This window comes from Leopardus geoffroyi, chromosome E1 (genome assembly GCF_018350155.1).
Source record: "Leopardus geoffroyi isolate Oge1 chromosome E1, O.geoffroyi_Oge1_pat1.0, whole genome shotgun sequence".
NCBI classification, from domain to species: Eukaryota; Metazoa; Chordata; class Mammalia; order Carnivora; family Felidae; genus Leopardus; species Leopardus geoffroyi.
This window is the reverse complement of record NC_059330.1, coordinates 7,251,336-7,395,514: the sequence shown is the minus strand read 5'-3', so window position 1 is coordinate 7,395,514 and position 144,179 is coordinate 7,251,336. Positions and strand designations below refer to the sequence as shown.

The 144,179-nt window shown below is 45.4% G+C and overlaps 1 protein-coding gene and 3 long non-coding RNA genes across 4 annotated transcripts; 1 reads left to right on the top strand and 3 right to left on the bottom strand.

Moving 5' to 3' along the window:
- Positions 1–24,538: 24,538 nt before the first annotated feature.
- LOC123603038 lies at positions 24,539–30,235 on the bottom strand. Its single transcript, XR_006714696.1, has 2 exons — positions 29,942–30,235; positions 24,539–25,781 (listed from the first exon to the last, which is right to left on the bottom strand). It is a non-coding gene; the product is annotated as an uncharacterized LOC123603038 (long non-coding RNA).
- A 1,772-nt stretch (positions 30,236–32,007) lies between these two features.
- Positions 32,008–134,461, top strand: HS3ST3A1 (heparan sulfate-glucosamine 3-sulfotransferase 3A1). Its single transcript, XM_045487421.1, has 2 exons — positions 32,008–32,608; positions 131,643–134,461. The coding sequence occupies exons 1-2, from the start codon at positions 32,010–32,012 to the stop codon at positions 132,262–132,264; spliced, it is 1,221 nt and encodes a 406-aa protein (XP_045343377.1). The 5' UTR covers positions 32,008–32,009; the 3' UTR covers positions 132,265–134,461.
- On the bottom strand, positions 50,204–70,905 carry LOC123603037. The gene is made up of 4 exons (XR_006714695.1): positions 70,895–70,905; positions 60,654–60,663; positions 58,664–58,668; positions 50,204–50,662 (listed from the first exon to the last, which is right to left on the bottom strand). It is a non-coding gene; the product is annotated as an uncharacterized LOC123603037 (long non-coding RNA).
- Positions 112,962–127,974, bottom strand: LOC123603036. The gene is made up of 3 exons (XR_006714694.1): positions 127,811–127,974; positions 114,944–114,948; positions 112,962–112,979 (listed from the first exon to the last, which is right to left on the bottom strand). It is a non-coding gene; the product is annotated as an uncharacterized LOC123603036 (long non-coding RNA).
- Positions 134,462–144,179: the final 9,718 nt, after the last annotated feature.

Sequence of the window (144,179 nt, the reverse complement as noted above, 5' to 3'; positions counted from 1 at the left end):
TGAGCCCTAAATACCTTCAGGGGGATTTAAGAGGACGTTGGCATAACCTTCACTCTAAAGAAGCCCGTGGCTCCGTGAATGTCACACTCAGCCTCTATTTGAATCAGGATTTAGCTTTGACCTTTACCACCGATTTCCCGGAGGGATTGAGAAGACTCTTCAAGGGGGGCTGTGTCATAGTGCCATCTCAACCTCACTTGTCCCCCCTTCCTCCTCTCTGCGCAGTAAGCTTCGCCGAGAAGACGGTCCACCTTGGGTAAAAGAACTCCAACCAAAGTTAAGATCTCACTCTTGGGGCGCCTGGGTGGCGCAGTCGGTTGAGCGTCCGACTTCAGCCAGGTCACGATCTCGCGGTCCGGGAGTTCGAGCCCCGCGTCAGGCTCTGGGCTGATGGCTCAGAGCCTGGAGCCTGTTTCCGATTCTGTGTCTCCCTCTTTCTCTGCCCCTCCCCCGTTCATGCTCTGTCTCTCTCTGTCCCAAAAATAAATAAACGTTGAAAAAAAAAAAAAAATTAAAAAAAAAAAAAAAAAAAAAGATCTCACTCTTTCACCACAGTGTAAAACAATACACATGCCTTTACAGCCCTTTATTTGGAAGGTTCTGAAATTTCACGATTATTAGAAAACAAACAAATATAGGTTTCTTTTAAGAGAAAACAAAAGTGACCTAATGGTTTTACATGCACTCTCGCCCTGGAGGGGGAAACACATTGTTGGAGAGTTTTTCCTTTTTTTGAGCTCATTCCAGGGATTCAAGGAACGAGGCTGGATTTTGCGGCCGTATTTCATGAAGTGTCATTCTTCCTCTGCCAGAGCAAACTAATGGATGGCTGGGAGCAAAGATACAATTTGGAGGCAATTAATTCTGCTTCAAGTCCCAATCCACCCAACGCTAAATAGCACTTGAATCCTGATTCAAGATTTAGAGCCCAGCAGCCTGTGGAAGTCAGCCGGGGCTGAGCAGCTTCCTGGCTCCCTTCTGCAAGGGGCCAGCCCTTTGTTTCACTTCCTCTTGGCCCTGTGCTTGAGGGCAATTAGATCAGTGATGGGACTGGTCCTTGTTCAGTTTGCTGGGGCCTCAGGCTGCTTTCTGCCCTGATTTACGGCATGAGGGGGAGCCCCGGGTAAGCTGGTACTTGCTACTTTGCCCGATGCATCCCGGCCACAGCAGGACCCGTGCTGCCACCTGCTTGCGACGCTGTGACAAAAAAAACAAAAACAAAAACAAAAACACCCGAGGTGGGAGCCTGGTGTTGTCTCCCTCAGTGATGCTGCCTGATCTGCTCGGCATGGAAAACGGAATAAGTGAGCCAGAGATGCTTCGTGCAAATCTGGAATCGTCCTCACCGGGAGGCATGGCCAGCGGCTGTTCCACAGATCGGCTGCCCGGCTTGCAAAAACCTCACTTTCCGTTTATGATTTATAAACACAGGGGGAAGTGGCTGTTAAGCAAATACTGCTAAGAGATCAGCCCTTAAGCCCACCCTCTCCTTTTTTCTTCTATCAGGAGAAAAGCGGCTGCAGGTGGCCCTCTGGGAGCAGCAGAGTTTGCTGACAAGAAAGCAACCCCGGGTCAACGGACCTCACTTTCCATCAGCACCTTCTAAAACACTTGGCTCAGCAAACCTCTGCTGGTTCTGCCTTCCTGGTCTCACGTCAGGCTTGGCCATTTCCTAGCCGCCCAGGGCCACTGAGTCAGCATCTCGCTGCCTCCGGGTTCTTATTCTCACGCTTGGGAGGCTGTGAGCATTTTGATGAAAAGGCTTTAAGTTTATTTACTTATTTGAGAGAGAGAGAGAGAGGCAGAGAATCCCATGCAGGCTCCATGCTGTCAGCACAGAACCTGATGCGGGGCTCGAACTCACGAGCCATGAGATCATGGCCTGAGCCAAACTCAAGAGTCAGATGCTTAACCAACCGAGCCGCCCAGCCTCTCCTTGATGGAAACGATTAAACGGGACCTGGTGCCTCGTAAACCCTCAGTAAATGTTAATTATCATTACCGTTGTGGTGTTTCAACTCCCAACACAGCTAGTGAGCCAAACGAGAAGCGGGGAATCGAGCAAATACAGGGGGCACAGCCCTGCCTTGGGGCGTAAATCCAGACATGCTTGCTTTCCAGCCTCCCACCGAGATCAGCGTGAGCTGGGCCGTCTTCACCTTGCAGGGTTGATGGCCGACTCTAGTGCTGGACTTGGTACCTAGGCTTACCTGTATTAACTCTTCCCAGATGCCACACATCTCTGGGTGGCTTGCAACTACGTGTGTCATTATCTCCATTTCACTAATGAGTCAACTAAGACTGAGTAACTTCCCCTGTGCCCATGGCCAAGGGCCAGGATTCCAAGGCTGATAGACTGGTCCCCAGTGCCTGCTCTTGACTACATCTGTAGCCACGTCTCAGAACTGTATGGCCCCGGGACCAGAGATGGTCTGATTTGACCTTCTGGAGCTCCCAGCACCCAACTCCCTCATTTTGCAAAGGAGGTAAGTGAAGGCGGAGTGGAGATCCTCAGATAAGGCAGTGCAATAGGGCAGCCTGGACTCAGAGAGATTGCGAGTCCCAGGCTGCGTCACTAAGCAGCTCATGTGGCCTTTCGAGGTCGCATCTTGGCATGATCCCACACCCTGGTGTCCAACCATGTGCCTGCTTCACAAGGCTGTGGGCGGGACCGCCTGGGATGACAGGCGTGGGAGCGATGAGCACCCTCTGAATGGCGCGGTGGGATGGCTGTTGGGGGCCGACCCAGTGGCTGCCTCCAGCTCCAGGATTCGTCCCACTGCCGCCTGAAGAACCTCAGAAGCACAGAAACAAAAATGAAGCCAGAGCCATCCTACACGGCTCCCAAAAATTCCGAGCCATGGGTCGCGGGAAGAGAAGCACCACCAGTAGGAAGAACCCTCTCCTTCGGGAAGAGAGCCCAGTCCTAAGTCCAAGTCCTGCCCCCTCGCCTGTCGTGGGGGCGATTGGCAGTCAGAGAAGTCAGTGAAGTTCTGGGTATTCACTGACCTGCCTTTCCCAGATCCAGGGCTCAGGCTAAATTGGTCCTCTTAATTACCAGATGTCCATTCTCTAAAAGCTCAGTCCATCTCAGAGTTCATTGCCAGATGCCTTGCTGGAGATACACAGACACGCAAAGGGAATTTAGAGAGAAATGGGGAAGCTGGCAGGCCTAGGATGATCACTCATGGCGGAGGGTGGGGAAGTTCAAGCCCAGGGATGGGGGAATTCAGAGAACGGTGTGGTTAACACGGTTAGGGGAAGGGGGACTGACCTCCATGGGATCTCATGTACTTCTGAAACCATTCTCAAAGGGATAAATACGGTCCAATTAATTTCACAGATGGAGCTTAAACGATTAAAGTCATATACCCAAAAGGGTCAGGGCTAGAAATGGAACCTGAGTTTCTATTGAAGCGAAAATCCAAAACCGTTGCTACTCTTTTCACATTGCTGCTGAACATTTATAAAGCACCAACTTGTACCAGGTACTCTGTGATGCATGTTGCACACATTACCTTATTTACTCCTCAGTCTTTCTGCAATAAATGTTATTAGTCCCGATTTCTTGTGAAAGGGGGCTTCTTCAGTAGATTACCCAAGATCATGCAGTAAGTAAAAGGGCAAGACTTGAACCTGACTTTGTGTAGCTCTAAACCTAGGCTCCTTTCATTGAACCCTGATTTTTCCCTTCTGTTCCTATAATTTTTTAACAGAACATTTCCAAATCTGATCAGGAATTTCCTGATGCATTGCTATCTATGCAAATTAGCACGTTCCTCATAGTCCTTACCAGACTTTTCCTCCTTGGGGACCAAATACTCCCTCTCTCACCCTGTACAGATGCCTAATCCCATCGCTTCCTGGGATGGAAGACTTCTAGGTCAAGTAGCTCAGCAATGGCGATGCTGTGACCTTTGCATGCCTTTCCCATAAGCACCCCCTCCAGCCCCAAGTGAGACTAACCTCCCCTCCACCTGTGTCCTACATCCCATTAACTAACAGATCCCTGACTTTCCAAGGCAACTCATCACTTCCCACATCCTATCTCAGATTCAGGAACTCCCCTGAACTTTATCTCTGTCTCCCATCTCTCCTTTGACCTTGAGATCCATATATATAACTTCCTACTAGAGCAGCACAGGAGATAAATCTGGACCAAAAAAAAAGTACAGAGCCCTAGCTGAAACATGGAGAATGTTAGTGGAGACGGAAAGACTTAACTGGTCTAGCGATTTTCCGCTGAGGTTAGAGAAAGGTGACAAAAGATTGTGCCTTCTCCTCCTGTGTCTGCGAAGAAGCTTCTGAGCTTTTTCTCTAAAGGCAGACAACATTTATTTGTCAAAGGAGACGTTTTTCATACAAAATCCATGGGATTTTCCATCCTGGAAAAACGCCATGATCCCGGATCTCGGGTGGCTGGCCACCTTCTCTTGCTGAGATGAGAATAAACAAGGATCTGGTTGTAAGATGAATGTAAAACCCAAAAGACATTTGCCTCCATTTCCTTTTCTTTGGACTAAGGAGAACACCAGAATGCCTTGGAAGGTGTTTTAAAGGCGCAGATGACTGAGCCCACGCCACAGCTCTGATTCAGGAGGTCAGGGTAGCCAGTTGTCATACGATGCTGATGCTGCTGGTCTGGGCATCATCCTCTGAGAACGGCCGCTCTCCGGTTTACAGAACTTCCCTGCAGAAAAATACAGGATTCCTCCAACTGTGATTACACCGGAACCATCTTGCCACTAAGCCTGACCTTGTACATGCCCACTGAGCCATTTTATTCTTGCTAAAGTCTTTATTGTTCAGAGACAGAGAGCGAGAGGTAGACCAGCAACATGGCCACCATTGATTAATGAGTCCCCTGCCGCCCTTGTGGGAGACTCCGGCATGCAGCTTTTGCCCTCAGAGCCCTGCATTTTGGGAGGGGGGGGAAGGGAGGAGGAAGAAATAAGAGGTCTCTTTAGAAAGGCTTGAGGGTGAAGGCTGGAGGGGCTGGGCAAGGCTACAGCTCACTGGAGAAATACCAACCTGACCCTCTCCAAACCCGAGACAAAACCTTTTCTTGAGTGATTAGCCCCAGAGAAAGGTGATTTGTTAAAGCCCTGGGTTCACTGCTTTTGTGTCCTGGGCCTAGGACATCTGGCAGGAGCCAGAGAGCTCTCTGATACCGGGCTTGAGCCCCATTCTCATCCACTGGACTGTGCATCATTGAAACACTGGCTACTCATTCTCATGGTAATCCGTGAACTCGGAGAGCAGATGTGAAACATTTCGTTCTGTTCCTGCTCACTTGTAAAGAACTAATGCCACTTTTTTTAAAGGGAAGGGCCGAATTGGGCTGGGAGAGGGGTGAAGGTGAAAGGGGAGAAAGAAAGGAGGGGAATGGGGTGAATTCCAGAAGGACAGAAAAGTTTTCTTTAATGACGTTCTCTCCTGGGGGGGTGGGCAGCCTCTGCAGTTTACATGAACCTGGGGGCCAGATCAATATCAGACAGGAAGTGCAAATTCCTACTAAAATAGTAGGTACCTCCAACTTGCAAAGCGGACAACGTTTACGGCGTACAAAGGCAGAAAGATCTCGAAGATTCTCCCCAGTGAGCCCTGCCCAAAAGCTTTATCTTCTGGGGGCATGGAGACTTCGTTGCAGTCCCCAAAGATTTGCTTGACAAATTATTGGCACCCTTCAATTATTTTATATTCAGAGTGCCATCGGAGGACGGAGGTACGTTTAAAGTGGAAGCTGGTAGTTGTTCCAAGGAATATATCGATACTTCGATGCGTATTTCCTTTCCTCTACTGATGGAAAAAAATAGATATAGATTTAGAGAGAGAGGCACAGATAAATAACTTCTTAAGCTGTCGGGCATTTAATACCGTTATTCCTGTGCGCTTTGTTTGACCAGAGTGCCTGTATTATTGATTAAATTGTAAATCTGTTAATGACAACATTGATTCAGTGGAATATCTAGATTTGTTTCCTACACTGTCATCAGAAAAATTCTCAGGGAGAAAGACTTATGATACATTTGCTGGTGGCAGACTGTCCCTCCCGCCCAGGATTTGTGGCCTGTTTAATGCATGCCACAGACACAGGTTGACATCTGCAGAACATGCCAACTCGGAATTGTTTACAGCGCTCACCCCAATGTCCTCTGTGCACCACTGGCCTGCATTACTCACTGGAACAGATCCGCTGTGTCAGTACCCCGTTGCATGCTAAGTGGCCGGACCTCCTTCCACCCTGGCACCCTGGCACCTTTCTAGAAGTCCCTTAAATCAGGTGGTCCAAACATGCCCTGGGGATAAAAGGAACCTGGAGTGCTTGTTAAAGACCCTCCTGGGTCCTCTGATAGAGGTTATGGCTCCGTAGATGTGGGCGAGCTGGGGTTCTACTGGCTCACCAGTGTCCCAGGGGAGTCTGGTCAACAGAAGATTCTGTGGCCTACTGCCCACACTCTTGTACTGCATTTGTGAAAGCCTCTGGCACAAGCAGGGGTCTAACATACAACCCAGGTTGCCTACTTCTCTTATGAAGTCTTTGCAGCGCAGATGCTCTGGGGGATCGCCTTTGACCTTGGATACCATGGGACGCCTCCGTTGACTGTAGGGCTGTGGCCTGAAATTCTTGGCTACTTGTCTCCACGTTGAAGAGGAGAGACACAGGGACATTTGGTGATTACGTCTGGTCTCGGAATCTGAAGATTTGCTTTTGTTTGCTTTGCTTCGTTCAGCTCATGAAAGGCCTCAGGTGTTTTAAGTTGATTCTGTTCTGGTTGTGTCTGTTCTAGAGAAGACCTCAAGAATGCTAAAGGTTTATGTAATAAATCCTGAAATTGTTTTTTTCTCCATGTCTATCGTCTTCTTTCTCATATTTTATTTTTTATTTTTATTTTTTTATTTTCATTTTTGAAAATTTATTGTCAGGTTAGCTAACACACAGCGGATACAGTGTGGTCTTGGTTTGGGGGGCAGATTCCCGTGATTCATCACTTACATACGACACCCAGTGCTCATCCCAACAAGTGCCCTCCCTCCTCCATGCCCATCACCCAATTCCCACCTCCCCACTCCCCCATCAACCCTCGGTTTGTTTTCCACCTTCAAGAGTCTCTTATAGTTTTCTCCCTCTCTGTTTGTAACTATCTTTCCCATGGTCCTGTTCAGTTTCCCAAGTTCCACATATGGGTGAAAACGTATGATATCTGTCTTTCTCTGACTGACTTATTTTGCTTAGCATAATACCCTCCAGTTCCATCCACGTCGTTGCGAATGGCAGGGTTTCATTCTTTCTCATTGCCAAGTAGTATTCCATTGTAGATATAAACCACATCTTCTTTATCCATTCATCAGTTGATGGACATTTGGGCTGTTTCCATGATTTGGCTATTTTTGAAAGCGCCGCTATAAACATTGGGGTGCCATGGGGTACACAGCACTCCTGTGTCCTTTGGATAAATTCCTAGTAGCCTTATTGCTGGGTCGTAGGGTAGTTCTATTTTCCAGAGAGGCTGTGCCAGTTTGCATTCTTACCTTCTTTCTCATTTTTTAAATTACCTTTTTTTTTTTTTCTTCTTGCCACCCTGGCCTAGCTTCTTTTTTTTTTTAAGTTAATTTTTTATTTTGAGAGAGAGAGCATGAGCAGGGAAGAGGCAGAGAGAGGGAGAGAGATAATCCAAGGCAGGCTCTGGACTGTCAGCGCTGAACCCGATGTGGGGCTCGAACTCACGAACCGTAAGATCATGACCTGAGTAGAAATCAGGAGTCAGATGCTTAACTGACTGAGCCACCCAGGCACCCCACGAAATAGCTTCTTTACTCTCAATTTTGTAATTCAATCTTCTTGAGAGTAAATTTTGTTTTTAAGGCTTCTAATGAATTTTAGACATTTTTTTTTTTTTAAATCACATCTGGGAAGAAATCTCCCTAGGAGAGCAACTTGGGATCCTGGTGAAAGGGCTGTTTTTAGTTTCACCACCTGGAGAGACCCTGAAAAGGGAGCAATTGGATCACAATATGACGCTGACATTGGAGTCACCACCTCATGACTGCTCTGTCCCCAATTGGGCCTATGCATCCCTCCCCATTGTCCATATCTGTAAACTAGACACACACACACACACACACACCCCTTCCAAACCTCCAAAATCTAGCCCTACCTCTGGAACAGGTGCACGTTACTTCTCAGAGGGCTGTTGGGCTCATCCAAATGAGAGGATGTAATCAGGCACCTGTTTGGGGGAACCCCAAGCATCCATACATCGATAAGGAGGCTCCCTCTCCATCCTGAATTCAAAGAAGATCTCAGAAAAGGGTGTCCACAGGGGCATCTGGGTGACTTAGTCGGTTAAGCATCCCACTCTCGGTCCAACTCTCAGGTCATGATCTCACGATTTGTGGGATCGAGCCCCATGTCAGGCTCCATGCTGACAACATGGAGCCTGCTTGGGATTCTCTCTCTCCCTTTCTCTCTGCCCCTCCCCTGCTTTCTCTCTCTCTCTCTCTCTGTCTCAAAATAAATAAATAAATAAGTAAATACTTAAAAAAAAAAAAAAAAGGTGTCCACAAACTTTACCCATTGATATACTCAACTCAGCCAAGATACCCTGAGCCACACCCATTAAAAAAGTTGTCATTTCTTCCTGGACCCTATTTGTCAATGATCTCTACCCATATTTATTCCTACCTGGAGGCCATTACTTATGTCATTTCCCTTGCTTGGAAGGCCTCTCTTTTTCTTTCCACCTATCCAAACCCCAAGCATTAAAAAAAATCTATTCAGCCTTCTGCTTCTTCCAACCATCAGAAAGTTCCTTCTTCTCTGAATTCCTAATCCTGCATTATTTTTATCACATAGCCTTCACTTAATTATAAGTCCTTTGTATCGTACAATGTCAGTTCCAGTATACGTTTTCATTAGATTCACGAACACTGAAAATTCCATTTTGACACCTCGTTGTCCAAATTCTATTTCTTCAATGGGCATGTATTTTCTTCCTTTAGTTGTTCTGTATTTTTTTCAGCAACCTCTACCCCCAGCACGGGGCTCGAACTCACAACACCTAGAGCAAGAGTCGCACGCTTGACCAACTGACCCAGCCAGGCACCCTCTTCCTTTCATGGTAAACGAGCTTTTCAAGTGGCTGTCTTCGGTCCCCAACTACATTGCAAATTAGTACATCAGGCAGCGAAACTTACCAAACACCCGCCATGTACTTGCAGTTAGCAAGACAGATTCATTTTCACTGCCATGGAGCTCACAGTCTTCCAGTTTTCTCCAACGAAAAACCATTATTTCCTCCAAGGGACTTGCATGCTTTAAAGCCTTTCATTCCTGTTGCTAAGATAGCTTTGAAACAAGATATAAAACACACATGCCGTAAGTTGGGCTACCAGGCTTTGCCATTGCTGTGTCTAAAGAGTGAAGTGCGGTGAGATGATGGTAATTACAAGATGTAGCATTTATCGAGCACTTTCTATGAGTCAGGTGCTTTATGAAGCTCTTTACAGGTATGAGCTCATTTACTGCTCACAATGACGCACTCAGCTCTTAACACACGGACACATCAAGAGTTCTCGTTCTTTCCTTGCCTCTAGACAGATATTTTAGAACCTCAGAGCTTTGATAGGGTTCCCCAATAAAACGGTTTGATTATTTTCCTCATTATAAGAATGTGCTCTCACTCGTCTTTTAGGGGTTCAGGGCATTGATTTAAAAGAAATATCTTTTGGGCGCCTGAATTGTGAAGCATCTGCCTTCCACTCCAGTCATGAACTCACGGCTCATGAGTTCGAGTCCCACATTGGGTGAGCCCCACTTCTCTCCCTCTGCCTCTCTCTCTTTCTCTCTCTCTGCCCCTTCCTCACTGGTGCCCAATAAATAAATAAATACTTTTCCCCTCCAAGGAAATATCGAAAATGTCATCTCAAAGAACAAAAAGGTGTCTACGTTCCAAAACTACTTCGGGGGGAAAGAAAGTAAAGAGATTTTCCAGTTTGGCTGTATTGTAATTTCTCCCATTTTTTCCCTTCCTCGTTTAGAAGAGGGGCATACACAAGTCAGTGTAGGGTCAATGGCAGGAAGGAGAAAAAAGAGGAAAGAAGGGGTGAAGAGCTCAGTGAGTTGCATTCCTTCCAACGTGAATGGTTACTTCCACTTTGCAGGCGTGTAGAGGGCAGTGCAATGTCATGCAGTGTTTAGGGGCAACGACCCCAGAGCCAGACCGTGGGGTTCAAATCCTGACCACTTCCACATCACTTAATCACCTCAAATACCTTGGTTATCCCATCTCAACACGGGACGATCATTATTTCATCAAATACTTCAGTTATCCCATCTCAACACAGGAACGATCATTATATCATCAAATACCTCAGTTATCCCACCTCAACATGGGAACGATCATTATTTCACAGCGTTGTTAATGAAGATCAAAATAGTTGCTATGTGTGAAGACTCTCGAACAGCCCTATAGAAATGTTAGTTGCTCTTTCCTATAATCCCTCAGTTTCTCATCTGTAAAATGGGGATGTTGGATTCAATCTGATAGCTCCAAGTTCATTTCTACCATGGGCATATGATGAGAAATTCACCTGTACACAAGTTCCAAGGAATAACAAAAAAAAATGTTTGTGTATTCATTTTGGGAGAAAGAGAAGACTGGGGGGAGAGGGGAAGGAAGAGAGGGAGAGGGAGAGTCCCAAGCGGGCTCCAAGCTGTCAGCCTAGAGCTTGATGCAGGGCTTGATCTCATGAACCATGAGACCATGACCTGAGTGAAAATCGAGAGTCGGAAGCTTAACCAACAGAGCCACCCAGATGCTCCTGTCCCAAGCACTTTTAAAAAATGATAACTTTACTGAATTAAGAGTGTCTACAGTTGGTGATTGAGTATTAGATACGGCTCAACCATGATTCAAGTGCGCAGGAAGCTATACTTTGTACCTATTTTCCTTCTGTTGGCAATCCTTCACTGTGTCAGTTTGGTGATGTAAATTGAATGGAGTTCTACTTCAGCAGCTTACAATTGTTTGAGGAATGACATTGCACTTCAGATATAACTACTACTTGATCCAAGTACGCGAGACGTACACCTGGCAAGGCTAGTTATGCAGCAGGAGCCGTGGGCTGGTGGCATTTGCTACCCTGTGAAGTCGCGTGCAGTAGCCAAACAGATAAAGGCCATTTGCTAACAAGACTTCTGGGGCACACCTTTGGCCCTCAGACCACTGCAAGTGCAGTAGAGGGGAAAGAGAACAGGCAGAAAGATCTGGAATGCATTCCAACCTACCTCGGTTCCACTTTCTGAACCTGGTCTAGCGTTTCTAAGATCCTGTAGGAGGGCTGTAAGGTTGAGCGTTGCTACAGGTAGAGAATCTCACATACAACTAATACCCACTGCATGTTCAGTAAGGTAGTACCAGTATGTGTTACAGTTAAGTGTAATTTTGAATAGATATTAACAACAACACAAGGCAGTAATCTCGTAGCCTTGAGGTTGAGAGTTCTACAACCTGAGGTATGTATCCAGATCCGCCATTTTCTAGGTCGGTGACTTTGGACAGGTTATGCTAGATAGCTAACCCTCGGTATTCTCATCTGAAAACTGGGTGTGATACCCGGAGGGGTGATGGTGACACAAAGTAGGAAATAATTTACGCAACCTGGTTGGCTGAATGTGTGACGTAATAAATGCTCAGTAGAAGGAGATGGCCTTTCTTGATTCTTCTTCCATTGACCTTTCCCCTCCAACCTCTGCAAATCACACATCTATATTATTTGCATTCATAGCCCTCATTCAGTGTTGGAACTTACTGATTTCTTGTCTTTGTTTCTATCTTTCTTCATACCGCCTCTTGGGTGAGGGTCAGAATTGCCCTCCTTATTCAATACTACTCTACCTTTGGGACCACACACATGGAAGGCACATGATAAATGTTCGCTAAATCAACAAAATAAAAACAAATCATAATAATAGCAACTGTTGTTGTTGATATGGAGACACAGGACTAAAGGACTCCCTCAGATTTTCATATATTTTAGATGTTTTTTTGTATTAAAAGAATTTTTTGACATTTCCACAAGGCTTATCATCCCGAGTATCTCACACTCTAGCACAATGCTGACATGCCCTTTTGGCTAAAACTCAACAATTCATAACGTATGCATTCTTCTGGAAGTGGGACTTTTTAACACAAAATGTGTCTTAAACATCTGTTCTTATCCTCTGTACTTTAATAAGAATGATCTGTTTTTAATAACTGAGTGTTGATGACAAAGGGATTCGTGTAGAGGGACTTAATCATGGTCATAGGTAGATTTTGGATCAAACAGAAAGACGTAGCTTTGCTTCAAGAGATTATTGGATCAATTGTTATCCATACCAAGAAATTTAAGTGGAACTCTTCCTTAAAAGTCTCCTGCCTTCTGACTTCAGCAGACTCACTACAAGGCAGAGGACCATAAGTAGAAGAAAATGTACAAAGAAATGGAAGACATTTCAGTTTTAAATTTATTCCCTGGGGGAGAAAATACTATTTGGCATCGGATAGTGTCAATTCAGTGACAGTTTGTTTCATTGACCCTTTTTTTGGTCTTATTATGCCCCAAATTTCTATAATCTCATATTAAGTTTGATTAACAGCCCAATTTGAACTGGTTTACCCAATTGATCCTCCTTTTATTTTCTTTTCTTTTTCTTTTTTTTTTTTTTGTTCAACGTTTATTTATTTTTGGGACAGAGAGAGACAGAGCATGAACGGGGGAGGGGCAGAGAGAGAGGGAGACACAGAATCGGAAACAGGCTCCAGGCTCTGAGCCATCAGCCCAGAGCCCGACGCGGGGCTCGAACTCACGGACAGCGAGATCGTGACCTGGCTGAAGTCGGACGCTTAACCGACTGCGCCACCCAGGCGCCCCCCTCCTTTTATTTTCTAAATGTTTTAAAGTTTATTTATTTACTTTTAGAGAGAGAGAGTGCAATGGAGGGGTAGAGAGAGAGAGAGAGAGATTCCCAAGCATGCTCCGCACTGTAGCTCAGAGCCTGATGTGAGGCTTGAATTCACAAACCATGAGATCATGACCTGAGATGAAATCAAGACTCAGCTGCTTAACTGACTGAGCCACCCAGCTCCGCCCGCCCCCCACCCCAATGATCCTTCTTAAAACAAGTTCTTCCTCCACATTATCATTTTCCTCCAACCCTACTGGCTGTTTCTTCTCGCATTTCTTTTCTGACCACCTCCCCCCTTTCTCCAGTCTTTATTGGGACGCACTATATGGAACGTCTAACGTCTCAGAGCTTGGGTTTCTTCATTTTTTAATTTATGTTCTTCCCTTGGGCCATGATTGAACATACTTCCGTGGTTTTAAGTACATTCAACGAGCTGGTGGCTTCCATATTTATATGTTTGGTTCCAACTTCTCCATTGAGCTCCAGATTTGTATCTGTTTGACATCTCCATGTGGATGTCCAATGAGCATCTCAAACTTCGCGAGACCAAAACTCTACTCTTGATTCCTGCTTCTAAGCCATTATCTAATCTGTGTTTCCCCATTTATGTAAGTGTAATAATCATTCTCTGAGTTGCTTGGGCCAAAGACCTAGAAGCCAGTCTTGATTCTTCTCTTTCCCTTATGCTCCACATCTAATCCATCAGCGGATCCCATTGACTCTGCCTCTAAAGTGCATTTCAATATCTTATTAGTACCTTCACCAGTAACACCCAACTCCATTCTCAGAAGATGATTTCTGTGCTGGAAAACTGTGATTGTCTCCTCTTTGGTATTCTTGTGCTTTCTCTTGTCCCCTTAGACCTTGCTCACCATGCATCACTAGAGTAATCTTTTAGATATGAAAACAGTACTGTATTACTTTTACTGAAACTCCCTCAATGGTTTTCCTACCGCAACTAGGATGACCTCCATACTCTTTTTCCCTGTCTTAAGAGACGCTAAACGATCTAACCCATACCTCTTCGATGTCGTAAGTGTTCAATGAATAAGTGGTTAGATAAATAAATAAATGAACAAATAAAGGCAACAGAATTTATGGTTCTAAGTGTGGGCTCTGGTATTAGATTACCTGTGGTCATATTTCAGATCCACCAACCAATAGTTATGGGATCTGTCAGATTTAACTCTCTAAGGACTGTTTTGATTTTAAGAGATAGAAAATGACCTCGGGGCACCTGGGTGGTTCAGTTGGCTAAGTGTCCGACTCTTGATTTCAGCTCAGGTCACGATCTCACGGTTCGTGAGTTTGAGCCCCGGGCTGGGCTCTGTGCTGGCAGTGTGGAGCCCACTCGGGATTATCTGTCTCCCTCTCCCTCTGCCTCTGCCTCTCCCTCTCCCACTCTCAAAAACAAATAAACATTAAAAAAAAAAGACAAAGAAAATCACCTCACCTAGCTGAAATCCAAAAAGAGAATGTATCGGCTTATTAAATCAGGAAATTCCAGGAGTTCTTTTGGCTTCAGGTATATTTGGCTATAGGTGCTCAGACTCTATCACTAAGAATTTGCCTCTTATTCTCCGTAAACCACCACAGGCACCTCGTGATTGTGTTCAAACTGAGGCAAACTCTATCCACAATAGGGCAAAGATATCTCTGTTTTCATTTCGTTATGTAGCTGAAGATCCCACAGGAAAGAACATTTATTATTTTCTGAGTGTTTTAGCAAAAGTCCCAAGAAAAGCTCTAATTGGGTCTGGGTCATTTGCTTAGTCCTCAATCAATGACTCTGGCCACGGAATGACTCATACCAGCTCATGTGCCCGCCCCCCCCCCCTCAAAGTCAGGGTGCACCCATGCTTCCTAAACCACATGGGCTAAGGATAAGGGAGTACCATTTCCCCAGAGACACGTTTTGGGTCCTTCCCACCTAAAACAAAGCAAGAGTTCCTACCACATATGTGACACATGGTAGGACTGAGGTAAGACACCTAACACAATGCCCAGCATGTAGCCAGGAACCCATCAGATGCAAATAGCACACAGAAATGCTTTGGGATGTGGGCCAAGATCTACTGAGATAAGAAGTCATAACCCCCAAAACTTGTACCACTGAGCAAGAAGGAAGGCAAATGAATAAAATACGGTCGTTGCCTGCTCAGGATTCTAGAACGCCACGAAAAACACGCATCTGAGGAAAGAAGAAAGGAGATAATAAAGTTAGGAGCAAAAATCAATGAATCAGGTATGTGTAGCACAAGGGCCTTACATAAGAATTAGAATTATAAAGAGATGTCCTGTTTTTAAAAAATATCTTTGATGGGGCGCCTGGGTGGCGCAATCGGTTAAGCGTCCGACTTCAGCCAGGTCACGATCTCGCGGTCCGCGGTCCGGGAGTTCGAGCCCCGCGTCAGGCTCTGGGCTGATGGCTCGGAGCCTGGAGCCTGTTTCCGATTCTGTGTCTCCCTCTCTCTCTGCCCCTCCCCCGTTCATGCTCTGTCTCTCTCTGTCCCAAAAATAAAATAAACGTTGAAAAAAAAATTAAAAAAAAAATATCTTTGAATACATACACAATCTGAATGACTTGACAAACAGACTCGCTTTTAGCATGCTTATCATGTTTATTGCACAAATAGTATACAAATGAAGCATGAATAGATGATCACAAAAAGCAATTAAAGATAGCAAGAAAAAGAATGCCTCTTTTTCACATTTCTTTGCTTGCGTTGTTTTTAAAAATAACCACTCAAGACTTGGGGATTCATTCTTTCCCCCCCATTGGTGCCTTTACATATGTATGTATTTGTGCCTTCTGTGTTATATGGAAAAATCCACATGTGAGTTAATATTATCCATACTGCTCCGAAACGTACTTTTTCGCTTAAGCAAATGAGTTGATGATAAATCTGGTGTTGACATATGGGTCTATCTCATCCAATTTTACAGCCTCAGAGTGCCCCTCAGGAAGGCTTGCCTTTTAAATTACTTAACCACTTCTCTGTTGATGGACATTTAGGATGTTAACAATTTTGTTATTACAAACAACATGGAAACTGAGCATCTCTGTGTATGCAGCTTTGGATACAAGTGCAAGTATTTATTTAGCATAAATTCCTGGAAGGATTTATCATCTCTATTTTGATAGATGGTGGCAACTTGCCTTCATAAAAGTCAACACCAATAAACTTTCCGTATAGCTGTTTTAGATTTTCTCTGTTCTGCTCATCTCGACAACATTTTCTATCACCGATGTTTTTACTCTGCTAATTGGATGAGGCCACCCCGTAATTCATTCCATGCATTTCCTCATTGATCAGAAGAGTCAAAAAGATAAATCTGCCCCCACAGTTTTATTCCCTCCTGATTTGGGAATATTAGTAAAAGTTCTCAGGATTATGTCCGTTCACTAGAACGGTCTCTGGGGGTTGAAAGGCAGCTATAGGGCAGAATCAAGCCTTATCCCCCTGCCCTGTTCTGATTGAATCAGGATTCCTCTTTCTTTCTTTTTTTAAAATTTAATTGATGAATTTTGAAATGCGGAAGAGGTATGTTGTTTCTTCATTTTTACTCATCTCTTTAGGTATTGGGAAAGAGACTTTCTGTGAAGACGTTTCCATTTTAAGGCAGAAATTGAGTTGCTTTTTTTCTATGAATGCAATATTCTCTTGATCCTTACCGGTAATCTTCATTTTGTTTTTCGAAAAGGGTTTTTGGAGTTGTCTCCTGTGTTAACCATTTTTCCTCCAATATTGTTTCTTCTTTTCTTTAAGTTTATTTATTTCTTTTGAGAGAGAGAGAGCGCGCGCGTGTGCGAGCGAGCAGGAGTGGGGGAGGAGCAGAGAGAGAGGGAGAGAGAGAATCCCAAGCAGGCTCTACACCGTCAGCACAAAACCCAGCGCGGGGCTCACAAAGACCAAACCGTAAGATCCTGAACTGAGCAGAAATCAAGAGTGGGACGCTTAACTGACTGAGCCACCCAGGCGCCCCTGTTTCTCCTTTGAGTGCAACTAGGTATCGATCTGTCTTGATGGTTCAAATCAGGTTAAACCAAATGTCATTACTGATACTTGCTGTGGTGTAACCTACAAAAAGGGCAGTTTCGTATCTGGCAAAGCTTTAAGAATCTCTTGTTTTTCCACCTCCGCTCTTCTCTGTAGTGTGGCCACTGATGGGGGGTTAGGAACTGTTGCCAGGTGAGGTGGGCTGACCCCTTTGTGAACCGGAGCCTCTGAGGGTTTCCCACTGCTGGGCCACACAGCAAGTGGCTGTGGGTGGAAGGGGAGGAGGGAGAGGGTTGAGCGTCATTTCCCATTTCATCATCCTGAGGAGTTGCCCTTCGCTTTTTGAGCCCACGTGTCGACCGTGACATTGGGACCACATGGGACCACTCTCATCTCTGAATCAGTGTCTCCTACAGTATTTTGAACAGCACTCGGCTCCATATAACTAATCTGTTTTTCTATTCTGCTTGCCGGCATTCTGCAACATTTCTGGTTTCCTTGTTACATTATTTTCCACCGCCCCCCCCCCCCCACGCTTAAGGTAATTGATTCACTTTGAGTGGGTGAAAACAGAGATGGGTGTCCTCTTTGCCATCTGGACCTCATTTCTTGTGAATGACTTTAAGGAATCATTACTGATTCCAAAAAAGGCTAGAAGTTCTTAATATAACAACAGCGAAAAAATTTTTCATTGTCTCTGTTAGGGCCCCAGATCTGAATTGCTGTATGGATAATTTTGATATTACCCTCAAGAAATAGTTAACCCATCGGTTATGTTTACTCTTGGAGAGCCCTCAAAAGTACAGACAGTTTTCATGTCATTTTAGAAAGCCAGCTTAATCATACTAAAACACCTGACAAAAATTGAACACAGCAAAAGGTGGCCTTTTAAATGACTGTAGATGTAAGCAAATAAAACCTTAGCAGAAAACATACAATAACAAAATAACATAATAACAATACCACATTACCAAAGAAGTGAATGTGAGTGCATTAAAGTGCGTTAACGTGATTACCATAAAATAATGCATAAAGCATTAAAGTGATGCACTGTAAAATGTTACTAGATCACACAAAAAAAAAACAAATAAACAAAACAAACCCCCCAAACCTCAAGTATCTAAGCATCTGTAAAAGGTCCTACACAAAATCCAAACCACTTAGGGGTGCCTGGGTGGCTCAGTCAGTTAAGGGTTCATGATCTCACAGTTTGTGAGTTTGAGCCCCACATCGGGCTCTCTGCTGTCAGCCTTCTGTCCCCCTCTCTCTCAGCCCCTCCCCTGCTTGTGCACATGCCCTCTCCCTCTCTCTCTCCCTGTCAAAAACAAACATTAAAAAAATTTAAAAAAAATTTTTATCAACGAGAAATTAGGTAATTGTCTACTGGAACATTAAAAGTAATAGGCGTGGCCAATAAAGGTGCCAGTTCCTAAAAATATATGGAAAAGCTCATAGCCTGCTTAGATTCAGGGGGAAAAATCATGAAGATATCAAGGGGGAAAGATTCATTCACAGAGCAATCATTTATCTAAATGGTTTAGGAACAACCACAGCAAAAAAAAAAAAAAAAAAAAAAAAAAAGCAGGCATTGTACGAAGGCAATGAAAAATTTTCCCACATCATACAATATAATAAGGCATTCCATGTTCTTTGAAGGGGTGATAATGTATTATATTATAAATATGTGAATTCCCTCCCCCGCAACAATCCATAAGAGTAATGAAAGTCCAATAAAAATGTAAACAGTATGTTTTGAGGGTGACTGACCTAATAGGCCTAAAATCTGGGGGAGAATAACCATGTGAGAATAACCAAGACGTTTTGAAATGATAGCATTTGGAGTCTTTGAGTGAAAGCATGTAATAAATACTATGATGACAACGTGAGGTTCTGATGACAATGACAGATCGATGGACCAAAATAAGACGTCCCAAGAGAGATTCAAGTATGTATCAATTTAAATACAAGATAAATGTGTGGATTCACATCAGCGAGAAAAGAATAGGTATTAAGAAAACTAGTTCATCATTTGGAAAGAAAAAAAGTTAGATGGTTCCTTCATTACAAACAGAGAAATTGATCAGGTAAGAAGCTCACTGGGAGGATCTATTTCTTGGTCACTCTCCCTAGTCGTACTCTTGCTCCCTGTTTATAAACGAGAACAAAGAGACCTAATCATATCCAAGCAAAGAAGGGGCTGTTCTTAAACTCACTAGATAACCATGTTGAAAAACATTATTTTGTCCTGTGTAATGGGTCGTGAAAAGTCACATTCGTACGTAGCGATGTGAGTTATTCTAAGTCCTTTACAAGACTGCACCTGTGTCAGAGGTCAAGCTGTAAAAAGCATAGAGGTGACCTTGGGCGTCCAGTGTTTCGTTAGTAAAAATAAGCAGTTTCTTTGCAGCCTCAGCTAATATTATTTCAACAGTTAAAGGGCAGAATGCTAAAGAGAAGAGACGATCAGATGGATAAAATGGTCCTCTACCCGCAGAGAAGTGACATTTGCAAAATTGGTCTGTTTCTCTCTCTCTCTCTCTCTCTCTCTTCCTCTACTGCCTCTTTCTTTCTCCTTCTCTCTCTTTTTCTCTATCTCTCCCCTTTCTTTCCTGGAAAGCCTGCAAGAATTATGGAGGCGATGGGGGATGTAAGAGAATCAACTTCCGGTCTTTTCCAGGAAATGAGAATGATGAGAAGGAGCAGAAGCTTCCGGAGCAGAAATCTCCTGGGAGTTCTACCACCTGAGGACATTTCTGGGACACCTACAGGTATGAACAAGATACAGCAATGTGCTTCTGAGCTGCACAACTCAGGGCCTCAACTTCTCCATCTGTCAAATAGGGGTAATAAAACCTACTCTCAGGGGTCCACGTGAGGATCGAGTGAAAGCCTGGTTGAAACGCACTTAACGCTGGGTGGGAGCTCATCAGTGTTAGCTGTTATTATTAAACTAACCGCATTGACACATTTGTTGTGCTTTGAATTGTGTCCTCCCAAAAGGTGTATGTTCGATTCCTCGTCCTTAATACCTGTGAACGCGATCTCGTTTAAAAATACGGTCTTCACGGCTGCAATTTACATTTACGTTAAAACGAAGTCATGCTGGATTAAGGTGGGCCCCCAGACTGATCACTGGCCTCCTGATAAGAAGAAACAGAGACGGACACACTGAGGGGAGATGACCTTGGGATATGATAGAGACAGAAACTGGAGCTAAGCATCTATGCGCCAAGAAACTCCAAGAATTAGTGCCACCACCGGAAGCCGGAAAGGGGCAAGGAAGGATCCTTCCCTAGGGCTGACGGAGGGAGTATGGCTCTGCAGACACCTTGTTTCAGACTTTCAGTCTCCAGAACTACGAGAAAGTAATTTTCTGTTGTCTAAAACCACTCCGTTGGTGGTAAATCGTTATGGCGGCCTTGGAAAAATAATACAGCGCAGACTAATGAATCTTGCACTTTTGGGTGCTTAATGATATGACTGAAAAAACTATATTATTACGCAGAACATAATAGGCGGAACTAAAAAGAAAAATAAAAACCATCTACAGAAAGATGTGCTATCCATGGGTGTTTGAAGGCACGCCTTCTAGGTTCTCATGAGAAAACCAAGCATAAGCGTCTATGCCTACGTCAGTGAGTGCCACAGACACAAAAATGTCTGGCTGCGAAATCGGGTGGGCAAAAAAGAACTCTCTTGCTTGCGCCTTTGAAAACTGAACTGCGTTTCCATTCAAATGCCCATCTTCCTAAGTGGTAGAGATGTGATCTCAGAACATTCTGGGTCATCTCAGGGGCAACTCCCTGATCCTCTCCCCCCTGTACCCTTATTTAATCCCTCTGCTCCCACCCAATATCTCCCGGCTGGTCTTAGAGAGTGCCAAGACATCACAGGGAATCTGGGCTTTGGCCATTGTTACCCAGCCACAGGGCAAATGATGAGCTGCCCTTTTGCCCTACCCATCTTCCGTCACTAGTCCATGCCTGTCACAGTTGTGTGTGTGTGTTTGTTTTTAAATTTATTTATTTATTTTTGAGAGAGACAGAGACAGCGTGAGCAGGGGAGGGACAGAGAGAGAATCCCAAGCGGGCTCTGAGCCATCAGCACAGAGCCCGATGTGGGGCTCGAACTCACAAAACCGTGAGATCATGACCTGAGCTGAGATCAAGAGTCAGTCACTTATGGCCACCTGGGAGGCTCCATCACTTAAGCGTGGACTTCAGCTCAGGTCATGATCTCACGGTTCATGAGGTTGAGCCCCACGTCGGGCTCTGCGCTGACAGCTCGGAGCCTGGGGCCTGCTTCAGAATCTGTGTCTCCCTCTCTCTCTCTGCCCCTCCCCCACTCATGCTCTGTATCTCTCTATCTCTCAAGAACAAATAAACATTAAAAAAAAAATTAAAACCAAAAGAAGAGTCAGATTCTGAACCCACTGAGCCACCCAGGCGCCCCTGTTTTTCTTTTTTTTTAAGCAGTTGTGTTTTATGCCTTGTTCCAGATTGCCAGGCTTCTCTGGATGTCACTCCCTTATCTAGCCTCTGCTCCCTCTCCGTTATTTTCAGACCCTTCTCCATGCCCCCAGAGCTTTGAGGGGCCCCTAAAGAGGTGTTGTGGGTCCTTTGTGCTAAGGAGCACCACAGCCCTTCTTTTCTGCTCTCGGAGACTTGCCCCTTCCCTGAACCCTCCTTGAGGACTGAGGTACAAGCCTCCTTTGCTCTGAGATTCCCTCAGGTTTAGTCTACATCTCTCCTCCAGCTCCTGACGAACATATGCCTTGGAGTAGAAGTGACAGGACATTGGTTTCTGCTCAAAAAGCATCAGCATATCACTCTTTCCCTGTCCCTCTGATTTATCCCCCTCTCTTACAACACAAAGAAAAAAAATTTAATCTCTCATAGAGGTGGGGACCCAAGGAAACTCACCCAGAGTCCCCTTATGTTTCAGATTTATTATTTATATCCTACATCCTTTAAAGTTCACTTAAAAGGTTAACATAATTGTTATCTACTATGAAAAGTGTAGGATATATTTAAAATAAAAGAAAGTACCTAAATTACATTAAAACAAACAAACAAACAAACAAACTTGTGGACTGTCTTCTATGTTCAGAAAAGAAGCAGAACAGGGGCGCCTGGGTGGCTCAGTCGGTTGAGCGTCCGACTTTAGCTCAGGTCATGATCTCACGGCTCTTGAGTTCGAGCCCCGCGTCAGGCTCTGTGCTGACAGCTCAGAGCCTGGAGCCTGCTTCTGCGTCTCCCTTTCTCTCTGCCTCTCCCCCACTCAACACTCTGTCTCTCTCTCTCTCTCTCAAAAATAAATAAACATTAAAAAAAAATTAAAAAAAAAAGCAGAACATGACCCTCGATGAATCGACTTTTATCTCTCCTTTACTTATCTAAACAGGACCCGTTTCTCAACGAACAGTTGTTTCTTTTGATGCTCTTTTATTATCATTATTATTGTACCCAAGAGATTTTGAAAGCCTGGATGGTTAGTCTCCTGAAAAAAAAAAAAAAAGGTCTCCACACTTTTGCATGCTAATTCAGCTTTTGATAGGGTGTCTTTCAAAACCTGCACCCCTTCCTTTCATATGTGAAATAATTGACCCAGACCAGAGGCAGGAAGCATGAGGAAATCTTTATGCAATTATCAATCTTTCCAATGATTTTTGGCCAAATCAATAATTCATGAAAATTGCCATTTGTCAAGTCCTTAGTTAAAACCCTATCCCTTGGGGGCGGTGGGCCTCTGGGGAAATAACAGAACAAAGAAAACCCCAGATACTTGGTGACTTGTCCTCCACCTGGTCTCAAAGTAAACCAAGCCCTTGCTGTATGCAGCTGAGGCCCCGGGACGTTCACAAAACACGTGTCCTCTGGGGTTCCTGACAATAACAAGTCCTGTACAGTTTAGGATTATGTTTCTTGACCCGTGTTCCTCAGAGGAACTAGCTAGGGCACGGGTAAAGAGAGCCCGTGGTCCAAAAGGCTTGCAAACATCGGATTGAGCAAATTTCCTTTCTGTCTTCTTTACTGAAAAGTCGTCTCAGAGACTAGACTATGCTACTATTGAACAGGAATGCTCGAGACTTCTTACTATTGCCTTGCCCTAATTTTTATTTGTTTCCCAACCTGGAACAACCACCCCTCGCTCATCCCCAACTGCAAAAAATCGTACTCCTTCTTCAACAAGGTCTTTCTAAATTCCACTTACTTCGGAAATTCCTGGTCACCTCTCCATTGGATCTGAATTCTCAGTAACTCACAGCTCGATAATAATAAATTGTTCGCCATCAAGTCACTTGCGATCGAGGAAGCAATTTTTACCCTGGCGTGAGATTAGCGAGAACCATAGAGGATTTGGATAAAGGTCAGCAGAGTCCTTGCGGCCTCGTTGCAAGCCTGCCTCCATGTCTGGGGGGAACTGACTCGACACCAAGATGGTACCTTCAGTTCTGAATGGCACTTGACCCTCCTTCCACGTGGAGTGGGTCCCGACTTCTGCTATTCCTTCCTCTGTTGTATCGACTCTATTGAGTTCCTTGCTCTGGGAGATATCTTAGATTTTCTCTTCCTGTTTGTACCCTCTACCGACATTGCAGTTTGGGATTCTATGATTCTATGGCTGGCATCTAACTATAGCTTCTTTGCCAGGTTATCGGCTGCAAGCTTTTCTCACTTGTCCCGAATTCGGTTCTCAGCGTCTTCTTCTAAAATGCTACCTTTATTATGCCTGGGGCTGAGGACCAGAAATTGGGCATTTGCGTTTGAGGTCTGAAGATCCTGGACCTCCTTGTTGCCTCTTTGTTTTTGTCTGTGTGGATTTATAAATAAGTCCAAGTCTGTGGGACCAGGTAGGTCCATACCCCAAGCAAGGATGTACCAACCTTCTGTTCTCTTCATGTTGTTGTGATTGAAGGAAGTTCTGAGAGGCAAAAGGTTTCCATTCATGAATGATAAAGCTTTTACAAACTGTATGGGAATGTCGCACAGGTAGAATTCAAAGCAACAGGTATATCTGTTGTGTAAGAGTCATTAGTTGGATTTCAAGGGCTAACATTCTTATATAATGGTAAAAAAAAAATTAGCAATGTGTTAAACCTCTCATCAGGTAAATACAATTTATTTTATGTTTAAAAATTTTTTTAATGTTTATTTTTGAAAGAGAGAGGGAGAGAGAGAGAGCATAAGCAGGGGAGGGCCAGGGAGAGAGGGAGACACAGAATCTGAAACAGGCTCCAGGCTCTATCAGCACAGAGCCCGACACGGGGCTCAAACCCACGAACTGTGAATCATGACCTGAGCCGAAGTCAGACGCTTAACTGATGAACCACCCAGGTGCCTCAATACAGAGATAACTTAAAATGTCAAAATGAGGGGCACCCCAGTGGCTCAGTCGGTTAAGCATCTGACTCTCGGTTTTGGCTCAGGTCATGATCTCACGGTTTCGTGAGTTCGAGTCCTGCACTGGGCTCTGTGCTGGCATCATGGAGCCTGCTTGGGATTCTCTCTCTCCCTCTTTCTCTGCTCCCACCCCGCTCACACCATCTCCGTCTCTCTCAAAATAAATAAATAGACCTTAAAAATAAAATGTTGGAATTAGTTTACTGTGTTTGGGCTACACTTTCTGGAGTCAGGCTAGGTAGGTGGTGAGCGGTTCAGGCCTGGCTGGTGGATGTGGGCAAAAGGGCAGGTACGATCAGTCAGGTGCATGGGGTAACACCTGGTCGGTCTCAATGGTGAGCACGCCCCGTATAGGCTGGGGTCATTAATAACATCACTGGCGGGACGGTCTGGTCGGCTGGCAAGAGAGTCTGTGTGGTGGAATACGAAACCAGATCTGATGACACAGAGACAGGCATGCTTTCCTAAAATCTCAAAGAACGCTGGAAAGAGCAGATTTTACTCCGCGGTGGAGATGAATCAGGGTCTCAGAGCAAGTTTCCTGGAATCGCTCTCTCTCCCTGGCTCACCTTCGTATTCCTGTGTTGACTTCAACCTCAGGCATGTTCCCCCTCAGTGAGGAAATGTAACGGCCTGGAAACCTAGGGCAAGGGCACGGATCGTCCAGCAGTCACCCCGCCCGGCAAAGCCCTGTTGTTGAAGGATTCTGCATCTGGCTTATTTCCCCGAAGTCTGGAAAAGCAGATGCTACAGACTGGCAGATAGATTACTCTGACATCGAAAGCCAATGGTGAGTTTAGCTGTACTGAGATTTCACGGCATGAGCGTAAGAAGGAGTTTTTGCCTAGAGGAAGCCTTGGGAGCTGTTTTTAGAAAAAAGGGCAGACAGACATTATAGACATCCATTGCAACAGCCACCCATCTCTGGTCTGAATTGTCAACACTTGGGGCAGAAAGCACCTCTTCCCAGGACCCCACACAGGTCATAAGCAAACTTCATCCTGGAGGCGTTCGGCGCCCGTATAAGTGCCGTTGACAATGATCAAGGTGATCCCCAAAACACTGTACTGCCATCGGGCAGGAAGCTGTCACAAGGAATTGTACCCCTGCAGTGATTACCATGTGGACGTGTCTCCTGGCATTCTTGAAGGAAGGGACAGCCTGTACGTCGAAAGTCTGGCCCACGGTAGATATTCCTTTGGTCCTGGCCTCCCACCTTCTGACGAACAAGGGCTTTTTCGAGGCTGTTTCTGACCGAAGTTGATCTTTTTGGGTCTTCAGGAAAATTCCTAGATGCAAAATGTCTGATGCAGGTCTTGAGAGGGAGACAGCTGATGAAAACAGAAGCGTTAGGTGAGAACATGAAGAAAAAAAAGGAGAATGGCATCTTATCTGGTAACTTCGTTCTCAGGAATAGTGAGTCCCCTAAAGACAAGACAGGGGTATGTGGTTAAATAGAGACTAAAGCAATACAGGAGCCTAAGGCAAGTTCTGAGGCTACTAAAATCACACTCCGGCTTCTAGGAAACTTCCTGAAGTTCATCGATTAGGGCGCCTGGGTGGCTCAGTCGGTTAAGCGGTTCAGTGTCTGACTTCGGCTCAGGTCACCATCTCACAGTTTGTGAGTTCGAGCCCCGCGCCGGGCTCTGTGCTGACAGCTTGGAGCCTGGAGCCTGCTTCCGGTTCTGTGTTCTGTGTCTCCCTCTCTTTCTCTGCCCCTCCCCTTCTCATGCTGTCTCTCAAAAAAGAAATCAACATTAAAAATAAGTTAGTTGATTAAGAGAAATACTTTCTTGGGGGCTAAAACAAGTATAAATAAAGATTTGGTCACAGTTACGTATTCAACATTTATTGGCTGCCCGTTGTGACCGCCACACTGGGAATTTCCCCTGTGATCCAACCTATCAGGCCCCTGCCCCCATTCAATTCCTCAGGACCCATTTCAAAATCCACCCTCCCCTAATTTCTAGCTGGTTATTTATTGCCACAATGGCTCTGTGCTAACAGGAATCGGTCACTGAGCTGGAATCCCGCCCTCTAGTCTCGACGCTGCTGAGGAATCCTTCTCTTGGAGAAATCTTCCTTAAAAAGCCAAGCATTTGCCTGTGGATCTCCGCAGATGTCCTATAAAAGTACAAACTCTTAAGAAAAATCACACGACGCCCTCGGGATCTGGCTCCTGGCTTTCATCTCTGTCGTCATTTCTTGTGTTCCTTCTAGCTCCCCTCCAGTGACTTCCCCAGGCCAAGCCCATGCTTCATTCAGGCTGAAACACGAGCAGTTTACAACACACAGTGCCCTCTCTTGACTCGGCCTTTTTGTGAGGTGCTCTCTGACGGGAATGCCCAGGTCCATTCTTCCCTGGGTCCCTTAGCTCGTCAACACGTCTTTACTGGACATCTCCTTGCGCCAAGTGATATGCTAGATGTCCACGGGCACTACTGAGCGATGGCCTTGGGCTCTTTGGAGTGCTTCTAGTCTAAGGGGGGGGGGGTGCATAGCGTACGCTCATACCTTTAATGTTACAAACCCTCATAGAGTCTGTAAGGAAGATAGCTGGGGACTCCAGAGAATCTGTGCCAGGAGACTTGATCAAAATAGGGGTGGGGGAGGGACACAGAAGGCATCCTTAAGATGTGTTCCAGCTGAGGGGCGCCTGGGTGGCGCAGTCGGTTAAGCGTCCGACTTCAGCCAGGTCACGATCTCGCGGTCTGTGAGTTCGAGCCCCGCGTCAGGCTCTGGGCTGATGGCTCAGAGCCTGGAGCCTGTTTCCGATTCTGTGTCTCCCTCTCTCTCTGCCCCTCCCCCGTTCATGCTCTGTCTCTCTCTGTCCCAAAAATAAATAAACGCTGAAAAAAAAAAAAAAAAACTTTAAAAAAAAAAAGATGTGTTCCAGCTGATAGCTGAAGGGTGAAGGGGATGCATATTATAGGTAGAGACACCGGGGATGCTGAGACAGGAAGGGGAACGCATAGCCAAGAACTGAAAATGAATCTGGTGAACGTGCAGCAAAATATCTGCTACTTCAGTAGAACACAATGCAAATTTGCATGCTAAAGAGTGTGTGCGTGTCTCGTCTCATTAAGATTATAAGCTCCTAAGGCTCATGTTTCCCCATTTGCAGGACAGACTCTGCTCTGCCAGATCCATTTTACCCCCTGTTCCAGCCCCAGGAGGAGGTGACTTTCATCTGTTGTATCAATGGGCTCCTGAACTCTCTGGCTTCCATGTTGGTGTGGCCAGTGGGGTTGGAAAGACCTGGAAGGAGGGCCGGGAGTGTAGGACGGACGGTAAAGGAATGGGGCAATGGAGCGCTATATGCATGTTTTCTGGGGTAAGGGAGGTAACACAGGTCCAGTGAAGCATGCAGGTTCTTCGAGCAGGACCATTTGTGGGTTCGTACACATCAATTGGGCTCATTATTACAGATGTCCAAAGGATGCTCTCTGTATTCTCCACACTGCTAGAAAGTCTTAGTATTTTTAAAGAATTATCTAGCTCTATCATCTGTCTGTCATCTATATCTACCTACCATCTATCTATTACCTATATATATCTATATCTTTATCTATCATCTATCTCATCTATCTTTTTATCTATCTGTCTCATATATACCTACGTCCACCTGTCTATATGTATTTATGTATACTTATGTATATAACATTATATATAACTTATATATACTTATGTATATATATAGCACATATATATACAAGTTATATATATGTTATATATATATATATATACTATGATTAGTATATATAAGCATATAGAACTATAAGCTATATATATACTACTATAAGTAGTATATATATACTATAAGTTATATATATATACTACTTATATATATAACTTACATATACTTATGTATATAACATTATACAGAAATATATATAAATAATGTATAATATATATCAATAACTGGCCAATATATTCATCATGGTCATTTCTGGGCCAAAAAAATTTGAAATTTTGGGTATGATTTTTTTCTTTATGCTTTATTGTGTTTTGCATTTTTTAAAGTTTCTTTTTATGTACTTTGAGAGAGAGAGGGAGAGAGCACATGCGGGGGAGGGGCAGAGAGAGAGGGAGAGAGAGAGAGAATCCCAAGTAGGCCCCGCGCTGTCAGCACAGAGTCCCATGCCGGGCTCAAACTCATGAACTATGAGATCATGAGCCGAAATCAAGAATCGGACGCTTAACTGACTGGGCCACCCAGGCGCCCCTGGGTGCTGCATTTTTAAAAATAGCTTAAATGATTGCTTTTGGGGCAGGTAGGAGAAAGTCATTCTTAAAGGGATTCCTCACCCTAAAATGTAAATCCACTGTGGGTGCCACATGAAAGAAGGTAAGCAAGTGCCTGTACAGCAGAGTGAACGGGTTTTTGAGATCCAGGGCTGGGAAAGGTCTGAGGATAAGACACCAGACGAGGACGCCAGAGGAGGAGTGAGTGCTCACTAAGGAAAATGAAAGAAGCTGGAAGTCGCCAAACATCAACCTCATCTATGTCACTCCCCCTCTCCCACCAGTAGGAGACCAGATTCTATGACAGCAGACCCTTTTCCTGGCACAACCTGATCATTTTCAAGGAGTGGCTATGTGCTCTGCCATGGAAGGACAGGGGAAAGGGAGAAATAAGAAGAAATTGCAACTAAGTCTGTTGTACTTGTTTTCAGGGCCATTTTTTCTCTCTCAGAGTCCCGATAACGATTAGCTGCAATTGCTTTCCATTCTAACAAATGCATCTGAGTGGATCAAAGAAAAAGCATTTTCTAAGGAGTTGTGGAGTGGGACTCTCACACATGTTATCCAGAAACTTTAATCAGGTTTCTGCATGTTTTTTTCCTGATGAGACAAAATGCCACAGTCTTCCCTCCTGCTGTTTTGTCAAAGATCTTTCTTTCCCGGACTGTTTCCCTGAGCTATTCATTGCCTTAGGTGGTCTGGGTCCCAGCAATGAAGCTTGCTTCCTCTGTGAAGGGTTTCCTCCAAAGGACTTTTTCCCTCTAGATTTTTAAATTTCTAATGTACAGAGCCGCCCTAGGTATTGTGAATGATCCTGAAACTATGTCTCCTAAGTAGGGGAGGTCTTCAATATCCACATAAAGAAAATACCTGTGTTTGAAATGTTAAAGCAGAAATGCACGACATTGTAACCTGTTGGAGCCAGAAGGGAATTTGGAGACCATCATTTCCCCAAGGAGGAAACCAAGGCCTGTTTGTCAGCATTTGTGAGACAGCATATGCTTCCAGACTAACTTTAAAATGGTGTTTGATTTTTTTAAATCTCCCCCCCCCCCCCTGCAAATCGGACTGAAACGTCTAGAGAAAATGTTCAAAATATATTACAGCTCAAAACAGTATTAAAACTGAACTGGTTTGTCGATATCCAATTTTAGGACACAACGAGACCTCAGACCTTGGTGTTCATCCTTGTAAAAGTTCATTGCTTTAAGGCATCAGAAGCTAATAAGCTCTTGGCTCGTTTGTAGAATAGGTTGGGATTGGTACTTCTCAACACAAAAACGTGTCTAGCAAGCCACAAGTACCCCCCAAGCTCCACCCAAGCATAGAGTTAGAATCACCAGCTCTTCTTTGGAAGGTCGAGGCGGTCTTCGCTGACTTGCACTTCCAGGGTCAAATAGAGCACGCAGCGCAGGAAGGCAGGCAAGAGGAAGGCTGGAAAGTCCCAGCAGTGGGCAGCAGAATTCCCTGGAAGGCACAGGACGCCGAGCCTGCTGCGGGGCCAGGTTAGCGGGCCCAGAGAGCTGCCTCTGTAATTTACACGGGCTGGTGCCCAGCTGCCAGGCTACCGCCCACACTGCCGGGAGTCCCGCTGAGACCAGGAAGCTAGGAAATCAGCAACAAATCAGAATGGAATAAAAAAAAAAACCCTACCTCATGCAGGTTCCACGGGCCACCTCCCTCCATTACACAGCAAGGTGATTTGTATCCCTTCCTGACCTACTCTCAGCGGAACGCGCGAAGAGGATATAGGGTCAGGGGAGGCAAGAGAAAGAGGAAACCGCTGTTTATGGAAGGCAATTGAACTCCTTTACCGAGACGCGTGCGCACACGCGCGCGCGCGCGCACACACACACACACACACACAGACACACACGCAGCAATACAAACAACATAAAAAAAAATTCCTTCGTCAAAAGCTGGGCATATGGATTTGGAATTGGAGCTGATTTTTTTTTTTTTTTTTTTTTTTTTTTTTTATAAACCTCTTCATTTCTCTCCTTGATTCTACTGGCTCATTTCCCAAGAGGTGGTTCCTTTTTCGGTCCTGGGGAACTCTCGATCATCCTAGACGAACACAAGCCAAAACAACCAAAAGCAAAGACGAAATACCGCGCTCGGGAGAAAAGGCTTCGCTCGCCCTTTGGCCAGCAGCGGACCAACTCCGTAGGTGCAAGTCAAGTAGGAGCTGCTGGGAGGAATTCGGGTCGCCCGAGACAAACGGGGGCGTGGCGAGCAGCGCGGTACGAGCAACTGAAGCCAACAAAACTTCCAGAGGGCCGGGGAGGTGGCAGGGGGCGGGGCGGGGTAGGGGAGAATGTAGGGACACAGGCGGGAGCGGGGACTCGGAGGAGGTCAGTGCTGCGATGGGCTGAGCCGAGTCTGAGAGGTGGCTCGCCGGGTGGAAGTCAGGCCCCCGGGGATCCGGCCGGTCCTAGCTGTCAGTCAGACTCCCCCGGAGCCCCCAGCTCGCCGGAAAGGGGGCGAGGCTGCGGCGGTGCGGGGAGGGGAGGGAGGGCGGAGTGGGGAAGGGGCGTCGCCCCGATCGCCCCCGCCCTCTCCGATGTCATTGGGCCGACGCTGCGGGGTCCGCGCCACCTTTTCTCCATCCCACCCGGTCCGCCCGGCTGCGCTCGTCAGGCGGCTGGTGCGGCCCGGGACGTTGACGTCACCGCCAAGTTTGCTGCCCTCCGCGCCCCACGTGTGGCGGCGGCGGCGACCGCCCGGAGGCGGCGGGGGAGCGTCTGCGAGCGCTGTGGCCGCGGCCGCTGACAGGTCCTGCGCCGCCGGGCTCCGGCACGCCGCACCCAGGTGGGGACCGAGTGCAGTTTGGAGCAGCCGGGAGCGCACAGAAAGGGGCGCACGGCTTGGCGCGGGCCTCGGGCTCCCGCTCGGGCAGCTGGACTCGGCGGGACCTCGCAGCGGGGCGCTGAGGGCGCGCCCCGGCGGCCACGGTCACGAAGGAAGAGGCACTGTCGCACGCTGTCGTCTGCAGCGCACGGAGCTCCGCGGCTCCGGGGCCTGGAGTCTCTTCCCCGCGACCGAGCGAGGGATGCGCGATCGCTGAGCAGGGATCCAGGCCGGGAGGCCGCTCGGGGCCGGGGCTGAGACGCGCGCCTTCGCCGCCGCCAGGACTCCCCATTCCGGTCACTGTCGCAGAGCGCGTCCCCAAGACTCGGGGGAGTCTGAGACGATGGTTTCTTAAGCACCGCACCACGTCCCCCTCCCGCCCCCTCGACCGGAGGCAGGGATCCCGCGCCGGGCGCCCGCGGCTACGTCTCCGCGGGGCAGCGCGCACGGCCGCAGGGACGCACGGGCGATGCGGGCCCCCCCGCACGAGGTCGCGGCCCCCGGCGGAGTCCCGGCCTAGCATGGCCCGCGCGCGGCCCGACGTCGCCTCCGGCTAGGATGGCCCCTCCGGGCCCGGCCGGCGCCCACCCCACCCCGGCCGAGCCGCTGTCCCGCAGCATCTTCCGGAAGTTCTTGCTGATGCTCTGCTCCCTGCTCACGTCCCTTTACGTCTTCTACTGTCTGGCCGAGCGCTGCCAGACCCTGGCGGGCCCCGTGGTGCGGCCGTCGGGCGGCGGCGAGGAGGCGGGGGCCCCGGGGCGCGGCGCCCTGGCCGCAGGCCCGAGGGAGCTGGCGGTGTGGCCCGCGGCGGCGCAGAGGAAGCGGCTCCTGCAGCGGCAGCAGCGGCGGAGGCGCCGGCCGCCCGCGCCACGCGACGACGGCGAGGAGGCGGCCTGGGAAGAGGAGCCCCCCGGCCTGGCCGGAGGTCCCGGCGGCTCCGGGGCCGGGAGCAGCGCGGCCGAGGCCCCGCCGGGGACCCTGGCCCTGCTGCTGGACGAGGGCAGCAAGCAGCTGCCGCAGGCCATCATCATCGGCGTGAAGAAGGGCGGCACGCGGGCGCTGCTCGAGTTCCTGCGCGTGCACCCCGACGTGCGCGCTGTGGGCGCCGAGCCCCACTTCTTCGACCGCAGCTACGACAAGGGCCTCGCCTGGTACCGGTGAGCTGGCTCTGGGTGCCGCCGGGGTGGGGGGTGGGGGGCAGCCGGGGCTTCTGGTGGGCGAGGTGGGGGGGGGAAACCCCCCTACTCACCTCCCTCCCCATTTTCTGCAGAAGGCAGAGGGTCATCAGTAATTCTTGGGTTCGGGGGTCTCGTTCCCCACCGTGCCTTCTGTTTGCAGGGAGGTAGGTGTTGAGGGGGGCGGTGGGAGGGACATTTTGGCCTTGATGACTTTTTCTTTAGTTTTTGGGATTTCCTTTCCTTCAAACAGCCAATCTTCCTCCTCTTTTTCTTCTGCTCTGCGAAAGTATCCCTGTTGTGGGCTAAAGGCGGGGGGGGGGGTACTTAAGTTAGAAACCTGTTCGTCAATTATTAGGCAACGTCGGTTACTCCATGCCTTTCCCAAGAAAGCCTGTTTTTATTTCTTCTCTATCTGCCGAACAAACCCCCGTGGCTCACGCTTGGTCTTTGCCATCAGGCATTCATTTCCCTTGACCCTTTGCCAGATCACTGTCCTAGGTGGTAAGTAATCTGGAGACTTAGTAAAAGTGTCAAGAACCAGAGGCTAAGGCAGTCGGGAAATCTATGTCTATGTCCGGGCAGGCAGCGTGCTTTAAGGAAAGGCTTCCTGGATAATAACTTTTGTTTGGAGTGAGGAATGAGTTTTGGAAAGTGTTTTCTATATTTAAAGGGGAAAAAAAGTACCTTGTGTCTTGGGCCTGGCTGAAACTTTTCTAAAGATCTTCAAGCACTTCTCTTTACAAATGAGATAGACAATTTTTTTTTTTTTAAGAAGAAGAAAGACGGGTGGGGGGGTGGGGGGGTGGGAATGACACTGGTCACATTGTGAACAACTCTCCTAATAAAGTTTAGGAAACAGGTCTGATTCAGATCTTAATCTTAAATTTGCCAGTCTTCTCAAATTTAGACCACCTTTAATAAAGGAATCAGCCAAACTCCAGTAAATCCAAGTGTCACCTGGATTTTGTTTGCCATAAAATATTGGCGTGTTCTTTTTTCTCGGAGAACAAGGAAAGATCGTGTGGCCAGAATTTTCATTTTTTAAAGTGTAATCTATTTCATTAAGTATGCATTCTTTTTGTTATTTTAACTGAAACATTACAAAAGTTATGACACAATTCAGATCTATTTCAAAAGTCCACTAAGTAAATAATTCATCTCCAAAACAAAAATGAACATGATCTGACAAGTTTATTTACTTGAGGGGTCATGCATACCCCTCGGATTGATTTCGGGAGCCGAATTTACAGTAATCCAACTCATGAGAAAACATTTGGTCTTAAAAGTCAAGTTCAAACATTAAACACTTTTAAAACAGTAACTTTCCATTTGTTGGAAAGAAAAACAAACAACTTTCCCTTAATATAGAATATATATCATTTAAAATCATCAGCCACTTAAAAAATCCCCTTGTGTTTCTGACATTTATGTTGTATCCTCTGGGAAGTTCTTATAAAAATGACCTGTTGAATCTGGAAACAACAGGTCCTTCTTTTTAGCACAAAGACTTCTCTGTTTTTTCCATCAAGGACACAAGAAAGAAGTGATTAAAGACCCCTAAAACTCTTATCTGTAGCAGTTTGCATTGAATCGGGCCTTGCACGGTGCTGTAAGTGAACACATTTCAAGCCAACTTCGCGGAACGCCTAAGACAACTTTTGACTCTGAGGTGCCATTAAATATGGTGAAATATGTACTCCTAAAAACCCTTTATTTTCGTATTGCTGTGTAGCCTTTGTTTCCACAAAGTAGGATGGTTTCTTCTTCCAGAAGGGAGTCCTTGAGGGCACAGTGTCTCTACAGACCTGGATCTTACTTTACGTGAATCTTTCTAAGCTCACGTAAGAGAAGGAAGGTTTCAAGGTAACTAGAAACACAAGTATTAACAAAAGAAAGAGCCGTAAGCTTTTAGGTCACTCTCTCTTTTGGAAACTAGATGCACGCTGTAAAGTAAATCTCTCCTTGGATTGTTTATTTCAGCAGAAGAGTGCTGTAAAGCAATTTACGGTGGTTACAAAAATACAGGAGACTTCATGGTTTGGTGAATTTAATTTTCTAAGTGTTGGAGTAATGTCTTTGTTTTACCATTCGCAATGGTGTTTTATTGGATGCATAAATTTAAGTTTAACTCAATTACGTATAAAAATCTTATTAAAAAAAAAAAAACTCTCCACCTATGGAGCCAACATCGTGCGATTACTTAATGCAATTTTGCCACAGTTCTCTTTGATCTTGTCTCTGAACTTGCGAGTCTGATGTTCATGAGAAAGATTGAAGACAAATATATGTGTGTATATATATATATATATATATATATATAAATCTCTTACGCAGAATGCTACTTACCTATATTAAGTGCATGTTACAGCTTTGTGTTTAGCCCATATTTACAGTTAGGGATTCGGTGAGACCTTCCGGAGTCAGCCCCAAATTTGTAATATGGGATTTCTATCACATACTTCTGTCTCCCCCCACCTCCCCACCTCACTTCCTCCCCACACATGAACAGAAGGAAAACTCCAGTGTTTGCGCCGTGAAGTGAATTATGGAAAAAAAAAAAAAAAACCCTGTCAGATATTTTTTAGATGCTCGTTGACATGGGACAATCTTGTAAACCCAGCTTTGTTTTTTTTGCCTGGTGAAATCGCTCAGTAGGCCATAATAGTTCGTTGTGGCAGCGCCCCCTACCGTCGTGACAGAAGGAGAAGTATGTTCCTGTTAGGAAGTTGGAAAAAAACACCATGGGCAATGAGTTTGAGAATTAAAACCACCCCAGCCAGGATATCTCGGTAAATTTCTCTCACTGAGAGAAAACATAAAGTACTTTGTAAATTGCATCCCGAGAATAGTATAATCTGTTTCTTCGTGGGAACAGATTTGTAGTGATGGCAAGAAAATGAAATTTTACTGCAAATCTCTAAAAAAATGGCTTCAGTGGAGTGTTCTGGGGATGAAACTCCACCCTGATGGGGTTTAAAACAACATTCCGCATTACTTAATTTAGCAGACATGATATCAGGACAACAAATGTCTGTGGCTTACGTGTCATGGGAAAGCAATCCTTTGCAACGAACAGTCTGCGTTTCCATTATAGGGGTGGTGGGTTCGTAAATGAAAGTAGGGAACTGTTTTATTAGCTTTAAAACTTTGGGAGTTTAAGAGCAGGTGAGCTTGGAATGGAATAAAGAGGCCCCTCTCTCTCCCTGTGTGTTTCTGTACCAACAAGATGCGGTTTGTGTGTGTGTGTGTGTGTGTATGTGTATATAAGATAAGAGATATGTATCTATAAAGTATTTAAAGGATGTAGTGTTTAAAGGACTGCGAACGTACATATACGTAACACTTCAGTTTCTGTTTGGACGTACCTAATCTCTTATAGCATATTTCTTTCCTACGCTGTGATGTGTTTTTTTAGTAATACTGGATAATTTGAGTGGAGAAGAATATCACTAAAATATTGTACTCTTACAGGATCCAGGATGATCAAAGATCACTCAGCTTGTAGTTTAGTAGAAATGAGTTCTTCCCCCCTCCCGTCCCCCACTCCCCACCACAGCTTCGTCAAAATTTCAAGTGTTCTGGCCTCTAATGATCAGTGCCTTGTTTTTCAACTCCCCTGAAGAGGCAGACAGAACAGAGGAACTTTCGGTTCCTATCAGGGGAAACCGGCATTTCTCAGCAGCTGGGAGCAGCTGCAGAGTACCTCCCTGTGCCATTTTCCCCCCTCCCGAGCCACACGCCCCTTCTGCATGAAGGGGTGGAAATGAAATTCGAGCCAAGGGAGCTGCGAAGTCTGTGGCCACCCATGCAAGGTCATGTGGACTGAAGTCCAGAGAGGCTCTTCTGTCCTTAGATCGGAGTGAAGAACGCTGAGAAGGGGTGTGGGGTAGGAGGAAAGCGGGAAGACGTTGCTTTGGACCGCGAGCTGAGGGTGCACGTGTACAGGGGGGAGGATGTAATTTCTCTGGCGCATATAGTTCCTGGGGGCTGAGAAGCCACAGTGTTGTCATTTTGTTAGCTGAATGTCTGTACTTTGGGCTTAGCATCCCAGTAGACTGCCCCAGCAGTACCAGTCAGACAGCCTAGTTCGTGTGTGTGTGTGTGTGTGTGTCCACGCGTACGTGCAAAAGCAGACACCTAGTAGGTAGGGAAGGTGATGAAATTGGTAACAGACAAGTTATTAATTGGGGGAGGAGCTTCTGGACAAGATCAGACAGCCAGCATATGGAACAGCCTCTTGATGATTGAGTCCAGGCATGAAAAACAACAGCAACAAAAAACACTTAGGTGGTGTAGCCCAGAACTGGAATACTTTGCGGGCGCGAATACTCGTTTAGAACAATGAGATTTATCACGTACGGATGCGTTTTGTGGATACCTTCGATGTGGGATGCATAACTCCTCTTGGGTTGAAAACTCCTCCTTGATATGATCTGCTCTCCACTTAAAAAGAAAGCCCTGGGGCCAAAATATTTGTCTCTTCTACGTAAGTCTGTTGATCGGCCCAGGAAGGAATAGATGCCAGGTCTGTATTTTGGAGGGGTCATGAGAATAAAACAATAAGCCTGTGCAATTAACGACATCAGGGGCGACCTTCCACAGACCAGATGCTCACATTTTGAGGAGGCTGTCACAGAGTTGCTACAATATTAACAACGAAGGGCCTCACATCTCTAAGGGATGCATTCCAACAACTGTGAATCGCAGTTACCATTGGTCAGATTGCCGGCCCCGTTGGGAACTTCACACACGTAACGCTTTCCCTTGGGGGAGGGGACATCCTCTTCCACCCAGGTAATGGTAACTTGGCTGATAGAGAGCGTCCTCTCTTGGTACGTTTCCCGGTGATGTCTGCCTCCACGCTTTTGGAAAATTGGTTTCTGCCGAGGGGATGAGTTAACAGTGGTGAAAACGAGGTTTATCATTAAATCTGTGCCTTTAATATGTAATGGGAGTCATATTGTAACTACGGGCAATGTAGAAGGCACATCTTAAAATGTTTGATAGCCCATTCGCTAACTGGACACAGTTGAACCCTCTCTGGGGGGTGGGGGATAGTGATACAGTTGGTAGATAAACTGATGTGAAACCAGAGCTTAGAAATTGGGTAAGCGTTGCGTTCAGTGCCGTCTGAAACCTCTTCCCGGTTGCTCGCCTCTGCTCCTGCGGTCGTGAGTACCGTGGCCGTGACCGTTAACACGCGCCCCGTGATCACTTGAGGACCGTATTCCAGAAGTTCAGATTTGACCTGTTTCAGAACCCATCAGATGACCGTGCGTGTCAGAAAAGAGGAAGCGTTCATTACGAGTGAAATTTAGTGCTTGCCGTTAGGCACGGGACCCTCTTGCACAGCCGAAAAAGAAAATCAGTGGAGAGCAGCCCACGTTGAAGGTGACATCTGGTGCCACCTAGTGGGAGGGAGAGTCTGCAAGGGACCCAAGCCGCTGAACTTGGGGAGAAAAACCTCCCTTACCAGAGAGTAAAGTGCAGTCTTAATTAGGGAAAGGGGGGCGGGTCGCCTTTAGGTAGCATCTTACAGCAAGGATGGTCTGTTGGGCGTGGCTGAACAGTGTTTTTTTGCCTGTCTGCCTGAGCTCGCTCCTTTCAGGCAGGGGGTTGATCCTTTGGAGAGAAATCAAAGAGACTTGCCTTCACAATAAACCTGAGAAACAAGATATAAGTGATTAGGAGATTTATATTGGAAACATGCATGAGTGAAACGGGATGCCTGGTGCCCCAGATTAGTTTGGTTAGTGTGTTTTTCCCCCCCTCCCTTTCTGTAAGCCAGCTTCAAATGAAAATACTTCCAGATGATTTTAGTTCTACAGTAGTGATGCAGGCGTATTCCTTCCCCCGAGCCGTCCAGGAACAGGCACCGCACAGAAGCCTGTTTCACCCCGATTCCACAGACACACCGTGAAGATCCTGCCCATGAGGACAGTTGCACGGGAAGATGCTTTCAGGGTCCCAATGGGAGAGCCCTTCCTGTGACTGCAGCCCAGTGCCTGGGGAGGATGGACGCGGGGGGAGAGGGGTGGCGGTCAGGTGAAAGTAAGGCAGGGGGGAGGGGAAAAATAGGAACATTAGAGCGGAGAGGTCGGCAGACCCCAAGTGTAGCCAGGCGATAATGTTAACACTGCCTTGTATCACGTGGAGATCACACACCCCCTGGTATGTGGCAGCAAGGAGGGCACCTCACCTGCGGGGGTATTCTTCCCCCAAATCCCTAGTCCCAGTCTAATGAGAAAACATTGGACCAACCCAAATGGCAGGGTAGCTACAAAGTAAACCCCTGACCACTGGTATTTTTTTTTAATTTTTTTTTTAACGTTTATTTATTATTGAGAGACAGAGAGAGACAGACCGTGGGCAGAGGAGGGGCAGAGAGAGAGGGAGACACAGAATCCGAAGCAGGCTCCAGGCTCTGAGCTGTCAGCACAGAACCCGACCTGGGACTCGAACTCGTGAACCGCAAGATCATGACCTGAGCCGCGAAGTTGGACACTTAAGTGACTGAGCCACCCAGGTGCCCCAAAGGTATTCTTTTTAAAAATTTTTTTTTTCAAGTTTATTTATTTTGGGGACAGAGAGAGACAGAGCATGAACGGGGGAGGGGCAGAGAGAGAGGGAGACACAGAATCAGAAACAGGCTCCAGGCTCTGAGCCATCAGCCCAGAGCCTGACGCGGGGCTCGAACTCCCGGACCGCGGACCGCGAGATCGTGACCTGGCTGAAGTCGGACGCTTAACTGACTGCGCCACCCAGGCGCCCCCCAAAGGTATTCTTAAAAAAATAATCAAGATCATGGGGTGCCTGGAAGGCTCAGGCAGTTAAGCATCATGACTCTCGATTTCGGCTCAGGTCACGATCTCACGGCTTGTGGGTTCGAGCCCCGTGTCGGGCTCTGTGCTGACCGTGCGGAGCCCGCTTGTGATTCTCTCCCTCTCCTTCTCTCTGCCCCTGCCCTGCTCATGCTCTCTCTCTCTCTTTCTCAAAACGAATAAAGTCACGATGGTGAAAACCAAAGACCGGTAAACTGTCACAGATCAGAGACTAATCACCAGTGAGTAAAAACAGTGCGGGACCTGATTAGATCCTGTTGGAGGAAGGACGTTGGTGGAAAAGCTGGTGAGATGGGTATTGTGCGTGTTTAGGTTTCGTTCATGGAATTAGACGAAGATTAATTTCTAGTTTTGATCACCGTCGTAGAGTCATGTAAGATGATCACCTTGGGATCTGGGTGGAGGGGTATCTGAGGTTTTGCGGTGCTATTATTTGGGAGCAGTTTTAACATCCCAAATTACTCTAAAACCAAAGGATGCCCGACAGCATCCAGGGATAAAGGCTTCTACTCCTTCGCACGCCAGCTCCCTTTTGTGCCTTCCTCCTTCTTTCCTTCCGAAGGCCCCCGGCACAGCCCTGCCAGCTTCTCCCCTGCACTGCCAGCACCTGTTGCTTCCAGACATGCTGATCTTTCTCTCGGCTTATTCCGTAGTAAAATTGGCTCACGGCTCCCCTCCTACTCTCTTGTCCCTGAAACAGACACAGAGACAGTTTTGTTTTTCTTTCTCTCTCTCTCTCTCTCTCTTTCTCTAATGGCTGGCACATGTAAAGTGAAGAAGGCGTGAAAAGTCACCCACCCTGACCGGATCCTCGTGCTGGAGAGCAGAAACTTTGATGTAAAGGACAAGGTTTTTGAGAACACAACTGAAGGAGGGGTCAGAGGAAAATCAGTCTGGGGCATCTGGGTTTCTTTTTTTTTTTTTTTTTTTTTTGCTACAATGTAGGAGGAGCGGTTGTGGGGGGTTAGAAAGCTGGTTATGGGGTGGACCCATGGCACTGTGGCTCGTGGCTCGAGGTGACAGCACAGCCCCCGTTTTCTTGACCAGCTTCCCTATTCTATCTGCTTGCTTGACTTGGTGCTTTCCGCCTTTGATTTAGACACTGGCTTTGGTGAGTGGCTTATGAGACCAGCCACTGGGAGCAAAACAGACGTGGAATGACCACAGAGTTCACGGACGAGGAAGGATCGGAGAAAATCCAACTTCTAGAGTGCTGGAGAACCCGGACCAGGGTGTCCTGGGTGGTTCTTCCCGCCGGGGCTGCTGAGCCCGGTGCCACTGTCCGTTTGGACTCCCATGTCCAGCCCAGGTGACAGGCTGGCATCTTCCGCTTCTGTTTTTAAACACACAGTTGTGCGTCTGAGATTCTGGTTTGACACAGTAATGAAAATCTCCTTCGAAACGTTTCCTTTGATATTTTTAACGACTGTAAAAATAGTTTTATCCACGTTACGTTTTGACTTAAGCAAAACAAAACAGCCTCGACTGCATCGCGAGAACTTAGTGTTTCCTTTTAATCATTCCTCACTTATCTTTGTCGGATCAGTTTTATGAGCCTGTTTTGTGCAAAGGACAGGCTACTCATGCTGATGTAGGTAAAATAATTTTTTGTGGTTTAATTCCTTACTTGTTTGGCTTTTTTCCATCTCAGTTGCATATGCTTTTCTTTATGCATCTTGAACCTTAAAAAAAATTTTTTTTAACGTGTATTCATTTTTTTTGAGAGACAGAGACAGAGTGTGAGTTGGGGAGGGGCAGAGAGAGAGAGAGACAGAGGCAGAGACAGAATCTGAAGCAGGCTCCAGGCTCTAAGCTGTCAGCACAGAGCCTGACGAGGGGCTCAAACTCACAAACTGAGAGATCATGACCTGAGCCGAAGTCGGCTGCTTAACCAACTGAGCCACCCAGGTGCCCCATCTTGAACCTTTTTTTAAATTTTTTAAATAGCAAAATATTTCAACCCTGATGAAATATATCATTTTAGTCTCTCTGTCATTTATTTCTGCTCTGATCTTTGTTACTCTCTTTCTTCTACTAACTTTGGGCTTAGGTGGGTTTTTTCTAGTTCCTTGAGATGTCAAGTTAGGTTGCTTATTTGAGAGCTTTCTTTTTTTTCCAGGGTAGTTAGGCGTTTGTGGCTATAAACGTCCCTCTTAAATCTGTTTCAGGAGCACGTTGTTCAGTCTCCACATATTTGTGAGGTTACCAGTTTGCCTCTTGTTATTACCTGCTGGTTTCATGTGATTTGGTCGGGAAAGATACTTGATAGGGTTTCAGTCTTCCTAAATTTGTTGATACTTGTTCTGTGGAGCGGCAGGTGATCTGTCCTGGAGAATGTTCTACGTGTCCTAGAGATGAAATGTGTGTTTCTGGTGCTGTTGGGTAGAATGGTCTGCGTGTATCTGTGAGGTCCATCTGGTCTAAAGTGTCACTCAAGTCAGTGTTTGTTCCCTCTGTGATTTTCTGTCTGGATGATCTATTGCTAAAAAAAATTTTCAAATATTTATTCACTTTTTGAGAGACAGCGTGAGAGGGGGGTAGGACAGAGAGAGAGAGGGAGACACAGAATCGGAAGCAGGCTCCAGGCTCCGAGCTCTCAGCACAGAACCCGATGGGGGCTCCAACTCACGAGCCTCAAGATCATGACCTGAGCCGAGGTCGGACGCTTAACCGACTGAGCCACCGGAACTCCCCATGGATGATCTATCATTTTAGACGAAAGGTAACCATAGCCACTTGGGGTGCGGCTTCACCCTGTTGCTGAATGGTCTGCTGTGTGTAGTCTGAATATTTTATTAATGCGGTGACTAATATTGGGGAGATCATGTCACCATTTGCTTTTTAGAGATCAGGAAACAGAGACCCAGAAAGGTGAAGTAACTTGCCCAAGGTCTTTTAGCCAAGTGAATGGTAGACCAGTGCTGGATCCGGGTCTGTCTACCTCCCGCGTGTCACTGCTTTGCCACTGGGGTAATCTGTCATGTTCTCAGGATTGCTCTGTGTGGTTCCTGCCCAGACAGCAAGCCATCAGTGGCTCACAGCTTGTGGGTCAAGGCTGCTCCAAACTGGGCAGTGTAGGGGCACCTGGGTGGCTCGGGTGGGGAAGGGTCCGACTCGATTTCAGCTCAGGTCATGATCTCAGGGTTCATGAGTTTGAGCCCTGCATCGGGCTCTGTGCTGACAGTGCAGAGTCTGCTTGGGATTCTCTCTCTCCCTCTCTCTCTCTCTCTCTGCCCCTACCTTTCTCTCTCTCTCTTTCAAAAAAAAAAAAAAAAAAAAAAAAAAGACTGGGCAATGTATCAGCATAGTTGAAAAAGTAAAATTTTAAGGGTAATTATATATCCTCGTGAGCGTTAGCCTGTATGGAATAACTTAAAACCACTTGTGTTTTTTCTCGGCTTCTCTTTCTCCCTCTCTCTTTTTAAAAAGTAATTTGATCACAGAATTCATCTTATTGAGCATATATGAAGCCCTGGGGGCGCCGGGGTGTTTCATTTGGTTAAGCGTCCAACTCTTGATTTTGGCTCAGGTCACCATCTCCCGGTTCACGAGTTCCAGCCCCGTGTTGGGTTCTGCGTTGACAGCTCAGAGCCTGGCACCTGCTTTGGATTCTGTGTCTCCTCTCTGTCTCTCTCTCAAAAATAAACGTTAAAACAAAACAAAACGAAAAACATCCTGGGCCATTCAGTGGATTTTTCTCCCCATCCTCTAAAAACGACCAGTATCCGTGAAAACAACTCTTAACTATTACGTGGCCCCAAAGAGCCAGTTTCCTCCTACCCTGCCGTGTGGGAAAGCCAAAATACTGTCGGAAACACAGTCAGAAGGCTTCTCCCTGCTCCTAGAAATTGGGGCCAGCCGAGCTGGTGGCTGTGCCCAGTTGCTGGCGTTACCAAGCGGTGCCTGCTCTGTTTCCCTGCAGGCACCCCCCTCCCCCGGACGTGGCTGTGTCACTGCCGAAGCCCAGCTCTCTCCCTCTTCTGTGCGTGCCTCTTTTGATTGACATTCCTTTTTTAATTCTTTGAGGTATGCTAGTCCTCCCAGTCAGGGCACAGCCCAGTTGTTACCCCACAGCACTGCCCTGTCTGTCTTCGTTATCGTTGTTCTCAATAACCGTCATCTAATTGCTTTCCTGGCAGCTGGTTGTTATCAGTCCCCAAGCCCTTTGCTGTAGTGGTCAGGTCATTCATTGCTGCGTAAGACATGGTTGCTGATTCACATTTCCATTGGTTCGAGCCAGATAGGATCATAAACTCTGAAGGATGCTGGCGTTCGATGGTATCCGAGAGATTAAGATGGTCTTTGGTTTATGGAGAAAGCAAGGTGCCTCGCTCAAGGTTCAGCTAAATAGGAGCCCAGGGGTTCTAATTCCCAGGGTAGAATTCTGCAGAATAAAATTACAGACTCCAAATGATAAAAATTCCACTTGGGAAGTTTTGCAACAATGACAGAAAATATTAAAAATATTCCAGAGAATGGAACAAGTCACAGATTTTTTTTTTTTTTTCCTCCTCCCAGAATGGGTGAATTAAAGCATCGAATTCACCTGAGTCAGCGGTCAGGACATCTTTAAATGTCTGCTTTTCATTTCAGATGTCTTCCCCCATATTTTGATGCATATAGATTAGGGGACCCAGCTAGCACGACTGGCCTGTGGGTTCTCGTCAGTAACTTGTGTTTTATGGATGTTGCCTGCTTGTAGAAGATTAGTGGGGGAAATCCAAGTACAGACAGGTAAAAGTTTGCTTTCTTTCTTTTCTTTTTTCTCTTCTCTTCTCTTCTCTTCTCTTCTCTTCTCTTCTCTAGTTTGCTTTTTCTCTCCTGAGTGCTCAGAGTAGGAAGTAATCAATCAGATTATGGGAATAAAATTCCTTTTCCCTGTTTCAGCGTTTTTACTTGGAGTAGATCTCTCCTTTCAATAAGAAATAACAAAAGGATCAAGCTGGGTAGAAGGACAGAGTCAAAAACGGTGTGTTTGGTGCTGTCATAAATCTTTATAGATTCTCACGAAGTTCAGGGGTTTATAAAGAGAGAACTGGATTAAGCAGTTAACTAAAGTGACGTCCTTGGAGCTAAACATTGGGCTTCCTCACCTTTCCAGACCGAGGCCACGTTTGCTGTATTGATGGGTTTGGAAAGCTCTGGCTGTAGGATGATGCTGCAGAGATGAAGTTACTTGGTTTCCCCAGCAAAGCTTTTCAGTAAACAAAATCTGGCGTCTGTTTTTTTGATTTTTTTTTTTTTTAATTTCCTGGCGGACGCTAATTATTCCTGTAGTTTCTTTCATCAAATGCTGTGGTTGCTTTTTTTTTTTTTTAAAGAAATAAAAGCTACTTGTTTTTCTTTCTAATGAGCTCTCACTCTTTCTTCTTAGTGTGGGAGGATTTGGGATTACAAAAGTATCTGTTAAAAAAGCCCTACCCCCAACCCAGCGGGTCTACTAGAATGCCCTGGGAAGGTTTAATGATGGAAACAAAACAAATTGGATCTGTTTTATATTTATCTTGGGGGGGAAGTCATGGGGAGCTAATGCCTGTGATGGGGTGGTGGAAATTCTTGGGATTTTCAGGTGCATTTGCCCTGTGGCAAAGGGTGGTGAGTTGCGTTGAACTAAGCATTGAAGAAATTACTTCTCAGCTCTAGCTCATTGTTATTACCAAGTAAGAAAGTAGACTCATTATGGCCATGCCCTTGGATGTTTCAAAAGAATCTTGGACTCTTGATTAAAAAAAAAAAAATACTGGGAAATAATTTAATCGTAATGAAAAACCCGAAGCAATGCTAAAAACAAAATTCTGCGTGGGTGAAGCATCTCAGTCTCATCTGAAGGTGAAACGTAGCCTCTGGTCTGTGGTGAAGGCCAGAGTATTTGTTAACAGTGGCCCCCGATGTAAAAAAAAAATTGAAAAATTCTGACGAGTGTGAACTGAAGTCCTGTTTGAAAAGTCCAAAAAGAATGTGTTTTCGGGGTTCCTCGAGAAACTAAATGGGAGTGTTCCAGGCTGCAGATTTATCATCTCTGTGTTTTTCAACCTTGTATCTCCAGGGCCGGAAGCTCTCCTTCTGCCTAAGACATTCTTTATTAGTTTATTTTATTTTATTTTTTAATTTTTTTTATTTTAATGTTTATTTATTTTTGACAGAGAGAGAGAGAGAGAGACGGAGCATGAGCGGGGGAGGGGCAGAGAGAGAGGGAGGCACAGAATCTGAAACAGGCTCCAGGCTCTGCGCTGTCAGCACAGAGCCCGACGTGGGGCTCGAACTCACAGACCAAGAGATCATGACCTGAGCTGAAGTCGGATGCTCAACTGACTGAGCCACCCAGGCGCCCCTCTTTATTGGTGTAAAGAAAAACTGACCCTTAGGCCAGAGGTCAGCCTCCCCCCCCCCCGCCCCGAAAAGGCCAGGTAGTAAATATTTTAGGCTTTCTGGGCTCTCAGGTCTCAACTATTCAGTGCTGCTTCTGTAACAGAAAAGCAGCTTTAGCCAATATGTAAATGAATGGGCAGGGCCGTGTGCCAATAAAACTTTATTTAGCAAAATAGGCTTTTGGCTCCCTGGCTATGGATTGAAGACTTCTAGGGGAAGCTGAGGGCTTCAAACATGCCGATTTCCCTTTCTTTACTTACCTTGCTCTCAGGTGAGTACCCCCACCCAACATTCATTGCAGGCGTCTTGAACACATGATGCAGAAGTAACCTTGCACTTGAGATACGACTCAGATAGAGGACCTCCTTGTGGTTGTGCAACAGCAGAATAGTTTACCCCAGAACAGCATGGCAGCGACCTGTGGGAACTTTTTGAAATCTGCGGATTTGTTCGGGATGGTGGCATTTCATGTCAAGGGGATTATATGCTCAACTACACGCATTCTATTTTGGAAGAGATACCCTATGAAAACAAATCAAAGCAGCCTTTGGGCACCTTAATAATCCATTTTGAGGTTTCCTTGACTTTGTACTTGAGTGCGTGACTGGTTTATAGATTTTCCCTTGCACCTCCATTTTCTCTTTTGTGCTATGCCCGGGCATTCTATGAAGCATTTGAAAGGAGTCACGGGGGACACAAGGAGGTCATACTTATCCCCTGATGGATCACCATTATGAGGAACAATCCCACTATGTGGTTTAATTCAACGTTGTCTTTGTAGAAGGGGGGTGAGACATCATGTTGGGAAGCAAGCAGGGGGAAAGAGTTTTGAGGGTTAGTAAGTGGCATGTTTGAGGGGTTTTCTTCTAGATCAGCACTGTCCAATAGAAATATAATGGAAACCACATATGTCATTTTAAATTTCCTAGTGGCCACCTTATAAAAAGTAAGACCGAAGGGGTGAAATTAATTCCAATAACTATTTAGATTGAAAGGCGGTACGTCTGAAATACAGTGATTTCAACAGATAATCAAAAACACATTCTCGAGGAGACATTTTGCATTTTGCATGCAGCATCTTCCAAATCTACACGTTTTATGCTTGCAGTGCATCTCCATTCTAACCACATGTCATACAGTTTGAATGGCCCCGTGAGGCCAGTGGCCACCATATTGGACGGCATAGCTCTGGAAGCCGGGCCCGGGTGGGGGGAGAGGGCAGTGAAGGCTTTCAGCAGAGGACTGATCCTACAGACCGCCTTTGGTTCTGCTGTGGACATCTAATCCCAGGTGGCATAAGAGGACTAGAACAGGTGGACCGAGCTGCGTGGCTGTCTCAGAGTCTAGAAGATGGATGAAGGAGGCTTGAACTGGAGCACAGCAGTGGGCGTGGGTAAGTGGGAGAAAGATTTGCTAGAAGTTTTGGTAGTAGGGATTACAAAACTTCCCGTGGAATTCTAGGCATGAGGGAGGCAGGAGAAATTGGAGAATCTTTGAAGATTGCTAGCTCAGGTTTATTTATGAATAACTGTGACTGTGGTAGGGAGCACGGAAACAACAGGTACCATCGAGAACAAACAACTTAGACGTGTCTTAGGCGTGAAATGGAAAGGGCTTTTGGGGTAAGCTGGAGCTCGTGAGTGAGGTCAGGCTTGGGAGCACGTAAGGCATGATTGTTGAGATTTTGCCAGCTGTCACAAAGCTGAGACGTGACAGTGTAGCAGACGCAAGGAAGGGGGGAGAAGAGAGCGGGACCAGGAAAACATGTTTATATTTTTGCCCCAAAGGAATATAGTTTCTGTAGTTTATGTCATGCATGTAGAAGCGTTTAGAGGGAACAGGACTCATGTTTATAATTTATTTTGGAACACAGTAAAAAAGAGAGGATGAATTGGATGGAGGGATGGATAGGTAATGTGGTAATACAAATATAGATTCTTAAAAAAAATTTTTTTTTTAATCTTTATTTACTTTTGAGAGAGAGAGAGAGAGAGAGAGAGAGAGACAGAGCACAATCGGAGGAGGGGCAGAGAGAGAGGGAGACACCGAATCCAAAGAAGGCTCCAGGCTCTGAGCTGTCAGCACAGAGCCCCATGTAGGTAGAGCTTGAACTCGTGAACCGATTGTGACCTGAGTGGAAGTCAGACACTTAACCAACTGAACCATCCAGGCGGCCCTAGATTCTTTTTTTAATTTAAATTCAATTTAGTTAACATACAGTGCAGTATTGGTTTCAGGAGTAGAATTTGGTGATTCATCATTTACAAGTAACACCCAAAGCTCATCCCAGCAGGTGTCCTCCTTAACGCCCATCACCCATTTAGCCCATCCCTCCCCCCAATGCCCCGCCAGTACGCCTCAGTCTGTTCTCCATACTTAAGAGTCTCTTACGACTTTTTTTTTTTTAATTTTTTTTTTTAACGCTTATTTATTTTTGGGACAGAGAGAGACAGAGCATGAACGGGGGAGGGGCAGAGAGAGAGGGAGACACAGAATCGGAAGCAGGCTCCAGGCTCCGAGCCATCAGCCCAGAGCCCGACGCGGGGCTCGAACTCACGGACCGCGAGATCGTGACCTGGCTGAAGTCGGACGCTTAACCGACTGCGCCACCCAGGCGCCCCTGATGGAGATTTTTTTGTTGTTGTTGTTGTTGTTTTTAATCAGAGGGCTTTAGCTAGGACTTTTTTTTTTTTTTTTTTTACCGGATGCTTAAGGCTTTCAGCATTAATTACCGAACACAAGTAGTGTCTGCTATGCCTGTTTTCTTGAAAACTTTAGCCAGTTTTCAAGGCAACGCTGCAGCAGCCTATCCTAAATTCCCCTGCAAATGTGCAAAGGAAAATTAACTTGCCTTAAGAGTGTTTATCTTTTGGGGCACCTGGGGGGGGGGGGCTCAGTCGGTTGAGCATCCAACTTCGCCTCGGGTCATGGATCTCTCGCGGTGCATGAGTTCAAGCCCCCCATTGGGCTCGCTGCTGTCAGCTCAGAGCCCATCAGAGCTTACTTCGGATCCTCTGCCTCTCTCTCTCTCTCTCTCTGCCCCTCCCTGGTTGCACTCTCTCGATAATAAATAAATCTTAAAAAAAGAAGAGCATTTATCTTTTGAACACTCGCTTGGAAGTTCCATGAGAGAAGGCAGAAATTTAACTGCATTGTGTTTTCTTCTTCTATCATCAGCACTGGAATTTTTTTTCTTAAGTTTCAACCATAAAATATTCTTTCATCAGTGACCTCTCATTTCTTCACTATGAACACCAAGGATCAGACATTCCTTATTCTGCTACTGATCCTTTCCTCTCTCCCTAGAGGGGAGAGGGTACAGAGCCCAGAGGAGAAAACAATGAAAAGAGCTAGGGGGCTCGAGTCGAAACAAAGACCTGCATGAAATCTTTACACATCGAATATCCTGATAGAGATAAAGCCAGCTACCATATGTGGCCTCTGTGTGTATGTGACAGAACATGACCGCGTTTCTTTGGATGTCCAGACACCCTGCATAATGACAGCAGAGGAGAACGTAGAGAGCCAGAAGGGAAAATGAAAGAAAAAGCAGCAGTGGACAGATGCTTCGGAGGGCCACCGGCCGCCGGGCGAAGGGACCGCCACCAAGGGGAGCGGGATGTGAAAGCAGACACAGGCCTTGTGCATGGCCAACCTTGGCATTTCCAGCAGAAGCCTCTGGAGACGCTTTGGCGTCCTGAAGTTCTCAGCCGCAGAAATGTCGTTCCTGCCCCTCTGTGTCTGTGTCCCCGATCACACGCTTTTTCCCTGCAGCCGTGGGTTTCCAGTAAATTTCCCGAGACCCTCAAGGTACTGCCTTTTCAGTTTCCACCATAATTTTTTCCCCTGGCTCTTTTTTGAAAAGAAACATGTCCCCCTGTTTCTGGATGCCGAATGGCTGTGCTGTCTTTCGTAGGAATTTAAATCATCCGCTTCTACAAAAATTAGCAAATGGCAGCATCTCACGAACTGTGCGATCTCTTTACACGTTATCAGAGCGCGTGCCCGGGGTCACTCTACATGGAGATGCTAGCTTAAAAAAGTAAGGCGTTCAGAAACATGGCTGGTATCTCAGATACTGTTTCTGATAATAGATGATTGATTTCTCAGGGGGAGGAAGCATGAAAATTGTTAATCAAATGATATATTGTGGGAGCAGTGCTCTGTAAGCGTAAAAGATGATTGTTAGAAAATGCTTAGAAATCCATGGGACGTTGAAGCTTCCGCGTGTAACCCCTTGATTGGGTAGCAAACTACCTCAAATGGGTAAATTATAGTTTGGCTCTGTTTTCACAAGCATGTTTCACCTGTGAAACGCCCAGAGTCTAAGAGACCCCCAAAAACGAACCACCAGAGTCCAGAGTCAAAGCTAAGCAGCAAGGGTCATTTATTGCAGGTTCGAACCTGGACCTCTGTGCCCCCGTTGCCGGTGACGCCAAGAGGCCCTGAGAGAGGTTTTTACACCCCTTTTATAGACAGGTACAAACAAGTCATGGGGAAATCAGGAATTTTCCACAGTTACAGAGCTGCGATTGGTTGGTGTTTAAAGTTGGACACTTAACAGTATTCGATTGGTTCCTGCCTTTAGGTCAGACCACAACCGGGGGTACGGGTATCACAATGATTGATCAGGAGTACGCGGATGTGCCAAGTAACAATGGTTGATCAAGAATATACGGATGTGCCAGGCAATAATGATTGATCCGGAATACATGGGCACGCCAAGCAATTGTACAGAAGCGGAACAAGCTGGTTAAGCTTGGTTAGGTTTCAGTTTCCCGTAACTTAAGCTTTTAAGTTTCAATTTTCTCAGGCCTCTCACCTGCATGTATTAAGAAAATCAAATAGGAAGGCCTGGCTGGCTCAGTCGGTTAAGCATCTGACTTTTGAGTTCGGCTCCAGGTCCCGATCTCACAGTTTGTGGGTTCGAGCCCCGCATCCGGCTCTGCTCTGGCAGCACAGAGCCTGCTTGGGATTCTTTCACTCCCTCTGCCTCTCTCTCTCTGCCCCTCCCCTGCTCAAGCTCTTTCTCTCTCTCTCAAAATGAATAAACATTAAAAAATTAAAAAAAATCAAATAAGTAATAGTTCATTTAGACAACTCTATTAGTATATTGGCTTGAACATGTGAATTATGTATACCCGTTATCATAATATGCCGGCATCATTTGAAAGGTTTGGGTGAAATCCTTGCCCTTCAAAACAGGAAGTTCTTAAAAATTGGAAAGTAATCAGATGTGTAAGCAATTTCAGTATATTGATCTGGACATCTGACTTCTATATGCTTATCAGAATTTTGTAGAATATGTCAGCTTAGTGGTGAAGGCTTGGGCAACATCATTTTCCTTGAAAACAGAAAGTTCTTTTTCTTCCTCCCCAAGGCCTCTAAAAATCTGAACTATTGAACTCAGATCTGAGTAATGATGTACTATACTTTGCCAAATGAGTCGCTTCCCCTTTTATAACATCCATCAGAAAAAAAGGAAGTGTCCAGTCAGACAAACTGTTTCCCAGGAAAGGCCTTTTTGTGTATTTGCTGAAGTCAAGGTAATTTTAAAATCAGAGGAAAACTTGATATTGTTCTCCGGTGACATTCAGGAAGTGGAAAGGATTGAGTCTGTGGATTCTGTTCTATCGGCACAGAGATGGTAAGACAGCAGTCGAAGGAAAGAAGTGTCTTCCATAATCAGAAGAAAGTAATTTGGACTATTTCACGGCATATGTTCATATAAAAATGACAGAGATAAGACGTGTTTCACATGCTTGCGGTTGTTTAAGATGCTGCCCCAACAAAACACAAAATGTATTCTAAATGTTATTTTGGGGGCTTTTTTTTTGTTTGCAAAATGTGAAATATTTGGGCTCAGAATGGCGTGATTGGATTTACTGTTATTATATTCAGTTCCTGTTTGGAATTTATGGAGCCTGTACTAAATCTCAGCCCTTTGGGACATGAACTCTTTTACTCTTCATCCAAAAATAAATACCTTGTTACATTAAGAGAAAAACAGCACCCTCTCATAAAATCTCATCATTAGCATTGGGAATGACCTCCGGGTCATCTAGTCCCAATTCTTATCTGATAGACGGAAGTTTCTCAAAACAGCTTCATAGCTATTCTAATCATCAAGTAGTGCTTTTGAGAGATGTCTCCAAAACACTAATCTAACACAACTTCTTTGCAGAGCGAACCAGTAAGTCATCTGTTGCTTCTTTTGCCTACTGGGTGCCAGGCAGACTCACATCTATTTATTCTTCGTTCATGGGACTCGGTGTTCTGAGACCCTGCGGAGTGTGTAGACGAATGTATTACAAATATTTCATTAGCTCCTATTAAAGCTTATTTACTTGTTAGAAAGAGAATACAGTCAGTTCTGCGGTCAGGCTTGTTTTGAAAGCACGAATGTGTCCCAACGGAATCAATGCATTAAGACACGGGTCAGTTAAGCATCTGACCATTTACAAAACAGGGGCACCTGGATGGCTTAGTAAACTAAGCGTCACTTCCCTGGGTGGCTCAGTCTGTAAAGCGTCCTACTTTAGCTCAGGTCACAATCTCACGGGTTCGTGAGCGGAGCCCCACATCGGGCTCTCTGCCGTCAGCATGGAGCCTGCTTCAGGTCCTCTGTCCCCCTGTCCCTCTGCCCTTCCCGTGCTTGCGCGCGCTCTCTCTCTCAAAAATAAACATTAAAAAAACAAAAACAAAAACAAAAACAAAAACCAACCACTGTGGAGTTGAGAAGCCCAGGATCTAGTCCTGGCTTTGACATTGATGAGTGAACTTAAACTTGACTTCCTTGTGGCCGAATTCCTTCTTCTGCAGAATTACATCAAATGAAGGGATTTCTGTTCCCTTGGCCTAAAACTGTGCTGTTCCGCATGTATCCTGTACTGTGCTGTATGAATATAGGCTGAGGAAAGCTTCTGGGCTTTTCTATCATGACCAATATTCTCAAGGTCCCATTCTTCCTTTCTTTTAGGAGGGGGCAGTGGGCTTTGTTCCCTAAAGGCTCTTCAGGGTGAAAGGCTGGGGGGAAGACAGGCTTCCCTATGGAAGCAGCTGGGAAGCAAGCCCATGGACCCATGTTGGAGACAGAGCCCGCAGTAGCTCAGAGGACCGCGTCTAATCCAGACTAGGCAGGATCAGGATGAACATCCCTCAACTCCACTAAATGACAGCATGCTGGGTAGGCCATCCTACCAAACCCCCATGCCTGTTCTTGCAGGAATGGAATTTGGGAGGAGTGACACTCATCAGCTTAATGGCAAAGAAAAGAAGTAGAGTAGTTGCTTGTTCTCAGAATAACTAACCGATGGTGACCACGTCCCTTGATCTCATAGGCTGCAGAGGTCTTCATTAAAATGGGTGCTGTGCGCTCTTAATGGTTTTTGGACGCCCCCAACACTACTCCGGTGGTTTTGAAGACCAGGCCACAGATTCTTTGATGGTCCTTCCCTCAAGAGGTGGAGCTTAATCCTGCTCCTTTGAGTGTGGGCTGAGCCCAGTGACTGGCTTATGACAACAAATTCAGTATGGCCGAAGCGATAGAATGCTGTTTCTCAGGGTTCATTTATTAAGAGATTGTGCTTTCCAGGTTGGGTGTGCCCTTTTTCTGGGATTACTTGACATGAGGAAGTCAGCTGCCACGTTTGGTAGAGAGGCCCGTACGGTGAGGAACCGAAGCCTCCTGCCACAGCCACATTAGTGGCTTGAAAGTGGGTCCTTCACCATGGTCAAGCCTCCATGTGACTGCAGCCCCTGCTGACAACTCGACTGCAATCTTAAGAGATAACCCTGAGCCTGACAAGCTGTCTTGGACCTGTGAGAGGTAATCAATGTCTGCTGTTTTCAGTCACTAAGTTCTAGAGTTACCTGCTCCATGGCCGTTCCTAACACAACGTAGCACCATTTGTGAAGCTCTTCCTTCCCAAATCTAAGTAGGCGTTAGGATTTCCTAGAGACAGCCATGAAAGCACAGATTCTTTTGATGAAAGACGTTGAAGAAGACACAAATAAGTGGGAAGACGGTCTATGTTCATGGATCAGAAGAACTGATATCGTTAAAATGTCTCTATTACCCCAAGCAATCTACAGATTCAGTCCAACTCCTATCAGATATCAATGGCAATTTCCACAGAAATAGAAGAAAGTTCTAAAATGTGTACATAACCATAAAAGGCCCTGTACTGTGGAAGCAATGTTGAGAAAGAAAAACAAAGCTGGAGGCATCATGCTGTTGGACTTCAAATGATATTACAAAGCTATAGGAATCAAAACAGTATGGTACTGGCATAAAAACAGACACCTCGCTCAATGGCAGCATAGAGAGCCCCGAAATAAACCCATGCATAGATGGTCAACTAATTTATGACAGAGGAGCCAAGAAATCACAGTGTCCTCAATAAATGGTGATGGGAAAACTGGACCTCTCTCTTCTGCATTATACTAAAAGTAACTCACGATGGATTAAAGGCTCGAACGTAAGACCTGAAATCCTAAAATGCCTAGAAGAAGACATAGGCAGCAGGCTCCTTGACATCAGTCTTAGAGATAATTTTGACAACCAAAAGCAAAGGCAATAAAACAAAAATAAATAATTGGGACTACGCCAAACTAAAAAGCTTTTGCACAGCCGAGGAAACCATCAACAAAATGAACAGACCCACTGAATAAGGGAAGATATTTGGAAATCCTATGTGTGAGAAGTGGCTAGTATCCAAGATACATAAAGATCTCATAACAGCTCAGTAGCAAGAAAAACACACAATTTGATTAAAAAATGGGCAGGGGATCTGAATAAACATTCTTTGTCAAGAAGACCTATAGACGGCCATCAGGTATGTGGAAAATTGCCCAACATCACTCGTTGTCAGGGAAGTTATAAACTGAAACCACAATGAGCTGTCACCCCACACCTGTTAGAATGGCTGTTGTCAAAAACACAAGACATAACAAGTGTTGGTGAGGATGTGGAAAAAAGAGAACCCTTGTACATGGTTGGTAAGAATGTAATTTTGTGCAACCACCCTGGGAAACCATATGGAGGCTCTTTAAAGAGTTAAAGATAGAACCACCCTTATAATCCAGAGATCCCGCTTCTGGATATTTATCCAAAGAAAACAGAAACACCAATTTCAAGAGCTATATGTATCAGCCATTAAAAAAAAAAAAAGTGGCATCTCTTCATTTGTAACGAACTATAGAAATGATCCCTGAAAGTATAGTCTTGACATCTCGTCATTTGTGACAACATCATGGATCTTGAGAGCAGAATGCTGAGTTGATGGAAGTCAGAAAACGATAAATACCGTATGGTCTCACCTCTGTGTAGAATCTACAAATAGAAAAAGAATCAAGATGATAAGATACAGAGAGCAGACTGGTGGTGGCCAGAGGGCGGGGGTGGGCAGAATGGGTGAAGTTACAAACCTTAATTTATAGTAAGTCAGTCATGAGAATGTAGTATATACAGGGGGGGAAGGGCTGAAAGAGAGGGAGAGAGAGAGCATCTCAAGCAGGCTCTGCACTGTCAGCACAGAACACGATGTCAGGCTTGAACTCACACGCTGTGAGATCATGACCTGAGCCAAAACCAAGAGTCGGACGGTCAACCGGGTGAGCTACCCAGGCGCCCCAGCTAAGAAAGAGAGTAAATCTTAACAGTTCTCATCGAGAGATAATTCTGTAACTCTGCGCGATGAAGGACGTTAACTAGATTTACAGCGGTGATCATTTTGCCGTACGTACAAATATCGAATCATCATGGAGTACAGCGGAAGCTAAGACAATGTTGTATGTCAAATATGTCTCAATAACCACAACCTCCCCCCCCCGCCCCCACCCCAACACACACATACGGACTCCTGGCCTCAGCTCCTGAGAATCTGATTGAGGAGGCTTAGTGTGGGGCCTCAGACTTTGCATTTCTAACAAGTTCTTGTTTAAACGATGGTCAGGGACCGTCTGTTAAGCGCAAAGGCCTTTATCTCCTTCCTGGAAAACATTGCTGTGATCATCTCATTCACAGCAGAGCAGAGCTTCTCCATGGCACTGTCCTGGGGAATTTTTCCAGCCTTCCTAATCTACCTGAGGCTTGCTATTTGGCATTGAAGCTGTGAATGAAGGTTAATACTTATAGTGAAGCCTTCTGCGGCTTCTAAATCTGCTGGTGTGTTGGTAGCCATTCCAATAATGCGTCAACCTTCCCACTCACTCTTTACCAGTACAGTTTCTCTCTTATCTTGGCAAACCCTTTGCCAACCCTTGGCATGGTCTTGCGCTGTCTGGGAATCGCTTAGACAAATGCAAAAGAACTAAAATCTCGGAACACCCATAGAATAAGCTGTAAGCTACAACGGAAGGGAGTTGAAGGGTAAGAATGGTTTTCCTACTTTTTGTTCTCCCAACACGAGTCACCTAATTAGGGGAGAGAGGGAGAGAGAGTGAGAGCGAGAGCGAGTGCAAGAACTCCCCGATTGGAGCTAGGAATCCACTGGATCCAGACTCCTTTGTGCGCCTCTGTGGTTCCGTCTTTATCTAAGCGATGCAGTTCTGTTTACATTGTCTTATGAATTTGGCAGAGGGTGAAATCAGGATGAAGGCTGGGAATTGCATTCCTTTCTGACCTCAAGCCTCATTACCCGACTTTTTTGGTACTTTCTACCCCTTCGTGCAGGAGTTTGCAGTTTGGTGGAGAAGTCGGGAAAGAATCGCGGTAGAGGGTGGGAGGCACAATGCCCCGTGAGGGGGAACAGGTGGCAAATATCAGAGAATTTCGAGCTAAGAGAGAAGGAGAGATCTTTGTGTGGTGGGGCATTGGAGTAAAGCCTCCTGGATCATTAAAAATGGGTAGGGGGCACCTGGGTGGCTCAGTCGGTTGAGCATCTGACTTTGGCTCAGGTCACGATCTCACGGTTCATGAGTTCAAGCCCTGCGTCAGGCTGTCTCATGTCAGGTGAGAATCCAAATCTCCCTCCATCTCTGCCCCTCCCCCACTCATGCTCTTTCTCCCGCAAAAATAAATAAACTTTAACAAACGGATAGAAATTAGATACACAAGGTAACATCGGGGAAAATCCCAGGTAGGGGCAATGGCAAAGTGGGAAGGGGGATTATACTTGGGGGCTGTCGTAGTGGGGAAGCAAGAGAATTCATTTAACTGGGCGCGATATTTTGGCGACAAAGGGGATTATGAGACAAGATGAGACAGAAAAGTTAGAACCTCGTGGTGGGCGATCTTGAAAGTCCCTTGAAAAGTTTGGAAATTTTTTCCCACGGAAGTAGGGAAAGTTTCAGAGCAGGGTGATGACGGGTGCCCTTCAGTGTTTTCGGAAGACTGTTACGGCACTGAAGATAGATTGAATTAACTGAGGGGGTGCTGGGTGTGGGCTGGAGCATAGTGGGGGGTGAGAACTCCCACCAGGCCACCATTTCTGTCATTTGAGCGAGAGGCGGTGAAGAGACAGTCTCCTATCAGGAAGACACCTGCAGGGGCCGAATCATCACCTATGTCGATGTCTGATTGGTTTGGGAGAGTAACAAGGAATTAAAAGTGACCCTTGTTGGGGCTCCTGGGTGGCGTGGTCCGTTAAGCATCCGACTCTTGATCTCAGCTCAGGGCCTGATCTCCCAGTTCGTGGGTTCAAGCCTACATCGGGCTCCACGCTGATGGCGCAGAACCTGCTTGGGATTCTGTCTCTCCCTCTCTCTGCCCCTTCCCCGCTTGGGTTTTGTCTCTTAAAATAAGTAAATAAACTTAAAGTGAGCGTTCTTAGGTGTTCATCATGATTGTATGGCAACAGGGGAAGGTAAGCGAGCATGGGTTAAAGGTTGTGGTTCTGGATTCTCAGAGAGGTCAGGAGGTGAGTTCCAGGCGGAACCGTCATCAGCCGGAGGAGTGACACTGCAAGGCCGACTTGGAGTGATGTTTTGGAGCACATCACAGGGGACAAACCAGGGATGGATTGCACTTACAAGAGATGGGTAGCAGGAGGCCTTGGAAGAAGCCTTCGTCGGGGCCATTGGGCCACAGAAGGGTATTTGAAATGCGTCCAAGAGGGGTCAGATGAAATGAAGGGTCACTGCCATGCCGCGGAGGCCAGGACGGTGTTCATCTTCTGTGCAGACAGGCAGGAGGCTTGGAGAACCCAGAACGGTGAGAATCGAGTAGGTTCGGCGGTTAGGAGGTCAGGGTGAGCAATCTGATGGGCATTCGATATCTTGACCGAAATCCAGATGTAAGCAGGAAAACGCCAATGGAATGGGTTGTTCTGCTTCTCCAGGATCTCCTGAACTCCAGGCCCACACGTAAAAATCACTTCCTGCCCACTGGGATTGAGCTATTAAATAAGCATGATCATAGGGTTGGAAAACGGGTCATCACTTTCCTGCAATTCAATACATAACCTTTTAACTTACTTTTTTCGTGTCTCCTGTATCCTTAATACAGGATGGTTAGTTCCTTGAGTGTGTGTTTTGCTGAATTTTTAAAAAAAAAAAATTCCTGTGGTTTCTGGCCCAGTGCCCCACACCTGGTAGAAACTCAGACACTTAGCTCTTGAATTCCCCATCTCCTTGTTCTTGCAAAATAAGAGAGTGGGTCTGAATGCCAGGCAGGTGGAATGACCTTAGCAGATGAGTGTCACCTCAATCGCCTCTGGGCAGCCCAGACGTTCCCCTCTAGGGAGCCCAGCCTTTACGAACAGAAGTTCAAGAACAACCACTTTAGCTGTGCGCCCGATGTCAACCACGGAATCAAATCAAATCACTCCCGTCCCCTTGGCTAGCTCGTAGGTTGCGCTCAGCATCCCAGCGTCTTTAAAACATCCACTTAAAGTTTCTAAACGTAGTGTTCTAGTCCCTCCCGATTAAGGTCCCACAAGAAGGAAGTCCAACTGTTCATCCCCTTGGAAGGAAAGTATACAGCAATGCTGCATGTTCTAGATCACAGAAGATTTGTCTTATGCTCCTGAACTTGCCGTGTGACGGCTTGATTTGGGACAAGTCGGTTCCCCTTTTTAGGACTCACTTTTGTCCTCCCCAAAATGGGTTCGGCTCAATGCTTTTTGATCATGTTTGGTCATCTCTAGAGAAGTGTTCCCAAGCAATTCGTGGAGGTAAGAAGGACACGGTGAGGGGGCGAGGTGAACAAAGACGAGGAGACGTGGAAAAAAAGTCTAACCAGCAGCATTTTGTTACTTAGGAAAGCATTTTCTGGGGAGACGGTTTCCCTTTAGTTTTCTTCTTTAAAATAGCATTTTCTTACAAAGAAAAATTCGATATGTAGCAAAGCGGAAAGAATTGTACAGGGCATGTGCATCCACTCACCGCCTACGTTCTACTTAACATTTGCACTTGTGTTGTCGCATACCTTTCCATCTCTTTATCCTCTGTCCAGTGTGAATTCTCTTCCATTTTCATAGCCCTCAGGGCATGAGGAATCTTCTGAGGCACCACAGGGCCATGGGAAGGGTAGGAAAAGTTGCCAGTTAACCTCTGAGACAAATTGGAGTTGGCCAATTGGTCACCAGCGCCATCTTGGATGTCCTGTGCGGGAGATCGTCGTCCTTCAGTCTACAGAGGCCAGCATTTACTAAAGTAATGTGTCAACTGTATAACATAAAACACGAACATAAGGACACGGAGGCCTTTTTTTATGAAACACGAGATTTGTGGTTTTAAATGACTGAAGTTCATCAAAGCAGCCTTGCTATCACACAGAGTATGGGCGGGGGCAGGGGTGGGGGGGGGAGAGGGATTTTTTTCTTCTCACAACTGTCCAGCTCACAAGAAAACTGGCTTAATTGCCTCTTGGTAGGCACATGCTGATTAGACTCGTCATCGGCACTTCTCAAGTCACCACCTGTCCTCCTCTCTCCCTGTAGTTCTGGCAGTGGCTCACCATTCACCACCCAGGAGTTTGTGTGGGCTGAAGTAGCAAATGTGAGCTCCCTGGGTCGGCAGTCAGCAAAGAAAAGCTTGAATAACCACAGACGCCTCCTGTCTCTCTGATACTGAGCAACGGACTGTCAGATGCCTGGATCTCAGTTTCCTTGTCTGTAAAATATGGCCAGGAATTTTTACCTTGCTCTAGTTTGAGGGTTGTTGTGATTGAAGAGAGAGAGAATGAGAGAAAGGGAAAGGAAGGAAGGAAGGAAAGAAAGGAAGGAAGGAAGGAAAAAGGAAGAAAGAAAGGGAAAAAGAAAGGAGAAGAGATAGAAAGGGAGGAAGGAAGAAAAGGAGGGAGAAGGGAAGGAAGAAAGGAAGAGGAACTTTAGGAACCTAAAACTCCTATAAATACATGAAAAATTTCAACTATTGAAATAAAAATCATAAGGCAAAAAAAATGACTAGAAGGAAAGATATTAAGAGGCTAGCATGCTAGAATTATCGATGAGGGATTATTTCCTCTTCTTATTTCCAGAGTTATTTATCAGGTGATACTATCTTTATTATTTTTTTTTTTTTAAATGCAGGGGCACCTGGGTGGCTCGGTCCGTTGAGTGTCCAACTTTGGCTCAGGTCATGATCTCTCAGTTTGTGAGTTCGAGCCCCACGTCGGGCTCTGTGCTGATAGCTCAGAGCCTGGAGCCTGCTTTGGATTCTGTGTCTGCCTCTCTCTCTGCCCCTCCCTGCTCATGCTGTGTCTTTCTCTGTCTCAGAAATAAAGAAAACATTTAAAAAAAATGCATTAGGACTAAGCATCTTTTCTTACCATTTGGGGACAAAAGGCAAAACATGATCTCTGTAGTAGATAGCTGAAGAAGAAAATGACCAGTCATTTGGGAGAGAAATTGAAATATTATAGAGGTGACCTTTCTTTGCCTAATACGAACACTGACTCCTGATTTATGCTTTCCACATCCTAAGAACATTCCTTTACTTGCACCCCTGCAAAGGGGAGAGGCCTGGGATCTCTCAAATGTGTTGAGAATATTTGAAAGTCAAAACTTCTAGCAGATTTTACCACTTTTCAGCTAGAAGACGACTTTGTGAGGTGGGGTTAGCTGTTGGTTAACCTGCTAACTGCTGTCTGTGCTACTTTCCAAGCTGGATTAGTGGTGACTCCCAGAATAGAATTTCCAGTCTACCCATCTAGGACACAGTTTATGTGAGCAGGAAGGTGGGAGGAGTGTGGAACGGCTACAGATCCATTTGAGATTTGTAGAGCACAGAATGTGAACCCCAGGAAGGTCACAGGGGAGGCATCATTGAGATTCTTCGGGTGTGCGATTCAGAAGTTCCCATTTTTACCCTTTTCCCCCTGCTCTCGTTTCCAAGGGATTGAATTTACATCAGAATTTGACTTCCAGTCTGGTCTCCCGCACTAAAGTTTTCAGAAGCCGATAGTTGTGAAAAATGAGAGCCTTAAAAATCGTTAATGGTTACATAGAGAGGTAGAGATTGCAGGAGCTGGCAAGGCACAGCTTGGGAACGTGAGCAGTGAATCATCTGATTCATTCTGGTATCATCTCGGGGCATCGGGCTTTGTGCCCCCGACGGCATTCTATAGCGGTCTCCACCAGAGGGCTTGTGTTGTCGCGGACGTCTGCTGTGTGGGGGCCCTGCATGTAGGTGCTGGGTGCTCGTTAGCCTCTCAGCTCCTGAGATGCTGTACAAATATAACCTCGTTATTAAAGCCTTTCATTATCTCAGAAACACTTCCAGCGAGGAGATGGATGGAGCTGGGGAAAGATGAGATCTCCTTCCTGCCTCCCTCCAACGATGAACAATAAACACATAGGAATGTTGCATAAAAATCTAACCACCACCACAGTAAAAAACAAGTACACCCAGTCAAAGTTTAAAGAAAGGAAATCCTGCCAGAACAGTAAGGAGAGCCCGAGGCCGCAGGAACCCACAGAGGCGAAGCGGGAAAAAGGACCCGCAGGTGGAAAGGCTGGGGTTCTGGGATTTGGCCTGGGTTTGCTGGGAGATCCAGATTTTGCCCCCGACATAAAACCAAAATGCTTTGACAAACTCCGTGCTCTTTGACCTCATGGCTCGCCTCCCAGCTCAGAACAAAAAGTGCTGAGGAAGCTTTCCCTCTCTCTAGGATTTTGGACACAAGAAGAAATTTGCCCCCAGGGAATTCAAACCACGGCTATAGGAGTTGTATGTTTGCATGTGGTCTGAATTTATATTTCCTGTGAAGTGTGAGAAGTCCAAGCTGAGAAATGAACATAAGAACCTGCCTTGAACACCCCGTATCTTTGGCAGAAGAAAACCTGAAACTACCCTGGGTGATTTTCTTTGTTGTTGTTGTTCTTCTTCTTTTTTTAATGTTTATTTATTTATTTTGAAAGAGAGAGAGAGCGGGGGAGGGGCAGAGAGAAAGGGAGAGAGAGAATCCCAAGCAGTTTCTGGGGCTGTCAGCACAGAGCTCGATGTGGGACTCAGAGCCACGAACCATGAGGTCACGACCGGAGCCGAAATCAAGAGGTGTATGCTCAACCGAGTCACCCGGGTGCCCCTGGGTGAATTTCGTAACTTGGTTCCCTTGCTTTTCACCACTTCCCCAGAATGAACAACCACGACTGAGGACAAGTGCACCATTACCAATCTCAGTTACTTCAGGACAGACATCAACCACGAGGGAGGGGCTATTGGCCTTGTAAACCTCAAGAGAGACTTCATATAATACATCCCAAAGATACAGAAATGCTTATCTCAAATGAGTAAAGAAGTCAAATGAAATATAAAATCCAGGACGAAGACTCATGACCGCACAAAGATTTGAAAAAGAACCAGAGAGAATGTGAAATAAAAAGTTGACTTGAGATTAGCAACTCTGTGGATGAGATAACCCTCGGAGTGAAACAGGAAAACGCAGTCGTAAATAAAGGATCACCCTGATAAGTTTTCCAAACAGCAGAGCAAGAGAGCTGAAAAATAGGAATAACTAAAAGATTTGATAAAATTATCGAAGAGGTAATGAGATAGGAACTGAGATCAGGCAGTTTAGAGGCACAGAGAATAGACCACGTAGGTCTAAGATCTGTTTAGTAAGACTTCCCTAGGACAGAGCAGGGAGAATGTGGACAGTGAACTAACTACACACAGGCTTTGAATGAAACCACTACTCGATGACGTACTTTAGCAAGAAAGACTGACCCCATGAAGAAAGCGTGGTGTAATTAAAGCAGTGTTGAGGCAAGAAATTGTTAAACTAGGAGGTCTAAATGAGCAATGAATATAAAATTAACAGAAGGAATAAAGAAGTGAAGTGGGGCGGGGAAGAGGGGACAATGTCAAGGCATTTTAAAGTCTTTGTGTGGATGGCAAGAAGGATAGCGACATTAACTTTCGATGTTCTTAAGTCCTTTGTCATGCACAACATTTCAACTCAGCCGCTAAAAGAATAAAATGCAAGCTGGAGAGACTATAGAACAAAATACAAATAGATTTGTTCGATCCAATAGAAGTTGAGGAAGGAGCAAAGAAACAGACCTAGCAGGCGGAAAGCACCCAATAAGGTGGTAGAAAACAAGTTCAGATGTGTAACTTATCAAAATAAACGTAAATGGATTAAACTCAAATATGGAAAGATTCTTGGATTGAGTAATTTCCTCAGAAAAATAAATCTCTGTCAAAAAGCACCTGGGTCTTTAGAGAAGATCCTTACGCCCTGCAAACTTCCTCAATGCATTCCACTTCTGGTGTTTTCTACAGCAAGGGATAAAAATACATGTTGCAGTGCACGGGCGAATAAAATCAGCGTATAGAAAAAAAAAAAAAAAAAACCAAAAACACATGAACACATGTCCTGAGGTGTTGTTGATGGAAGAACTGACTGCTTTTCTTGGATTAACATTAAAAACTTTCTAAAACCAATTCTAAACTCTTAAACTTCCTACAGAGCAGTGGTAAGGCAGCTTTTCGGTCAGTGGGACGGGTCCAAATGTTTCTTTGTGTAAAAGAAGATTGGACCATTCATTCGACAATAATTAATTAAGAAAAACCATAACCCTGGCCCCAGTGCTAACAGTTGCAATTTCGTGATTTTTACGTTGCCCTCCAACAGTTCATGAAAAAGCATTTAAAAAGTTCAGAAACGTAGACTCAGGAAAGGAAGGAGTGCCAGCCATGTTCTCTAGGGAGAAATGTCCACCGCCAGAAGGGGGGAGAACAACAGCCTTCAGTTCAGCATCATGGACATATGTCTTGAGGGAAGGACATTTCCTCATGTTCTGCTAGGCTAAAAACCCTCTGGACTCCATCCACTTACTGATTCCTTAGAGGCAGAGAGTGTCAGAGCTGGAAGGAACCTTCTGAATTTCCAACCCGTCAAGCCACTATCAAGGTGAAGAAAACTTTACACCTCCACCCCCCCCCCCCAGCCCCCGCATGGGATCAGGGGAATGGCTGGACATCTGATACTTTCATAGTTTGCCCAAATTCCTATTACAAAATGAGGTACAAGGGGCTCCTGGGTGGCTCAGTCGGTTAAGCGTCTGACTTTAGCTCAGATCATGATCTCACAGTTCGCGGGTTCGAGCCCCACGTTGGGCTCGGTGCTGACAGCTCAGAGCCTGGACCCTGCTTCGGATTCTGTGTCTCCCTCTCTCTCTGCCCCTCCCTGGCTCACACTGTTGTCTCTCTCTCTGTCTGTCTCAACAATAAAGAAACATTTAAAAATAAATGACGTATGAAAATCCTACTCGGGTTTCGCTGGCTCCAGCCGACGCCAGGTCCTGTAACGAGGCTTAATGATTTAGTGAATCATGACATTGGTCTAACCAACACACAGATCCTGCAGTTTACTGAAACAGCAGAGAACTCGCTGCCCTTTTCTGTGGCAGGCGCTGCCCTTGTCACCCCCCCTGCTCAAAACACCCCTCGTAGTTTAATTTTACTCCCTTTTGGTACCACGGCCCCCCATGAAATGATGACCAATGATTCTGACCTGCCCCGGGATTCTGGTGGCATGTTGGAGAGGTTCCTAACTGACTTTCTTCCTTTCCCGATGGGATCCATCCCTGGAGGAAGTAGGGTCTGGAAGGTTGAGGAAATCGGTTCTCTTCCTCCCACCTTGCATCTGGAGCGCGCTCAGACCAGGTAACTATTTCCCACTTCTGAGCGCACCCCCGATCACTGGGATCTTGCTTAGGGCCCCTTTACCTCTGACGCCGACCCCTTTTCTCCAACAAAATGAGCCCACAGCAGCTGGCTGACTTAGCTTTTCAGGCTCTGTATCTGCGCCTGATACACAGTCTCCTTGCAGGCACCCGAAGTGAGACAAAAATCATCTTTTTATGAACTCAAATACTGTCCTGTCATAGTAAATATAAGATGGTTTACGGTCGCGGGGCACATCGATTGGCTTCATAAACCCTGACTCCGGGAGCTCAGCTGGGTGCCTTGATATTTGACTCTTTGGATGCAGTTTGGCCCAGTGGAAATGTTTGCCAGCCGTTTCCATCAATGTAGAAAAACAGGACTTACAGCCCATAAATTCTCTTGCCTGGCTGGGGGTGGGTGGGGGGGAGGGTTGGGGGAAGGGCCTGAAGACAGAGGATGTTAAAAGACTGCCATCAGGATAATGTTTCTTCGGTTTTTGAATCTGTCTTTCACGCTGGACATTTTTATAGGGCCATTCAATCCCAGGATGTAAGGGAGATCAGAGGGGGCGGGAGGGGGCCGCAATGTCAGGAATCGGATAGGGTTACCGGCCCGGCCCGCTGTTTGTCCGTGTGTGCCCCGGCTGCCTCCCTGGTGACAGGATGTGAGGTGTCCACAGAAGGGTCTGGGTGTCCCCACGTCTTGTGGAGTTGGCTGTCTCAGACTCCTCTCCTGGCCTGTCGCGGGAGCCCAGGAAACTCCTGGCACATCGCAGGGCTCGCCTTCCCTGGAGCCGGAGCCCAGGTTCTAGAGAAGACAGTGTGGCAGTTGTGATGGGCAGAAGGGAAAGAAGGGACAGAGTCGCACTGCCCTGTGTTCTCATTTTTCGGTATTTTAGCACCAACGCCCGGCTTTGCTTGAGGATTGAACTGTCCTTAAGGGACATTTCGGTGCCTACAGATTTCTCCTGTCGCTGAGCATCCTGGCCCAGTGACCACCCTTCACGGCCAAGGACTTAGCTGAGAAAGCCCCGCACGGACCAGCACACCTCGTCCTCCCTTTGCTTTTGGTTCCTCCCGTCCCCACCCCGGCGATGCGGGACCTTCCCACTGGCAGAATGCACAGCTCTTTTTTGGTGGGACCCAAAGACCTGCCATGTCCACCCTGCTAGAGAATTCCCCGGTGTCTCCGGCCTGGTGGGAGGTCTGCGGTCAGTGCGTTTAGGAACAGTTCTGGCCCGGCAGCATCTCGGGGTGAATGCTTGCGAGGAGATCAGCAGTAGGGGAGAGAAAAATGCAGAGTAGCATGATGTGCTGAGACCAGAGACGGTTGGAGGCGGACAGAAATGAACAGCTGCAGCCAGTGCCTGGGCTTCTGTTCCTTCAGGACATTGGGTCCCCGAGCTGGCTGCTTCTCCGAATCCCCTGGGGAGCTTGTAAATACTGATGCCTTGGCTTTCTCCCCGGGACTCCTGTTTAATTGGCCCAGGGTAGTCTCCCAGGCATCTATGTGTCCTTTCAAAGGTCCTGGGTTTTTTTTTTTTTTTCTTTTTTTAAATTTTTTAATGTTTATTTATTTTTGAGAGAGAGACAGAGCGTGAGCAGGGAGGGGCAGAGCGAGAGGGAGACACAGAATCCGAAGCAGGTTCTATGCTCTGAGTGGTCAAGACAGACCCCGACCCAGGGCCCGAACCCACAAACCGTGAGATCATGACCTGAACCGACATCGGACGCCTAACTGACGGAGCCCCCCAGGCGCCCCTCGAGATGGTTCTAAAGGGCATGATGGATGGGCACCTCTGTGTAGACGGGTTATGAACAGAAATATGGGACATGGAAGCAGTTTGCGCCTGGCCTGGGGTGACACTCTCGCACCCCCCATCCCCAAAGGCTGTGCGTTTTAGGGTTTTGGGCTTTGCTGGACAAGACTGCTGGAATTTTAAGTCTGAATTTTACTGATGTTTCCTCAGCCAGTAAACTTGAGGCGTGCCTCTTTAATTTCTCAAACGTTGGTGTCTTTGTCTTTATTTTATTTTATTTTATTATTATTTTTTTTTCAACGTTTATTTATTTTTGGGACAGAGAGAGACAGAGCATGAACGGGGGAGGGGCAGAGAGAGAGGGAGACACAGAATCGGAAACAGGCTCCAGGCTCTGAGCCATCAGCCCAGAGCCCGACGCGGGGCTCGAACTCACGGACCGCGAGATCGTGACCTGGCTGAAGTCGGACGCTTAACCGACTGCGCCACCCAGGCGCCCCGGTGTCTTTGTCTTTAAAAAAAAAAAAAAAAATTTTTTAAAGTTTCCAAAGTACCAAGTATTGTAGTTCAACGTGAAGTTCTTCCCCGGGACTTGTACTGCAGGTGTATTTTGAGCAAAATAGAATTCGAGCATTTAATTACTTAGAGATATTCATCTATGGTATTGAGTTATGGAGCTGTCTCGTTTTGTCCTGAAAGAGGTCAGCTCACTAGCGTGGGCAGAAGACCCGGGGTATCCAGACTAACGAAAACCCTATATTCTAAACCAAACATCCAGACACGTGTTATGACGAAAAAGCAGAAGTCTCTCCGGGTTAAATATGCAGAGTGTGATCATGGTTTGGTTACCTAGGAGAATGTTTTCGTTTTGTTTTTTTTTTTTTTAAGTTTATTTTTGAAAGCGAGAGAGGGAGACAGAGAATCCCAAGCTGTGTTGACAGCGCAGAGCCCGACACGGGGCTCGAACTCACAAACTGGGAGATCACGACTCCGCTGACTGAGCCACTTAGGCGCCCCAGAGAATGTTTTTGTTCTTAAGAGGTGTCCTCAGAAGTCTTTAGGGGGGAGATGTCACCAGGCCTCCGACCATCTCTGCTACGCCTCCGCGAAAAGAACAGATACATTCCCACGCACGCCGAGGCCAGTGTGGCAGAACCAAAAAAAAAAAAAATCAACAACAGTTGGTGATTCTGGGCGAGGAGTATTACAGACACTCGCCCTGACGACTCTCCTACAACTTTGAAAGTTTTCAAAATGAAAATTTGGGGTCGATTAAAAAAGTTGGCATTCCAGTTCTAAAGCGACTCTTTGAAAAATGAAGAGTGCTGATTGCACAGGCCCAGCAAAAATCTGTCCCGTCGATCAATCAGTATCTTGTCATATTGTTCAGGAGTCTCCTCTGTTGCTTTAAGGATAGTACATTCCTACGTTCCCGGCCCAGAATTCGAGGAAGACCGTGCTAGCCGCTGTCAGCTCTTCACTGAGGCTGTCTGTTCATGGTTGGCTAATTTCTGTGATTCTATAAGAGGAAGAATGCTGGAAAGATGATAAATTACTTAAACCTATATATATATACATACACATATACATAATATATATAATACATATATTATGTGTGTGTATATATTGTGTGTATATATGTATGCGTATACACACACGTATATATGTGTATATATATATATACACATATACATATATATATACATATATATGTATATATACACATATACATATATATATACATATATATGTGTATATATATATATATATATATATATATATATATATACACACAGCCTGGGGGGTGCTTTTTTAGGTTTGCATCAAGGTACTATAGGGGTGACAGGTTTTAACTCTTTATTTTTTAATTCTTAAAAAGTTTTTAAACTTTTTATTCATTTTTGAGAGGCAGAGAGAGAGACAGAGTGCAAGCAGGGGTGGGACGGAGAGAGGAGACACAGAATCCGAAGCAGGCTCTAGGCTCTGAGCTGTCAGCACAGAGCCCGACGCGGGGCTCGAACCCACAAACCGTGAGATCGTGACCTGAGCTGAGGTCAAATGCTTAACCGACTGAGCCACCCAGGAGACCCTAGAGGTTTTAACTCGTAACCATTCCTTAGGGCATCTTCCCTTTAACTCTTCCTTTTCCGCTTCAGTAATTTATTCATTTTTGCTTGGTCAGTTTTGCCTTGAGTTTTGCTTTTATTTTTTTTTTTAAATTTTTTTTTTCCAACGTTTATTTATTTTTGGGACAGAGAGAGACAGAGCATGAACGGGGGAGGGGCAGAGAGAGAGGGAGACACAGAATCGGAAACAGGCTCCAGGCTCCGAGCCATCAGCCCAGAGCCCGACGCGGGGCTCGAACTCACGGACCGCGAGATCGTGACCTGGCTGAAGTCGGACGCTTAACCGACTGCGCCACCCAGGCGCCCCGAGTTTTGCTTTTAAAAGCCGTTTGGTGCCACTTTGTTTTAATATATCTTTTCAGAGAAATGTATTCGTGCATTTTTTTAATTTTTTTTTTTTTAACGTTTATTTATTTTTGAGACAGAGAGAGACAGAGCATGAACGGGGGAGGGGCAGAGAGAGAGGGAGACACAGAATCGGAAGCAGGCTCCAGGCTCTGAGCCATCAGCCCAGAGCCCGACGCGGGGCTGGAACTCACGGACCGAGAGATTGTGACCTGAGCCGAAGTCGGACGCTTAACCGACTGAGCCACCCAGGCGCCCCGCATTTTTTTAAAAATACATCTGCCAGTCTGATAGGATTACCTCACTTTCTTTCACTGATGTCACTGTAAGTGGTGCATTTGACCGAGCGATCATCATTTTCTTATATGGACTATGATTTTTGCTAACTCTGTAAACATAATCTGAATGGTATTCATTTTTCTTATCTGCTAATTATATTTAATATTTTTTAAAATGGAAAATGCATTTCTTTTATCATCAGAGCACAGAGAGAAAGTATCTATTTACTCTCCCTCTATAAAATGAACTAATATTCCTGGGGCGCCTGGGTGGCTCAGTCAGTTGAGCGTCCGACTTCGGCTCAGGTCACGATCTCACGGTCCGTGAGTTCGAGCCCCGAGTCAGGCTCTGTGCTGACCGCTCAGAGCCTGGAGCCTGTTTCAGATTCTGTGTCTCCCTCTCTCTCTCTGACCCTCCCCCATTCATGCTCTGTCTCTCTCTGTCTCAAAAATAAATAAACGTTAAAAAAAATTAAAAAAATAAAATAAAATGAACTAATATTCCTGCTTTTACCTCTTAGCACATTTTTTTCTACCTGGTCCCATTTCTTTTGTTGTGGTGATAATAATATCCATAACTAATACTAATTGAGAGTTCGTATTTCCGGACTGTGGGATAAGAGATTTGTAGTCTTTGTTTTACAGATCTGTTATAATTACCCTATGAGGTGGCATTATTCACCTTTACAGAAAGGGATAAAGAGGCATTGCAACTTCTTCCAGTCACACAGCCATTAAGGGCTCGAGTCAGGCTGTGAACCCGGTTCCGTATTATTCCTGAGCTCAAATCTTTAACTGTATTATACCACCTGGCATTTTATTATTACTTTTCAATGTCGTTGCCATTTTTTCAAGAGCTGTTCCTGACACTGGCATTCTGTATAAACATTTTTATGACAATGATATGGACTTTTGGGTTTCGCTTGTTTGATAAGCCTTTTATTCTCTGCTCTCTCCGTTATGCCGTTATTTAAAAAGACACATGTATTTCTTCAAGCATACACACGATACAGATAATCTTTTGGGTATTAGACTTGATGCTTTGCTTCAGACTTAGCTGGAGATGGGCAGAGATATTTTTAAGAGACATAAACTTTGTAGTTAAATGTAGGCCTCTTGTACCTTCTCCCCTCCCTCCTTTCTTGAGGAAACCACACTCCTCAATCTGGTTTTGAGTCCTTTGCTTGCATATTTTGATATTGTTATTACTTACGTATACTGTAAAAGCTGTTTTTTTTTATTTTAAAATTCGTATCACATATTTGGCATTTCGATTTTGGTTAAAGGGCTGATTTCTGTCTTCGTTGTAGTGCTAGTTTTAAGTAATATTTTCAGCATTTCGCTATGAATCTTTGCACCTCGATTTTGTTCCTGTTTCTTTATTTTTGAGAGAGAAAGAAAGTCCAGGTGGGGGAGGGGCAGAGAGAGAGGAGAGAGTGAGAATCCCCAGGGGGCTCGGAGCTAGCAGCCCGATGCGGGGCTCAAACTCACAAACTGTGAGATCATGGCCTGAGCTGAAGTCGGACGCTTAACTGACTGAGCCACCCAGACGCCTCTGAACATCAATTTTTAAAAAAGTCTTCTCATAGTGAAGTCTTGGTGGAGTATAGCTTTCCTGAGTCACAGATCCTTCCTCCAGAAATTCTTCCTGATCGGAGGCCCCGGTCTCCCGGCACTTTAATGTTGGGACACCGGTGCCTTGGACAACTTCTTTGTGTCTTGCTGTCTGGTAACTTACGGGATTCTGTCTTTGTTCTTAAAATTCAAAACATTTGCCGGGCCACATCCCACGATGGTCCCATTTCGGTAAGTTTGCCTCGTCAGTGGTAAATCCCTTCTGCCTGCAGATTCCAGATTATGAGAGATTTTTCTGGAACGTCGAGTCACCTGCATCCTTAGACTCTGTTCCCTTAGCTCTAATCTCTGTTCTCCTCCCTTCCTGTTCTGGTCTCCTGATGGCGTTTCTGAGCAGCCCAAAAGGACTTCAAGTTTGGCCTCCAATGGTTAACTTGTCAGCTCGTTTGGTTTCTTTTACTGATGTCTTTGACCTATCTGCTTTTCATTTCTGTCTCTCTATCCAGCAACTCCTTCTTTTTTCTTAAAAAAAAAAAAAAGAGTTTATTCTTTTATTTTGAGAGAGGGAGAGAGAGCACGAGTGGGAGAGGGGCAGAGAGAGGGAGACACAGAATCCGAAGGAGGCTCCAAGCTCTGAGCTGTCAGCACGGATCCCGACGCGGGGCTCGAACTCACGAACCTTGAGATCATGACCTGAGCTGAAGTCAGATATTCAACCCCCTCCAGCACCTCCTTCTTAGCCTGTTTTTAGTCTTCATGCTTCATGCCTGCTCTATTTTTAGAGTCCTTATTTCACTTTTGTGAGCATATGGGGTTTAATTCAGGTTTTGTTGTTCTGTGCTTTTTTTTTTTTTTTCTTCTCCAAAACATACCTTTGTTGTCTCTTTCTATTTAGGGCTCTGTTCCTTTCCTTTAATTCTGTGGCTTCCCTTTCTAGAACTGATGTCGGTTGTTATCTGTTGACTCATACTTGAATGCTCAAGGTTTTATTCAGCCCTTTAATTTGCTCAAAAGGACAGGGTGGGCGAGTCACCTCCGATAAACAGGATGTCCAGTTAATGAAACACATTCTGATGAAGTGCTTCGGCAGCAGCCGGGAGGGAAAAGAGGCCACAGGGCAGAGCACCCACCAAGAGAGCCTTTCTGGGCTGCCCCTCGGACCCCTGTTCACTCTTGCGGATCTGCTGGACAAGATGGCTTCCTTCTCCATGGGCGTCCCTTGCGAGTCTGTGCATTTTGTCCGATTCGCTGGGCTGAGCCCTGTCTTCGGGTAGATGATGTGACTGTGTCTGATACTCCTGTGTGGCTGCCTTTTCTTCCAGGGAGAATTTCTGCTGCCCTGAGGATTTTCTGCGGGGTGCAAGCACCAATGAGTTTCTGAGTGGTTCTTTGTGGATCCTAGGACTTCTCCCTGCTCTCTGACCCCTCCCCAAATCGAGGGGGATTCCAGATGTTTCCAGATGTTCTTCTAGGATATTCCCTGCTTACCGCTTGTCACAGCACACTGCTGTTTTAGGAAGGATACCGGGTACCATAGCCCTGTGACCATCCCTTGGCTTGATTCCGTCTGTGTCCCCTCTGCAGAAGGACCTGGGCACTGAACGTGACTTTCAGTGCTGGAGGGAGGTTTCCCACACTTTGATCTTCCTTTGGTCGTTTTGCCTAAAATGGATGAAGGGTGTGAGAAGGAGGGGTGGTAACGAAGCCAGAGGTATCTTTGACCTTCGTGATTTGTTCCTGTCATTTATACTTCAGACAAAAACCTCTCCAGGGATGCCTGGGCATTCATCTCTGGGTTCAAGGTCTTCTGCCGTAATATAATACAGTCATATACACATTTCACTCTTCACGCATCTGGAACGAACTTCTGTGTGTGGCCAGAGGTACAGATGGAACTTTATTTCTTATTTCAAATAGTTACGTGATCGTCCCACCTTTACTTTGTGTGTGTGTGTGGGGGGGGGGGGGTCGGGGGGGGTGGTTCATGTCTTGTTTGGGTGTTAGGTCTTCTTTTTTTAAAGTTTATTTATTGATTTTGAGAGAGACAGAGACAGTGTGAGTCGGGGAGGGGCAGAGACAGAGGGAGAGAGAATCCCAAGCAGGCTCTGAACCACCAGTACAGAGCCCTATGCGGGGCTCGAACCCACGAACCATGAAATCATGGAGTGTCAGCCCCTTCCCAACCTTCTAGGTCATGAGCTCCCAGCTGACTGTCAGTTTGAATCCCCTGCTCTGTTTCACTTATGTTCTTTCTCTGCCACCAAGTTGAAATCTATCTAAGGGATTTGGGTTTAGTATGACACCTTTTTTTTTTTAATGTTTAATTTATTTTTGAGAGAGAGAGAGAGAGAGAGACAGTGCAAGCAGGGGAGGGGCAGAGAGGGAGGGAGACACAGAATCCGAAGCAGGTTCCAGGCTCTGAGTCATCAGCACAGAGCCTAATGCGGGACTCGAACCCACGGACCGTGAGAATCACGTCCTGAGCCGAAGTCGGACGCTTCACCGATTAAACAAGGGTAGGGCTGGTGATGCTTTTCCATCCGCTCCTTCTCATTCCCACACTGCAAGTAGCCCGTGGTCGGGTTTAGAAGGACAAGGATCAGGGGAAGGGGAGTGGCCGGACGGTGAGCTTCAGGCAGACAGAGGGCTCCGCAGAGAGGCATGATGGTTCAGGCTGTACTCGGGGAGCCCTAGGTGTTCCAGATCAGCAGAAACGTGGGTCTCAAGCTGGGGAGGGGTGCGCGATCACGCCAGAGAGGCAGGCGGTCTGGGGCTCTACTGGAGGACAACTGTGAATTCCAGACTGAAAGGTTCCATCACGATTTGCTAAGCAGCCAGGTGCCACTGAATGGCTTCAAGTGACACCATCCTTGTGGGACTTAGGGAGGACAAAGTTGACAGCACCCGGATGTAGGATGGAACAGAAAGGGGGCCGTGTGTCTGCAGGGAGATAACTTAGGAAGATATTGCCATCGTTGCGTTTCGAGATTATAAGGCAGTAAGGAAGTTGGATGGATGGCCAGGGAGGTGGGATCTGTTTTAATCTCAGGGGTGGCACTTTTATCCCACGCTGGCAGGCTTGGAAAATCTGGATGTGCTTCTCCTCTTCTCGCTTGGAAAACGCAACTCTGGCTTCTCTTGCAAAGGAAGGCTGAACGTGCTTCTAGCTAGGTTGGCCTCATAGGTCTGGGACTTGACAGTTCCTAAGCCACCAGCACTTAGCAAGGAGTGCGGGTCAAGGCTAAGAGCAGGTGTCCAATCAGGGACCGAATCGCGGTGACATCAGCACCACACAGGACCTCGTGCTGTGCACTAGGGGGTCCGGGAGCGGTGATGTCTGGGACAACTTTGTGGATTTGCCATTTCCCTTGGTAAGTACTTGGATTTCCCACTTTTGTTTTTAATAAGCTGGATACATTATACAGTGCTCATTTGCTACTAAAATTGCAACCAGTAGAGTAGCGACCCGGCAATTTACAATTTACTCTTTTGAGCGTTGTGGATTTCTCTGCTACTCGTCTGCCTTCGGCGGAAGGTTCTGAGCTCCCCAAACGGCTGGCTGGACAGTGCTGAGCCCCGTCCTGCCTGGAGCACAGGCTGGCCACTCAGCAGAAGCGCTCGGAAACCAGGCGAAACAAAGCAAAGCAAACTAACAACCCGCCCCCCCCCCCAAATAAACCTACAGTCAAATGGATATGATGTCTTGTTTACGAGGCAGGAAATCCCCAACTCTGGTTAATTCTCCAAGGGTGTGGTTTTTCCTTTTGAACCCTGATGTTTTCTCACAGTGCCCAGGGCCCATCCTTGGGGGTGATCATGTCAATGGCCTCATTCCTGTATCTTGCTGTCTACTTTTCCTTGAGATTCTTGCCTAGACTTTGCAAAGGAAACTAATCAGATTGTCCGTTGCTCTAAAGTACCTATCCGTAGGGGCGCCTAGGCGGTCAGTCAGTTGAGTGTCTGACTCTTGGTTTCGGCTCAAGTCATGATCTTGTGGCTCAGGTCATGGGATTGAGCTCTGCGTCGGACTTTGCAATGGCAGCTTGGAGCCTGCTTGGGATTCTCTCCCTCTCTCTCTCTCTCTCTGGCCCTCCCTGCTCTCTTTCTCTCTCTCTCTCAAAATAAATATATAAAAACACTTGAAAAATCAAGTATCTATCTGTAAAGGGCATCAGCATCAGAGAAAGAAAATTCCCTCTGGATATCATTTTAAGGGAAGTTTGATAAAGATGTGGGTAGGTAGGCTATGAGCCTACGAACAGTTTTCAAAGAAAGTACTTGAAAGAAGAAGGGTAGAAAGGGATCAAGAGCTTATTTTATTTTATTTTATTTTATTTTATTTTTGAGGAATCCATCCTATTTCATATGTTTAGAACTCTAGGAGGACTGAGAATGGAGTAATTTAACTGGCCAAGGCACCTCAGAAGAAAAGTCTTTATTTTTCTTTTAAGTTTATTTATTTATTTGGAGAGAGACCGAGAGCAAGTTGGGGAGGGGCAGAGAGAGGGAAGACAGAGGATCTGAAGCAGGCTCTGTGCTGACAGCCGAGAGCCTGATGTGGGACTCGAACTCCCCAACTGGGAGATCATGACCTGAGCCAAAGTCGGATGCTCAACCGACTGAGCCACCCAGGCGCCCCAGAAGAAACGTCTTTAAGGCAGAGATTGCTTTGAATTGGAGCTTGATCTTGATTGGTGAGGCATCCTCATCTCAGAGATTTTTAGGGAGATGTGAACTACTGCTTAGAATTGTGGCCCACGGTGGGGGAGGTGGTTCACAAAGTAGTCTGATCCGGACAGGACCCTGCACCAAGCACAGTAGACCGGTTATCAGTTGCGTCCACTTAGAGAGCACGGTATCGTTCTCACAGGGGGGTTCTTTACTGGTGCTGGTGTAAAGCCGCCGGCACGGTGATGGCTTCTGGCAGCTTCCGCGTTAGCAGGTGCAGCGGCGGAGAACTGCGCCTTCCCGCAAGCAGGGGCTCTGCACGCACCGGGTCTGCGCAGGGGCTCTCCTCGGCCATCCTGGCTGCACCTGTTGTAGGTGGGGAGCAGCGTGTGTCCTGTCCTGGGACTCGAAGGGCCCCCTCCTCACTCTCCTGTCCCACCTGTACTCTCCCTACCAGCAAGAAGCCGGAGGAATGGGCCCCCGCTGTATGACTCCGCGTTAAAAACAGTCTAACCGCTCCTTAACAGGGCCCTGGATTTGGTATGTGCCTTTGGGCCTCTAGAAAAGTCTAGGCTTATTCTGTAGACTCTGCCCCATGGGAATGTAAAACAACAACAACAACAACAAAAACACGAATTTAAGTTAAACGTGATCACGGAAGGGGCAGGAACCCTTAGACCCTGGGAACCGGAAGTCCAAATGACGCTGAAAGGCCACTTTCTGGGCCAGTCGATTGCAGTTCTCCTCCCTGCTCAAGGGGAAGGATTATGTGTGAGTCAGGAACCACCACGGAGAGAAGTAGTTGACTGGGTTTACTCAAGGTTCAAAAGATTTGCTTGCTGTGGAAAAGGTAAGCCGTGGGAAGCCCTTCACCCCCCTCTGCTGTTGGAATAACCTCAAGTACAATGACTGGTGACGAGGCTGGATGAGGAAAAGTTTTCTCTGTACCTTTCTTAGTCTTCAAAAGTCGCCCAGACCCGCCTCGAATGTTCCTAGCCGATGCGCCACTGAAAAATCAACGAAGGTAGATTTTAACACTCTCCCTCGAGCCCCTCGGCAGGGAGACGTAGTTCTGGAGAAAAATACATTTCGGTACAGATGGGAACTTCTTCCATATTTACGAACAGAGGTGACAGGGCTGAAGCCAGACACCCAAGAGAAGGCAGAAGGAGCCCCCTCCCGCAGGGCACGCACAGATCCACGTTTGACGTTGCCCTTGAGAACGCTTTCTTGGGGAAGCTATATTGATCAGTGCTGCAGTCGTTACTTCGCCCTGTCATACCTGGCACTTAGGTTATAAGCACTGTGGTCAGCCGAGGGAAAATTAAAGTGTTCGAGAAGCAAATACAGCAATTGCCAGTCAGACAGCCATAAACTCAGGTCTAAATCAAATCAGTAAGTGCCCATCAATTGAGATCTTTGTGCTTGGGGATTAGAAGGAGGAGGCAGACAGGATTCTTGACTTTTCACAAAGCATGTCGCTGCGTTGGACAGAGTAGACTCAGACCCGGAACGTTCAGTAGTAATTCTTGGGTTACATAAGGTACGGAAGGAAGCCATAAAAGAGAACAAGGAAATGACACAAGACAAGTAGATCGTTATGATGAAGTCTCGTGGAGGAGACGTTTGGACCTTCACCGAGGGGGGTTTGGTCGGATGAAGACGGTAAAGAAAAAAGAGCTAAGGAATGGAAGCTGTTCAAGTACCACATAAAGATGGAAGAAAATGCAATTTATTCCAAAGAATGTTTTAGAAAATTCCTTTTTTCTCCCCCCAGAGAATGAGAGATCTATTTAAACAGGAAGAACGGGTTGGAGCCTGAGAGGGAAGGACTCTGGCTCAGTAGTCTAGCGTTATCTGGTGCCCTTAGAACAGGACAGTTTAACCTGCTGCTGTGTGTCCGGTCGAAACTTCTGTCAGTTTGGGAAACATGGCGACTGGAGCAAATAAATGGCGATCCTGTCTTTCTTTAAAATGTTGATAGTTTGTGCATGGTGGATATTTTTAGCACCGGTTTTGATTTTTTTTTTTTTCTTAAATATTGCATTAGGGGGCACCTGGCTGGCTCAGTTGCTGGAGTAGGGTTGTGAATTCAAGCCCCACATTGGGTGTGAAGTCCCTCTGTCTCCCTCCCTCTCTCTCTTTCTCTCTCTCTCTCTTCCCCTTCCCTGCTCACACACTCTCTCTGTCTCTCTCAAAAATAAACATTAAAACAATTTTTAAATGTAGTGTACCTGGTAGGTTACTAATAAATAGGTTCAAGTATCAAATAAACTTCTAAATATTTCTGTTGTACCCTTTAGCAGATTCATAATGCATGATAACATTTTAAAGCTCTGACAGTAAATGAAACAAGCTTGTTTTCACTTAACCTTATGTTCCCCAAATATATAGGACTGTGGACATTCTCATAGAATGTCTGTCAATATCCTGTGGGCATTTTGGGAAATGGTGTGTCTAGAGGAAAGGAAAGTTTTCAGATAATCAATAGGAAATGAATAAAAGGTCCTCCGAGAATCATTAACCATTAACAGCCCAGTTATATTTATTGGCAAGAATTTATGTTCAAGCATGTGGCTGGTTCGGTCGGTAGAGCGTCTTGATTCTTGATCCTGAGGTCACGGGTTTGAGCCCCACATTGGATGGAGGTTACGTAAAAAAATAAAAATAAAATCTTTTTTTTTTAAAGGATTTGTTGGGACTTACAGTAGGCAGATTTTGTGACTTCTTGCAGTAAGTTTCCTAGAGGCTAGAATGGAAAAAGACCTGGCAAGAGAGTTCCAGCTGTGAGAACTGTAAATAGTGAAGTCTTTGTGCTGGTTGAGGGGATTTGTGTATGGTAGTGTTGATGAGTCCAACTACAGGGCCCCAACAGGGTGAGGAACGGTGCAGTTGGTTCATGGGGGAGGGATCAGTGTCAGGTCAGTTTCCCTGAGGTCAGGGGATTGTTGAGTGGTGGTGAGCAAACAGAATACAGCAAGAGAAAATATCCCCATAAGAGGCATCTGAGAGCTCAGAGACTGATTGGTGCTGTACCATTAACTAAGCTTGTGCCTTTGTTGATGGGTGGCAGGTGTGGAATGGAGGCTATCAGCGAAGTCTTAGAAGATGGTAGAACCAAGGTCAAGGTGATGGATGGTTCCATTAACCTGAATACTATCTAGGATGTTAAGAAACATGGTGGTTATAGGCTACGGATGGAAAATAGGCATCCCGCTCAAGTTCATACGTGATGATATTTGGAGGTGGGGCCTTTGGAACGTGGTTAGGTTTAGACGAGGCCATGATGGGCGAACACCCAGGTTGGCATTAGTGTCCTTATGAGAAGAGGAAGACAGAACCCTCTCTCCCTGTGCCACGTGAGGACCCGGTAAGAAGGTGGATATCTGCAAATCAGGAAGAAGAGCTCTCACTCAGCACGAGGCCTGCCAGCGCCTTGATTTTGGACCTTCCAGCCTCCAGCACTGTGAGAAATAAAAGTCTGTTGCCTAGGCCACCTAGTCTGTAGACTTCTGTTAACAGCAGCCCGACGCTGGATGATACATAAAAGCAGTACAGCTGCGAAGTCAGTTAAAGACCGTGGAAATGACTATCGGAAAGCATCAGAGTATGAACATGAGACGTGGACTTGTTAGTGTAATTAAATAACGGGGACTTGAAAAGGCACGACATATAGTGTTAGATGCTGAGGGGAGAAATGGAGATTTTTCATGGTACATGTGTTTTCATCCATTTAACATCTATTTACTGAACATCTACCGGATGGCACGGTGCTGTGAAAGGTTGGTCTCGTAGAGAATCGGTGTAAAAGGATTGGTAGAAGTTAAGTAGAGGAATACATATGCATAATCCCACCCTCAGGCGGCCTCCGAAATGGCAAGGGATTGGAGTTAAGGATTCATCTGATACTTTCTGAGTTACTGTGTTAGGTGCCCTGGGTGACGCAGACACGAGGAGGACAGCGTATCCCTTCCGTGGAAGAGAGGACTTCTCCATGATCTCGCGGGAGATGCAGTTCCGCCTCAGATCCGGGATCAACCGTATTCCGTGTCCCAAGCCCACTTGGGTCATTTCAGAGATCACAGGACTACCTCCTCCAGGGCCAGTGGACTGTTCTGGAAACTATAAAACCTCCTCCCCGCAGAGAGATGCTTAGCTCCCAAGCATAGATAGGGAGAAGGGAGAAAAGGTTTCTCAGATGGTGAAGGCAAACCAATGGAAGAGAAAATTCGAGACGTGAAAGCTCCGCCATGAGGACAAGCAGAGCCTAGGACGAGTTATTCGGGGTGGCGCTCTCTGTGGAGCGCGCGGAGCAATCGATGTCTCCATTCGTTGTGCACGGTCCCCTCGCACGCTGCTTTCGTTATTTGAACACTATCTGCTGTCATTAAGATATCAACGCTATTTAGGTGTATCTGCATTGGCAGTTTCATTACCTTCTGGGTAAGGCTCGGTATTTATTCATGGGGATCTTGGGGAATTGTCAGGCACCAGCCCGGAGATAAAGGCGAGGCGCCTGAAGAATGCTAATCCTCTTCAGCTCGCCACTTGACAAACCCACACGCCACTTATTACCCAACTGATCGTTTCGATCATGAACAACACATGCATCAGCCTCCTTCGCCCGAGAGTGCCGCACGCATCCGTCTTCCCGTAAGCAGTCCTGTGACAAGGGTGCCGAGAATTGATGTTCCGGGGGCATCGCCCAGTGTGGGTCAGCCGTGGGATGCGGCAGGCCGGCCACCCCGTCAGCGTCACCGTGTCATTAATCAGATGGGGACAATAACCCACGGAGTGGGCACCACGTTCGTAAACAATAGCCAATCAGGGTGCCTTTGTGTTGCCCTGGGCAGCGGCTGCCTGGCTGTTTTGGAGGAGGCCGCTCTCCAGATCCCCGTGGAAAACGTGACTCTGCTCATCCCATCGCTGCCCGTTGGTAATAATTAACTCTTCTTCCAAGGAGCGGGGGCCCGGGGAGAGGATCCAGGGCTGTGGAGGGTGCCATCTGCCCCTCACGGGTCACCTGGGTCAGAGCCTCCCAGCATCACTTCACAGCAGCACGAGCCAAACAGAGCAAATAAAGAGGAGGGGGCCGGGCCAGACATTGCAAAGGATGAGCGGGAGCAGGGGGACACAGAAGTGCTCCCAGGCAGAGAGCCACTGCCCTGGAAGGGAGAGGCAGGACAGACGGCCTTGCCCACGATTGAGAGGTTGTCCTAGTCTGGTTCTAGACCCTTCTGATGAAGGATGGGTGGTTTCTGCATCCACAGCTGGTTTGGGGTGATCTCTCACCCATTTTGGGGAAGAACCCCCCGTCCGATTTCACCGAGGCTTTTTGTTGTTCTTCTGAAGGACCAACGATTTTCAGAGTTTGGCTTTTAAGGAGTCTCGGCGATTACCTTTTTCTTTATTTCTTCATTTTGGATAATTTTTTTAAAGTTTTAGTTTTATTTTGAGAGGGAGGGAGAGAGAGAGAGCGAGAGCAGGGGAGGGGCAGAGAGAGGGGAGAGACAGAAGACCCACGTGGGGCTCAGACGCATGAACTGTGAGATCATGGCCTGAGCCAAAATCAAGAGTCGGACACGTAACTGACAGCCACTGGGGGCCCCGCAATCCTCTTTTTAATAATTGAGCCAAAATCTTTTTTTAAGTTTGTTTATTTATTTTTTTGAGAGAGAACGAGCTGAGGAGGGGCAGAGAGAGAGGAGGGGTCACAGGATCCAAAGCAGGCTCTGTGCTGACCGCAGAGAACCTGACTCGGGGCTTGAACTCACGAACCATGAGATCATGACCTGAGCTGAAGTCAGATGCTTAATTGACTGAGCCACCCAGGTGCCCTGAGCCAAAAATCTTTATCTTTGCCATTTCCCACCTATTCTAGATTTCCTCCTAGGTACACGTGGAAAAAATCTGATTCTGGTAGCCCGCCAGAGGTTTAAAGACAGACAGAGGAGTCTAGAATCTTCTTTCCTTCAGGCTAATTTCAGGTATGGAGGTATGTGGTGGTGTCTCTGTCTTCTACGGCTGCCATAACAAAGTACCAGAGACTGGGTGACTTAAACCACAGAGATTTGTTGTCTCACAGTCTGGAGGCTAGAAGTCCAAGGTCAAGATGTTAGCCGGGCTGGTTTCTCCTGACGCCTCTCTCCTTGCCTTCTTGTGTCCTCACATGGCCTTGCCTTTGTGCACATGCGCCCTGGTGTCTCTCTCTCTTCTTTTTTTTTTTAATATATATATTTTTAATGTTTATTTATTTTTGAGAGACAGAGAAAGAGTGTGAGCAGGGGAGTGGCAGAGAGAGACCCAGACACAAAATCCGAAGCAGGCCCCAGGCTCTGAGCCGTCCGCACAGAGCCCTACGTGGGGCTTGAACCCACAAACCATGAGATCATGAACGGAGCCAAGGTTGGACGCTTAACCGACTGAGCCACCGAGGCGCCCCTCTCTCTCTCTTCTTATTAGAAGAGTCTCTAAGTCTTATTAGACAAAAGCTCACCCCTAGGACCTCACTTAGCTGTAAACACGTCCTTAAAGGCCCTACCTCTGAATATAGTCGCGTTGGGGGTTGAGGGTTCAACACATGAATTTGGGGGGGGGGGTCATGACTCAGTCCATAAAGGTACAGTTAAGTCAAGGCATCTGTTTCTTCAGCCTGTGTTGTCACCTGTACAGGAAACGGAAAGGCAGCACCATTCACAGGTGGAGAAGGCCCCGAGGTGCATCTCTGTTATTTGAGTAGATTTGAGTGGCCTTCAGGGGCCGTGCCCACTGTGTGCATTCTGTGTCAGTAGCCAACAGATGTCTATCTGGCCATGGCACTCAAAAACTCAAGCTGGATCAGCATTGAGGATGATCAAACCCATCGCAAGGTCACACCCAAGGCAAGGGGTACGATTCCATGAAGGAGAGAGAGCTCTCCAGGAACCCGAGTCTCTCAGAGCAGCACAGGATGTAAAATCAGAAGGCTCCCCCCACCCCTCTCAAATCTCAAAGACACTGGACTCAGATCTTGTTTTCTTACAGTCTGTTTTTGGGAAGGTGGTGAGGGTAATTACAGAAACTGACCCTTCCATTCCCAACGTGTATCCCAAGAGTGAGTGAGACAGTGATGAATTACCCGCGATGAGGTTAGAATAATTTAATAAGAAAAAAGGTGGAAATGGGGCCTTTAATTCCTAACCTTTTGAGCTGTGGCTAAAATCCATTAATAGAACATGGATTAGGAAGCCCGAAGTCAGATTACTCAGCATCACCGACCAGTGAATCACTCTGGCACTGGGGTCAAAATTAACATCCGAAAATTCTTTAAAACTTTAGGGCTGAGATTTCTTTTTTTCCTGGCTTGACTTCTTCTGTAGTCTTTTTAGCCAGGGAGATAGAAATGTTTGGCATCCATTCAAAGCTCATTCAAACCACAGGGTAGAACTATAAAGGTGGCCTTTGGGATATGTAGGGTCAGTCTGAATAGTTTCTATCATAGTTTTCAGGAAAAAAAAAATTCTTTTACAACATCAGTAGGGAGAATTCTATCACAGTATATAAGTAGACTTAGCAGGATTTACAAATCCACATGTGTTCCCTTAAGCAGTAGTTTTCAGATATTTGATGACCTTGGAAGTCTTGGTTCAAATGAAATTTTACACTGAAGTGAAATGAAACATAATTGATAGATACAAGGAAAGTGGATTTGTTTAGATCGGGATATGGGGTCTCAGAGACCCCAGTGTTCCTGTGTCACCCTTTTGGGTAACCCTTAAATGCCAGATCTTCGAAGACGATAGATTGAATACTTGTTCTCTTAGAGATTATTACTCAACAGTGAATGTCTCCCAGTGAACCACAGAACATGTGTGAACGACAGTCGATCATTAAATAGTAAGTCACACCTCTCCTTAAGTTTTGCAAAAATATTTTGAAAGCGATGCGGTCTTCCAACATAAACGCAGAAACGAAAGGAGGTGAATTTTCCTCACAGCGGGAACATTTAAAACTCGGACTGTTTAAAACAAACTGCTCAAAAAAAGGGGGGGGGGTTTGAACATGGAGGAGACCTTATATATTGACATCAAATGAGATCATTACATAAAACTATGTTTTGTAACATCTAGAACGTTTTGCAAGAGCAAGTGTTGATAGTGATGTTTCCCTCCTTTCCTGTAACTGGAACTTTAATATTCCTTTGATGTTTAGCCCCTGACCCCCTTAAATGGAGCTCAGAAAAGGGGAAAATATCTTGCCCAGGGTCAAGCAGCTAGTCAGTGACACAGGGGACGCTAGAACATAGATTGTTGCTTGAGGACGTTTTGATCAAGTCACAAAAGCCTACTGGTCAGAGGCCAGTCAGAAAGGACAATACTTTCTCTCATATAAAAAGTGTGTTTCATCTCTACCTGAGATGAATCCCAAGGAACTGTTTGTTGTTGGTACACAAAAGACAAGGCCATCAGACTGGACCTGTAAGTCTGAAGCCTGTTCATGGAGGGCATGGAAGCTGACTGACCTAAGCCCAAACTGGGGAGCACAGGGGCACCCTCCTTCTCTTTATAGCTCTTCAGTGATACATGTTGGAAAATGTAGAGTGGACTTGCATCTTATGTGGTTGCTGGTGAGTTTCTAAAATCAGTATAAAAGGCAAAGATCCTACAAAATCAAAATGATCTCTGAGAATCCTTTGGACTCACTTTTTAAAAACATTTTATTCATCGTCGGGAGACAGAAAGAGACCGAGAGTGAGCGGGGTGGGGGCAGAGAGAGAGAGAGGGAGACACAGAATCCGAAGCAGGCTCTAGGCTCTGAGCTGTCAGCACAGAGCCTGACGCGGGGCTCGGACTTAGGAACTGAGAGATCGTGACCTGAGCTGAAGTCGGACACCTAACCGACTGAGCCACCCAGGCATCACCCCACCCTTTTTAAACGTCCTTTCGACTCTTAGGAGCTCGAAGACCTATCATCTGTTATTTGTGTCTCTGAAAATTTGGCTGAGATGTTCCTTTTCCTGTGATGTTGGAAGCCAGGGTCTCTTTTGGATGGAACAAGGTAGCATAAATATGTTATGCGTTTTGTTCTCTGTGACCTTGATTGGTTGAGTATGTGGATGGGTTTGCACATGATCTGATTCCACCATACAGATGTCCTACTTTAGCCACAGGTTGACTCATGGTGATGGAACTACCTTGTGACTTAAATAAATTTGAAACTAGGACATACTAACAAATACAAGGAGAAGAGTGTTCTTGGGTGGTGTTTCTAACCTGTGGAGTGAAATTATGGAGAATCACCATGACCCCACCCCCACCCCCAAACCTCGCCGTTAGTACCCTCCTGTGAAGTAGGGTCTGGATTTAGAAGAACACTGACAGTAGTTGTGGGATTACTCCAACAATGGCAATCCACATTTGGGCATTCCACGTCTCCCATCAAGAGGTAGAATCCGGTTATTTCCTCCCCCTTGGATCTGGGTTGGTCTGTGACTTGCAGAGGCTGGTAGAATGAGGCAGAAGCAATGCTGTGTCAGTTCTAGGCTTAGCCATGTGGAGGCATGGCGGCTTCTGTTGAGCCTTGGAGCGCTGAGCCACCATCTCCAGAGGCCGGCCACCCCACTGGGGAGAGAGGTCAGCCAGCCCCCAGGTCTTTTGGCCTCCCAGCTGAGCACCTAGATACATGAGGGTAGCCATCTTGGTCATTCTGGCCCCCGCTGAGCTCCGGGATGAGCGAAGGTGAATGGGTACGACTGACATCATACGGAACAGAAGAACCACTTAGTCGAGCCCTTCCTAAAATACGGAAGCATGAACACGTGAATGCTTTGTATAGTTTTAAGCATTACGTTTTGAGCATGTTGCAAAGCAGCAGTAGGTGATCGAGACAGTTGGCCAGGAGATTTCTAATGGGTTTTTGTTTCGTAGCCGCTTCGCTGCTCTCTCTCTTTCTTCCAAATAGACTCTTCTTCCAATTCCTGTTGCAAAGGGACCCGGTGACAGGTGGCACACAGTTACTTTCTAAAGGATTCAAATCCTCAGGGAGAAGGAGTCAGCGATAAGGATCCGAAATGGGAAAACTAGACACTTGCAGGGTAAGGAAGGGTAAATGAATTTCTAGGAAAACAAAGGGCCACCATGAAAACGTCAAGAAACAACCTCAGCGGCTTGCAGGATGGTAAATCCAGCTCTCCTGGGTGACTCAGTGGGCCTTCTGAATGGCTGGGAGTAAGTCCATCATAGAGCCATTTCAGTCAACTAGAAAAGAAGTTTTTCCGGGGCGGGGGGGGAAAGGTGGAAACACCATCTGTAAACACAAAAGGATGATTTTCGCAGGCAGTACCCACAGGGAGCTTGGTTCCGTGAAACACAGTTGCTAGATGTCTGAAGATTAAGTAGCGAGACGCGTCACTTCTGTGGGATAGAGAAACACTATAAAATCACCGTGTCACTTAAAATACACAAACGTAGCACTTTATAGGCCAAATAGATAATTCTTGACAGAAAACGCCTTTTAAGACCTTGGCAGGGAGAAGCAGCGTCTCAAGAATGTTTATCGTGTTAGTCGAAAACCTCCGTTACATTCAGCCCTGTTGTCACCTAAGGAAACACCAAAGCCCAGACTTTCGCTTTCCTGGAATATCGATGGCATGAAGTGGAGGCTGATGAAATAAATAATTGTCATCACGTTTGGTACCTTGGAATAACCTTCTACCTGTGCAGTATAGGAAAATGCTTCCCCCCCCGCCTGCCCTTTTCATCCCTATCCTGTGCATGAGGTATCTCTCCCCTCAGTTGATAAGCATCTGGTGGAAATTTTCGAAGATTTTTTCGAAGGGCACGAGTTTGTCTTTAAGACTTGAAAGAAAATGGAAGAGAAGGATTCAATTACTCGTATGAGAAATGAACGTCCTACCCAAGGTTTGGCCACTGCTCGAATGCTTGTTTTAAAACTGAATTATAGGCGTAATACATTTGCCAGAGACACGGGCATTAATTTTTCCCAACCCATTCAAGACTGGGAGGACAGAACAGGAGGGCGCAGAGAGAAAATAAGATAATCAGAGTTTCACGTTGATTTATTCATCCTTGTGCAAAGTTAAGGGGCATGTGAGGGATACTGTTCCAGACCCCGCAGAAGGAAGGACGCTGGGGCAGCCTGCCAAACAGAAAGTCTCATTGTTGTTCTTAGATGATCTGAGATTGCTTTGTTTCTTTAGCTGCTTTATAAAAATACATATGCATAAAATACGCCCCATGACACAGAAGGAGTGAGCGGGGGCCGGGCTGTTTATCCGGGAAACGACTGTATTCCTAACCTGCCTGTCTGTCGGCTCATTCCTTTCATAAAGATAAAGTGGGTCGGTGCAGAGCCGAGCTGAGGCTGTCATTCCTGTGTGTTTGAATCAGGTCGTGCAAGAGAGATGGGCACACGGCCCGCCCTGGGCCAGACGGGTGGGCTGTGGGCGCAAAGTTGATGCCGCACGGAAGTCTGTGTATGCGACCTGTCTGTCTCGCGGACCTGACGTCGATCGCTCAGTATGGGTGGGAGAGAAGCACTCCTCCAGGAATCCGAGGATTCTTCATCCGTCAGCGATCAGGCTTATTGTGTGGGAGGCAGAGCTCACAGAGCAAGCGTAGGGCTCCTGGTTACAGGGCTGAATATCGTGGCTTTGACAGTGGGACACAGAACAAAGGCTGAAGCTCTCCGAAGCGTGGCTCCTGGGAGATCACATTGGTGTCATGCCTCGAAAGCCCATCCTGGCTCTAGGACTTTGTGACAAGAAGCTTCTCGTCTGGAGTCGTCAGTTTCCATTGTATGAAAAGAAACCGATCGGGGCTGGGGATGGTATTGGAACATTGGTGAAGGCGGTTAGCCGTATTGTTAAGTTGGATCTTCTCTCCGTCATAGAATCCAGATCTTCATCCAAAGAACCTTCCTGGCATGCCGTTCTTCAAACCATGTATCTGATGTATCTGTGCAAAGAGACTTATCTATGGACCCTCTTGGGTCCCCAGGAGGTGGGGAACAGAGAGTGTGTGGCTATTGTCTCATGAGGCAAAGGAGAACTTAGTTGAAAAACCAAAGAGCCAGGGGTGCCCGAGTGGCTCGGTTGGTTAAGCGCCCTACTTTTGATTTCGGTTCAGGTCATGATCTCACGGTTGGTGAGATCGAGCCCCGCATCAGGCTCTGCGCTGACAGCACGGAGCCTTCTTGGGATTCTCTCTCTCTCTCTTTCTCCCTCTGTCCCTCCCCCACTCTCGCTTGCTCTCTCTTTCAAAAATAAATAAGTAAACATTTAAAATTAAAAAAAATTGTTTTTAATGTTAATTTCTGAGACAGAGCACGAGTCGGGGAGGGTCAGAGAGAGAGGGAAACACAGAATCCGAAGCAGGCGCCAGGCTCTTGAGCTGTCAGCACAGAGCCCAACGTGGGGCTCGAACCCACAAACCGCGAGATCATGACCTGAGCCCAAGTCGGTCGCTCAACCAACTGAGCCACCCAGGTGCCCCTAAAAAAATTTTTTTTAAAGAACATATCTTCTCATATCCATAAAATAAAATCAAGTCTATTCAGTTGCCTTAAAAACTACTTCTTGCCTTTCTTCTAAGGCAACGTAAACCACTTTTTGCCCCCAAACAAAATTAAAAAAATAATAACATAAGCTCATTTATCTTAGAACTGGCTTTGCAGGCAATGTTGGCAGGTCTGTCTGTTTGAAAAGAGACCTTGAAACCCTAGTACCTTCTTTAAAGCTTAGGTCTTGAGGCTGACCCTCGGGGAGATGATAGATGAGATTCGGATGGAGCATCACGTTTTTCTTGCTCTCGCCATAAAAGGATCATGAAACGTGAACATAGAGATTTGGCCTGTGACTTCTGAGAAACATCACTCTCTGTCCAGCAGCTGCAAAGTGAGTGACTTTCTGTGGTCCTCCAGGTCACTTGGGAAAGGTTCTGGAGTCGCCACAAAAACATGCTGATTTTCCAGTTTCTGGTCTTGAAGAGAGAATCTAACAAAATTCTGCAGATCTCTTTTCTCTCCCCCCTGACCCCTTTCTTGCCCCAGAGAACAGTGGGTCACTAAATCCCCCTCATTAGCATAAAGATAGCAATTTGACATCAGCTGGCTGTTTTGTAGGAACAGATGAGTTTCCGACCTATGGATGTTTTCCTTCTTTTGGAAGAGAGGAAGCCCCAGTTGGGAGGAGCAGGAGTCCTGCAGTACCTGGGGTCCACTTTTACAGGGTTTTAATTTCTTTTTTTCTCTTCCACCACCTAATGAATAAAGTTGACCTCTGTTACTCCCCGGTTTCTATTTGTGAATTCGCCCACTTGTTACAGTTTGTTTGCAGCCCCCAGTTAACACCTGCGGTGCTTTGGTGGCCATTTTTGGACATGCTCAGAGCAACAAGATACTTCAGTCACCCTGGACGTGTGTTCCGAGTTGAAGTCAAACAAAGCAGTGCTTTGCCTTCTTGTTTTACGCCTCAGATTGTCAAGAAGTGTCCTTTTCGTGGTCTGTAGGATGCCATGTTTTTTTATATTCTTTGTGTTTCGTTAGTGCCCCCCCCCCAAGATACTGCCAAAGTGCTGCCTTGTGTTTCTAAGTAAAGGAAGGCTGTGATGTTCCCCGTGGAGAAAATACGTGCGTTAGATAAGCCTTGTTCAGGCAAGAGTTACAGTGCGGTTGGCTGTGAGCTCGAGGTTAATGCATCCGTAGTCTCTATTAAATAAGGAGGTGTTAAACAGAAACACATAGAAAAACAAGATTTTGTATTAATTTGTTGACAGCAGTGTCACCAGAGGCTCATGGGAAGCTAACCCTACATTTCCCCTGAGATTCATCGGTTCAGTATTCACTAATTCAGCATTCCCGGGACTTTATGGACCGTAATGACCTCGGATAATGAGAACAGACTTTAGAGGTGTGGAGAGCCCACCCTGTTCAAGAGCCCTGAAGTGAAATAGAATGTATCCTGTTCTCAAGAAGTGTGTTTAAAGGCAGTAGTAACCATTTTGAGCATTACTCACTCCAAGCACCTGAATACAGTACCTGCCTTAACTTATCTCGGTGATAACGTTAAGTTGGGCATTAAACTATTTATAGGAACAAAGACTCAAGTTGGCACAGCTACTAATGGAATAGCTAGGATTTGGACCTGATTCGATTCATGGGCTCTCCCAGTTCATTGTCCCATGCTCTTCTGTCTAGCTAGCCAAGGAAAAGGCCACTCACCTGCTGTCACTCTTGGGCCTAGAAAAAGAAGGGACCAAAATGGGTATTTCTGGTTGGTTTTCATAAAAAACACCCCCAAGTTCGTCCTAATTTCTCTCTCCGGGCTGCTTTGGGATACCTGTAAAGCTGTTCTGAGAGAAGCTTTTCTAGAATTTACCATCCTTCATTTGTCCCTTTTCTTCTGATTGGTTGCAATACATATAAGACAAGAATTTTAAACAAGAAAAGAACTTTATACTCTAGTCTGTGATCCTTGATCATAGTAAATAGCATTTAATGTTTTTTGTTCATTTGTTTTGGTTATTGCTGTCTCATCTGATCAATTTACAGGCCACATTTAAAGCATTAGGGAGTTGTTTTTATGAAAGTAACATCTGTTTATTGAGATACAGATTCTTCCTATTATTTATTATTATTTTTTTTTAACTTTTTTTTTTCAATGTTTATTTATTTTTTTGGGGACAGAGAGAGACAGAGCATGAATGGGGGAGGGGCAGAGAGAGAGGGAGACACAGAATCGGAAACAGGCTCCAGGCTCTGAGCCATCAGCCCAGAGCCCGACGCGGGGCTCGAACTCCCGGACCGCGAGATCGTGACCTGGCTGAAGTCGGACGCTTAACCGACTGCGCCACCCAGGTGCCCCTATTATTTATTATTTTGAATTAACCGATTTGCAATGGATGTCACCAGCCTCAAAGGACAGATACAGGGGGATTTCCTGTGGACTTAATAAAAAGTTTAGTAGTTTTTCAGATTATGACTTATTTTTTTTTTTCTTGTTCTTACTGTTGTCGTCTTTCCTTGAAAAGTCCGGGGACTCTCTTTAAAGTAGGGTCTGTGTTTCAGACCTTTCCCCTCCAAACAGGACTTAGGACAGTGACAATTAGCATTTATAAAGTCATTTACAAGGCTAGTGTATAAATCAGAAAGCCTAACTTGTACAGCTATTACCACACATAACTTTGTACGTGTAGATTTCTCTATAGTTTACAGAGCCCCCTTCTCACTCTCAGACATATTTCATTCAATTTAATCCTTACAGCATCCCTGAGAAAAGGACAGAACAGATGCCATTGTCTTTTTTAAGGTAAGATGGTGAGGCCGGGGTCTACAGAGGATGAGGTTATTCGGGATAAGATCGAAGATGTCACTGAAAATAACTTGATAGAATTCTTCCATTTTCAAGAATTCTTCCATTTTCGTTATGAGTCCAAGTACATATGTCACCAAATTGTTTACCAGCTGCAGATGCTTCTTGGAAATCACCAGAACCGGACTGCAGAATGCTACTGTTCGATGTTCTTATCTTGCACTGCCCAGATGTCCCACATTTCACACTTTTATTGGAGGATGCCAGAGAAAATGGTTGCGTTTTTCCATCTTGGGTATCCTTTCTCCGGATACCGGAGAATTTCTTAACCCTCTTCTAAACTCTGAACATCCAGATCCCTTTTCTTTGTGGGTCTCTCCTTCACTTTCCTTCTCAATCTTTTTTTAACGCTATGTAGTTTCTGAGAGAGAGAGACAGAGTGTGAGCAGGGGAGGGGCAGAGAGAGAGGGAGACACAGAATCCGAAGCAGGCTCCAGGCCCCGAGCTGTCGGCACGGAGCCCGACACGGGGCTCGAACCCACAAACCGCGAGATCATGAACCTGAGCTGAAGTCGGATCCTCAAGCGACTGAGCCACCTGGACGCCCCATACTTTTCCACGTTCTTTCTGACACCTCGGGCTTTGGGTTCTCCTGGAAAGCTCAATTTGCCCATCTCATGGTCTCCATTTCTTTGGTCCCAGGTGTTGAGCTTCCTTCTTCTGGAATTTACTTCTGGCCCCTGACAGCCTGAGGACCATTCATTGGCCCGCTTGAAATCTGAACTTCCCAGGGGCCCATTCCTGGTCTCCCCTGGTCCCTCTGCTGACCAGGAGAGCCTACCCATGGCCTTCTCCCTGTTCCGTGACAACCAGGTCTTTTGTAAATGACCGTGTGTGCAGGGATCACTCATGAGTGCAGGCGAGAGCCCTCTGCCTGCGTCTGCGGGAGACCACGTTCCCTACCCCGGGCTTCACAGTGGTGGCCGGAGAAGTCACTCACTGGTGAACTGTGTCTATGGCGTCTCCACTTGGGCGGGGGCCGTTTCGGCTGGTCTGGCTCCCTGTGCCTGCAAAGAGGCTTGATTCGGAACTCTTAATTACAGCCGCTCATTCAGGCCTGGCCTTCTGATCATTCGTCTTTTAAGTGTTCAGCTTCTGAATCCCATTTGGTTCCCTGTCCCCCCTCCTGGCCCTCCCCACCTCCCCTTGATGTGGCCAGAATAGTTAACTCAGACAATTAGTAAATGCTGAATCATTGAGTCAGTGAATAGAGCAAGGGTCTGTGTGAGATATACAACTTCCTGAGTGGGTTTAATGGAAGTCTAAAGAGATTTTTCACAGATTCATGGGTTTTCAAAGGAGAAATTTGCATATTAATAAGAAGCTGTTCAGACTGATTCGCTTAATGTGTTTGGAGTAAGTATAATTAAATGTCAAGGGAGATAGATCATGAAGTAATGAAGCTGAAGCCAATTTATCAAAAATAAGGTCTAGGGAGAGACATTTCAAATAATAAACAGTTCTCTAACCTTCCTTTTTAAGGTGATTTGCTTAGTCTGGGCCAAGATTTACATGTTTTCTGAGGCTCGTGCAAACAAAGATTCTGGGAACGGGGTGGGGGGTGGGGAAGGAGAATGGACATTTTTCCTATTCAAGTTCATAACATTCAAGGAGGTCTTTCCTGTCCGAAACACTTTTAAAAGGGACAAAACCTGTTTAGTTTTGCTCTCTCAGATATTGAGATGTGGTTAGGATCCGCACCCCCCGCCCCCATTCTACCCCCATGCACACAGCTGCCATTTGCAAAATCCTGCTCCTAGGACCAGAAACGACATTGGTGGAGGGTGGCTGGTCACTCGGGAATCGCACCTATAGCAGATGGAGTGTTGAAAACCAGCGCTGGGTTCTGGGTTTTGAATCCTGAGCTATTTACTCACGAGCTATTTACTAAGGAGCTGGCCATTCCTTGAACAAACTCAACCCAAGCTTTGCTTTGAATTCACTTAGGAAAGAAGTCATGATGCAGTTACACAGGCATCTTTGTATGCTTTACTCCCTAAGTGTTTGATTGAATTAATCAAGACATTCAGGCTCGTGCAGTAGACGGAGTCTCTTGAACTCTGCACGACACTAAAGTGACCTCAGGAGAAGTTGCTTAACAGGGTCAAATGGAAATAAATTCTAGTGTTTGATGCTCTTTCTCAGAGTGGGGAAGCCAGGGGATTCATTCCTGGGCAGACTGGGGTGAGCAGGACCCTCACTGAGGTCTCCAGGAAAGAGAGAGGAGGATTTGAGTCAATGCTGTAAAACCACTGTGTGGAAAGAAGAGAGGAAATGCCTCCCTCCTACCCTCCTGTTACACTGACAACACGGAAAGCCACGTTTCAAAACAGAGATAGGAAAATAAATAAATAAATAAATAATAAAAATAAAAACAGAGATAGGGACGCCTGGGTGGCTCAGTGGGTTAAGCATCCGGCTTCGGCTCAGGTCGTGATCTCACAGTTCATGGATTCAAGCCTAGTGTCGGGCTCTGTGCTGACAGCTCGGAGCCTGGAGCCTGCTTCGAATTCTGTGTCTGCCTCTCTCTGCCCCTCCCCTGCTGTGCTCTCTCTCTCAAAAATAAATAAACATTAAATAAAATAAAACCTCAGATTACAAAGTGTTTCCGTTTTCGATGACTGTGGGTTGTACTGACTGAGGCCAGTGGGAGGGTTAGGAAGATGCCCTGATTCAGGGATCTAAGCTTTTTGAAGCATCGTTTAATTTTGGATGGTGACAGATTCCCCCATGTTCCACAGAGCGAACTGAGGATCTATTTTGTCCTACATCTGAACAGATCGTGGCACATGGTGTGTTTTAAAAGTTAGTTAATGTGACCCACTGCCTTTGGACTCTGCCCATCGTGGGTTTAAGTCCCAACACCCTTTGTGATCCCTTGGGTGACTTTGGACAAGTCACTTAGCCTCTGGAAAAGTAGAAATCATAATGTCTGCCTTGTTTGGCTTTGGTCAGGAGTAGAGATGTGTATGTGAACTACCTTACTGTGATCATTGTGGTTGTATCCTTTCTCCCATGACACCATGAAGCCATCATTTTTGGACCGATCCTTTGTGAGCATCCTTCACACTTTGAGTGACTAAACTTTGAGTGCCTAGTCCAATGACTAGAGACATTGGACCCTCTACTCTCTACTTATTTTCAAAGTTAAAATAAAAATAATAGTGTAGGTGGAATTGTGTATATGCAACCAAGAGAATTCCTTGGGAACTTTGTTTTCTGTCTCTTCGGAGATTAAAAGAAAAGCATTTCTTTCCTGGCGATCTAGCCTCTCCTCATGTCTCTTTTCCTAATGACTGATGTATGTTCCTCTGCGTGTGTGTGTATGTGTGTGTGTAGATGGATAGAGTACAGTTGTGGTTTTAAATGTTTGTGCCACTGGGACTCAGTCTTAAAATTAAGAACAAAAACAAACACCGTGTTGCCAACTCTTACTGTATAATAGAATACGTGCTAGTTGATTGAGGGAGGGGTGTGTCAGGAACCCACCGGCTTACCCTCTCGCTTGGTCAGGTCTCCCTAAACCCTTTCCAGGGGACCTCTAGGGCTGTATTCAGCCTGGTTTGAATGCATAACTCACCGGCTCACATTTTCTCTAGCATGTGTTGGTCATATTTGTCATCTTGGTTTTAGTAATGTGCAATTTTTATCACATCACTGCAACTTGAAACGAACACGAGAGTATCGTGCTGCCGTCATAAATGTTCCTTCATTTCGCACAACGGGAAATTCTTTCCGTAGATGGTTGTTCGGCGACTCAGCCAAACGTAGGCCTGGCACTTTTCTTTCATACCTTCCAAGTGTGCTTCCCGGCTGTTAAGCGTTTCTTTTTCGACCACAGGAAGAGTACGTCGAATATTCCCCAGTCCCGCCATTCACTGGACCTTCCACGTCATGACCAGTTGGAAGGACTGCCCTCGTATCTAGCTGGAGACAAATCTCTTTAACTTCATCCTTGAGTCCAGAGGCAAGTTCAAGAAAATAAGTTCAGTTCTGGAGCACCTGGGTGGCTCAGTCAGTTAAGCGTCTGACTCTTGATTTCAGCTCAGGTCACGATCCCACGGTTCATGAGTTCAAGCCCCGCATCAGGCTCTGAGCTGACAGTGTGGGGCCTGCTTGGGATTCTCTCTCTCTCCTTCCCTGTCTGCCCCTCTCCAATTCGTGCTCTCTCCCCCCCTCTCTCTCAAAATAAACAAATAAACTTTAAGAAAAAGAATAAGTTCAATTCTTTTATTTACTGCTAGCCCATTTTGATATGAAATGCTTTTGAAATCCTCAAAGTCAGCTTGCAAAATGTATTCCTTATAATGTTACTTCTATAGTGTTTTATGGTATCATGAAGGAAGGAGGATTTATGGTCAAAGATGAATGGGAAATTAATTCTTTCTGGGGCAGATTTTTTTGACAGTGGACTTTTTTTTTTTTTATTTTTTTTTTTCAACGTTTATTTATTTTTGGGACAGAGAGAGACAGAGCATGAACGGGGGAGGGGCAGAGAGAGAGGGAGACACAGAATCGGAAACAGGCTCCAGGCTCCGAGCCATCACCCAGAGCCCGACGCGGGGCTCGAACTCCCAGACCGCGAGATCGTGACCTGGCTGAAGTCGGATGCTTAACCGACTGCGCCACCCAGGTGCCCCGACAGTGGACTTTTAATAGTTGTATGTGTAAGGTTCACTGTGACCAACCAAATGGGATCTGTCGTCGGCACTGTTTTCCAAGGACAGTGACGGCGCAAAAGCATTTGTCATGAACATCTGTCGGGACGGTGTGTTCCTTGGAACACAGTTTGGGAAAGGCTACTTTTTTTTTTTTTTTTTTTAATTAAAGCAAAAATTGTGATTGATAAAATGAAAACTTCATGAGGATAGACGAACTTCGTTGTTAGACTTTGATTGTGGCCTTTGGGAGGTTAACTGAGGACCCATATAGGCAGGTCCTTTTCTTCTCCTGAATAGTAGACCAAGAGGAATGTTGACTGTCAGTTTCGTTCCTGAAAACATGGGCCTAGAGTCTGAATTTTACATGATAGGTTGGTGTTATGATATGATTGATTTTTTTTTGTACCATGGGACAAGCAGTTTATTTTCTCCCTAACAAATAACAGGTGCTATTGGTTCAAGGAAACCACCTACATAGAGATAAAATATCTTTCTCTAGGGCTGTCAAAAGTACGATGCTATGGAATTTTCCATATTTTATTGCTTTGGGTGCCTCGTTATTCTCCCAGGGTTACCATTTCCCTATATCAGAGTCTACAAACCAATAGGACTGTGTATATATATATAAGGCATTTGTGACAGCTGTATATCTTGGACCCCATATTTTCTAGCTTTATCTCCCTGCCCGCCCCCACCACTGCATATACTTCATTCCCAGGCACTATCCATTGTCCCACATCTACAGCTATTACGTCCTTGTTCCTTTGTGCGCGTGTCCATCCCCGTGATTGAGATGCCTGTTTTCTTTATTCTGTCCATCCAACCCCCACTCATTCTTTTTATTTCCAAAAAATTTTTTTAAAAATTTTAATGTTTATTATTTTTGGAGAGAGACACAGAAGGGGGAGGGGCAGAGAGAGAGGAAGACACAGAATCGGAAGTGGGCTCCAGGCTCTGAGCTGTCAGCACAGAGCTGGACGTGGGGCTCCAGCTCACAGACCGTGAGATCATGACCTGAGTTGGATGCTTAACCGACGGAGCCACCCAGGCATCCCCCCTCCACCAACTCATCCTTCAAAGATACATTCACATGCCACTTTCTTCACGACTTGGCTGGCCCCAGTGTGGTTCCAGTGGCCGGACTTCCTTTCCGGAGCTGTAGGCCACTTCGTTTGTAATTCATGCTTTGTCACCATTTGAACTCTCCAGAAAGCAGATCCTTAGAAGGGGTTAGGAGTATAAATGATGTCTTGGAGATAGCCACCTGCACAGGAACAGGGAAGTAAGCTGGATTGGACAGAGCCAACGTAGAGTAAAGATTGCTCATCGAAGAAGGTCCCAATTCCTGCAGACGGGGCTCAGCTCCTGTGCCACTGAGATTGACCCCATGGAAGGACTCCCAACGGCTGGAAGCTGTCAGCTGATGACACTTCCCACAGCTGGGCTACGATACGAGTCCTTTTCGTGAAGAAGGATCAGAGTTGCTCATCTTGTGTCTTCTCTCTTTTTGCTGCCTCTCGGACTTTTTATTCCATGACCCACATACCCAGCGTGTGAGAACTCGAAGGGGCTTTCGTTATCATGCAGGTGAGCCTCCACGTTTTACAGACAAGGACACGGCACCATTTTTCACCCGCACTGGATTATGACTTCCTTCCTTGTATGATCCATACTGACTTGAGTCCCAAATCAGAATCTAGTGGGTCAGTCTAGCGGTTTTCATTCCAGGGACATCTGTGTATCCATTTATCTGTACCCAGCAAGCACTCTCTTCCTGGGGGCCAAAAGATACCGTATCCATCCTGTTGATGGATTTTGGGTAGAAGATGAGACAAATATTAGTGATATCTATAATAGGCTATAATAGTTCAATGACACATCAAAAAAACCCAGCCCTGACACTTTAAATAGTAGGCTTTTATGACTTGCAGTCCCCAATTATGGATAATGAAGGGACCTGGAACCCAACAACAGCAGATCAGCTGCGGCCATAGTTGGGAATTGGAACAGATTTTTGTTTGTAGAAGGAGGAAAATCCATAAGCAGAGTGGGTCTGAATCACAGCAGAGTGTCTGTTTTCCTTTCTGTTTATCCATCGCTCTTTCTAGAAACCATAGTGGCTCCAAGGCTGTCTTAGATGCACTTTTCAAAGCTCTGCTGTCTTTTCACTGGCTCTTCGTGCTCTTTGAGGGCGTGATGGTGGGGAAGGGGGGGGGGCTCCACTCTCCCACAGGGGTCTGCCCCCCTCTACTGGTGACCAGTAATGCCTTAATTACCCAACCCAAAGCAGGTGATGTCTGTCTTCTTGGTCCTGAGGGCTCTTGATGGCTCAACTCCCTAAAAGGGAACACTTTCCACATCAATAATTAAACAGAGCAATTAGGGGAATTTAAAAAGTATAATTAGACAGAATCAACTCTGGGTCCCTTGAGCATTCTATGTCTTTTTTCTTTTTCATGCCCCATTCCCTCCCTCCCCTTCTCCTAAAGTGTCATTTTGTGGACATAGGACGCCTCTATTCTGTCTGTGTTTTTAAAGCCCAGGCAGAAGAGGGGGGAAAAATCAACTGAAAGGGATAAACGTGAGGAGCGGAAGCTTGAGTGCAGACGGAGACTGCCGGGTTCCAGTTGTTGGGATTTGGTATTTTCTCCTGGCCGGCTGCAGCTCTTGGGGCTGAAGCGTGGAAAGGGGGCAGGGTGTTTCAGGCTGGCACATCCAGATGTGCAGGAAGTCTCTGGAAATGGGGCTCCTTATCCCCAGAATAGTGACGCGCTTGTCTCAATAGGGCCGCATTTACTACAGAAATTCCCTCAGGGGGCGCCTGGGTGGCTCAGTCGGTGAAGCATCCGACTTTGGCTCAGGTCATGATCTCATGGTTCGGAAGTTCGAGCCCCGTGTCGGGCTCTGTGCTGACAGCTCGGAGCCTGGAGCCTGCTTCCGATTCTGTGTCTCCCTCTCTCTTCTCTCTCTCTCTCTCTCTCTCTCTCTCTCTCAAAAATAAACATTAAAAAAAATCACAGGCCAAACCAGAGAATATGGTAGAATGGTGGTAATATGCTAATATGAATGCAAGTTTCCCCTTCTCCCAAATCCCCAATGAAATGGCCAAAGAAATAATGGTAATGAGGAGCAAACAGTATCCGAAATGAAACAAAAGCAAGGCGCCGTCAATCTACCAAAAAATTCGTAAACCTCTCTGAGATACAACGCAGGGGAATTTGGATTAGGGAAAGGGCAGGCAGGCCAGGAGCCAGGGAAGAGAACAGAAGGACCCACTTGGAAGCCTGTACCCTCAGATACTGGGACCTTGGGGAGAGTAGGCTGTAGTGCAGTGACCCAAGGGCAGACACAGGTGTACCGTGGGGAGACCCCAAGGGCCCAGGTTGATGGGGCAGCGTTCACACCTGCAGACAACTAGGTGGGTCCTGCCGCCCTGATCCCGCCCCCTCCAGCGGCAGGTGGGGGCTCAGCACAGCTCATGCCTGGTGTCCCCTCTCTGGACCCAGCAGCTTCTGTGCTCACACCCCTCCTTCTTCATATATATATGTGACTTAAAAAAAATTTTTTTTAACGTTTATCTTTGAGAATCAGAGACAGAGCATGAGCAGGGGAGGAAGAGAGAAGAGAGGGAGACACAGAATTCGAAGCAGGTTCCAGGCTCTGAGCTGACAGCACAGAGCCCGATGTGGGGCTCGAACCCACGGACCGCGAGATCATGACCTGAGCCGAAGTCGGACGCTTAACTGACTGAGCCACCCAGGCGCCCCATTTGACTTTTAATTAGACCAAGTAAAGCCCAGATAATAAAGTAACATTTCTCTTTTCCCTTCCTCTGGCCCTGGCAGATTTCAGCAGGAACTCAGAAAAACAAAAGCCATCCCTGCCCTAACTGTGAACAAATATGGATTCACCTCTGGCATCCTGTAAGGGCAACAGCAAGGGCACATGATCAAACATAAGGCTTAGTCCTTTCAGAGAATATAACCGACTGGAAGAATCCCCCAGGATCTAGAGTTTCAGTGTGAAATAAGAGAAAACTTGGAAAAATCTCTCATTCATTTCCCAACAAGATTTAAGTTTTCAGTTCAAAAGGCTAACCAAATACCATGCAGAAGGAATGAACACGGCCCTCCATGTATCCTGATTCCACAGAGAAAAGTTTCTCAAAGGAGGAAGGGGGAAAAACAAAAAATCTTAATCATCTAGATGACAAGCACAGGTTCCCCTAAAAGATGAAAAATGATGTTTCCCTGAGACGTCTTTCTCAAAATATCGTCTTTCAAAAAGCAGTAGCCTGATACTACAGACTTTTGAGGGAGAAAAAGACATGGTTAATGTAAAGACAGTTTACGATAAAAACGAGTTAACTGGGGCGCCTGGGTGGCGCAGTCGGTTAAGCGTCCGACTTCAGCTCAGGTCATGATCTCACGGTCCGTGAGTTCGAGCCCCGCGTCAGGCTCTGGGCTGATGGCTCAGAGCCTGGAGCCTGTTTCCGATTCTGTGTCTCCCTCTCTCTCTGCCCCTCCCCCATTCATGCTCTGTCTCTCTCTGTCCCCCAAAAAATAAATAAACGTTGAAAAAAAATTAAAAAAAAAAAGAAAGACGAGTTAACTGGATGGAGTTCTATAGTAGAAAAGGGAATTAGTAGGGGCGCCTGGGTGGCTCAGTCGGTTAAGCATCTCACTAGAGCTCAACCATGATCTCATGGTTCATGAGTTCGAGCCCCATGTCGGGCTCTGAGCTGACAGCTCAGAGCCTGGAGCCTGCTCGGGATTCTGTGTGTCCCTCTCTCTCTGCCCCTCCCCTGCTCAATCTCGCTCTGTTTCTCAAAAATGAGTCAACGTTAACAATTTTAAAAAGAAAAGGGAGTTAGTAATCTGTGGTTACTCTTGTTTTCAAGAGACTTAAAAAAACAATATGGAGTAGTGTTTACAAATAGAAGAAGGGCCAAAGCTGACTTAGGTGTGTGGGCATATGCATGCCCACACACACGTGGACACACATACGCATGTGCACACACATACGCACACACATACACACACACTCAAAGGAAAAAAAGAAAGGAAATTAAGCTAGCTGGCATGACAGAATTGGCATCAATATAAAATTCAAGATCAAACACTTAAAATGAGATCTACTGTTAATAATCAAGATGGGGCGCCCGGGTGGCTCAGTCTGTAAGCGTCGGACTTCAGCTCAGGTCATGATCTCATGGTCTGTGAGTTCGAGCCCCGTGTCAGGCTCTGTGCTGACAGCTCAGAGCCTGGAGCCGGCTTCAGATTCTGTGTCTCCCTCTTTCTCTCCCCTCCCCCTCTCGTGCTCTCCCTCTCTCTCTCTCTCTCTCTCTCAAAAATAAAGGTTAAAAAATTTTTTAAACAATAATCAAGAGTACAACCTGTAGCTTAATTTTCGTGAACCTTTATGTACCAGATGGCATAACCATGTAGCACCAAGATATATGAAAGCTGTTAGAAATGCAAATACATTCTATGTTTTGTGGGGTTTTTTTTACTTTTTATTTTGAAATAATTATAGATTTGCAGGATTGCAAATAAGTGGACAGAAAGTTCCTGTGTACCCTTCACCCACTTCCCTCAATAGAAACATCTTGTGTCACTATAGTACAATATCCTAACCAGGAAATTAGCACTGATAAAATTCACAGAACAAGCAGAAATTGCTTAAAATATCACAATAGCAGTAAAATATTCCAACACATCCATTTGAATCTTTGCCAGAGCAGTTGGGAAAGTATGAATAAAAAACATGGGAGTCTCCAAAATACACTTAAAAAAATAAGTATCAGAAGGCTACCTAATCCTACAAACAGAAAACAGGTGGTCTTTTCAAAAGTCTGTGAAACATTTACAGAAATGTTTATATACTTGGCCATAAAAAGTGTAGTAAGTTCCCTGAAAGTTTAAATAATATGAAACTCACACTTTGACCACAAGTAAGAAATAATAGTAACAAGGACAAATGAAAGTAATGACAAGATTAAAACCTCTTTTCTTTAGATCCTTGAATTCAAGAGGAAATCAAATCTTCGGTTACAGGTCAGTTAGAGAAAAGCCAGATGATCAACTAAATAGCTGTCATGCCTCTGTAGTCAGTGATGTAAGTGGAATGAATTCACGTTTATATATTTTAATATCACTCTAGAAAAGAATGGAAATGAGCCGAGTCAATGTTGAAATCCAAAAACTAAGAAAGAAGCAAAATAGAGTAAAACGATGAGAATAGCTATGGCCAGAAATATCGACGACCATGGAAAACACACACTATATAACTTTAAGATAATGAATTTGAAACAGACTAGAAATACATTCTCTATCAAAAAGGTACCCATCACCAAAACTGTCTGCAGAAAGCAGAGAGGACATCAGCTGTTGAAAGAGAATCCAAATTAAATTGAAAACGACTAAAGAAGAGCAGGCAAAACTAAGGGAGAGAAAACTGTTAGGAGTTTCTCCCTATAAAACTAACCCACATCTCTTATCTGAAGCCTAAGAGACCCTGCCCCACCACAGGAGCAGGAGAGGAGCGCGCGAGAGAGAATCCCAAGGAGGCTCCACACTGTCAGCTCAGAGCCCAATGTGGGGCTTGAACCCATGAGCCATGAGATCATGACCTAAACCAAAACCAAGAGTCGGATGCTTGACGGTCGAGCCACCCAGGCTCCCCCAGGACCACTTTTTAAAAGATCCACCCACTGGTTTTGTTCCCCACCAACACCACCCTCTTCCTTTGCTGTCTTTTCTTTCTGATTTTACCCCAAGTCCAGGCTTTGTCGTTACCAATTGTTAAATCGTTTGTCTCAAGGAACCCATCCTTTTCCTTCTCAAGAAAATAATGGGACTGGCCTCATTCTTGGCCTTTTTCTTATTATTTCACCCGCTTTCTATACAACTACATGACCAGATCTTGAAATCACTTTTTTTTTCCCCCAGAAAGAATCGCACGTAAGAAGAGAATGGACAAAACTTGGCTTGATCTTTTTGCTTGATCCCAGAGTCTTACATGCTGGACCCTTGAGATCGAGTTCCTCCGCTGTCCTTGATGAACTTCCTGGCTGGTATAACTTCTCCCTTTTGATATTCCTTCTGCCTCTGATTCCTGTCTTCCCCCATTTATTTCATTTCCAAACACTCAGCATTTATAGCTCATTCCAGATACCCATTTCAGCTTAAAAACTCGCTCTACCAATACCTACAAAATCGCACTTCAATGTTCTGTGGTAATATGGCACAAACCAGGAGCGTCCTCTTGTGAACTCACTTTGTGTGTGTGTGTGTGTGTGTGTGTGTGTGTGTGTGCATGAGTGGCCTATGAAACTTGAAATAGCTTTGGTGTTGTTAAACATTATTTGACCATTATATTCTTGTTCTAGTTTGTATGGATTTGTGTCGGATGGCCTTAACTGAGCAAATACCATTTCTTGTACGACTCCAATATTCACCAACGAACTCTGTGTGATCTGTCCACAAAGTGAAATGTTCACAGACATTATTTAATAGATTTTATCCTGAAATAGACGATAAATCCTCACATGGCAAGATCTGGCTTCACACATTGTCCTTCAGCACAGAGTAAAGACTCGCTAATTTGCTAGATGACCCGTGATGTTCTGTTTTGGTAGTTTTGTGTATCTATGGTACAGATATATTACCATAATTGCCTTAACTTGATAGAAGACAAAATTTCATTAGTTTTGGTAGAAAACTATATTAAATTAAAAACAACCCCAAAAAGCATGCCATAAATCACTGAGAAAAAAATTAGACATTTCTAAGTGGGAAATTTAGCAGTAACACAGATAAATACTTTTTTGAAAGTTGATGTACTCTATCAGTATTATTCATACTTGTAAAATTCACATTATTTACATGCATAATCATACAAGTAAACAAGTGTGAAATATATGTTCATGAAAGAATACTTTCCCTTAGTTGATTCTGATAATTTCTATCCTATCTTATTTTATTCAATTCTTTTTAAAAATTTTCTTAATGTTTATTTTAGAGAGAAAGAAGGAGAGAACGAGCGGGGGAGGGGCAGAGAGGGAGAGAGAGAGAGAGAGAGAGAGAGAGAGAGAGAGAATCCCAAGCAGGCTCTGCATTGTCAGCACAGAGCCCGATGCGGGGCTCGAACTCATGAACTGCGAGGTTGTGACCTGAGCGGAAGTCTGACGCTCAACTGGCTGAGCCACCCAGGCGCCCCTATTTTATTCTATTTTTTTAATGCAGGTGACAATCTTGTAAAGCACTGACTCTGAATAAGGGGTGATTTTGCTTCCCAGGTGACATTGGGCCATGTCTGGAGACACGTGTGGTTGTTGTCGTGCTCTGGGGGCGGGGAGAGCGTGTTACTGGCATCTGGTGGGTGGGGATCGGGGACGCTGCTCAAACCCCACGTTCCACGGGACAGCTCCACAACAAAGAATTATCCATCCTAAAGTGTCAGTAGCGTTGAGGTTGAGAAATCCTGATCGAAAACCCACCAATCTAGAAACACCTCTCTGCTCGCGTTTCCAAGAGAGGGGGAACGTTGCCTATAATAATAATATGCCAGGGGTCTTTCCAGAGGGATAATAACAACTTTTGTCTTCATGGGGACACCCCACAAAGCAGACCCGTTTTGCTTCATTCGAGCGCCCGGTGTATGCTCTTCTTTGAGTTTACGTCAACTTGTGAGACTTAGGTCTTCAAAGTACAGGGCACTTTGAGGTTAAAACGTTAATGAGTGTGTCTCCAAGTGTCCATGAAAGCTGATTCAGCGCTCAGGGCAATTAGCAGTGTTGGGTCAGAACTAATGAGCTCTGGGTGGAGTGGTTGGTATTTGAGCTTAGTGGGGCATGAACACCCAGCAGCGGTCCACTTTTTCCTGACCTGCTTGCGCCTCTGTGTCTTCAAAACCCAGTAGTGAGAAAATTGCTGACATGGCAGTTTACTCCCCATCAGGCTAATTACTTCTTTTCCCAAGATCAAGACTAGAGTTTGGAAAGGGCTGGAGACATCTGGAAGCAGAGAACATCCTGACTGCTGGGGTGGGGACGCTGAGGCAGTTTTGTACCCTTCAGAAGAAATGGGCGTTTAGCAAAGAATCGGAAGGCGAGATGCCATGCAAGGTGGAAGGACTTTTAACATGATCTGGAGAAAGAACAACATGGCCAAGAAGCAGGTTGTGGGTACAACTCAGTAATGTGGGTTTAGGGACTGTGCCACCACAGACAGCTGCTGCTGGGGAGGAGGAAGGGATGACAGTGACCCTGGGGACGTTCATCAGAGCTCGCGTGAGCCACTGAGAACCTGGGAGGAAGCATATGAAGTTGCTTTTATTTAAAAGGGTTGAGGGGCTACCCGGGTGGCTCAGTCGGTTGAGCATCCAACTTCAGCCTAAGTCATGATCTTGCCGTTTGGGAGTTCGAGCCCCGCGTCGGGCTCTATGCTGATGGCTCCGAGCCTGGAGTCTGCTTCGGAGTCTTGTGTCTTCCTCTCTCTCTGCCCCTTCCCCACTCATGCTCTGTCTCTGTCTCTCTCTCTCTCTAAAATAAATAAACATTAAAAAATTTTTTTAGACTAGAAAATAAAAGGTTTGAGGCTGTCTCTGCAAGCTCTCAACAAACTCAACATGTAGGGATGTTATTCTAGTTTTTCTGGGAATAAGCGATTTATCTGAGTGGAAATGTTTTGCACATTCTTTAGCATTTTTAGCTCTACAGATTGCTATGGGTTGCTTCTACAGACATGCACTGGTTGGGGAATGTTGGAGAAGCTGTTCTGACATGGAGGGCAGGGTCCTGGATTTTTGTCCCTATTTGATTCGTATGATGTTGGACAAATTATTTTATGTCTCTTAGGTAGGCACTTGTAAATAAACATTTATATTTATATTTAAATGTAAGTGTATGGTTGGTCTGGTATGATTCATAAAGGTGTGTTTTCCCTTGACTGTATGATGGATTTAAGAGGACTGGGTAATCATGGAACTTCCCTGACTCTAGCCGATCTTTTCTATCTCCCCAAGTGGACATTTGGAAAGTAAAGCATACCAGAAAGGGACATTAATAACGAGTCAAGGAGCGCCTGGGTGGCTCAGTCGGTTGAGCCTCCCACTCTTGATTTTGGCTCAGGTCATGATCCCAAGGATCCTGGGACTGAGCCCCATGTCGGGCTCCATGCTAAGTGTGGAGCCTGCTTGGGGATTCTCCCCCTTCCCCCCCCCTCTCTCACTCTCTCTCTGCCCCTCCCCCCATTCGTACTTCCTAATAATAATAATAATAAAGTGAAAATCTTTTGGTTATAAGAGATAGGGAGAGGGTCCATAGCAATAGTTCATCAGTTCATTACTGATCCTTTGCCAGACTTCTCACTATTTTTAATGTGGAAGTAGGGAGATGATGGCAAATGGTTGAATTTGATTTTCATAACAGGAGAACTTTGGCTATTTCCATTAAATGGATGAGGACACATAGACAAAGAGAAATTTTGATATTGTGGGTCATCCACCTATGAGGCAATGGGACCAAATACCTCCTACCTCTCAGTTCTGTGCTTCTCACCAAGGGATGCTTCCCTGATATTTTGGGTTTCTACAGTTATTTTAAATGCCCTGCAGGCAGTTAACAGCACTTGTTGAAGCTTAATGTGGGGAGGGAAGTCCAACCAAATCAATAGTAGTTTGTAATTACTGTCTTTTTCTAGACTTGGTGAAGGTTAAGCATTAACCGCATCTTCTCCTGGATGGTTGGTCTGAATGAGTGAAATAACTGTACGCATCAGTATCCAGCCACCTGATCTCATTTTATTTTAATCACCTAGTCCACAAACCAGATCAACCTCAAGGGGTTTAAGAGATCAGGTGGCTGTCCCTGGGGCTAGAAATACACACACCACCGCCATCGTCGTCATCATCCTCATCATCGCCATGCTAAGTACTTTCAGAGTATTTGCTCATTGGTACATCGTTTCAGGTAGCTTGAACAGTTTCCGTCATGGCTTCTATCATTCAGAGTAGACACCATGATTATCTCAGTGACCACCCCACCCCCCGCAGGAACCCCTTGCATCTTTACAGAAGAAAAATGGGCTAAAAAAGGAGCGGTTACGTGGCTCATTCACCGATGTTCTATTAGTGTCCAGACCAGAACAAAAGCTGGCTGTTCTAACACTTTTGCACATAGAGTCGGTGCTGTAACCATTTAGACTTACCCTTCAGGCGGCAGGCAGCTGCCAGAATCAGGATCTATTTTCTTATCTACTCTATTTTTGACATTTAAAGAACAGGGTAGAGAAGGACAACGAATCAAATCAGAAGCAGCAACCCCGTTTCTTAGAGAGTACAGCAATGCTTTCAGTGTTTGACCGCCCATTCCATTCCCTGGAGGTAACCACTATTAATAGTCGGGTGTGCATCTGTCCAGATATTTGGTAAGCCTGTGGTATATACAAATACAGCGTATTAGTTATCTATGGCTGAAATAATATTCCATGGCATTACCACAAAACCTCAGAGACATACAGTTCTTTGTTTTACAAGGCTGCTGGGTTCCACGCTTGGTTTGCGATCTGAGCCAGCCTTGTTCATGTGTCTGTGGTCAGCCGTGATTCAGCCAGATGGCTCTCTGATCTTGTCTGGGTCTGCTCACATGTCTGGGAATCAGCTGGCTGAAGGCTGATCTAGGGTGGTCTTTGCTCGGATAACTTGGGTGACTCAACTCTGTCCTCCTTGTCTGTCATCCTCCAGAAGCCTGGTCCAGACATGTCCTCACAGTAGTGGCCATGTGCAAGAGCACGAGTGGGATAGACCGGAGGCTTTTCAAGCCTCTCCTTGAAATAACTATACCCTTGCTAATGTCCACCGGCCAGAGCAAGTCACGTGACTGAACTCAGTACCAAGGAACGGGAAAAGAGATTCCACTCAGGATTCAAAAAAGCTGCAAAATCCATGGCAAAAGGCAAGGATGGAGACAGGTGCAAAAAATCGAGGCCATCAGCACTACCCCACCTAATGATCACTGAACGTATCGTAACACACAAGCATTGTTTTTTTTTTATATTGTAGGCTTTTAAAAATATGAGATAATATCCTATCACTTCATGGCTTACGCTAGTTTGAAGACCTTACTTAACTTCAGACAGATTTGAAAAGATCTTAATTTGAAAAGATGTAATTCGATCTCTTTGACACTGAAAATATTCCATTATAGGAGCGTACCAGAAGTTTTTATCCGGTCTCTTAATGATGGACATTTAAGTCGTTTCCTCTTTTGGAGACCATTTTGACAGTGCTGTGGTGGGCACCTGATTGCATAAATGCTTGTGTGTTTATATTGGTATTTCTGGAAATTGAACCTGTATATTCAGGACTTAGGGATCCGTCGCACTTTATCCTCCTGCAAGACTGAGCCACTGTCTCTTAACACTTCTGTGTTTTCAAACGCTATCTCTTCTGGAATGCTCATGCTTCTCTGATTTGACTTTGATAAACACTAGCAAAATCCACGGTAAAGAGAATGTACACAATTGAAGATGGGCTCCCAGCCTCCGTATCACACTCACTCTGCAATAACCTCAGGTTCCCAGCGTGAGCCATTGACGTGTTCTGGAAGCTACTTAGAGCTCAGTGGTCATCGGCACTCTGGTCTCCACCCAAGCACCACTGTATCTGTGAAGCTTCTTCTCCACAGTCCTTAAGCAGGTCAGGCACTCCTTCTCCAAACATAATGAACACTCCCATCCTGGAGTGTTCCCTACTTCTCCCACTGAAATACATTTGTTGTTACGCCTTTCTCTTTGAGAGGAGGATCATTGCCCTTTTGTCCGTGAAGTTCCATGTTCCAGTAGGGTCCTTGGCCAAAGGAGGCAGTCACTAAATGTTTGCTGAATAAAAATCATGGGGCGCTTGGGTGGCTCAGTCATTTGAGCCTCTGATTCTTGGTTTTGGCTCAAGTCATGATTTTACAGGTTCATGAGTTCGAGTCCTGTGTCGGGCTCTATGCTGACGGCCTGGATCCCGCTTAGGATTCTCTCTCTCTCTCTCTCTCTCTGCCCCTCTTGCGCGTCTCTCTCTCTCTCTCTCTCTCTCTCTCAAAATAAATGAATAAACAAGAAAAATCTTACGCTTGTAAGATGCAGATGTAAGATACACTTGTAATGTTTTGACCATATAAGAGTAATTCAGTAAATATTTATTCGTTCATTCGTTCAAACATACTTGTTGAATTTGTACAGTGAGTTGGATATGTTTGAAATGAGAGAATGGGGAGAGAACAGGCATGTGCCTTCTTGAAATGGAATGGTGTTTTTTAGAGAGTGATGAAATTTCAGTCTTTTTTCCCAGAAAAATGCACATATGCTCACCCTCACATTTTTACATACACTCACGTGGGCTCGCTACCTCTCGCTTCTTACTCTCAGAACTTAGGTTAAAAACTTACTGCCTTCAGTTCGTAGGAGCATGGCCCCATGTCAGACTTGACTACACCAGAGGCAGATCTGGGTACTGGAGGTTAGATCATCATTATGACCGACTTGCCCATCCGTCATAGTTCTTAATTCTTACCTCGTAACAAGTGTGCAAGTGGCCAGAATATGGATTCTGTCATATCCATATCTTAATCTATATTTTATTTTATTTTTCTTAATCTATATTTTAGATACCTAGTCTACCCCTAAAATATTTTTGACACTCATGTATTCTTGTAGGCTATTGATGAGATAGATGCAAATGGAAACATCTGTCACAAATATGCCGTGTGACCTGTTTGACATTACATAACCATAATTCTGTGTAAACAAAGATATGTTCAACTTATTGGAAGAAAGAGTTTCAATGAAAATTGCCACGTAGGACATAGGACTTCTGCATCTTAATAAACATTTTAAGGTATATTTAGATAAAATGAAAAGTCAATAACCCATTCAAAATAGTAGCAAAAATAAAAGCTATTTAGGAATAATGGCAACAAGAAATACACACAACCTGCCTATAAAAGACTTCACTGGGGACTTGTGACCAAAGAGTTCATAAACATGGTGCCAAAAGCATAATCCAGGAAATAAATGGATAAATTGAACTTCATCAATATTAAAACTTTTTCTCAGCCAAAGACGCTGCTAAAAGAAAGACAGGTACTATGTAGTCTCACTTTTATGTGGACCTAAAAAGAAAAGTCAAAGTGAAACAGAGAACAGAAGAGTGGTTACCAGGGGTGCCTGGGTGGCTCAGTTGGTTAAGTGTCCAACTTTGGCTCAGGTCATGACCTTGCACTTCATGAGTTTGAGTCCCATGCCGGGCTCTGTGCTGACAGCTCAGAGCCTGGAGCTTGCTTTGGATTCTAGGTCTCCCTCTCTCTCTGCCCCTTCTTCCCCAAAACTAAACATTAAGAACAAGAAAAACTGGGGTGCCTGGGTGGCTCAGTTGGTTAAGTGTCCAACTTCAGCTCAGGTCATGATCTCACAGCTCATGAGTTCGAGCCCACGTCAGGCTCTGTGCTGACAGCTCAGAGCCTGGAACCTGCTCCAGATTCTGTGTCTCCCTCTCTGTCTTCCCCTCCTCCTCTCATACTCTGTCTCTCCCTCTCTCTCAAAAATAAATAGACCATTAAAATCATATTTAAAACAAAAAGAAACGTGGTTACTGAAGGCTCGGGGTTGGGGAGGTAGGGACAGGCTGGTAAAAGGGCACACACTCTCATTTACAAGATGAGTAAACCCTGAGGATCTAACATAAAACATGGTGACTGTAGTTGGGAACACAGTTGCATAATTGAAATTTGCTAAGGGAGTAGCATTTAAATGTTCTCCCCCAAAATAAAAAAGAACGGAAAAAAAAAGTTCAAAATTTAATCATCACAAAATAGTCAAGCAGTCATGAAAAAAAAAAAATGAGAAGACCAACCACAGACTGGGAAAACATTTCAGAATCCCGTATCTAAACAAGGACGTCTAGGTAGAATTTATAAAGAATTTTACAGGGCGCCTGGCCAGCACAGTCTGCAGAGCATGTGGTCCTTGATCTTGGGGTCCTGAGTTGGAGCCCCAAGTTGCCAGTAGAGTTTACTTAAAAAATAAATAAATGTACAGCTTAAAATTTTTTTAAAAGAATATATAAAGAACTTTCAAAACTCAGAAGTAAAAAAACATAAATAAACAACCCAATTTAAAAAATGGGCCAAAAACTTCAACAGACATTTCCCCAAAGAGGCAGTTGAGCAAATGAAAAGATGTTCAGTCTCATTAGCCGTTAGGAAAATGTAAATGAAAACCACGATGAGATACCACTGCATAACTGTTAGAAAGACCAAACACACACACACACACACACACACACACACACACACACACCCTAAAGAAAAAAAAACAAAAACAAAACACAACCTTCACAGAGTATCAAGTGTTGACAAGGGCTGAAACAATTGGAATTCTCATATATTGCTTTGGAAATGTGAATAGTATTGTTACTCTTTCAAATAATTTGGCAGGGAGCATGGGTGGCTCAGTAGGTTGAGTGGCTGACGCCTGATTCTGGCTCAGGTCATGATCCCAGGGCTGTGAGATCAAAGCCCCACATCGGGTTCCACACTAAGCATGTAGCCTGCTTAGGATTCTCTCTCTCTCTCTCTCTCTCTCTCTCTCTCTCTCTCTCTTTCTCTCTCTCTCTCTCTCTGTCTCTGTTGCCCACACTCTCTCTTTCTTTCTCTCTCTATAAAGTAAAAAATAATAATTTGGCAGTTTCTTGGGAAGTTAAATATATAACTTATTGAACGACCCGGAAACCAGACAACTTACTAGTTATGTGAGAGAGAAAAAAAAATCAGTTCACACAAACCTACACCAGATGGTTTATAGCAGTTCTATTCATGATGGCTGAAAACTGGACCTGACGCGACTGTCCTCAACATGTGAATGAATAAGAAAAAAGCTGTGGTATGTCCATACAGTGGAATACTACTCAATGTTGAAAAAGAACAAGCTCTTGATGCATGCAGCTGCTTGAATGGATCTCAGAGGCACTATGCTGAGTGAAAGAAGCCAGGCTCAAAAGGTTATATGACAAAAATTTCCATTTATCTGATAATTCTCAGAAAGTCAAAATTACAGTGATGGAAAGCAGATCAACATTTGCTGGGGGTTAGGGATGAAGGAGAGGGTAAGACTACCAAGCGAGAGCACAACATCAGAGTGATAGATGTGTTTTATACGCTGACTTGAGGTCGTGGTCACACGAATCTAGATACCTATCGAATTTCATAGAACCGTGCTCCCAAAAAAAGCCAGTTTTGCCGTGTGTTCATTTAAATACGAAATAAAAGAAAAGTTTTATTAGGAACGTAAAAGAAAATCTGTATGAATGAAAGCCATCTCATCTTTGTAGATTGACGGATTTGATACAGCGAGCTGTCATTTCTTCCTAAATTAGTCCGTGCGTGTAATGGTGTTGTTGGTGCCAGTGGCAGTGAAGAGGGGAAGAGGAGTTGATGCACATATTTTATAATTCCTTCTTTTGGAAGAAAACCCATTTAATACATAAAATAAAAAGAAAATCTTTTTCAAGAATAGAAGACAGAAGCCATGTCATTTTAAATTTAAGACATATCCTGAAGTTATAATAATTTCAGAAGTGTCCTCCTAGTGCCAACATAAACATACAATAGCAGAACTTAACGCACACGACAGTGACATGGGATTTCAAATATGGAGTAAGTGTCAGTCCTGGGTGAAAAGTCAGTTATCTGTCATTTAAAAAAAATTAGAATTCAATCTCAGCAGTCACTGAAAATGAATTTCAGAATAAAATTAAAATCAGGGATGAATGTCTATTTCATGTTAGCAGCACAACCCTACGTAGAAAACATCATAAAAGAAAAACAAGGGTCATAAAGAAAAGATCTGGAAGATTTAAAGACGTTTAAAAGTTTTTGTAAATACCAGGGCTCCTGGGTGGCTCAGTCAGTTAAGGGTCCGACTTCGACTCTGGTCATGATCTCACAGTTCATGGGTTCAAGCCCCGCGTCGGGCTCTGTGCTCACAGCTCAGAGCCTGGAGCCTGCTTCGGATTCTGTGTCTCCCTCCCTCTCTGTTCCTCCCCTGCTCCTGCTCTGTTCTCTCTGTCTTAAAAATAAATAAACATTTAAAAAAATTAAAAATTTCTGTAAATACCAGGGTGCCTGGGTGGCTCAGTGAGTTAAGCACCGACTCTTGATTTTGGCTCAAGTCATGATCTCCTGGTCGACAGGCAGTGTGCTGATGGCAAGGAGCCTGCTTGGGATTCTCTCTCTCTCTCTCTCTCTCTCTCTCTCTGTGCCCCTCCCCCCTCAAATTAAATAAATACTAAAAAATTGTAAATACCATAAACAAAAGAGATTAAAAATGACAAATCAGAACATTTGCTACATATATACAAAAACATGTAAGTGTATATAAACACATACATAAAAATGTGTAAGTATTGTCAATATAAGGAAAATGCTTAAAATCTAAGGAAGAAAGCATCCCAGCAAAAGAAATACATAACCAGGAAATGTCTTAAAAAAATCATATAACTAATAAACATCTGGGAAAATGCTCACTAGTTTAAAATGTAAGTATTAAAATATTGAAACATCATTTTCCTATGTTTATCAGCAGTAATTGTGCAATGCCAAAATGCATAGTATTAATTAGGCCATGAAAAACGTGTACCTTAATCTACTGAAGTGGAAATAAGATATTCAAAAAATACATTAAAATTCAAGGACAAAGTGTAAATACCTTCATAGAAGACAAGTTTGCAACACGATTTAAAAACTTTCAAAACATACCTACCTTGGGCACCTGGGTGGCTCAGTCAGTTGAGTGTCCAACTCTTGACTTTGGCTCAGGTCATGATCACAGGGTCATAGTGTGGAGCCCTACATCAGGCTCCCAGGCTCCAAGCTGAGTGTGGAGTCTATTTGAGACTCTCTCTCTCTCTGTCTCTCTGCCCCTCTCCCTTGCTCACACACTCGCTCGCTCTCTCAAAAAAAGAAATAAAAATAAATAACAGACAAAATACACATGCTTTCCTTTCCGGGTCAAGAAAATAATAAAACATTAGAATCTTTACCTATGGAAACAACTTAAGTGCCCAACGATAAGGGATTCAGCAAACACTTTATGGCGATCCGTACAATGGGATACTGCACAGTCATTTAAAATGAAGTTGATGCGTAGTTCATACCAGGAGTGATGTTTTCTGTTTATCCCTAGTGCTTTTAAAAAGCTGTGTAGAATGGCATATGCACAAAATGATTTCATTTTGCAAATCAGTTATGAAGAAATGCATAGTCTAGACGGATATATTTTAAAATGCTGCATCTGAGTGATGGGTGGTGGGTACGTCTCCTTTTTAGGATTGTATGCTTCTCTGATTTTTCTCCTATTTCTATGGTGTAGCTTTTTGACATGTGCAAGTTTTATTTCATTTTTTATATTAAAAATATACTCATGGCTTTAAACGTAAAGCATCCTTCCTCCAACCTCCTGCCTGTTGTGATCCTTCCCACCCCAGACCAGTGTGGCCCCCTTCCCAAGGGTCTGTCTATAAATAGGGGTTCCAGATTTCTCTCACTGTTGCCAGAATTCTATGCCCTAAGGTCTGTCACAGTTCTGTTGGTCGGAAGCCGGAAGATCTCCTTCTCTTTACTGGCATTTGTTTGGTGTAAGAGACCAAAGAAAACAAAACCCTCCACGTATCCCAAAATTCCATGAAAGAGTCTTATCACTCACTCATGGAAAGGTGCTTTGGCCCCAGAACTCTGTAGAACATTCCTTGGAATATTAGTAGGTGGAAATTGCGATAATTATTAAAAATCTAGAAGTCTGATCTGCCAATGTTCTGGAGACAAAAGACAACGTACCCCTTCCGTTGTCTTTGTTTCTTATTTGTTAAACTTCAGACTTCAATAGTTACTACTGTATTGTTCTCCCTTTTCCACTATTGACCTGCTATTCTAATTAGTAAAGATTTCAGAGTAGGGGTGCCTTGGTGGCTCAGTCGCTGAAGCTCCTGAGTCTTGGTTTTGGCTCAGTTCGTGAGTTCAAGCCCCGCATCAGGCTCTGTGTTGACAGCAGGGGGACCTGCTTGGGATTCTCTCTCTCTCCCTCTCTCTCTGCCCCTCCCCTGCTTGTGCTCGCTCTCTTTCTCTCTCTCTCAAAATAAATAAATAAAACTTAAAAACGTTAAAACAACGTATATTTGGAATGCAGGTGTTTTCTGGATGGTCTCACCCTAGATCCTGTAACTTTTTCTTCCCCTGTGCAATCACTCAAATATTGTGAGAGCATGTCTGTGACATCTCTCATTTGGAAAGTCCAGCTCCTGAGGGCCCTCGGGCTTGATTGGAACCAGAGCCTCCTTTGTGTGCCTGCTTCTTTTTTAGGATGACATTTCTAAGCCCCGTGACTTCCCTCAGCCCCGACATCCACGCCGTCCGGTCCCTGAACACGAACGCAAGTGGAGGTCCTGTATCCCATCCGTCTGAATGGTTAAAAAGTCCTAAATCAAGCTAATAAACTGTTAAATGACATATATTCTCTTCTCCTCTATTTAGGGATATTCCTTCCTAACAACGGAACAGAAAAGTATGTTGAAATCTATTGTTTTTTTTTTTTTTTTACATGTCTGAAAGTATTGGTCAAATGCCAGAGATAACTAGATGTCATTCTATTGCTCAGCTGGGTATTCTGTTGATGGGTCAGCAAAGCTTAGACGAGTCGTAAAATTAGGACACACACAAATCATGAGCTAGTCTATACTTCGGCAGTATCTTCCGTTTTTTATGCTTAATTTCAGGCAGATGCTAATTCTGTTATAATTTTGTCCTATTGACAAAAACTATCCAAAGCAGGGATTGGCAAACGTGTGTTTTTGAAAGGGCCCAGATAGTATTTTATTTTATTTTAAATGTTTTAAATTTATTTATTTTGGAGAGACAGAGGCAGATTGTGAGCAGGGAAGGGGCTGAGAGAGAGAGAAAGAGAGAGAGAGAGAGAGGGATACACAGAATCCAAAGCAGGCTCCAGGCTCTGAGCTGTCAGCACAGAGCCCGACGTGGGGCTCAAACTCACAAGCCGTGAGATCGTGACCTGAGCCGAAGTCAGACGCTTAACCGACTGAGCCACCCAGGCGCCCCGATGTTTTGTGTGTTTTTTTTTTTTTTAATTTTTTTTTTCAACGTTTTTTTATTTTTGGGACAGAGAGAGACAGAGCATGAACGGGGGAGGGGCAGAGAGAGAGGGAGACACAGAATCGGAAACAGGCTCCAGGCTCTGAGCCATCAGCCCAGAGCCTGACGCGGGGCTCGAACTCACGGACCGCGAGATCGTGACCTGGCTGAAGTCAGACGCTTAACCGACTGTGCCACCCAGGCGCCCCGATGTTTTGTTTTTAATTTACACCCAAGTTAGTTACCTTACAGTGCAATAATGATTTCAGGAGTTAGAATCCATTGGTTCATCCCCTATGCGTAACACCCAGTGCTCATCCCAACAAACGTCTTCCTTAACGCTTCATTTTTAAAAATGGGGATTGCACGTTATGAAACATTTTCATAAAGTCAGAACCGTTCCGAAGCCTGGCTTTCAGCATCCACCGGGCTGCCCAGGCAAAGACTTCCGTGTCCTGCTTTGCCTGTTTCCCCTGGACCCTACGTATTCACGAGGTTTTGAGTAGCACCATTTGCTTTGTGATGCGGAACATCCCTCCACCTCCCAGTGCCCCTGTTGTGAGCACAGGGCTGGCCTGTGAGCACCTCTGGGGCCGTGAATTGGAAGAAGAGGTGAAGCCAGGAAATGAGCACTAGCATCACTAGCCGAGCTGGTGCAACTGCTACTTTCGTACCCAGTAGGTACCGCGTGCTCTCTGATCAGCACTATTCGATAAGCGACTTGTCTCTTCTCGCCGCGAACTGCTTCCCTCCCTCAGACCTTCCCGGAACCAGATCTGTGTCCGCCTTCGTATCCGCGTCAGCAGAAGCGCAGACCCGTGTCAGTTGTCGGCATTCAGACGTTTGCTTTAAAGCCACGGGGGGAGACTTGTGGAAGCTTCTTCTGGGACCTGAGCAGCGTTAGTCGTGAGAGTGGATGTCTATGGTAATAGGTGTGTCAATAGGCTAATAAATTTGTATGTGTGCAGCGGGCACTTTCTGAATTTGGGGCGAGGGGAGGGCTCTGAGCAGGGCTGTTTCTTGTCGAAGGGCACCGCTGATGCCGTTCCCCGGGGTCCCTGGAGGAGCGATGATGGCTTTCCCCTTCAGAATGGCGTGTGGGACAGCCACATCGACTGTGTCTAATGGACACTCGTTGATGGCTTTCCCGAAGTTTATTTTGTCTGCGTGCCTCGTTTCACGATGATGTCATGACTTTGGAGGTTTTCTTTATAGCATACGGGTGACATTCTGTGCGTGGGACAGACTGCGTATCCTTTTCTACTGTTCAAAACCAAAAGCTGGTGGCGGGGGTCACCTGCTGGCAATTTTAGTAAGAACCTCCAGGCAGTCCTAATCCCCCAGATCATGCAAAACCGCAGCGTCGCTTTTCCTGTTGGAAACTTAAAAGACACATTGAGAGGCGCTTGGGTGGCTCAGTCGGTTAAGTGTCCAACTTTGGCTTCAGGTCATGATCTCGCGGTTCGTGAGTTCGAGCCCCACGTCGGGCTCTGTGCTGACAGCTCGGAGCCTGCAGCCTGCTTCGGATTCTGTGTCTGGCTCTCCCTGCCCCTCCCCTGCTTGTGCTCTGTCTCTGTCCTTGAAATAAACTTTAAAAAAAAAATTGAAGAGAGACACATTGACTTAGCACCTACTCTGTGTCCGGATTGTAACAAACAGAAGGGAAAAAATAAAGCAATGGAAAGAAGCAAACATTGCACAAATGTAACAATGGACCTTCCTTCTGGTTTCTCTGCATCCTGCCCTCTGCACCTCTCTCTTACCTTTCCCACTGTCCTTAGATTGTCCATTTCCAGGCAAGGAAAACACGTTTCTTTCCTTATCTCCAGCAGCACATATGCAAAGAGCTGATAATTCCAGGCTATGAGAGAGCTCTGCATCGAAGCAGCTGTCCACAGTAGCACACAGCTGATAGCACAGCTCTCAAACGGATCATTTATAAAACTCCTGTCAAGGCCAAGACAAGCCTTGATGGGGCTTTGTGGGGGCAGCCGCCACAGAGCCGGGAGACGTGCCCACCCTCGGCCCCCACTTCGGTTAGCAACCCCATACTCCCCTTCTAGATTGTTGATCTCCTAACACCGGGTAAACTACCAGATAGGACCAAGAAAAACCAATTCTTGTAATCAGGGCTCACGTTCAATGTCACTTTCTGCCTCAGAAGCACTGTAAGGGAATTTTCCCTCTATGGGGGGGGATTTTATCTTCCAGGGACTTGAAACGTAAAGGTGGTCGAGCGCTGTGCATAGGGTATTTCTAGGATTAGAGAAGAATGTCCTATTACAGAAAGAGAGGGAACCGGAGGGGCTCAGTGGACCAGAGTCTAAGCTAAGCTTTGTCTCCCTTCAGCTGACTTCTCAGACCTTTCTGCGCCTGAAATGACGGGGCTGGATCAGCGGGAGTTCTGAGATCCTTCCTATTCTAATACTCAGCACTAGCCTTTTCTAGAACATTCTTGACTTCTTTGTTCTCACTTTCTCCATCTTTTCTTTGTCTCCCTATAAGCAGCCTCCTTCTCTTCCAACCTCCCTCTCTCTCTCTCTCTCTCTCTCTCTCACACACACACACACACACACACTTCTAAGGGTCTATAAATAACAACCTTGAGATCCTCACTAATTTAATTATACTTTACCTTTGCTATTTATAGTCCTTTATTGTAACTAAATGCAGAATCATTCTTTAAGACTTATTTCTACTCTGATTTTATTTTATTTCATTTTATATTTATTTTTGAGAGAGACAGAGACAGAGCACGAGCAGAGGAAGGGGAGAGAGAGAGGGAGACACAGAATCCAAAGCGGGCTCCAGGCCCCGAGCTGTTAGCACAGAGCCTGATGTGAGGCTCTCAGAGCCTGATGACCCAGGAACTGTGAGATCGTGACCTGAGCCAAAGTTGGATGCTCAATGGACTGAGCCCCGCAGGTGACCCTGGATATTCTTCGATATCTTCATACAACATTGGGACAAGTGTGTCAGTTCCCAAGAGCCAGACGCCTTTTAAGAACAGAATTGGGGACCCATGGATACAGAGTTAAAAATGATATTTTAAATCTTACAGATGCCTAAATTCCCCAGTGAAGTAAACTTGGAAGGAGAAAATCAGGGGGTTGAGGCAACGAGCCTTGTAAAAAAACTGGTCTATTTCTGCATTTCCTAAGAGTCAATGAATAAGATAATTTGTGTCATTGCTTAGGAAACCCATGGTCCTACACAGACATAAAGGATTAGTGCTTGAATTTATGATCTAGGATGACTCTGGCTCCTTCCCTTTCAGGATTATCCTCCTCTCTGACCTGGATACAGCTGTATTTTCTGCCATTTCATGAAGCCCTCCCCCCCGCCTCACTCCAGTTATCAACCAAGAAGCATTGAATTTTCTCTCTTCCCCTGGAGTGCCAAGGAACATAATGTGTATTTTGTTTGCTTGGTTTTTATTTTTTTAATATTTATTTTTTTTTTAGAGAGAGAGAGAGCAAGCATGAGCGGGGCAGGGGCAGAGAGAGAGAGGACAGAGGATCCCAAGCAGGCTCCCTGCTGACAGCACAGAACCTGGTGTGGGGCTTGAACTCACAAACCGTGAGGTCTTGACCTGTGTCAAACTCACTGAGCCACCCAGGTGCCCCTGTTTGGTCGGGTTTTTTTTTTTTTTTTTATGTTTATTTATTTTTGAAGGAGAGAGAGACAGAGCATGAGTGGGGGAGGGGCAGAGAGAAAGAGAGAGAGACAGAATCAGAAGCAGGTTCCAGGCTCCGAGCTGTCAGCACAGAGCCCGACTCGGGGCTCGAACTCACGAGCTGTGAGATCATGACCTGAGCCGAAGTCGGACGCACAACTGACTGACTCACGCAGGTGCCCCAGTCGGTTCTTTTAAATGAGCTTTCTCCCTTTGTCATCAAGCCTGGGGAGAGTGAAGAATCCTTTCTCTTTTTTTACTTGGTCGTTCACAGTTTTAGAAGGAATCTGCTATCAGTGGCCCTAGGAAGTATGCCAGGTTTTTAGCATTGATGTTGACGTACCTTGACCACGGTTTGGTTACTAGAATCGCACGTCTAGGGGCGCCTGGGGTGGCTCAGTCGGTTGAGCGTCTGACTTCGTCTCAAGTCATGATCTCGTGGTCCGTGAGTTCGAGCCCCGCGTCGGGCTCTGTACTGACAGCTCAGAGCCTGCAGCTTGCTTTCAGATTCTGTCTCTCTCTCTCTCTCTCTCCCCCCCTCCCCTGCTCATGGTCTGAGTCTCTCCCCAAAAATAAATAAACATTAAAAAAAAAAAAAAAGAATCCCATATCTTGATTCGGTCAGTGTGGGAGCCGGTTCAAAAACATAAGTCTTCCTCTCCCACAGAAGCCAACTCAAACAACAGCTAAAGGGAGTTTTATTTCCAGCCTTACAAGTCACGTTTGGAGGGGGGTCCGACATCACAGCAGCAGGAAAAGAAATACTGATGTGTTGGGACCTTGGCCCGAGGGATGGCGGGCTGACAGCGCTGGGAGCTTTCCTGCTCCAGGCTCACGGCATCGGGGACCCCTGGGAACCACCTTCACGCCAAGGCCATGCAAAGAGCATGTGTTTCCTAGAATTTTCTGCTGCCAGAGGCTTCCAAAAGCAGACACATTGGTTGTACAGAGTAAGAAAGTGCGTGGTGAGCGTGAGCGCCAGGGCCAGATTTATTGACTCCTCAAGGTAAATTACCTGTGTGTTACAGCTCAGGGGGACTTTCCTTTACGAAGAAAGCCTTTGGAAACCACGTTCTAGCTCTTCCTGCCTGTTGGCAAGATTCCAAGCAGAAACATTTTCGCGGTGTGATGAGTAGGGAAGAAACGTCAGGCATGCTGATACGTTTTGACAGAATATCGAAGGTGGCCAGTTACGGCAACCGTAAGAGTCCTGCTAAGGCTGCTGGCATGCCTGGGGAGGTTCAAAGATTTTCATGTTCTGTCTCTTTTCACTCGTCACCGTGTGTCTTTGGACAAGTCCCATTCCCTCTCTGAACCGATCTCCAACTGGGAAATGATATCAACAATTCTAGCTTTTCGCTGCTGTCGTGAGATGCGAGAAATACACGTCAGATTGGGGTCTGCCTACGGTAAATGCTTAGTAAGTGTTCAATGGCTTCTGTCTTCAGATACCTCCTTTTGAATTTTTGGCTGCCCTGTGTCTGTTATTTTTCACAAAGCCCTATCTGTGAATCTTCGTCTCCTAGCCGGTCTAGCAGTGACATCTTGTTTTGATGTCGAGGCCCAGAGAACTGATGTGATTTGCTCAAGGTCGCACATTTCAGGAACAGCAAAATCAAGATGAATTCGCTTTCCTAGTCCCAGTTTTGAGTTTCCTATTAAACTATGTTGTCCTCGTGGAGGTAGATGATCCATCCGGGCCATATTTTATTGTAAAATCAATAATGCTTTGTCCTCATTAGAATTCTTAGGCAGAAATCCTAACCTTTAAAAATTAGCCTCAACTCTACTGAAAGAAAAACATATTCTTTTCCTTTTTTGGGGAAAAGGGAGCCCACTTCTTTCTTCAAAATAACTTTTTTTGGCGGGGGGGGGGGTGTTGATTTGTTTCAGTAAATTTCCTGGCATTTTCCATGTGTAAGCCTTTGGGATCTTCTTTGAAAACTGCTTTGTTCCCATCGTAATTCAGCTTTTCAGCCTCATCAAAAGACCTCTTCCTTTCCCGCCTAAGCCTCCCCCCAAATCCCCCCCCCCACCCGCAGTCCAGGTCTTTAGCTCATGTTAGCAGAGCCTCCTACCCCAACTAACCACCTACTTTGTTTTTTCGTCCATCCCAGTGTGCAGACACATTTCTTCATCTGCATTCAGTTCAGAGTTTGGGGCTCCAAGGGTCTTCACAGATACCCTCTGGGCAGGTGTCTCACGATCCCACGTTCTCCACCTGTCGGATTTGCCCATCCAAGCCATCTTCAGTGTATTCTCATCCCGTTCCTTCTGTCTGCTGACTTCCTCTTATCCGATGCAGTGGACATGACCTTGCACTAGGCATTGGGGCACCCATCCGTCACCTTCCGTACTGCCTATGGGAACTTGGGTATGCCACTTAGGCTCTCTGAATCTCAGCCTGCTCGTCAGAAAAACTGGGGAGCACGATGCCTGTCTTATCCCTCCTGGATCCGGGTAAAGCTTAAAGCAATTGCTAAACTGTTTTTGCAAACATAATGCATTCTTTATCATCTCTGTACCCCTGCTGACGCTCTAGAGACACATCCGCTGTGATGCCTGATGCTGTGAACACTGCTGTGCTTACAGAGCCATGAGAATCAGTGGCCCGGGTGTGGGACAGAGGTTAGGTGGCTCCTGTTCTGATCACTGATCTGGGCGAGGGCGGGGGGAGAGGTCATTGAGAGGACCACTGATTCCCGTGTATGGGAGCTGAGCTCCTTTTCCTTTATGATCTGAATTTCCACCAGTTGGAGATGTGGTTGGTTTAGCAAATGCACTGTTTTGAATGGCATGTTTTTCTTGGAGAATTAGGGAGAATTGGTCCATTTATTTTTTTATAAGTGTTGGAAACGTTTTACCGCAACGTAACCGAATCCAGAAAAGGACACAAATCCTGCATTATGGAGGGGGGGTTACTTCCATCTCTCCACAGGCACCTTGTGCCCCGTTCCAGTCTCTCACTCCCCCAAGGGCATCCACTGTCCTGACATCTAACACTGTACGTGGATTTTGCCTGTTTTTGAACTTTTTAGAAGAGAAATCATTCAGTATATACAATTTTGTGTCTTGGCTTGTGTTTGTTAATAACATTGTGTTTTGGGGATTCATTCACAATTTACATCATCAAAAATGATACACACACACACACACATATATACACACATGTATATGCATATGCATACATGAATTTACATATATGTATACATACATATATACATATATATGCTTCTATTTTTGATGGATATTTGGGGAGCTTGTCTTTGGGGCTCTTATGATTAACCATGAATGTTCATGACCATGTCTTTTGATGAACATATGTATGATTTATAATTTTTGTTTTAATGTTTATTCACCTTTGAGAGAGATAGAGACAGAGCATGAGTAGGGGAGGGGCAGAGAGAGAGGGAGGCACAGAATCTGAGGCAGGCTCTGGGCTCTGACCTGTCAGCACAGAACCCAATGCGGGGCTTGAACTCACGAACTGTGAGATCATGACCTGAGCCGAAGTCGGACACTCAACCGACTGAGCCACCCAGCCACCTATGCATACATAGGGTATGATTTCTATTGCATATGATCCTGGGAGTACAATTGCTGGGCCATAGGGTATGCATATGTTCTGCTTTGGTGAATAGTTCCAAATAGTTTCCTAAAGTCTTTATGCCAGTTTATACTCAGACCAACAGGGAGCCAGTTGTTGCACATCTTTGCCCATATTTGGAATTCTCTGTGGTTTTTATTCTAGCCATCCACGTTGGGTGTGTGTTACTGTGTTTTAATATGCATTTCCTTGATAACTAATGAAATGCAGTACCTTTTCATATGTTTATTGACGATTTGGGTACTTTAATTTTTGTATGCAGTGCCTGTTCAAGACATTTGCCCATTTTTCTTTTATGATGTCTAGTTTTTTTTAACTCGTTGATGTGTAGGAACTCTTCATGTATTACGGATATGAATCTTTTGTCAGGTAAATGTATTTTAAATATCTTCTTTTAACACCTGTCTCCTTACTCTTAATGGAACCGTTTGATGAACAGGAGTTCCTATTTTTAATATAGTCCAATTCATCATTCTTTGTGGTTATTCTTTTAAGACACTTCAGAAATACTTGCCCCCCTCAATCATTAAGATGCTCTCTTAGGTTTCCTTACAAAAGTTTTTATTATTTTGTCATTCGTGTTTATGTGTACCAGCCATCTGGAGTTGACTTCTCTCTGTGGGGAGAGACCAAGATTTACTTTTCCATGTGAATAACTGGTTAACCAAACTAAAAATACAATGAGGGAGGGTAATTTTTTAAGGAAGAAGTGCCTCTGGAGAGGGCCAGCAGCAGTTCCAGCAGGAAGGCAGTATGAGGTCAGTGTGAATTCAGAGGAAATGACCCAAATGAATACAAAGGGTGAAGCACATGATGAGGTCGGTTCTCTTTTATACTTTCTTTTTTTTATTAAATTTTTTTTTCAACGTTTATTTATTTTTGGGACAGAGAGAGACAGAGCATGAACGGGGGAGGGGCAGAGAGAGAGGGAGACACAGAATCGGAAACAGGCTCCAGGCTCTGAGCCATCAGCCCAGAGCCTGACGCGGGGCTCGAACTCACGGACCGCGAGATCGTGACCTGGCTGAAGTCGGACGCTTAACCGACTGCGCCACCCAGGCGCCCCTCTCTTTTATACTTTCTTGAATGTATTACACGCGCGATGAATATGTGTTGTTGAGTGCCATCAAGGGCTACCTCTCAGTGGTGCCCTTGACCGTGCCAGGTGATGGTCGTGCACACAGCACTAGAGTGGCGGGTGGCCTTGTCTCTGGGACTGTCACTGGACATGGAGGCAGATCTATCTGTTCAGCAGTGTGGCAGAAGGAAAAGTCTTCTGGGTCACCTGAGTACTCCTATCACAAAGTACTCAGTTGACTTAGGGCTTAGGTAAAAAAAACAGACTATTTAGCAGGTGTATTATGGTTCCTACTTGGCCATTTCCTGTACCACAGACATCTGGAAAACTGCTCAGATATAACTGGAGGCCCATAGAGATTCATCCCAGTGAGACTGATCAGATCCAAAATGAAATCCTAGGGCATCTGGGTAGCACAACATCCCGAGGCACATGGAAGTGTTCCCAAACAGTTTCCTTCTGGGGACAGGTGTGCCACATGGCATGGGAAGGAGTTGAAAAACTGAGCTCACCTCTCTTCCACCGGAACAGGCCAGTCCTTCCAAATAACTTGGCTTTGCCAGGCTGTGGCTTTCAAACCAGGCACTGTCCTTGCCTGAACATCATACATACAGGGCCTCTAGTGGACAGGTGTGCAGATATCCCGGGAACATGTCAGAGGGTCTCTGATCTTCTCTGGACCCTTGTGATCTGGACTGGATGGGGTTTTCCTGGAAGCTGGAAATTCTAAACACGAGGCATCCGCTTCTTGAGAACAATTCTTGGTATGTCCCTTGCTATAATGGTCGTGTCAATACTGCTTATGGTCCAGATTTCTGAGCCCTTTGGCTTGATTTTTGGGTGAGGTGAGTAAGCGGAGATTAGAGAGGTTGAATGACTCACTCACAGTCACCCAGCCAGCAGTGGGCAAGAAGCAGGCCAAAAACCTCATTTCTTAACCAGACAGTTCCAGATACGACATAAATTCTTATATTCCCCTTTGGTCTAGCAAGAGGAGAGCGAAAACCACAGCCTCTCTCAGGACCTTGTGCTGAATGCTTCATGATCTGCAAAACCAGAAAGGCTCTTCTGTCTGATTAAATTCTGTGGATGCAATTGGAGGCCTTGTCTTCTTGGTGCGTTGTGTTTGTTTCTTTAATGAATGACAACATGATACAATCGACAGAACGTAATATTTGCCATCTTAACCGCTCTTAAGTGACCAGTTCGGTAGTGTTGAGTGCATTTACATCGTGGAGCAATCATTTCCCAGAACGCTTTCCATCTCACAAAATTAAAACTGTGTGTGGTTAAACAGCTCTCCCCTCCGCCCCCACAGCCCGTGGGAACAACCATTCGACTTTCTGTTCCTGTGAACGTGATGGCTCTAGAGACCTCACATACATAGAGTCACAGTTCTTCTGTGACTGGCTTATTTTTCAGACCATAATGTCGTCAAGGTTCGTCCTTTGTTGGAGCACATGTCAGACTCCCCTTGCTTTTTAAGGCTGCAGCATATTCCATTGTGCGTATGGAGCCTGTTTTGTGTATCCGTTCATCCGCCGATGGTCACTTGGTTGCTTTCGCTTTTTGGCCGCTGTGATTCCTGTTGTGTCCCTGTTGGTGCCATCCACTTTGTAATAATCCTTCATTTGCTTGTGAGATCCCCTCTTACCCTTGGCTTCCTCGGGGCGGGGGGGGGGAACAAGCTTATCTAATGTTTCCTCAAAATTCTAAAAAATTTTTTGAATGTTTTTTATTTGAGACCGGGGGAGACAGAGCATGAGCAGGGAGGGGGAGGCAGCGAGAGAGAGGGAGACACAGAATCGGAAGCAGGCTCCAGGCTCTGAGCTTTCGGCACAGAGCCTGACGCGGGGTTGAACCCACAAGCTGTGAGATCATGACCTCAACGGACTGAGCCACCCAGGCGCCCCTCGAAATTCTGGTTTTACCCATTTCCCTATCTCCATACCTGCTACCCCTGTCTCTAAATCTGTGTCACTGTTGAGAGGTGAGGTTGGGATAGGGTACATAGCTGGGAATTGAGGCCTCGTAGGATGTACCCCTTCTGTCTACCAATTGAGTTTCTCACTCCCCACCCCAACTCGTTCTGTTTTTAGGGAAACTTCACACATCTTACTGCACACACTTTTCTTTTCCTTTAGCCTGTCTGGTGTTTCTTCAAAACTTTCATGATACCGGGATGGCTTTCTCCCTGTCCATTCGGGGCCCAAGTCCTGGCATGGCGTAGGGTCCCAGTCTATGCCTCACTCAGTCAGGAAGGTTGGTTTGCAGGTTGTCCTCAACAGTTTGAAATAAGATATTCCAAATTACACGTGCATTTCCTTTCCTGTGATAGATGAGCTCGAGTTTGAACGTGACAATTCAAATTGCAGTGTGGGAAGGAATAAAGAAATTAAAAAGGAGATTCCTCTTCAGCGAATCCTGTCGTGAGTCCTTTTACAGTGCCAGCTGGGTTAAGGATCTGCGCAGACGATGACTACTTGGTTTCTGAAGAAAGTAGCCTGCAGGCAGCTTCCAGTTAACTCGGACTCCCCATCCCCACCCGCCCTGTTAAAACCAGTCCGTTTCTTCATCCTGTGGATGACAGTAACGAATGTGTTTTTCTTCTGAAATCCCATTTGAGCTGTTTGCTCTTTTAAACGCCTATCTTGGAGAGCTCTTTCCCCTTCTCTGTTGAGATCATTTGAAATATGGTTTCTTTTTTCAGGGACGTTAGCCGGGTTTCCTCTGGTGCAGCACAATCTGTAGCCATAATCTCTGCTGAAAGGCTGCTGGGGAATCTGTGTGTTCTCCAGAGACAGGAGGGGGGGGGGGCGGGTTGAGATCACCAACCAGTAGCTTCTGAGCAAACTCTGTTTTCTCTATTTTACTGGCCAAAAAAGGAGGTAGAGTAGTTTGAAAGTCCGAGATCATAGGAAAGGAGGCAAGAATGTGTACTTTTTTTTTTTTCATCAGCCAATCCTTTTTCTTATAACGTCACTGACATTGAACGTTTGCTTTTGCTACCCCAGACCTTTTCACACAGGTGATCAAATTTCCTTCACTGATTTATGCCAACAGTATCTGGATGGATCTCCTGGCTCATCTTGGAAAAGCGTAACCTAAGCTTCCAAAGGGGATTGGCCTAGCCAGTTTGTCAGATCTCTGTGGGGAGCGTCACCGTGACGAGTCCGTGAATGGAGGTCACACAAAGACACCAGTGCTGCATAAAGCAGTGACCACAATCTGTGTCTTCCTCATGGCAACACTGAACTCTGGTCTTTGCCGAATCTTAACCCCGACCGGAAGGCGTATTTAAGGAGTGGGAGAGGATGGGTAACGTGAAAGGTTCTTTTGCAGAAAGAATTGCAGATTTCTTAAAACAACAAAAAGCAACAGAAATCAGATATCTACTTATCAAGTCCTTCTCCAAGGAAGAAAATGAAGATAACCTGACTGAAGTAGCCAAGACCGCAAGAATCTGAGAATACCCAGCATTACTAAACTAACCCAACGTCAGTGGCTTATTGCCACAAATATTGAGGAATCTGCCACTAGGAAGCAGAATTGTTGTTGTTTTTTTTTATGTTTTCATGTAAACTCCAGTTAGTTAACATACAGTGTGATAATGCTAGTTTCAGGTGTACAATATAGCGATTCAGGAATTCCATACATCACCGGGTGCTCATTGTAAGTGCCCTCCTTAATCCTCATCGCCCATTTTACCCATCCCCCCTCTCATAACCATCAATTTGTTTTCCACAGTTAAGAAGAGTCTGTTTCTTGGTTTGCTTCTCTATCTCTCTCTCTCTCTCTCTCTTTTTTTTCCTTTTTTTCTCATTTGTTTTCGTTCTTAAATTCCACATATGAGTGAAATCATACGGTATTTGTCTTTCTCTGACTGGCTTATTTCACTTAGCATAATACTCTCCAGCTCCATCCATGTCATTGCAAATGGCAAGATTTTATTCTTTTTTGATGGCTGAGTAATATTCTGTTGTATATATACTACATCTTCTTTATCCATTCATCCATCGATGGACACTTGGGCTGTTTCCATAGTTTGCCTATTGTAGGTAATGTTGCTATAAACATTGGGGTGCATGTATCCCTTTGAATTAGTATTCTTCTATTCTTTGGATAAATACCTAGTAGTGCAATTGCTGGGTCATGGGTAGCTCTATTTTTTGAGGAGCCTCCCTATTGTTTTCCAAAGTGGCTACACCAGTTTGCGTGCCCACCAATAGTGTGTGAGGATCCCCCTTTCTCCACATCCTTGCCAACAGCTGTTGGGGAACCAGAATGTTTATGAACCAGTTGATACGACATCTGAGACAGACTTTCGGGTAATTCATTTGTGGAGGGAGGGAGTAGAAATGGAGGGTGTTATGAATGATGTGAAATTAGCCACTAGTTTTTATTTTTTTTGACGTTGGATGTAAGGTACGTGAGATTTGCATTACCTTTCTCTCTACTTCAGGGTGTGTTTGAAATTTTTCTTAATACAACGTTAGCATTATTTTACTCCAGAGGCAAACTAGAAACGCATAACCAAATTAAGGGGAAAATACAGTAAACCCACCTTTAGAAATAAAAGTAAAAAGCAATCCCAGATAATACCTGGATTAAAAAGGAAATAAAAAGTATAAAACACAATTAACATATTTATGAAAATGACAACAGTGTGTGAAAACGTGAAACTTGACCAAATTTCTATGTCAAGGGGAAATAATGGTCTCAAAATGATTTTATTACTGGAGAAGAGAGATTGAAAATAAATGAAGCATCCTGCGAAATGAATTTGAAGAACAACAGAGCAGAAAAAGAAAAAGACAAAAGGGAGCATTAAAAAAGCTAAAATGCAAATAAATGAATTTAAAAAGATAAACGAATCTAGAAAGCAGAAAGAAGGGCAGAAAACACAAAATTACGGGAGACTGTAAAATTACGGTCAAGACTGGGATGTAAGGCTGGGTGACTTAGAAACATCTTAATTGCCAAAATTGACACAAGACAGAGTATTTACAAAAAATAAGTAAGTAAAAGTGAAAAGGTTTTTGAAAATTCTAGTTTCTGGGGTGCCTGGGTGGCTCAGTCGGTAAGTGTCCGACTTTGGCTCAGGTCATGATCTCGCGGTCCGTGGGTTCGAGCCCCGCGTCGGGCTCTGTGCTGACAGCTCAGAGCCTGGAGCCTGTTTCAGATTCTGTGTCTCCCTCTCTCTCTGCCCCTCCCCTGTTCATGCGCTGTCTCTCTCTCTGTCTCAAAAATAAATAAATGTTAAAAAAAAAAAGAAAATTCTAGTTTCTTTCCTATCCTGCCTCCCACAAGAACCAGTATTAGATGGCTTTGTAGGTAATGCCCCCCAAATTTAAAGAACAGAAAATTATTTTCTACTTAAACTTCTCTAGGATATGGAAAAATACAAAACATTGCCCAACTCATTTGTGTAATATTTCATATTCTAACAATTGATTAAGCTATTGATCAAGAGAAAAATGACCGGAACAGCTCATAATGAATATGAATGAAAATCCAAAAGAAAATAATGATGAGCCAAATCCACGTCTATATAAAAAGAAAAATAGATCAGAAACGGTCTGTATTCCAGGAATAAAAGTGAATCCAGTGTAAGAACATTTAGAAGTTCGATTCTTCTTATGACGGATCAAAGAATAAATTTAGTCATTGAAATAAATCTCCAAAATACATTTGTTCTAGTAATGATTTGTGCAACAGCTATTTCTTACAAAACTTGTAATTAGGGAGACAGTGCTTTTATATCAGATGGGGGGTTTAATGGTAAGTAGTACGTTTAAAATGGAAGAATAAATAGGTTAACTCTCCTCCTCACACTTTAAAAACATGTTTATTTGTTTATTCTTATTTTTTTTAACTTTTATTTATTTTCGAGAGACAGAGAGCAAGGAGGGGAGGGACAGAGAGAGAGAGAGAGAGGGAGACACAGAATCCGAAGTAGGTTCCAGGCTCCGAGCTGTCAGCACAGAGCCCGACGCGGGGCTCAAACTCATGAACTGTGAGATCATGACCTGAGCTGAAGTCAGACACGTAACTGACTGAGCCACCCAGGCACCCCTGTTTATTTATTTATTTTGAGAGAGAGAGAGAAAGAATGAGTGGGGGAGGTGCAGAGAGAAGGGAGAGAGAGAGAGAGAGAGAGAGAGAGAGAGAGAGAGAGAGAGAGAGAGAATCCCAAGCAGGCTCTGCACTGTCAGCTCGACCTGGGGCTCGATCCCACAACCTGTGACACCATAACTTGAGTTGCAGTCAACAGTAGGATGCTTCATCGACTGCGCCACCCAGGCGCCCCTCTCTTACACTTTTTGACTGGTCCTGAAACCCATCAGTTCCCAGTAAGACCACGTGCTTGAACTGGATAGCAATGTCTGCTCCATCAAGACTCCAGGGGCATATTTTTCTTTCAGCGTGGCCAAGTGATGCTAACGTTCATCAGGAAAAATGAGCAGACAAGAATCAAGAATGTTCTGAACAGAGAGCCAGAATTCACTTTGTTGTCGTGAAAATATAACATGATAATAATGCCATAATCGAGCCAATGGATGTAGACTGTTGGAGTGACACCTTTTCAAATTATTAGATTAAGTTTAATAAGTCTTGTCTGTTACAGGAACATTCAGAAATTCTAAAGGGAAGTATGCTGTGTACTATGCAGTGGCGTTAGGTTAAATCTAATTGCTTTGTTTATAAGAAAACTACAGAAAGTGTTCAGGGTATTTTAATACCATCTCATGGTAGTCATGTGTTTATTATGTCTAATTTGCCTGAAGAATTTGATCAGGGTTATTTTCTTACAGCATTGTGGGCTAACAATAATAATAATAATAATAATAATAATAATGATAATAATAATAAGGGACATCTAGGTGGCTCAGTCCGTCAAGCGTCTGACTTCGGCACAGGTCATGATCTCCCAGTTCTGAGTTCAAGCCCCAAGTCGGGCTCTGTGCTGACAGCTCAGAGCCTGGAGCCTGCTTTGGACTCTGTGTCTCCCTCTCTTTCTCTCTCTGCCCCTCCCCTCTTATGCTCCCTCTCTCTCCCTCTCAATCTCTCAAAAATAAATAAACGTTAACTTTTTTTTAATAATAATAATAATAATAATAATAATAATAGTAATAAATTGCATAGCTCTTATTCTGTGCCACTCTTCTAAGGTATTGAGATATATTAACTCCCTTAAGCATCACTAACGCTGTATGAGATCCATAATATTGTTTCCCTCGAGGCACAGTATTCGATCAACCTCGCCATCTAGGAAGTGGGAGAGTCAGCCCTGAGCTCCGGCACCCTGGCTCCCGAGTCTACAGGACGCGTCCCTCCTCGGAATGCGCTCTCTCTGTACAGCTGGGAAGGTCGCTCCTTTTTTAGGCTCTCACGTGACCTTTTGCTTTCCCCAGGGACCTGATGCCGAGGACCCTGGACGGGCAGATCACCATGGAGAAGACGCCCAGCTACTTCGTGACCCGCGAGGCGCCCGCGCGCATCTCGGCCATGTCCAAGGACACCAAGCTCATCGTGGTGGTGCGCGACCCGGTGACCCGGGCCATCTCGGACTACACGCAGACGCTGTCCAAGCGGCCCGACATCCCCACCTTCGAGAGCCTGACGTTCAAGAACCGCACGACGGGCCTCATCGACACGTCGTGGAGCGCCATCCAGATCGGCATCTACGCCAAGCACCTGGAGCACTGGCTGCGCCACTTTCCCATCGGCCAGATGCTCTTCGTGAGCGGGGAGCGGCTCATCAGCGACCCGGCCGGCGAGCTGGGCCGCGTGCAGGACTTCCTGGGCCTCAAGAGGATCATCACCGACAAGCACTTCTACTTTAACAAGACCAAGGGCTTCCCCTGCCTCAAGAAGGCCGAGGGCAGCAGCAAGCCCCACTGCCTGGGCAAGACCAAGGGCAGGACCCACCCGGAGATCGACCGCGAGGTGGTGCGCCTGCTGCGCGACTTCTACCGGCCCTTCAACTTGAAGTTCTACCAGATGACCGGCCAGGACTTCGGCTGGGATGGATAACAGTATAATTTAAAAAGAAAAAGAAAAATATCAAAATATAATATATTTTTTTACCACTCGGTAGGGAAAAGGCAGTTTAATATTTGTGCTGAAAATATTTGTTTCCGTATTTTTTTTTCCCCCAGTGAATGTTAAAGAGAGTGTTCTGGCCTCCGCCCGCGTCTCGCCTTCCACGTGCCGACATTTGGACCAGCAAAAAAGGAAAACCTCACTGGTCTAAATACTTTCAGTTTTCTACTTTTATTTTATGTGTTCTATACACAGTTATAAACCACGAGCGTTGGTGGCCATTGAGGGAAATCCTGAGGGTAAATCGATCGATCTCGGTGTCTGTCTCTGCCTCTCTGTCTCTTGTCTGTCTTTCCACGGGTCCCAGATAAAATGATCTCTGCTTCTATTTCCTCCCTTGTCACTTTTTTTTTCTTGCACCGCTTTTCAAAAAGCGTTTCCCACTTAATAATATTCCCATGTTTGTACACCGCTTCCCAGTTACCATAGAACTTTTGAATAAAGCACCTTTTGCCGTCCTTATCTGAAGGTGGGGTAAGCGCATAGCACATAAAGATTATGATTCCCTTTTTACAGAGAAGGTGACTGAGTCTCAGGGACGTTAAATGACTTCTCGTAAGGCCAGATGGTGGACCTTGGGCAAAACCCCATCTTCTACCTGTTCCCTATATCCTGCCACTTGTTCCAGAGAGAATTGGAAGTGAGGCATGTATCCTTTTAGAGACGGTTAGCTAGTCTGAGGACGATCGGAGATGGGACAGCGAGGGTTTCCTGTCGCCTTCTGAAGTTCCAGGCTAGCTTTGTGACACGCTAAGTCACAAGGAGTCACCCGTGTTCGAGGACACCGCTCAGACGTGGACATAACGTCTTTCAAGGGCCAGTCTTAGCTTGTGGAAGTACCCTGAGATCTAGAAATCTTGGTTTTGTTGAGGTTGAGAGAAATTACTGGATCTGTGTCTGGAGAACCAGACAGACACTCACACTAGGAACCGGAAAAAAATGGTAGGAGCATAAGTTACCTATGTGTGGTGTTCACTGTCTTTTTTTTTTTTTTTTTTTTTTAAAGAAAAACCCACTTCAGCAAGAGCTTATGAGTATGAACCTCCTTTTTTGTTACCTCTTTTTTTTAACAAAGAAAACCTGCTTCTCTTTGTAATGTGTCATTTCTAATCTTGGAGCTAATACTAAGAAAAAAAAATAAATGTCATTATTTTTCACAGGTCGAAGACTGTCACCGTCACTTTCTTTCTCCCCCTGCTTCCTGTTCATACCAGGGATAACCGAATATTCATTAATGTTTGGGAAATATTCTAAGAAACAAAGATGTGGGTAAAATGGCAGTTTTTTCCTTCTCCCCATCTATTTCTCTCCTCCCCCTCCCTTTAAATAGCTCAAATAAATCAATAGTTTATTAAGAGTATTCCTTTCCTCTCTGAGTGGGCATTAACAAGATTAGCATTAATGGGAATTAAATTGGTTTAGAGAGAAGCACATATGCACGAAATATATAAAACATTTATAATTAGTCTGTCAGCAACCTTTTATTACAGTTGTAAACCCAAGAGGAAAATGTCTCCCATCTCCTGGAAGTTTTCCGTATCTGCCAAAAATTTAAAGGACCAGACCCTACAGTCTCCTAAAATAATAATTCTTTTTCTTCTCCGGCGCGGTCAATCAAAAGAAACTAGAGTTGTCTGCAAATGTGCAGCCAAATGTGCCTCAACCATAGACGCTGCCTCAAGGGAAGTAAATCTTTCCGGAGAGACCTAACACAGGATTCAAATGAAGGGGAAAAAATTATTTAAGTTTCAAGGTGTTCCAACATTGCTCCAAACCCTTGAATTTTCTGTACGAATATACCACTTAGGAGAGTTAAGAAAACCCCAATTCCCCATCTCCTTTGCCCAGTTGATTGCCTTGCCTTCCGTGCCCTTAATTTTCCAAGGCAGCACCCCTGGTTTTGTTATTCTTAAATCCTCACTTTGAGAAACGAGATACTCATCTGAAACTCTTTGCATCTTTTCTCTTAACTCATTTTGTTCATGCCTCTGATTCCTTGGTAAGCCTTTGCCTGGCATTGCGCAGATGTGCCTTGTGCAGGGAAACTAGCGCATCTGACAGTTGTATTCCGCCATTTTCCTCTTGTTGTGTTAAGAAATAATAAAAGAACGGAATTGAGTTCAAAGCACCTCTTCTTGCATGTAGATTTTTTTTTGAAATTCATATTATTTAAAAAAAAAAAATGAATGACTCTAGAGCCCGCCAGGAGAGCTTTCTAACTTCTCAAGTTTCATAACAGGGTCAGAAGTTATAGATCCCAGCCAAACAGATCTAGAGTCAGTGTACTGGAAGTTTCCTCCAGAGCAGAAATTGCACTTAACTCCTGCTGTGTGTGGACTTGGCTTCACATTTCTTTTGTCCATTTAGCTATATCAAATAGTAGGGGGTTTTTTAAGATTTTTTTAGAGAGAGAGTAAGTGGGGGAGGGGCAAAGGGAGAGGGAGGAAAAGAATCCCAAACAGGCTATACTCTCCGTGCAGAGCTTGACACAGAGCTCCATCCCATGACCTTGAGATCATGACCGGAGCCAAAATCAAGACTCAAGACACTCAACCTACTGAGCCACCTAAGCGCCCCAGGTTTTGTCCTTGCTGTGAACATCTTAGCCAAGCTTTCTCTTCAGTTGTCTGTTCCATAGCCATGCTGACCTCCTACACGCTTCTTAGAGGTGGAGAATTCTGTCTCCAGAAGAGCATATAATTCTCTAGGTAACTTGGTAACTTTCAAGGGGAACTCATTTATTCTAACCACTGGACATTAATAAGCTCCATTATTGCAGAGTATTAATCCCACTGTGATTTTATCTTCAAAGAGCTCCAAAGTCGGAACAAACCTCACGGATCCGGTCACCATTTGGCACTTAAATCCTTTCTATAACTGGTTACGTGGGGGTTTAAACCATTCCTGGGTCTGGACATTCTTCACTCTTGATTTTGCTGTTGTTGCGAAGAGGAATAATTTCTCCTAAACCCCTTCATCTGGTTCTGTCGGCCAAGACCTGCTCAATCTGTTCCACATGGAGATATCTCCAATTCAATGTGTGAATACCTAAACATGTGTATTAGATAATAGCACGTTCCATTCACGTGGCAGATTACCCTGTCAGAGGCATCCCCTTAAACCAACAGCAGCTCTCCGCTCTGTTGAATTGCACCTTACAGATAAGGAAAGGAACACTTAAGAGAACAAAAGACGCCTTTGCTTCCCAGTAAGGGTCTCTGGAGATACTTCTGTTGACTCAAAGGTGATGGAGTGTACGGTACTTCTAGTGGGCAGATCCCAGGGATGCTGCTCAAGACCGATGATGCACAGGTGAGCTCCCGCAACAACGAATCATCCTACCCCAAATCTCGGCGGTGCTGAGATTCCTGGTTTAAGAAGAAGCAAAGCATATCCAGCAAGTACGGGTCTAAAGCGGGTGTAAAAACCAGATTCTACTGAATGCTTGCCCAGTAATTCTTACCCTTGTCACTCTAGGTTTTGCTCTTGAAAACCCCTCTTTCTCCAAGTCCGAGTGATCCCATCGTAGTAAGCAGATCTATGTTTCGTGTCACACTTTGTCAGGAGGAGCGCGAAAGAGAAACATCACTGAACTGAGTTTTTCCAGCCGAGGTCCAGGAGCTCCTAACAACAAACGGAAGATAGTCTGAACGATGTAGACACCAGGAGGGATGAAACAGAAAATGCAAGAATGTGGGCACATTTTTTGATGGGAGACGGAGACGTTGTTGGAAGGACACATAACCAGGTTTCCAGTACCCCACCTCTCACCATAGACCTGAAGAACGGGGTCAACAACTTGGCAACCCACTTCTGAAGGGCTGTCTGCCTCTGGCCTGGGCAGTGGCATCCCCCTCCCACCCCCCGCACCACCTGCTTTCCCAGAAAGTCTTCTCTAAGCTCATATTTCTTTATTTCGAGCCAGCAACAGCTGGTCAACCAGAGAGCAGTAGGAAGCGAGAAGACTTTCACTGCCATTTTTCAGCATGAACAAGAGTTCTTGATAGTCTCCCATCAACCGAGACCTTTAGAGGTCAAACGTATTCTTTTTAAGCAGGTTCACACACAGCACAGAGCTTAACACGGGACCTGAACTCATAACCCTGAGATCAAGACCTGAGCTGAGATCAAGGTTGGATGCTCAACCAACCGAGCGAGCCATCCAGTCGCACCTAGAGTTCCAACCTAATTCTACTGGACCACTTGATGTTAGTCTTTAAATTCCAGACCCGTTCTTTGTTAGGCAACATCCAACTAAATATAATAACAACAACAACTTACTTTATGTAAAATGATTCCGAGCATTCTTACATCCAACTTTAGGCTGGAATAACTTTTTTGCTCTTGTTTTCCCTTCTTTCTAGATTAAGAAAAAGTCTATACGTGATCATATTTTCTCATTTCCAACAAACTCCACATATCCCCTCCACAGAATTCCTTGCAGACGTCTTTTCATTCTTTTTCTTTCCACCTGCCTTCCTACCATATTATTTCTCTTCTGCGTGAACTGTTACCCTTTCATATTTTCCTACTTCCCTGTATCCAGATCCTTAAGTGAAAAGTTATTTCTGTCATTATTCCTCCTTGGCTTTCAATGGGACTCATAATTATGCCTTCCCCTTCTTTGGCAACCATCTGGCCCCAGCATTATACCTTATTTTTCATTTCAAAAGTTGGCCTTTTTTTTTCTACCTCCTTTGATCTCCTTTACCTTTTCTCAGATGGTGCCTTTCCATTTCGAGAAAAGCTCTCTTTAGAGAAACATCTCTTTTCCGCCAGCCTTCCAGCATATGGCATTGGAAACTTTCTGGGGATGTAGCCGTGTTATCCCTTCTTGAGTCGGTTGTGCACATCAGTCTTTCAGTGTGCGTCCCTAGCTTTGTCACCAGCCTGTTCTCCACTCTTCCATGCCCATTCATTCCTGCCACGTTTACACTGAAATTACTCTAGCTCGAATTTTTCCAGCCCGATCGCCATCATTTTTACTATCGTCTCCCTTATTTCTGCTGTTACCACTACGATGCTTCCTAGGCGTCTAAAACTGCGCCGAATCTGCCTTTCCCCAGTGCTGTCTGTCTGTCTGTCTGCAGGAACATCTTCGTTTGTCCGTTCACTGTTTGAGTCCTGGGAAACAGCTACGTGATAAATAATGTGACTATGTACTCATGAGATTTCCCTGGCTCTTCACACCTATTTATACCTTGAAAGGAAACCATAGCTTATCCAAATCACCCATTTTCTTGATCCTACTTAAAAAAAAAAGGATGTTCCTTTAATTCATCAGCTTCCTGTGCCTTAATGATGAGACCCTATATCTTGTGCATAATTCAGTGAATAGTCTTGATTTGACCACAAATAAGGAAGTGTTGCATGAATCATTCAGTGCCACTGAACTTCAGGGTGGTTTGTTGTTGTTGTTGTTGTTGTTATTGTTTGGATTTTTACTTTTTTGATTTACTAAAAAAAATGCAGAGAATAAACTGTGCTCGTCACAACTGAAATGTCTGGAAACATTTTAGGGTTGGGGCCATCGCTAATAATTATTTTTCTTCTGTCTCTCAAAACGGTTGTCATTAAATCAATCATCTTACCTATTTCACATGGGCCACTGAAAACTGTAATCAAAATGTGCTTTTATCAGTAAGACTCAGTGCTGGCTGGCCACGGAACCTTCTTCCTTGTATCACTTGGTGACACCTGTCAATGTTGGAGGAGTGATAACTGTCTTTGAACTGTGAGTTTCTGCCTATTTTCCTTGAAGTCCACGCATTACCATGCCCCCTTGGCTCTGAGGTCCCATCTTTTCTGGATTCTGAAAAAGTTCTGTTGGGGAAAACGAAGTCCTTAATGACAGCTTCTAAATTGAGCCTATCTTAACCCATCCCTCTTAGCCCTTTAATTTACAGACTACCCCCTCTCCCACCACCTTGAACAGTAAAATATAAAGAAACTCATTCATTCTTGCTCTAAGCGTTGCTTTCACCATCACTTTGATCTGGTCCGGATAGGGCATATCTTTCCTTTCACATGTGCTATTCTCTGCAAATTTTCATATTCTTGTTTCCCCCCACCTCCTGCACTATCCCTTACTTTTGCAAAAGAAAGAGGTAGGAATCCTTCAATCCTTTCCTACTGAGAGAATTCACCCTTGACAACCATTTGGAATTGGGGACAGTGTTTCTTGCCTCCTGATTGGACATAAAGATGACTTCTGAGTCTAGAGTTTGTCCAAAGAGTGTCACTGAGTGACCACAAAAGCCAGTATCTGTTGCTTTGAGTCCTTGCCTCTATGGTCCTTACCATTAAATCCAGTCAATTTTCATTTGTGGGAATTTCCTCAGGTCCCAAGGTGTCTTTTGAACTCCCTTTTCCAAAAAGGATCATCTAAAACAAATTGGGGATAAAATACACATCACATAAAATTTACCATCTTAACCATTATTAAGTGGATAATTCAGTGACATTAAGTACATCCACAGTGTTGTTCGGCAACCATTACCACCAACCATTTTCAGAACTTTGTCATCACCCCTAACAGAAATTTTGTACCCATTGGACAATAACTCCCCGTCCTACTACTCTCAGCCTCGGTGATCTCTGTTCTGCTTTCTGTCTGTGTGAGTTTGACCCTTCCAGGTACCTCATAGAAGCGGAATCTTGCCATTTGTCATTTTGTGCTTGGGTCACTTCACTTATAATGTTGATAAGGGTCATCCACATTGTGGAATGGGTCAGAGTGTCCTTCGTTTTAGAGGCTAAATAGTATTTCATTGTATGTGTATTCCACATGTTTAGTCATCTATCAATGGACACTTGGTTGTTTCTACCTTTTGGCTATTGCGAATAATGCTGCTATGAACATGGGTGTGCAAATATGTGCTAGGGTCTCTGGCTTTGGGGTACATGTCACAAAGTGGGATTTCTGGATCACAGAGTCGTTCCATGCTTAACTTTTTGAACAACCACCAAAGTATTTTCCACAACGGCAATGCATGAGTTTCCAATTTGTCTACATCTTCCCCAATACCTGTTGTTTTTTTCTTTCTTTTCCTTTCTTCCTACTGCCTTCCTTCCTTTCTTCCTTCTTTAACCTTTCTTTTCTTTTCTTTTCTTTTTTCTTTTCTTTTGTTTTCTTTCTTTCTTTCTCTTTCTTTCTTTCTTTCTTTCTTTCTTTCTTCTTTCTCTTTCTCTCTCTCTCTCTCCCTCCCTCCCTCCCTCCCTCCCTTCCTTCTTTAAAATAATAGTCATCCTAATAGGTATAAAGAAAAAGGAGGGTTTTTTTTCTTCTGTTCTTATTCCTTAACTCGAAGTCTCTGGAGGCCCCTTTCCTAAAATTTTTCTAGGGGGACTTTTAAAAACTAGTAATATCCAAACTTGCTTCTCATGTTCTTGCCCTTTTCTGTCCTCTCTCCCCATCTCTGTCCCTGAGATGAAATCAGCTTCCCTTTTTTTCTTACCACAACAGGACACTGCAACTCCTCTACTTTCTTCAACTGCTTTTTCTGTCTTCTTTCAAACTTCCCACACCTTGGAAACTCTGCTGATCATCTACCATGAAAGCATATGGTAGCTTCAACTGACTGGTGCCTGATTTGCCCAACTTGTCTGTCCTTTTCCTTCTAGACTCTCGAAGCTGACCACCCTGTACCTTTTTCTGCCTCGTCACAGTAAGCACGCGGAAAGGGCGCCCACGTTCATGAACCCACACGCACACACTGGCACACAGCCTTCCCCCAAAGACCATGTTCAATCTCGCCTTTACCCCAAGGATTGCCAGATTCTTGGTTTGAACATTGGAGATGCTTTTTTGTTGGTATATAACACTCAGGAGACCTCCTTCCACCTACTCTGGACTTCAGTGAGTGGTCCGTGTCTTTGGCTACCGGCCGTGACCAAGCAAGTTCCAGAGAGCAGATGCCATTCACATTTCCTTTTTCACATAATATATTCACCAGTAGAGTCTCTGGGCTGGCTTGTTGGCCTCCTCGGAACTGTAAACACAGCCACTGCTTCTTTACTTGGTCATGATTTCTCCTTTATTCGGAAGACATAAGCAAAATGTAAACTTAAGCCTCCTTAGGAGAATCACTGTGAATAAAAGTTATTCATGGTTTTCGCTTTTAAAAAAAGCATCAGAAAACAAGTGTTACCACGAATAAAGAATCTGTGTGAATTCTTGCTGCTGTCTCTTGAAAAATGCAGATCAGAAAAATACAACCGGGAACAAATGCAGAGCCACCCCAGGTTCACAGCCTCATCCTGTCTTTAGATGGGAATAGATGCCTAAATGTTTTTTAAAAATTTTTTAATGTTTATTTTTTCTTGAGAGACGAAGCATGAATGGGAGAGGGGCAGAGAGCGAGGGAGACACAGAATCCAAAGCAGGCTCCAGGCTCCGAGCTGTCAGCACAGAGCCCGATGTGGGGCTCGAACTCATGAACCACAAGATAATGACCTGAGCCGAAGCCGGACGCTCAACTGACTGAGTCACCCGGGTGCCCCAATAGATGCCTAAGTCTTAAGTAGACAGCCACACACACTGAGGTCCCGCCTGCCTTGACATAGCCTTCAAATTCTTTTTTTTTTATTTTTTTTAACATTTTATTTATTTTTGAGACAGAGAGAGACAGAGCATGAAACGGGGGAGGGGCAGAGAGGGAGGGAGACACAGAATCGGAAGCAGGCTCCAGGCTCTGAGCCATCGGCCCAGAGCCCGACACGGGGCTCGAACTCACGGACTGTGAGATCCTGACCTGAGCTGAAGTTGGGACGCTTAACCGACTGAGCCACCCAGGCGCCCCAACATAGGCTTCAAATTCTAACGATTAGGTTCATTTTGCTTTTCTGTGATCAAGCTTCCAATCTCACATAATTCCGCCCAGTAGTGTTGTCTTCTATCTCTATAGCTGGGTTTCCTCCTTTCTAGCCTCTTCCTCCAGTTACTCCAGGCTCAGGAGGTATGTCCAAGCCTCTTTTTTTTATATAAAAAATTTTTTGTAAATGTTTATGTATTATTAAGAGACAGAGAGAGACAGAACATGAGCATAGGAGGGGCAGAGAGAGGGGGAGACACAGAATCCAAGGCAGGCTCCAGGCTCCGAGCTGTCAGCACAGAGCCCGACACGGGGCTCGAACCCTCAGACTGTGAGATCACGACCTGAGCCGAGTTTCCGATGCCCAACCGACTGAGCCACCCAGGTGTGCCCCAAGCCTGTCTCTTTGACCACATTCCTGATGTCTTCTGCCAGACCTCCCTTGCTTCGTCTACCTAGGTAGGTCAGAAGAAGGGACGATAGACTTCCTTTTGAGTTTGCCAGAGCACCTGACCTGTGCCTGTAGTATTCTCTATTTATTTATTAATAAATAAGTCTCATGAATCATGAGCTGATACCAGGAGTTGGACACTTAACTGACTGAGCCACCCAGGCGCCCCTCTGTTTATTTTATTATGTTAGTGATAGTGTTGTTGGCCTATGCTAAAGCCAAAGGAAGCCTAATTCTAAAGACCATGTTTCAATGACCATGGCTGATTTTCTTTTTCATGCACTTTCCAAGACAAGCCAGTTTTCTCTCTCAAATTGAATGTGTTTCTTGTAGGAGTTTGAAGGGTAGCTCATGTGGCCTTAGCTCCTCCCAATTTGATTGATACTCCCTGGGCGGGGGGGGGGGGGGGGGCTGTTGCTTCTCTTGAAGGGTGTTCTTGAAGCAAGCTCCAGTCTACCTGGACACCCAGACAGCACTACCTTCTGTCATCTCCGACCTTTACCCACAAGCGGGTGAATTTAAAGATCCTTTCCCCAATTTTGTGTCTGCGGTTGTGTATTCTTTTCTTGAAAGAACGCCCCAAATGGTCTGAGTTTCAGGCCCCGTGAAACCTGCCTCCACTTCTGTCTGTGTGATTTTTCGGGAGGATAAATTTGCCACATCAGCAGGACTTGATATTTCCCCCCTCACCCCATTCTTTCAGCTGCAGTGCTAACTTCCACAGAGGCCAATGGAGCCACGTAAAAAACAATGACAAACAGGTGCAAAGAAATAGCATCCTGTCAGCAACATTGGAAAGAAATGGCAATGATGCATTTTAATTTATTATAAAAATTTGTTTTACGTTTATTCATCTTTGAGAGAGAGAGAGAGAGAGAGAGAGAGAGCATGAGTGGGGGAGGGGCAGAGAAAGAGAGGGAGACAGAATCAGAAGCAGGGTCCAGGCTCCGAGCTGTCAGCACAGAGCCCAACGTGGGGCTCGAACCCACGAACCGTGAGCTCTTGACCTGAGCCGTGGTCGGATGCCTAACAGACTAAGCCGCCCTGGTGCCCCATTTTATTTTTTTTTTAAGTTTATTTATTTATTTTGAGAGAGACAGAGACAGCACGAAGGGGGGAAGAAGCAGAGAAAGAAAGACAGAGAATCCCAAGCAGGCTCCGTGCTGCCAGCGCAGAGCCCGACGTGGGGCTCTATCCCACTGGGAGATCATGACCTGAGCCAAAATGAAGAGTCAGACACTTCACCAACTGAGCCACCCCGGCACCCGATGATGTATTTTAGTTTGAACTGATAGGGCCAGATGAAACTGACCAGCACAGGCCTGAACCCACAGTGATACCAAGGACACTAGATATGTTAATATAACAACAAAAAATCACCTCGCACCCTTCTTAGACCCTTCTGAAAGGGCCTGATTTTTCCGCCATACGTCTTTATTCCTGAGAGTTAGTGGGGATTGTTAAGAGGGTGGGCATTTGATTTGGATTCTAAATTTGTCAATGTCGAGCTGTGTGACTCTGGGAAGCACACCTAATCTCTCTGCTCCCCAGTGTTCTATCCTGTAAAGAAAGATAATAGTAACACCCCATACAGTTGTTAAGACGATTGAAATATTATGTGAAAAAAGTGCTTATCTCAATGCCTGGGACATAGCCAAGAGAACATGAGTTTCAGCTTTTGTTTAGAAGATTTGGGGATGATTCTGGATTCTGGAAAAGGACTGTAGTTTGCATGAACATGCCCACATACATCCACATCCTATCTTTCTACACACTTTCGGGCCTCTTTGCGCAGAGATAATGCAACTTGGGATCACTGGATTACACTTTAATAGCATTGTCCCTTGAAACTAAAAGATTGTTCAGAAACGCACCAAAAGTTTCCAAACCTTAAATCTGTCTAATTAACTAAGGAGAAATCATTTCAACTCACTGACAGAGAGGAGTCATTTCAACTCACTGACAGAGTTCATGTTCGTCATTCCATAGTTACATCCCCACATTTTCCTGAAACAAGTCGTGGGCAGGAGTTACATCCCCACATTTTCCTGAAACAAGCCTAGCACCAGCTAGGCTTCCCCACCATCAGTCATCCAACAGAAGGCAAATCCCTGAGCTCCGTGGCTGGCTCAGTCAGGAAAGCAGGCGACTCTTGACCTCAGCATTGTGAGTTTGAGTCCCACTTTAGGGGTAAGACTTACTTAAAAACATTTTTTTTTTTTCAATAAAAAGAAGGTAAACACTTGGGGTTGCTTGATAGAGTAGGTCATCCCACTACACAGTTGTGAGGCTCTGTAAGGAGCAACCCCAAGCAGGTCCTAGAGTTTTGCTCTGCCTGGAACTATCCTGTGGTTTTACATCAATCCTTCAGGGCTCTTAGAGTCTCCATTTTCTCATCAAGGAGTAGGTTGAATGGTTTTGAAGGTCCCTACCAGCTGTGAGCAAATATATAAATGCAGGTTTCATCAAACTGTCTGCTGGGGGAATCCTAGTGATGTCACATTTCACTTGTAGACCACATTAGAGTTTGCACAAGTCTTGACGACACAGACTACAGGTTTTCTTTGGTTAGAGGTCAGTCT

Coding starts and splice junctions, on each gene's coding strand:
- HS3ST3A1 (XM_045487421.1), top strand. CDS start 32,010: ATGGCCCCTCCGGGCCCGGCCGGCGCCCACCCCACCCCGGCCGAGCCG. Junction 32,609..131,642: donor AAGGGCCTCGCCTGGTACCG/GTGAGCTGGCTC, acceptor TGCTTTCCCCAG/GGACCTGATGCCGAGGACCC.